Source organism: Embiotoca jacksoni, unplaced genomic scaffold (assembly GCF_022577435.1).
Source record: "Embiotoca jacksoni isolate LCO1_2020_lvr unplaced genomic scaffold, fEmbJac1.0.p SCAF_17, whole genome shotgun sequence".
In the NCBI taxonomy this organism is placed as follows: Eukaryota; Metazoa; Chordata; class Actinopteri; family Embiotocidae; genus Embiotoca; species Embiotoca jacksoni.
Genome location: NW_027185307.1, coordinates 7,880,688 through 8,019,608, shown reverse-complemented (window position 1 = coordinate 8,019,608; position 138,921 = coordinate 7,880,688). Strand labels below are relative to the sequence as shown.

General features: G+C 42.3%; 14 protein-coding genes across 20 annotated transcripts in view; 7 read left to right on the top strand and 7 right to left on the bottom strand.

The window, feature by feature from the left end:
- Window positions 1-436: 436 nt before the first annotated feature.
- On the bottom strand, window positions 437-1,642 carry LOC138199166 (phosphoenolpyruvate carboxykinase, cytosolic [GTP]-like; the record flags this gene model as incomplete). Its single annotated transcript, XM_069151106.1, has 2 exons — window positions 1,290-1,642; window positions 437-849 (listed from the first exon to the last, which is right to left on the bottom strand). Coding segments are annotated over exons 1-2 (525 nt in total), but the record flags the coding sequence as incomplete, so codon positions are not given.
- Window positions 1,643-8,063: 6,421 nt separating this feature from the next.
- On the bottom strand, window positions 8,064-10,839 carry LOC138199165 (phosphoenolpyruvate carboxykinase [GTP], mitochondrial-like). Its single transcript, XM_069151105.1, has 4 exons — window positions 10,831-10,839; window positions 10,258-10,420; window positions 9,808-9,903; window positions 8,064-9,367 (listed from the first exon to the last, which is right to left on the bottom strand). The coding sequence occupies exons 1-4, from the start codon at window positions 10,837-10,839 to the stop codon at window positions 8,898-8,900; spliced, it is 738 nt and encodes a 245-aa protein (XP_069007206.1). The 3' UTR covers window positions 8,064-8,897.
- A 2,184-nt stretch (window positions 10,840-13,023) lies between these two features.
- On the top strand, window positions 13,024-14,597 carry LOC138199224 (myeloid cell surface antigen CD33-like). The gene is made up of 3 exons (XM_069151160.1): window positions 13,024-13,151; window positions 13,305-13,700; window positions 14,048-14,597. The coding sequence occupies exons 1-3, from the start codon at window positions 13,079-13,081 to the stop codon at window positions 14,452-14,454; spliced, it is 876 nt and encodes a 291-aa protein (XP_069007261.1). The 5' UTR covers window positions 13,024-13,078; the 3' UTR covers window positions 14,455-14,597.
- A 2,802-nt stretch (window positions 14,598-17,399) lies between these two features.
- pck2 (phosphoenolpyruvate carboxykinase 2 (mitochondrial)) lies at window positions 17,400-26,462 on the bottom strand. The gene is made up of 11 exons (XM_069151446.1): window positions 26,184-26,462; window positions 22,182-22,394; window positions 21,925-22,109; window positions 21,303-21,373; window positions 20,967-21,102; window positions 20,690-20,877; window positions 20,354-20,516; window positions 20,056-20,271; window positions 18,789-18,926; window positions 18,339-18,434; window positions 17,400-17,898 (listed from the first exon to the last, which is right to left on the bottom strand). Exons 1-11 carry the CDS (start codon window positions 26,213-26,215, stop codon window positions 17,429-17,431), a joined length of 1,908 nt encoding a protein of 635 aa, XP_069007547.1. The 5' UTR covers window positions 26,216-26,462; the 3' UTR covers window positions 17,400-17,428.
- A 5,235-nt stretch (window positions 26,463-31,697) lies between these two features.
- On the top strand, window positions 31,698-37,309 carry psme1 (proteasome activator subunit 1). The gene is made up of 11 exons (XM_069151445.1): window positions 31,698-31,936; window positions 32,217-32,249; window positions 32,337-32,399; window positions 33,165-33,266; window positions 34,238-34,310; window positions 34,693-34,790; window positions 35,041-35,109; window positions 35,195-35,262; window positions 36,304-36,358; window positions 36,530-36,616; window positions 37,062-37,309. The coding sequence occupies exons 1-11, from the start codon at window positions 31,898-31,900 to the stop codon at window positions 37,140-37,142; spliced, it is 768 nt and encodes a 255-aa protein (XP_069007546.1). The 5' UTR covers window positions 31,698-31,897; the 3' UTR covers window positions 37,143-37,309.
- A 56-nt stretch (window positions 37,310-37,365) lies between these two features.
- On the bottom strand, window positions 37,366-39,759 carry LOC138199386 (fat storage-inducing transmembrane protein 1-like). Its single transcript, XM_069151443.1, has 2 exons — window positions 39,308-39,759; window positions 37,366-38,182 (listed from the first exon to the last, which is right to left on the bottom strand). The coding sequence occupies exons 1-2, from the start codon at window positions 39,592-39,594 to the stop codon at window positions 37,516-37,518; spliced, it is 954 nt and encodes a 317-aa protein (XP_069007544.1). The 5' UTR covers window positions 39,595-39,759; the 3' UTR covers window positions 37,366-37,515.
- Window positions 39,760-41,780: 2,021 nt separating this feature from the next.
- On the bottom strand, window positions 41,781-53,129 carry dcaf11 (ddb1 and cul4 associated factor 11). Of its 3 annotated transcripts, none has more exons than XM_069151440.1 (15): window positions 52,837-53,129; window positions 52,337-52,565; window positions 51,255-51,382; window positions 50,865-50,983; window positions 50,497-50,561; window positions 50,211-50,311; window positions 49,499-49,645; window positions 48,148-48,202; window positions 47,678-47,746; window positions 47,386-47,443; window positions 45,424-45,609; window positions 45,056-45,209; window positions 44,423-44,575; window positions 44,224-44,330; window positions 41,781-42,562 (listed from the first exon to the last, which is right to left on the bottom strand). In XM_069151440.1, the coding sequence occupies exons 2-15, from the start codon at window positions 52,549-52,551 to the stop codon at window positions 42,485-42,487; spliced, it is 1,635 nt and encodes a 544-aa protein (XP_069007541.1). In that variant the 5' UTR covers window positions 52,552-52,565; window positions 52,837-53,129; the 3' UTR covers window positions 41,781-42,484. The 3 variants fall into 3 exon arrangements, with proteins under 3 accessions (XP_069007541.1, XP_069007543.1, XP_069007542.1); XM_069151442.1 differs by having other exon boundaries at window positions 53,026-53,122; XM_069151441.1 differs by having other exon boundaries at window positions 52,337-53,129.
- Window positions 53,130-54,979: 1,850 nt separating this feature from the next.
- Window positions 54,980-58,223, bottom strand: thtpa (thiamine triphosphatase). Of its 2 annotated transcripts, XM_069151439.1 has the most exons (4): window positions 58,136-58,223; window positions 57,307-57,376; window positions 56,533-57,027; window positions 54,980-56,412 (listed from the first exon to the last, which is right to left on the bottom strand). In XM_069151439.1, exons 2-4 carry the CDS (start codon window positions 57,374-57,376, stop codon window positions 56,309-56,311), a joined length of 669 nt encoding a protein of 222 aa, XP_069007540.1. In that variant the 5' UTR covers window positions 58,136-58,223; the 3' UTR covers window positions 54,980-56,308. The 2 variants fall into 2 exon arrangements, with proteins under 2 accessions (XP_069007540.1, XP_069007539.1); XM_069151438.1 differs by lacking the exon at window positions 58,136-58,223 and having other exon boundaries at window positions 57,307-57,388.
- Window positions 58,224-58,929: 706 nt separating this feature from the next.
- Window positions 58,930-71,791, top strand: zfhx2 (zinc finger homeobox 2). Of its 2 annotated transcripts, none has more exons than XM_069151437.1 (5): window positions 58,930-59,063; window positions 61,845-62,003; window positions 63,371-63,431; window positions 63,743-67,914; window positions 68,673-71,791. In XM_069151437.1, exons 1-5 carry the CDS (start codon window positions 59,058-59,060, stop codon window positions 69,108-69,110), a joined length of 4,836 nt encoding a protein of 1,611 aa, XP_069007538.1. In that variant the 5' UTR covers window positions 58,930-59,057; the 3' UTR covers window positions 69,111-71,791. The 2 variants fall into 2 exon arrangements, with proteins under 2 accessions (XP_069007538.1, XP_069007537.1); XM_069151436.1 differs by lacking the exon at window positions 58,930-59,063 and adding an exon at window positions 59,668-59,806.
- A 427-nt stretch (window positions 71,792-72,218) lies between these two features.
- pabpn1 (poly(A) binding protein, nuclear 1) lies at window positions 72,219-86,318 on the top strand. 3 transcript variants are annotated; one of them, XM_069151432.1, is made up of 7 exons: window positions 72,219-72,715; window positions 75,462-75,570; window positions 76,869-76,936; window positions 78,498-78,604; window positions 79,130-79,217; window positions 80,093-80,244; window positions 85,554-86,318. In XM_069151432.1, the coding sequence occupies exons 1-7, from the start codon at window positions 72,581-72,583 to the stop codon at window positions 85,747-85,749; spliced, it is 855 nt and encodes a 284-aa protein (XP_069007533.1). In that variant the 5' UTR covers window positions 72,219-72,580; the 3' UTR covers window positions 85,750-86,318. The 3 variants fall into 3 exon arrangements, with proteins under 3 accessions (XP_069007533.1, XP_069007534.1, XP_069007535.1); XM_069151433.1 differs by lacking the exon at window positions 85,554-86,318 and adding an exon at window positions 84,216-84,553 and having other exon boundaries at window positions 72,220-72,715; XM_069151434.1 differs by lacking the exon at window positions 72,219-72,715 and adding an exon at window positions 73,111-73,223.
- A 1,238-nt stretch (window positions 86,319-87,556) lies between these two features.
- Window positions 87,557-92,572, bottom strand: ngdn (neuroguidin, EIF4E binding protein). The gene is made up of 11 exons (XM_069151429.1): window positions 92,524-92,572; window positions 92,161-92,220; window positions 91,658-91,729; window positions 90,545-90,682; window positions 90,378-90,462; window positions 90,231-90,283; window positions 89,918-90,032; window positions 89,559-89,733; window positions 89,173-89,326; window positions 88,591-88,654; window positions 87,557-87,721 (listed from the first exon to the last, which is right to left on the bottom strand). The coding sequence occupies exons 1-11, from the start codon at window positions 92,542-92,544 to the stop codon at window positions 87,702-87,704; spliced, it is 957 nt and encodes a 318-aa protein (XP_069007530.1). The 5' UTR covers window positions 92,545-92,572; the 3' UTR covers window positions 87,557-87,701.
- A 468-nt stretch (window positions 92,573-93,040) lies between these two features.
- Window positions 93,041-96,770, top strand: cebp1 (CCAAT/enhancer binding protein (C/EBP) 1). Its single transcript, XM_069151431.1, has 3 exons — window positions 93,041-93,090; window positions 94,219-94,518; window positions 94,642-96,770. The coding sequence occupies exons 1-3, from the start codon at window positions 93,088-93,090 to the stop codon at window positions 94,945-94,947; spliced, it is 609 nt and encodes a 202-aa protein (XP_069007532.1). The 5' UTR covers window positions 93,041-93,087; the 3' UTR covers window positions 94,948-96,770.
- Window positions 96,771-100,706: 3,936 nt separating this feature from the next.
- On the top strand, window positions 100,707-120,587 carry slc22a17 (solute carrier family 22 member 17). The gene is made up of 10 exons (XM_069151428.1): window positions 100,707-101,280; window positions 103,830-104,386; window positions 108,545-108,648; window positions 110,322-110,476; window positions 111,279-111,444; window positions 112,272-112,390; window positions 114,256-114,361; window positions 114,588-114,811; window positions 115,544-115,655; window positions 117,111-120,587. The coding sequence occupies exons 2-10, from the start codon at window positions 103,913-103,915 to the stop codon at window positions 117,385-117,387; spliced, it is 1,737 nt and encodes a 578-aa protein (XP_069007529.1). The 5' UTR covers window positions 100,707-101,280; window positions 103,830-103,912; the 3' UTR covers window positions 117,388-120,587.
- Window positions 120,588-135,437: 14,850 nt separating this feature from the next.
- Window positions 135,438-138,921, top strand: part of LOC138199377 (myosin-6-like) — a 13,237-nt gene continuing 9,753 nt past the window's right edge. The window contains exons 1-10 of the mRNA XM_069151427.1: window positions 135,438-135,496; window positions 136,336-136,428; window positions 136,507-136,554; window positions 136,808-137,019; window positions 137,141-137,284; window positions 137,355-137,511; window positions 137,600-137,627; window positions 137,713-137,818; window positions 137,899-137,991; window positions 138,091-138,154. Coding sequence (XP_069007528.1) covers window positions 136,816-137,019; window positions 137,141-137,284; window positions 137,355-137,511; window positions 137,600-137,627; window positions 137,713-137,818; window positions 137,899-137,991; window positions 138,091-138,154 — 796 coding nt within the window. The 5' untranslated portion in view covers window positions 135,438-135,496; window positions 136,336-136,428; window positions 136,507-136,554; window positions 136,808-136,815. The remainder of the gene's footprint in view (window positions 135,497-136,335; window positions 136,429-136,506; window positions 136,555-136,807; window positions 137,020-137,140; window positions 137,285-137,354; window positions 137,512-137,599; window positions 137,628-137,712; window positions 137,819-137,898; window positions 137,992-138,090; window positions 138,155-138,921) is intronic.

The window sequence follows — 138,921 nt, the reverse complement described above, 5'->3', positions numbered from 1 at the left end:
AGCCACCGGTCCCTCAAAGTGTTGCAGCATTAGTGTGAAGTAAGGTTGGTGTTGCAGTGTACATTTGTTTTTCCTAACAGATTTCTCTTCATGCAGAGAAGGGCAGCGGTCACGGACTGAGTTTTCACGCACAGAGAAGGTTAACTAGTGATTGAATAAGTTCTGTATTATTCTGGCTGAGCAGCGAGGCTCTTATAGGAGCTGCTGCCATGTTTGTGGCTTGTATCTCCACCTGGTCATCAGTTTTTATGCTCACCTGTAAAAAGCCTTTCTAAGCTCCACATTTCTCTCTGTATGTAAACCCGGTCAGTGTCTCTGGTTCTGATCCGACTCCTGTGTCTCCCTCCCTTCTTCTGCTGTACTTCCTGTCAGCAGGGTTTTAACTGTGCACTCTGTCCTCCAGCGCCTTCAGCTCGGCCTCCACCTGAGCCGGCAGGTCGGCTCCGAGCTGCTGGGTGAAGTAGGCTCTCAGCTCCTTGGTCTCCTTCTGCCAGAAAGGCTCGGGCACGTCGAACAGGGCGCCCATATCCACCTTGCCGCCGAGGCCTTTGGTTTCGATGGCGCCGTCGACCGGCAGCCAGCCGATGATGCTCTTCTTGGCCGCCTCGTCCTCCCTCTCCCTGCCGCAGCGCTTGAAGATCCACTCCAGCACGCGGGCGTTTTCGCCGAAGCCGGGCCAGAGGAAGGCGCCGCTCGCCGGGTCTTTCCTGAACCAGTTGACGTGGAAGATCTTGGGCAGGTGAGTCGGCGCCTTTCGGCTCTGCATGCTCAGCCGGTGAGCGAGGTAGTCGCCAAAGTTGTAGCCGAAGAACGGACGCATGGCGAAGGGGTCGTGCGTGATCATCTTGCCTGAAGGAAAAACAGTTGAATACTTTGTAAATGTGATGAAGCTTCAGTTTAGTTTATTGAGTTTATTTATAAGAGGGAGCATGTACAAAATACATTCATCTCAAAAAGATGCTTTGTACCACATCTAGCTACGAGCTCATTTCTATCTGCAGTCCCTGGAGAGGTGAAAGGAAACAATACAACTCAGAGCGAGATACAATCATGCATGTATCCAAAATGTATAAAAACAGGTTGTCAAATGTAAAATGATTATTTAAAATGAACTTTTTAGCTTCACGGGTGAAGAAACCTCTGCAGGTTTTTAGATTGACGTCGAGCTCGTTTGATTCATGAAAAGTTCATTTAAAGTCCGTGTCTGACCATTGTCTTAAAATACATCATCAACAGAAGGATTCTGGATCAACCTGAAGCTCAACAGAGCATCATGTGGATTTTCGTACCTTTATGCTCAGCAGCTGCTGTGACCTCTGACCTCATCGAGGCTCCGACGAACACACCGTGCTGCCAGTTGAAAGACTCGTAGACCAGAGGGACTCCTGACAACATCAGCATTTCATCATGTTTACTGCACAGCTTCTGTCCGTTATAAATGTTCTTGTGCTGATATGAAACTGGTGTTTATGCTGTAATGACTCAAACTTATATTACGTTAAAGAAGAAGACAGAAACATCGTGTTGCATCAGGCAGACCGTGCACAGTGTACTTAAATACTTGAAGTCACTTCAAAAGCTTTTCCAGGATATAAAAACTGTCTAATTAGAAATAATCTACCTGTAGAAACAAAGAAAGAAAAGAAGGATTCTCCACATTTTTGCGGCTTCTTTTTCCCTCTAATTCTAATACGAGGTCAAAGTAAAAAAACCTCTTCATCTGTGTCGTCGACACCAACCTTCAGGCCTCCTGCCACCGAAGATGATGGCGTCAATGGGAACGCCCTCCTCGCTCTCCCACTGGGGGTCGATGATGGGACACTGAGCCGCCGGGGCGCAGAAGCGGGAGTTGGGGTGAGCGCAGGGTGTCGAGCTTCCTGTGTAGAAAGAGGACAGTTTGTTCTACCTTCAGCGTTCATAGTGTTATTTAATGTGAGAGATTGGATCCAGAACTTATCTGCTGTCTGCTGTTTATCTCAGTTCATACTGTGTCTGATCTTCACAAACAGTTCCTCTCAGCGAGCTCCAAACTTCAAAAAAATGTTGAGCAAAGTGGTCTTAAGAGTGAGTTAGTAAACTTCTTAGAGCAACTCTGAAACCCTTATCTTAGTGAGATGTAGCTGACACCGTTGCTAGGTAGGATACGTCCTTCTAAAAGATGTGATTGGCTAATAAAATAAAAAGCTCTGTGTTAACGGGCACAGAACGGACAGTGACCTCCAGTGGAAATGAAATGAACTGCATCCTATTAAGAGGCTGTGAAAGTGCTGCAAGTGTTTGTTTGCTCTCTGCTAATGAAGGATGTGACAGACTCGAGTCATCACTGCTGCACTGCAGCATTTTTACAACTGATAAATATCTCGTTGCTGTGATCATTTTCAATTCTGGTATTATTATGTTATTGCATTAAGTTGGAGAAGTTTTATTTGATTTTTTTTTTTTTTGATTTTATACACTTTATTAATCCCCGAGGGGAAATTTCTTCACTACAGCAGGGGGGCTCTCAGGGGGGAGCTGCTGCAGCAGGCTGCCACTAGCGCGGCGCCAGGTCACCTGACCTGAGGTGCATGTTTTTGGATGATGGGAGGAAGCCGGAGAACCCGGAGAGAACCCGCGCAAGCACAGGGAGAACATGCAAACTCCGCACAGAAAGGCCCAGGACCGGATTCGAACCCGGAACCTTTTTTGCTGTGAGGTGACAGTGCTAACCACTGCAAGTGAGCGTGTTTCTAATGATTTCAACCACAAACATAATCAAAGCATTATATAATCTTCAGTGTTTCATCAATTTACTGTCATTCAGTGTTCGAAGAACATTTCTTATAAATCTTACTTTCGCAAAAAAAGTCTTCCTCCCTGCTCATCACAGTTTTTCACCACAAAATGATGTGAATAACTTTTATCTTTTAAAATGATCTACTCTGAACTTTAAGTTAAAATTCTTAGAAAACCTTTATTTTTGGTCACTTGGAGTAACTTTTAGTACAAGAAATCTTTTTTTATGCAACCGTGTCGACCCATTTCCAAACATGACATCGCTTTGGTTTACCACTAGGTGGCACTGTATACACTACAACTGTTCAGTGCACACTTCAAATGGGACTAATGATAAGAAGTCTCTGTTAACAATGAAACAAACACCTGATTAAAGCTAAAATGGTGTGTGTGTGTGTGTGTGTGTGTTTGTGTGTGTGTGTGTGTGTGTGTGTGTAGGTGTCATAGAGAAGTGGTTGGATGAATGATGATGACTTCATCAGAAAAAGTTGAGTCCTTCAAGTAAACAGGAAGTTGGTTCTTTGTGTTCTGCAGGATTCTCACTGTGACTGCAGCCACGTTGTTTCATAAGTTTCTTCATCATGTCGACACAAGAATTATTTCTATTGATCACATTTGGTTTTTATTCATTTATATGAAAGACTTTGCTTCTATTTGTTGGCTGAAATTTATTGACAAGTGAAAAATAATCAAACACATTAACTCTGCGCTGCATGAAGTTCACAGTTCTCAACTTTTTCTAATAATATTTCTCATTAACATCTGAGAAAACTTCAACAATTTCCTCATCTGATCTGCAGTCAGTCATTTTTCCTTCAAGCTCGTCAGGTGCTCTGAAAGCAAAACACACTTCATTTAAATATAAGAAACGTAGCATCAACTAGAGTTTTGTTTTCTTTGATTTGATGCCATTTAAACTAAAGTCAGTAGTTTGTGTCACCAGGAGACGTTGAAATGTTCATAGTTCAATAATTTATAATCTGTCATCCTTGTAATCATCAATAGTTAACAGGGAACTACAAATATAAATCTTCTTTAGTTAGCAGAGTTTAAAAAGCAACACAAGTTACATTCATGTTAAAACAGATTTCCTGCAGAAGAAACAGCAGTTCGTTCAAACTAAACTAAACATGTTCAACATATTACACATCTGACTGTTAAATCTACTGTTCAGCAGACAGATGAAGGTCAGACATGTGATTAAAACCATGTTTGAGAATGAATACGTCATTCACACCCTGCTGAGCTCAAGATGCCCCAAAAAGGTGACTTCCTCTTTGACAGAGTCGGAGCAGGAAGGATGAAGACTTCGTGGAACAACAAGTCTCTTTGCTTTTACATGACAGCAAACAAACAGGGAAGTTGGTTATTTGATCGGCGGCTGATCAACTCAACTTCTTTCTCCGTTTGAGCTGCAGATTCATTCGGTAAGAAAACTACATTTTTAAAGTTTTTTCACCTGAGCGAAAACTAATTTTAAATTTTATTAATTAGTTTTACTGAAATAAATCACAAGTACATTTCCGGCTGCTTCTGTAAAATTTAAACTGTAACATCAAGAAGTAAATTTGGGTTATTTAGATTTAGAAATTTTGAAAACTTTCAACAGATGTTAGTAATCGTCATTTCTAACACAAACATCTGGTTGTTTGGGGAAATTTTCTGGTTTGAATGTCTGAATTTGATGTTGCTTTAAAAATGTCAATACTTTGTTAAAATTGTTCTTTGATTAAGACACTAAAATACAACATGGTTTTCTTCTTTTTCCAGTCTGGAGATGAATTTCCTGGCAGCTCTGTCTGTGAACGTGGTGACAGTCAACATGTTACTGAGTGTCTTCTTTCTTCCAGGTGAGCTGTTTGTTCACTCACTTTTATTTACAGACTCGCATCATTCAAACTTTCTAATATTTGAAAGGACTTTTTTTAAAGGACTCATACATGTTGCAGGATTGTAGTTTATATATAAAGAACTTGTATTAATCATTCTTCTGATTTTACAGGTGTTTTGGCTGCTTGTCTTTATCATACAGACCTCACCATCACTGCACCAAAGCAGATGGAAGCACTGAGTGGATCCTGTTTGCAAATCCCTTGTTCTTTTACACCAAAACCATCGACACCATCGACATCATCATTTGACAGCAAAAGAGAAATCTTTGGAGTGTGGATTAAAAATAATCAAAATATCTTCACCAGTCAAAATAATGTAGTTTTCAACAGTAGTGTGAAAGTTTCCAAATATCCAATGAAAATTACTGGAAACTTGAATGAAACAAACTGCACCACTCTGTTCTCTAATTTAAGTACAAATCATTCAGACAAATACTTCTTCAGAATTGAGAACTGGCCGTTCAGGTCAACAGCTGTTTGTGATCCTCTTCAAATAACAGTTAAAGGTAACAAAGTTTTGTTTTTATTAATCTATTATATTATTGTTCAGAATAAAATGTGAAATAAGGAGAAGTTTTAATTTAAAAGACCAAACACCATGAATATAATCTTCACTGTGAAATTAAACATGAACTGTAGGATTATCAGCAGTATCAGTGAAGATCCTGCTGGGACACAGTATACATTAAACAATCTTTGATTTTAATATCTTCAATCCTTCACATTTATCATCACTTTTTTACGTGTCGGATCAAATAATTTACAGTGTTTGGCCAAGTCTTTGTTATTTGTCTAGTGTCTAGTAAATGTGCTTTATATTACTGTGTAAAATCTGTTTCATCTGAAACCACAGATTCTCCTTGGAAACCCAGAATTGAAATCTCAGGTGATCTGAAGGAGAAGAAGTCTGTCACTATCACCTGCTCAGCTTTCACTCCCTGTCCACACTCCCCTCCTCAACTCACCTGGACTCTCCAACAAGACTCTCACAACAACATGGAGGAAAACACAGATGGAACCTTTACAACTAAAATCCAGGAGACCGTCACTCTGTCAGACTCACATGATGGAGACATCAGCTGCTCTGCCAGATATCCTGTGAATGAAGGAGATTTCAAGACAGCAGAGACAGAAGTGACTCTCAATGTTTCATGTGAGAAGACCAGAGTTTGTTACTGGATCCTGTCAGCACGTCATGATTCATGTCAGCTGTTTCTGATGAATAAAATCTGTCACTTTCTCCTCAGATGCTCCTAAAGACACCTCAGCATCCATCAGTCCATCAGGTTTGGTGTCAGCAGGCAGCTCGGTGAATCTCACCTGCTCCAGCAGAGCCAAGCCTCCCGTCAGCAGCTTCACCTGGTTCAAGAACAGCACAGATGGACCCATGAAAGTAGCTGAAGGAGAAATTTACAGCTTCAAGATGACCAATGAGACAGATACAGAAAGTTATTACTGTGTGGCCGCAAATATTTTTGGTAATCAGACGTCATCGTGGATTCAAGTGAATAATGCAGGTAAATGCAGAACTGAATCTGCTCTCTTCTCTTCTGCTGCTGTAGAGTTCAATTATGTTTTGTTTTAATCCATTATAGAGCATTTTACTATATTAATATAAAATCAGTGAAAACCCAATTTATTTACTTAAATCTATTAACTTTTCCAAGTATTTTGTCTGTATTCTTTTAGTCACTTAGTCTCATTTTTCCAGGAACAGGGAGCTTTCCACTATGGCTTCTACTTATTGTGAAGAGTACTTTCATTACTCTCATCCCTCTGGTTGTCTGTATTTGGTAAGTATCATAAATTAAAGCATCTGAATGTTGAAGGTGTTTAAGGTGAGAGCATCATAAATAGGTCATATGGAAATTTGGTTCCTCACATTAAATTTGTTTACCATCAAACAAACATATCATGCAAGTTGTTTTATGTAGGCGACTTGCTGTTTAATTTATAAACATCAGTCCTCCTTTAGTTTCCCCCACAACCTCCACCAGTTGATTTCAATAAGATGTTTGTCACTGATGCACATTGAATAATGTATGTTTTATACCAGTCTTTACTCTCTCACTCTATATATAATTACTATGACAGCTCTCTCATGTTTTCCAGCTGGTTCAGGTCCAAATATTCAACTCGTCAACAGACTCAGGTGAGAAAATGCAAAACTTTTTGTTGTACAGTGCTGCACTGTTTTAATTGCACTCTACGAATGTAAATGATGTGAATAGTAAGCAGAACATTATTGAGGTTACTGAGCAGAGACATAGAAAATGTGACACAACAGCCTGTTAGCAAGTCGTTAGTGTGTATGAGTGGCGGCCGGTTTAGGCGCGAGTTGATTGGTTGAAATTAACCCGAGGTCTCCGCCAACTCTGGATGGAACAACTACAAACCATCGGGGTTGTTTGCAGACCTGTATTCATGCAGTGAAATAGGTTCGGGTTCACACCAGGCCAGATTTATACACCAGCAGAAGTACTTTAAATCTGCTCAGTAACTAAATGTAAACCATTGAAGAGCAGGTCGATGTTCATCAGCTGTTTGAACCAAATATTAAATAACTGTGAGGTGTGTTAACTTAACAAATATGACATTAGCTCTCTAATTTCTGACCCATTTACAGTGAAATGCAACAGAAGCATTGATGCAGTTGATACATCGGACCTGATGATGACGGATTCATCTCCCAACATTTCTAATTCAGTACATTTTCCCCTCAGAGTCAAACAAGGGAGGAGTTTGCTCTTCAAGTGCCGGCCAATGTAAAAGAGGAGGAGATCCATTATGAAGATGTCAGCTTCTCCAGGAAGAGACCTGAACGTCTCACCGTCTCAGTGCAGGACGGCGGACAGCAGCAGGAGACGTAGTAGCACAGGTCCAAGTGTTGAAGGTAGAGAGGAGCGTTACGCACACAGCTGGTGGTCCAGAGGAGCTCTTCGCTCAAGTGAAGACAAACTGATTTCAGTTTGGGGATCTCATACTGTAACTTTACTTTTTGCTTTTTCAAGATGTTGATGTTAACAGGCCCTTAACGCCCTGCAGCTCACAGGCTTCAGTCAGTTATGATAATATCACAGTTCATTTTTGTGTTCAGACTTCGTACATCTGTTGTACTGCAATAAGTAATCTGCATCTCACGTACACCAGAAATAAAAGTCTTAAAGCTGTAAACAGGGAACTTAAATATAAATAACAAAAAGCAGCAATGTGAAAGATGAGATTTAGATTAAATATGTTATTTTTACTGTTCTTGTGCCGCTACATCGTTTTAAAAAAAAAAAAAGTGTTAAACTACTGCAAAAATAAAGAAGTCACTGCTTCCGCTTTTGAAGATGTTTATTCATTGCACTGTAATAAAAATCTTGGCATACAACTTCAAATAAAAATTCCAAGTAATCTCAGTTGCATTTATTGGTCCAACATTTCACATATTGTGAGTAAACATCACCTGAAATCTTACAGTTTAATCACAAACATTACAAAAGTGGTGAGATGAAGAATTCATAGGAGTCCTGGACTACAATGTTCTCACTTTTATTTTTGTAATATCACACTCAATTTAAAATGAAGGGCAATATCTGGTGAGACTCAGTTGATAACGTATTGAAAATGTAATTCAAAACTTTTATTTCGTAAAAGTGTTCAAACTTTATCTGCCCTTTCAGAATTTAGCCTTAAAAAATGTCTTTGGTCGTCAGCCTGTAAACACTCGCAGCCTGGACACTGCCTGGTTCAAAAAGGCACTACGAGGTTGATTGTACTCCAGCACCACGCCGGGAGTTGTGAGTGAATGGAGGTAGTGACATGAGCTTCTCTCTCTGGGAAACCCGAACATTCACGTCCCTCGCAGCCACCGGTCCCTCAAAGTGTTGCAGCATTAGTGTGAAGTAAGGTTGGTGTTGCAGTGTACATTTGGTTTTCCTAACAGATTTCTCTTCATGCAGAGAAGGGCAGCGGTCACGGACTGAGTTTTCATGCACAGAGAAGGTTAACTAGTGATTGAATAAGTTCTGTATTATTCTGACTGAGCAGCGAGGCTCTTATAGGAGCTGCTGCCATGTTTGTGGCTTGTATCTCCACCTGGTCATCAGTTTTGATGCTCACCTGTAAAAAGCCTTTCTAAGCGCCACATTTCTCTCTGTATGTAAACCCGGTCAGTGGCTCTGGTTCTGATCCGACTCCTGTGTCTCCCTCCCTTCTTCTGCTGTACTTCCTGTCAGCAGGGTTTTAACTGTGCACTCTGTCCTCCAGCGCCTTCAGCTCGGCCTCCACCTGAGCCGGCAGGTCGGTTCCGACCTGCTGGGTGAAGTAGGCTCTCAGCTCCTTGGTCTCCTTCTGCCAGAAAGGCTCGGGCACGTCGAACAGGGCGCCCATATCCACCTTGCCGCCGAGGCCTTTGGTTTCGATGGCGCCGTCGACCGGCAGCCAGCCGATGATGCTCTTCTTGGCCGCCTCGTCCTCCCTCTCCCTGCCGCAGCGCTTGAAGATCCACTCCAGCACGCGGGCGTTTTCGCCGAAGCCGGGCCAGAGGAAGGCGCCGCTCGCCGGGTCTTTCCTGAACCAGTTGACGTGGAAGATCTTGGGCAGGTGAGTCGGCGCCTTTCGGCTCTGCATGCTCAGCCGGTGAGCGAGGTAGTCGCCAAAGTTGTAGCCGAAGAACGGACGCATGGCGAAGGGGTCGTGCGTGATCATCTTGCCTGAAGGAAAAACAGTTGAATACTTTGTAAATGTGATGAAGCTTCAGTTTAGTTTATTGAGTTTATTTATAAGAGGGAGCATGTACAAAATACATTCATCTCAAAAAGATGCTTTGTACCACATCTAGCTACGAGCTCATTTCTATCTGCAGTCCCTGGAGAGGTGAAAGGAAACAATACAACTCAGAGCGAGATACAATCATGCATGTATCCAAAATGTATAAAAACAGGTTGTCAAATGTAAAATGATTATTTAAAATGAACTTTTTAGCTTCACGGGTGAAGAAACCTCTGCAGGTTTTTAGATTGACGTCGAGCTCGTTTGATTCATGAAAAGTTCATTTAAAGTCCGTGTCTGACCATTGTCTTAAAATACATCATCAACAGAAGGATTCTGGATCAACCTGAAGCTCAACAGAGCATCATGTGGATTTTCGTACCTTTATGCTCAGCAGCTGCTGTGACCTCTGACCTCATCGAGGCTCCGACGAACACACCGTGCTGCCAGTTGAAAGACTCGTAGACCAGAGGGACTCCTGACAACATCAGCATTTCATCATGTTTACTGCACAGCTTCTGTCCGTTATAAATGTTCTTGTGCTGATATGAAACTGGTGTTTATGCTGTAATGACTCAAACTTATATTACGTTAAAGAAGAAGACAGAAACATCGTGTTGCATCAGGCAGACCGTGCACAGTGTACTTAAATACTTGAAGTCACTTCAAAAGCTTTTCCAGGATATAAAAACTGTCTAATTAGAAATAATCTACCTGTAGAAACAAAGAAAGAAAAGAAGGATTCTCCACATTTTTACGGCTTCTTTTTCCCTCTAATTCTAATACGAGGTCAAAGTAAAAAAACCTCTTCATCTGTGTCGTCAACACCAACCTTCAGGCCTCCTGCCACCGAAGATGATGGCGTCAATGGGAACGCCCTCCTCGCTCTCCCACTGGGGGTCGATGATGGGACACTGAGCCGCCGGGGCGCAGAAGCGGGAGTTGGGGTGAGCGCAGGGTGTCGAGCTTCCTGTGTAGAAAGAGGACAGTTTGTTCTACCTTCAGCGTTCATAGTGTTGTTTAATGTGAGAGATTGGATCCAGAACTTATCTGCTGTCTGCTGTTTATCTCAGTTCATACTGTGTCTGATCTTCACAAACAGTTCCTCTCAGCGAGCTCCAAACTTCAAAAAAATGTTGAGCAAAGTGGTCTTAAGAGTGAGTTAGTAAACTTCTTAGAGCAACTCTGAAACCCTTATCTTAGTGAGATGTAGCTGACACCGTTGCTGGGTAGGATACGTTCTTCTAAAAGATGTGATTGGCTAATAAAATAAAAAGCTCTGTGTTAACGGGCACAGAACGGACAGTGACCTCCAGTGGAAATGAAATGAACTGCATCCTATTAAGAGGCTGTGAAAGTGCTGCAAGTGTTTGTTTGCTCTCTGCTGATGAAGGATGTGACAGACTCGAGTCATCACTGCTGCACTGCAGCATTTTTACAACTGATAAATATCTCATTGCTGTGATCACTTTCAATTGTGGTGTTATTATGTTATTGCATTAAGTTGGAGAAGTTTTATTTGATTTTTTATTTTTTATTTTATACACTTTATTAATCCCCGAGGGGAAATTTCTTCACTACAGCAGGGGGGCTCTCAGGGGGGAGCTGCTGCAGCAGGCTGCCACTAGCGCGGCGCCAGGTCACCTGACCTGAGGTGCATGTTTTTGGATGATGGGAGGAAGCCGGAGAACCCGGAGAGAACCCGCGCAAGCACAGGGAGAACATGCAAACTCCGCACAGAAAGGCCCAGGACCGGATTCGAACCCGGAACCTTTTTTGCTGTGAGGTGACAGTGCTAACCACTGCAAGTGAGCGTGTTTCTAATGATTTCAAGCACAAACATAATCAAAGCATTATATAATCTTCAGTGTTTCATCAATTTACTGTCATTCAGTGTTCGAAGAACATTTCTTATAAATCTTACTTTCGCAAAAAAAGTCTTCCTCCCTGCTCATCACAGTTTTTCACCACAAAATGATGTGAATAACTTTTATCTTTTAAAATTATCTACTCTGAACTTTAAGTTAAAATTCTTAGAAAACCTTTATTTTTGGTCACTTGGAGTAACTTTTAGTACAAGAAATCTTTTTTTATGCAACCGTGTCGACCCATTTCCAAACATGACATCGCTTTGGTTTACCACTAGGTGGCACTGTATACACTACAACTGTTCAGTGCACACTTCAAATGGGACTAATGATAAGAAGTCTCTGTTAACAATGAAACAAACACCTGATTAAAGCTAAAATGGTGTGTGTGTGTGTGTGTGTGTGTGTGTGTGTGTTTGTGTGTGTGTGTGTGTGTGTGTGTGTAGGTGTCATAGAGAAGTGGTTGGATGAATGATGATGACTTCATGAGAAAAAGTTGAGTCCTTCAAGTAAACAGGAAGTTGATTCTTTGTGTTCTGCAGGATTCTCACTGTGACTGCAGCCACGTTGTTTCATAAGTTTCTTCATCATGTCGACACAAGAATTATTTCTATTGATCACATTTGGTTTTTATTCATTTATATGAAAGACTTTGCTTCTATTTGTTGGCTGAAATTTATTGACAAGTGAAAAATAATCAAACACATTAACTCTGCGCTGCATGAAGTTCACAGCTCTCAACTTTTTCTAATAATATTTCTCATTAACATCTGAGAAAACTTCAACAAATTCCTCATCTGATCTGCAGTCAGTCATTTTTCCTTCAAGCTCGTCAGGTGCTCTGAAAGCAAAACACACTTCATTTAAATATAAGAAACGTAGCATCAACGAGAGTTTTGTTTTCTTTGATTTGATGCCATTTAAACTAAAGTCAGCAGTTTGTGTCACCAGGAGACGTTGAAATGTTCATAGTTCAATCATTTATAATCTGTCATCCTTGTAATCATCAATAGTTAACAGGGAACTACAAATATAAATCTTCTTTAGTTAGCAGAGTTTAAAAAGCAACACAAGTTACATTCATGTTAAAACAGATTTCCTGCAGAAGAAACAGCAGTTCGTTCAAACTAAACTAAACATGTTCAACATATTACACATCTGACTGTTAAATCTACTGTTCAGCAGACAGATGAAGGTCAGACATGTGATTAAAACCATGTTTGAGAATGAATACGTCATTCACACCCTGCTGACCTCAAGATGCCCCAAAAAGGTGACTTCCTCTTTGACAGAGTCGGAGCAGGAAGGATGAAGACTTCGTGGAACAACAAGTCTCTTTGCTTTTACATGACAGCAAACAAACAGGGAAGTTGGTTATTTGATCGGCGGCTGATCAACTCAACTTCTTTCTCCGTTTGAGCTGCAGATTCATTCGGTAAGAAAACTACATTTTTAAAGTTTTTTCACCTGAGTGAAAACTCATTTTATATTTTATTAATTAGTTTTACTGAAATAAATCACAAGTACATTTCCGGCTGCTTCTGTAAAATTGAAACAGTAACATCAAGAAGTAAATTTGGGTTATTTAGATTTAGAAATTTTGAAAACTTTCAACAGATGTTAGTAATCGTCACTTCTAACACAAACATCTGGTTGTTTGGGGAAATTTTCTGGTTTGAATGTCTGAATTTGATGTTGCTTTAAAAATGTCAATACTTTGTTAAAATTGTTCTTTGATTAAGACACTAAAATACAACATGGTTTTCTTCTTTTTCCAGTCTGGAGATGAATTTCCTGGCAGCTCTGTCTGTGAACGTGGTGACAGTCAACATGTTACTGAGTGTCTTCTTTCTTCCAGGTGAGCTGTTTGTTCACTCACTTTTATTTACAGACTCGCATCATTCAAACTTTCTAATATTTGAAAGGACATTTTTTTAAAGGACTCATACATGTTGCAGGATTGTAGTTTATATATAAAGAACTTGTGTTAATCATTCTTCTGATTTTACAGGTGTTTTGGCTGCTTGTCTTTATCATACAGACCTCAACATCACTGCACCAAAGCAGATGGAAGCACTGAGTGGATCCTGTTTGCAAATCCCTTGTTCTTTTACACCAAAACCATCGACACCATCGACATCATCATTTAACATCACAAGAGAAACCTTTGGAGTGTGGATTAAAAATCATGCTGATATCCGGACCAGTCCACATAATGTAGTTTTCAACAGTAGTGGGAACGTTTCCAAATATCCAATGAAAATTACTGGAAACTTGAATGAAACAAACTGCACCTCTCTGTTCTCTAATTTAAGTACAAATCATTCAGACAAATACTTCTTCAGAATTATGAACTGGCCGTTCAGGGCAACAGCTGTTTGTGATCCTCTTCAAATAACAGTTAAAGGTAACAAAGTTTTGTTTTTATTAATCTATTATATTATTGTTCAGAATAAAATGTGAAATAAGGAGAAGTTTTAATTTAAAAGACCAAACACCATGAATATAATCTTCACTGTGAAATTAAACATGAACTGTAGGATTATCAGCAGTATCAGTGAAGATCCTGCTGGGACACAGTATACATTAAACAATCTTTGATTTTAATATCTTCAATCCTTCACATTTATCATCACTTTTTTACGTGTCGGATCAAATAATTTACAGTGTTTGGCCAAGTCTTTGTTATTTGTCTAGTGTCTAGTAAATGTGCTTTATATTACTGTGTAAAATCTGTTTCATCTGAAACCACAGATTCTCCTCGGAAACCCAGAATTGAAATCTCAGGTGATCTGAAGGAGAAGAAGTCTGTCACTATCACCTGCTCAGCTTTCACTCCCTGTCCACACTCCCCTCCTCAACTCACCTGGACTCTCCAACAAGACTCTCACAACAACATGGAGGAAAACACAGATGGAACCTTTACAACTAAAATCCAGGAGACCGTCACTCTGTCAGACTCACTTGATGGAAACAACATCAGCTGCTCTGCCAGATATCCTGTGAATGAAGGAGATTTCAAGACAGCAGAGACAGAAGTGACTCTCAATGTTTCATGTGAGACGACCAGAGTTTGTTACTGGATCCTGTCAGCACGTCATGATTCATGTCAGCTGTTTCTAATGAATAAAATCTGTCACTTTCTCCTCAGATGCTCCTAAAGACACCTCAGCATCCATCAGTCCATCAGGTTTGGTGTCAGCAGGCAGCTCGGTGAATCTCACCTGCTCCAGCAGAGCCAAGCCTCCCGTCAGCAGCTTCACCTGGTTCAAGAACAGCACAGATGGACCCATGAAAGTAGCTGAAGGAGAAATTTACAGCTTCAAGATGACCAATGAGACAGATACAGAAAGTTATTACTGTGTGGCCGCAAATATTTTTGGTAATCAGACGTCTTCGTGGATTCACGAGAATAATGCAGGTAAATGCAAAACTGAATCTGCTCTCTTCTCTTCTGCTGCTGTATAGTTCAGTTATGTTTTGTTTTAATCCATTTTAGAGTATTTTACTATATTAATATAAAATCAGTGAATACCCAATTTATTTACATAAATCTATTAACTTTTCCAAGTATTTTGTCTGTATTCTTTTCGTCAATTAGTCTCATTTTTCCATGAACAGGGAGCTTTCCACTACGGCTTCTACTTATTACAGGGAGCACTGTCATTATTCTCGTACTGGTTGTCTGTATTTGGTAAGTATCATAAATTAAAGCATCTGAATGTTGAAGGTGTTTAAGGTGAGAGCATCATAAATAGGTGATATGGAAATTTGGTTCCTCACATTAAATTTGTTTACCATCAAACAAACATATCATTCAAGTTGTTTTTTGTAGGCGACTTGCTGTTTAATTTATAAACGTCAGTCCTCCTTTAGTTTCCCCCACAACCTCCACCAGTTGATTTCAATAAGATGTTTGTCACTGATGCTCATTGAATAATGTATGTTTTATACCAACCTTTACTCTCTCACTCTATATATAATTACTATGACAGCTCTCTCATGTTTTCCAGCTGGTTCAGGTCCAAATATTCAACTCGTCAACAGACTCAGGTGAGAAAATGCAAAACTTTTTGGTGTACAGTGCTGCACTGTTTTAATTGCACTCTACGAATGTAAATGATGTGAATAGTAAGCAGAACATTATTGAGGTTACTGAGCAGAGACATAGAAAATGTGACACAACAGCCTGATAGCAAGTCGTTAGTGCGTATGAGTGGCGGCCGGTTGAGGCGCAAGCTGATTGGTTGAAATTAACCCGAGGTCTCCGCCCAACTCTGGATGGAACAACTACAAACCATCGGGGTTGTTTGCAGACCTGTATTCATGCAGTGAAATAGGTTCGGGTTCGCACCAGGCCAGATGTATACACCAGCAGAAGTACTTTAAATCTGCTCAGTAACTAACTGCAAACCATTGAAGAGCAGGTCGATGTTCATCAGCTGTTTGAACCAAATATTAAATAACTGTGAGGTGTGTTAACTTAACAAATATGACATTAGCTCTCTAATTTCTGACCCATTTACAGTGAAATGCAACAGAAGCATTGATGCAGTTGATACATCGGACCTGATGATGACGGATTCATCTCCCAACATTTCTAATTCAGTACATTTTCCCCTCAGAGTCAAACAAGGGAGGAGTTTGCTCTTCAAGTGCCGGTCAATGTAAAAGAGGAGGAGATCCATTATGAAGATGTCAGCTTCTCCAGGCAGAGACCTGAACGTCTCACCGTCTCAGTGCAGGACGGCGGACAGCAGCAGGAGACGGTGTACGCACAGGTCCAAGTGTTGAAGGTAGAGAGGAGCGTTACGCACACAGCTGGTGGTCCAGAGGAGCTCTACGCTCAAGTGAAGACAAACTGATTTCAGTTTGGGGATCTCATACTGTAACTTTACTTTTTGCTTTTTCAAGATGTTGATGTTAACAGGCCCTTAACGCCCTGCAGCTCACAGGCTTCAGTCAGTTATGATAATATCACAGTTCATATTTGTGTTCAGACCTCGTACAGCTGTTGTACTGCGATAAGTAATCTGCATCTCACATGTACACCAGAAATAAAAGTCTTAAAGCTGTAAACAGGGAACTTAAATATAAATAACAAAAAGCAGCGATGTGAAAGATGAGATTTAGTTTAAATATGTTATTTTTACTGTTCTTGTGCCGCTACATCGTTTTAAAAAAAAAAAATGTGTTAAACTACTGCAAAAATAAAGAAGTCACTGCTTCCGCTTTTGAAGATGTTTATTCATTGCACTGTAATAAAAATCTTGGCATACAACTTCAAATAAAAATTCCAAGTAATCTCAGTTGCATTTATTGGTCCAACATTTCACATATTGTGAGTAAACATCACCTGAAATCTTACAGTTTAAACACAAACATTACAAAAGTGGTGAGATGAAGAATTCATAGGAGTCCTGGACTACAATGTTCTCACTTTTATTTTTGTAATATCACACTCAATTTAAAATGAAGGGCAATATCTGGTGAGACTCAGTTGATAATGTATTGAAAATGTAATTCAAAACTTTTATTTCGTAAAAGTGTTCAAACTTTATCTGCCCTTTCAGAATTTAGCCTTAAAAAAGGTCTTTGGTCGTCAGCCTGTAAACACTCGCAGCCTGGACGCTGCCTGGTTCAAAAAGGCACTACGAGGTTGATTGTACTCCAGCACCACGCCGGGAGTTGTGAGTGAATGGAGGTAGTGACATGAGCTTCTCTCTCTGGGAAACCCGAACATTCACGTCCCTCGCAGCCACCGGTCCCTCAAAGTGTTGCAGCATTAGTGTGAAGTAAGGTTGGTGTTGCAGTGTACATTTGGTTTTCCTAACAGATTTCTCTTCATGCAGAGAAGGGCAGCGGTCACGGACTGAGTTTTCATGCACAGAGAAGGTTAACTAGTGATTGAATAAGTTCTGTATTATTCTGACTGAGCAGCGAGGCTCTTATAGGAGCTGCTGCCATGTTTGTGGCTTGTATCTCCACCTGGTCATCAGTTTTGATGCTCACCTGTAAAAAGCCTTTCTAAGCTCCACATTTCTCTCTGTATGTAAACCCGGTCAGTGGCTCTGGTTCTGATCCGACTCCTGTGTCTCCCTCCCTTCTTCTGCTGTACTTCCTGTCAGCAGGGTTTTAACTGTGCACTCTGTCCTCCAGCGCCTTCAGCTCGGCCTCCACCTGAGCCGGCAGGTCGGCTCCGACCTGCTGGGTGAAGTAGGCTCTCAGCTCCTTGGTCTCCTTCTGCCAGAAAGGCTCGGGCACGTCGAACAGGGCGCCCATATCCACCTTGCCGCCGAGGCCTTTGGTTTCGATGGCGCCGTCGACCGGCAGCCAGCCGATGATGCTCTTCTTGGCCGCCTCGTCCTCCCTCTCCCTGCCGCAGCGCTTGAAGATCCACTCCAGCACGCGGGCGTTTTCGCCGAAGCCGGGCCAGAGGAAGGCGCCGCTCGCCGGGTCTTTCCTGAACCAGTTGACGTGGAAGATCTTGGGCAGGTGAGTCGGCGCCTTTCGGCTCTGCATGCTCAGCCAGTGAGCGAGGTAGTCGCCAAAGTTGTAGCCGAAGAACGGACGCATGGCGAAGGGGTCGTGCATGATCATCTTGCCTGAAGGAAAAACAGTTGAATACTTTGTAAATGTGATGAAGCTTCAGTTTAGTTTATTGAGTTTATTTATAAGAGGGAGCATGTACAAAATACATTCATCTCAAAAAGATGCTTTGTACCACATCTAGCTACGAGCTCATTTCTATCTGCAGTCCCTGGAGAGGTGAAAGGAAACAATACAACTCAGAGCGAGATACAATCATGCATGTATCCAAAATGTATAAAAACAGGTTGTCAAATGTAAAATGATTATTTAAAATGAACTTTTTAGCTTCACGGGTGAAGAAACCTCTGCAGGTTTTTAGATTGACGTCGAGCTCGTTTGATTCATGAAAAGTTCATTTAAAGTCCGTGTCTGACCATTGTCTTAAAATACATCATCAACAGAAGGATTCTGGATCAACCTGAAGCTCAACAGAGCATCATGTGGATTTTCGTACCTTTATGCTCAGCAGCTGCTGTGGCCTCTGACCTCATCGAGGCTCCGACGAACACACCGTGCTGCCAGTTGAAAGACTCGTAGACCAGAGGGACTCCTGACAACATCAGCATTTCATCATGTTTACTGCACAGCTTCTGTCCGTTATAAATGTTCTTGTGCTGATATGAAACTGGTGTTTATGCTGTAATGACTCAAACTTATATTACGTTAAAGAAGAAGACAGAAACATCGTGTTGCATCAGGCAGACCGTGCACAGTGTACTTAAATACTTGAAGTCACTTCAAAAGCTTTTCCAGGATATAAAAACTGTCTAATTAGAAATAATCTACCTGTAGAAACAAAGAAAGAAAAGAAGGATTCTCCACATTTTTACTGCTTCTTTTTCCCTCTAATTCTAATACGAGGTCAAAGTAAAAAAACCTCTTCATCTGTGTCGTCGACACCAACCTTCAGGCCTCCTGCCACCGAAGATGATGGCGTCAATGGGAACGCCCTCCTCGCTCTCCCACTGGGGGTCGATGATGGGACACTGAGCCGCCGGGGCGCAGAAGCGGGAGTTGGGGTGAGCGCAGGGTGTCGAGCTTCCTGTGTAGAAAGAGGACAGTTTGTTCTACCTTCAGCGTTCATAGTGTTGTTTAATGTGAGAGATTGGATCCAGAACTTATCTGCTGTCTGCTGTTTATCTCAGTTCATACTGTGTCTGATCTTCACAAACAGTTCCTCTCAGCGAGCTCCAAACTTCAAAAAAATGTTGAGCAAAGTGGTCTTAAGAGTGAGTTAGTAAACTTCTTAGAGCAACTCTGAAACCCTTATCTTAGTGAGATGTAGCTGACACCGTTGCTAGGTAGGATACGTTCTTCTAAAAGATGTGATTGGCTAATAAAATAAAAAGCTCTGTGTTAACGGGCACAGAACGGACAGTGACCTCCAGTGGAAATGAAATGAACTGCATCCTATTAAGAGGCTGTGAAAGTGCTGCAAGTGTTTGTTTGCTCTCTGCTGATGAAGGATGTGACAGACTCGAGTCATCACTGCTGCACTGCAGCATTTTTACAACTGACAAATATCTCATTGCTGTGATCATTTTCAATTGTGGTGTTATTATGTTATTGCATTAAGTTGGAGAAGTGAGTGTGTTTCTAATGATTTCAACCACAAACATAATCAAAGCATTATATAATCTTCAGTGTTTCATCAATTTACTGTCATTCAGTGTTCGAAGAACATTTCTTATAACTCTTACTTTTGCAAAAAAAAAGTCCTCCTCCCTGCTCATCACAGTTTTTCACCACAAAATGATGTGAATAACTTTTATCTTTTAAAATGATCTACTCTAAACTTTAAGTTGAAATTCTTAGAAAACCTTCTTTATTTTTGGTCACTTGGAGTAACTTTTAGTACAAGAAATCTTTGTTATTATGTCGATCCGTTTCCAAACATGACATCGCTTTGGTTTACCACTAGGTGGCACTGTATACACTACAACTGTTCGGTGCACACTTCAAACGGGACTAATGATAATAAGTCTCTGTTAACAATGAAACAAACACCTGATTAAAGCTAAAACGTGAAAGTAAAGCAAAACGAAATATTCATTGTTATTCATTAGAAGTCAGAAGATTATTTTTTTAGAGTGCATTTTTGGCTCTCAGGTCAATCAGGACTCTGGAGACTAACTCCTGTTTAAACCCTGCTCAGTCCAGGCTGACGTTACCTTGCGTCCAGGTTTTGCCGTGCCAGTCTGTGAGTGTTACTCCGGCAGCAGGAGGGTCAAGTCCTTCCCACCACACTCCTCCATCGCTGGTCTCACCGACGTTCGTGAACACCGTGTTTTTAGCAATGGTTGCCATGGCGTAGGGGTTGGTCTTGTCGGAGGTGCCTGGAGCCACACCGAAGAAGCCGTTCTCCGGGTTGATGGCCCTGAGTTTACCTACAGGGGGATTAGAGGCTGGATTTAGTACGCCGCATGCGGAGTAATAGAGCGAGTCTTCGTCCGTGACCTCTGCGCTCACCTTGGCTGTCAAACTTCATCCAGGCGATGTCGTCGCCCACACACTCCACCTTCCAGCCCGGCAGAGACGGCTTCATCATGGCCAAGTTGGTTTTACCGCAGGCGCTGGGGAAGGCGGCCGCTACGTAACGCTTCACCCCCTGAGGGTTGGTGATTCCCAGGATCTGAGGAGGTGAATAAACATATTACCACTGTAAGTTAGGAATTAAGGGCAGGCTTTTTGGCAGCACTTCAGACCAACTATTTCTTGTTGACAATAAGTTCTCGTTTCCAGTCCCATCGGGAATGGTTCTTCAGGTTTGGGTCACAACCACAACATGTCGTTCTCTGTTCTCACCAGCATGTGCTCAGCCAGCCAGCCCTCATCCTTGGCGATGCGGGAGGCGATGCGGAGGGCAAAGCACTTCTTCCCGAGCAGGGAGTTTCCTCCGTAGCCGCTGCCGAAGGACAAGATCTGCCTGGTGTCCGGCAGGTGAGATATCAGCACCTTCTCTGGGTTACAGGGCCAAGAGTTGACCAGTGGAGCTGGAAGGAAGAGGAGATAGTGCGTAAAATCTTATGAAAAGTGATCCAAATCAAAAATATAACTTGATTCAGGCTGTTGGGATCCGTACCTTTGAGTGGTAAAGGTCGTCCCAGGGTGTGCTGACAGCGGACAAACTCCTCTCCTTCCGCCAGCTTATTCAGAACAGGCGTGCCCATGCGCGTCATGATGCCCATACTGGCCACAACGTACGGCGAGTCGGTCACCTTGAAGGAAAACAAAAAGTTTATCAACCTGGTTTACAACCGAGAACTTTCACTGGGTAATAACCATGAAAAGGAACAGCAACTTATTAAATTACAAAATAAATCACTGTAATAAATGACGGCAATTGACAGCAACAAAGCAGCGCAGCACCGCGTGTTTTTTGCTGCATGTGAAGTTTTTAGAGAACAACAGTCAGTACCTGGACACCGTATTTGGTCAGCGCTGAGCCTACAGGACCCATACTGAAGGGAATCACATACATGGTGCGACCTACAGAGAGGACACACACAGACGCACACACGACACATTAATGCAGGTATTTCTTCATTGTAGTAAATATTGTTTCAGAGTTGAAAAATGAGGTAATATTTTCTCTAATATTTGATGTCACAGCCTTTTCTTGGACTTTGTAACACGCATGAGGACAGAAGTGACATCATAACTGCCAGTCCTGCAGCCAGTTTCATGCTGTTCCTCTGATGGACAGCTGGTGGGGGTAATGTGTAGAAAAACATAGCTATGCTGCAGTGGTGTGCAAGTGTTTGCGGACTCTGACATCACTCGGTGTGGTTTGTGGTGAAACAGGCTGGAAAGAAATGCTGCTTTTCAACCTGTGTTAAGTCGCTCTTCAAAGAGAAAAGCATCTTATTTTATGCTTGTTTGTTTTTAAACTAGTTGGTTAAAGTTCACATTTAAATATTACTATTCTAAATTATAAACTTTCAATGTTTTCAGTGAGTCTGTTTAAAAAGAGAGATGAAAGCACATCTCGCTCTCCTCTCAACAGTGGACACAGATTTCATTTCCGTCCTCCAGCCTACCTGTCATGCAGCCGGGGAAACGTTCCTGCCTGGCTTTCTGCCAGTCGTACTCGCTCATCCAGTTGCCCAGTTGGCTCTTAGCGCCTCCAGCAGGGATGGAGATGGTGTCTCTCTGGCTCTTGGTCACAATCACAGTCTTGCTCTCCACCCGGGCCACGTCCTTCGGGTCGGTACGCGCCAGCCAACTATGAAGCGGAGAATTCGTCAGATGCAGAAAAGCTTACTTCAGGAGAGAGTTCAGTTTTAAACGCTCTTACCAGTTGTCATATTTGGGGAGCCTCTTGACCATACCGTCCTTCTCCAGACCCGCCAGGATGTTGGCCGTTTCCTCCGGCGTCCCGGTCACCACATGCACACCGGACGGCTTACACTCCTCTACAGCTCCCTTCACAAACTCAGCCACCACCGGGGGCAGTGAGGGGATGGAGGCCAGGGACCGGACCCCGACACTCGCCCCAACACCGCCCTGCCTGAAGGAGGAGGACCGATCAGAGGAAATTAAAACAAGTTACAACAAACCTGATGCAGAAACCACTTTATGAGACTACAGCTTCACGAACCAAAGCATGTGTTGGACTTGACACATGAAGAATACAAATAAATTGTTGTTTATTCCCCGTTAGGCAAAATCAATGAGCTGATAATACTCCATTTATTATCAAAGAGAAAACCTGATTGTATTTAGCGACAGGGGAACAGAAATCAGAACGTCTGACAGTGCAATTTATGGACACACTTCTACAACCTATCATGAGTCAGGAAAAATAAACCAGAAAAACTGAAGACTACACATCCGTCCGTCTGATCTCGTTGAAGCCTTTTTGGGACGTTGACGTCACCGTGGTCAGCGATACGGGACAGAATTGCAGATTAACTGAATTACAAATATTTCTTGTTCAGTGAACCTGATTCTAATTCATTCATACTAGACTATATTTTTTTTCCTGTATTTACAGATGCAATATTGATTAAAACATCAAAGTCAGATAGCAGCAACCTACAGACTTTTCCATTGGTTCCCGTTCTTTTTTTTCCCCACCAGTGACAGAGCTGTAAAAGCCAGAGATCAGACCAAAAAAAACTTTCACCACAGTTTTTTACAGCCCTAAACTGTAGTTTTTTGCTGTTTATGTGACCATTGTGGTAATGAGATGTCTTTGTTGCCGTTATTAGTGCAACCTGAAAGCATCAAACTCACTTCTCTGCACACAAAGAGGCCTGCGGGGGGGAGGAGGGGGAGGGAGGGGGGGCTATTGTCTGTTCGCTGCATGATATTCACAAAAAGTACTGAAAGGGCTGTGGCGATGTATACTGTTAAAACACAAGCCTGTGTGTGTGTGTGTGTGTGTGTGTGTGTGTGTGTGTGTGTGTGTGTGTGTGTGTGTGTGTGTGTGTGTGTGTGTGTGTGTGTGTGTGTGTGTGTGTGTGTGTGTGTGTGTGGGTGTCCTGTCTGTCCAACAATGGCACAACAAAGTACTGGGCACTATAAACGACCCCTGGTGACCTCTTTAGAAAAATGTGAAATTCATACTCGTCGTGGTCACAAGAAGCCCGGACGAAATGTAAATAAACACTTTAGTTGTAGTAAAGTAGCAGATAATTTGATTGGCCATTAAAGTCACACTCTTTCATTTTGACTTTTGTTACAAAGGGCAACACTGTCGTCTCGTCAAGTGGCGGCACGTGGCTCCTAACTGGCTGCAATAGCTGTGTCATTATACGCACACCATGCTGCGCACACACACACACACACACACACACACACACACACACACACACACACACACACACACACACACACACACACACAAATCTGCTCTGAATGTACAGGACACAGGCAGCAGGCATGTTGAGGAGCTCACAGTGACACACAAGTCACTTTTTCGGTAACACAATGTTGACTGATGAAAGCTCTTATACTGTATTTGAAAAATCACAAGCAGCACAGCAGGCTGGCTCTTCAACTCATTTGTGTGAAGCAGCATACTTTTTTTTTTTTTCGGTCTCTGCTTGCGTTGCTGGTGAACGGTTACTATAACCGAACAAACAAATAAAAGACTGATAACTACGGACGATAAAACTTCTAAAAGCTCTGTGTGAAGCCGTGAGCTGACATCAGCATGCTAACATGCTCACAATGACAAGACAGCATGCTAATGTTTAGCAAGTATAATATTTACCATGTTCAGTATTTTAATTTAGCCTCTGAGCATGCTTTTGAAATGATTTTCTTTAAGACTAAACCGTGTGAGGCTGAGGGGAATCCATCCAGTAGCTGTTGACACATTTAAACAGATTACAGAAGTCAGTAGGATTCATCTTCTGGGGATCATGAATGTCTGAACAAAAAGGACCAAAACAATGGACTGAACTAAAGAAAAACTACCTTCATCGTGATCACTTTAAACAGTAACATAGTGTAAGTGGTTTCAGTGTAAAAACATACAATCTTGACCTATAAACACTCAAAACATGAATCTCTTCTGTCCAATTTAAGATATGACGTCAACATCTGAGCAGACAAATGATCAGTAGAATGAAAACTGAACAAATACTAATGATAGTGTGACATTAGATGTCTGCTCAGTCTGCTCTGCAGTCCTCCAGTCTCTTTCCCACACATAGGATATAAATCCCCTCTGTTCCCAAACATCCCCCCATCGTGCTGCTCATTACTGTAACCACTGGGGTGGTGCTCAATATTATCTCCACTGTGGCGGGGATTAGGAGAGGAGATGACCTGGATTGAATTTGAAATTAATTAATAGGAGCAAAGACTTTGTTAGCTGCTCCTCTTCTTGCTTGAGACAGAAGATGAAGGCTGAAGCAGCGGGCCGGGATTTAGTGGCTTTGTTCTTCGCATCGGAGAAGCTGCATCTTTCTAGAGATCCTGAGCAGACTCCGATAACATTCGCTCTCAATTTTCCCCTGCAGTCATCCATCCCCTCATGCCTTTGCCTGCCCCCCCTCCTCCCTCCCCATCCCATCCCATCCCATCCCATCCCCCACACCTGAAGGGGGACAGGCATGCTGCTACTTGACAAATTTAGCCCTGCACTTTTCCCCACACACGTAAACTGTCAAGAAAACAGTAAATGTGACGATTCGGCATCGTCTAATTTAAGGAATTTACACTCTGAAATGTGAAAGCTGTCGAGGCACAGTGTGGTATGGTTCCTCCTGGCTTCCAGCTGCACAAGTTTTCTCCAAACACACCTCCAAGGCAGCAAACCAATCCTCACACACCACAGGCCGACACGCCTACACTCCCCCTTCAACGCTGGACACATCCTGCTCAGTAGACTCTTTTGGGGGCAGAGTCTACTCGTGAGAAGCAGGCACAAGCAGGAGTATCAACTCCAGAGAACAGGCACACGTGCTGCATACATTATCCTCCCTCCTGGGTACACGGGGAAAAGCACACGGGGACATCCAGCCATTAACAGCCTCTCAGGCAGAAGTACAAACACAATGCACAGCAGCACGGGCCTCTCCGCCACCAACTCACATGCCCTCCCATGGTGTCAGTCACTCACTCTCTCACATGCAGCGTAATTGACAGAATAAAAGCACACACGTGTAATGCACCCGATTGCTCACTTTTGACTCCAGACTCCCTGGAGTGTGATGTGAGCTCATCACAAAACCTATGAGGGGTAAAAGAGAAGGAATGTAGAAAGATCACTGTTTGAAAACAATATCACGCAGTCTGATGTGCTATTTAACTTATAAAGACACAGATGAATGTGTCCTCTGATCCAAGACCTGTCTGGAAGATCAAGTCTGGCAAGTTTCTGTCAGCATAGCAACGGACAGCCAACGGATATTTCAAAATAAGATTAACTCAAGACACAACTTGAGATGTTTTTTTTTCCCCTGAAAATAAATGATTGGAGCAAGATGACACAGCTCTTATGTAAAAATGGACTATATGTTATGCTTTTTATTCAGTTTTGATACAAGTTATGATTAAAATGGGAGTAATTGTATGTTGTAATCCCATCGAGCCTGAAGAAAAATAAATGTTCAGAATAAAAGTGCAGAGTAGAAAAAAAGGTTCCTTCTTTTTTTTTTTTTTTTAAAGAAAGTGTCTTAAATTAATCAAACAATAACAGATTTTTAAATATGAACGAATGAAAAAAACAAAACATGTTTTGCCAATTTTATGTACTACGAAGCCTATAAAGCCCCAAAACGCCAATTTTGTCATTGATCATTTGACTTGTCTTTAAATAAATTTCAAATCAACAAAAACTCACCTTCGTATGACTCCCAATAAAAGGCACGACATCTTCGGTGTAAAACTGAGAATTAGCTTATAAAAAAGGAGAGTGTAAAAAGGCACATATAAGTTAGCAGAGGAGGTGAAGAGAGCGGCGGCTAGAGCTGGTCACGGCTCATATCTGTGCTCCGAGGGGACCTTGCACTTTGCTCAGCGTGCACATTCACAGAAAGAAACAGCTCGTAACCAGTGAACTGGACGCTGCCCTGCCTCTGCTGCTGCTGCTGCTGCACGACCACAGTGGATTGATAACTTCTTCTTCTTCCCCCCCCCCCCCCCCCTCCGACGAAAATCCACGCAGCTCCACAAAGTCAAACTCGGCACCGAGAGACAGGAGGAGGCGCTTTAACATTTAAACATCCCGGAGTGAACTTCCTCCTCAGCTTGTTGTCCACACTGTCGTGCGCTTTTCTCTCCCCCCCCCCCTCTCTCTCTCTCTCTCGGACCGACCGACCGGCTGCTCGTCCCTCCCGCACAGGATGATGCAAGTTTCCACCGTTTCTGCACCGCTGAGCGCAAAAAAAACACGCCCGCAAGAAGAGCAAGCGCGGAGGAACAACCCGGAAACACGAGCAGAGTCGCGGAAATAGAGGACGAGATTGAACACGGGTGATCAAACGAAACTCCCCACTCAAGAGGAAATGTGGTTTCATGTTACAGAATGACAGGAAAGATGTTACCAGCACCAAATGTTTAGTTATACAGTCAGTATTTCTTGCAAATATGCAAGTGTTTCTGTTTTTCTGGCAATGCAACAAGTGGGTGGAATTACACATTGGAAAGAAAAGTGCTCACATTAGGGATGCACGATGTTTAGATTTACTTGTGCAGATATGCTGATATTCAACTCTTGGAACAGGAAGAATCAAGGCCATGTTCAGTCTGGAGAACCCAAATCAGGTTTTTTTTTTTTTTTTCATATCCAGATTGATTTTTGAAAGTCTGAACTGCAAAAACAAATCACATGAAAACCGGATCCAAAGCACACTGGGAGATGGTTTGAAATCCAATAATTTCCACAGATGTGTCTCAGTCAAGCAGCAATCAACAGCGAAGTCAGCCATTAATTTGTAAGCTGCCCGTCTGAAAGTCTCGAGATTTGGCCGTCTCCATCTTCCCATTTTGGAGCCAGAATTGATAATATTTGGACGAGGAGCAGTGAATCTCAACCTGATCGGGAACCAGAGGACACTAGGCCCACCTATTGAGGAAACCTGTGTTGCACCATAGGCCTGTCAATCAAATAGATACGCCGCCCAAAATGCTGCTTTTTGAGGTTTAATATCTAACTACAAATGGGATTATTTTTTAGATTATATGAAAACTAATTGTAAGGAATGACGTCATAATGACTTGTTGACATTTTTTTGTATTGACTTTGTATTTTAAAATAGAAGTTGAATTGTAGTCTATGGAGCCACAGCCTTTTTTTTTTTTTTGAGTTAACCCCTGGTGGCCCTCAGTGGTATTACATCTCAAGGCACTTCTGCCCTCACTTTTCAGTCCCAGTAGCTACGGTCACTTTTTTTTAATGCAGTCGATGGCCAGATCCACCGCTCCTCTACGACTCCTCCAAATATGGTCACTTCTGGCTCCAAACAACCACAATGACAAACAGCAAAAATGTCAAAATCCAGGCTCTGTTATTCAACCCTGTTATTTGTCCTGTTTTCAGTAAAGGAAATGTTTCTTTTAACCAAAGGGTTTCCATTAAGGGATACAAATTATTTAGTGGTGTACTTTCAAAACAGTCAAACACTTTTAAAATATGAAGCATCACAGCAGACAAAGAAAAACCACAAATTCCCACATTTGAGAAGCGCTGTAGGCAGTGAAAACTTTTTTTAAAGAGTGGCCGATTCATTTTTTTTTTTTTTGATCGTCGACAAATGATTTCAGGTCTGGTGAATATAATGGGAAGGAATTCAAAAGATTTTAAACCTGAACGAGACACAAAAACTGGCGCCGTTCAAGCGAAGAAGTGAAAACGGTCACGTCCTCCACATCACGTCTGATCGTAGGACTTTGCCATGTTTTATATCATCTTACATGTTGTTGAAGTACGGTCTCAAATTTCAAGCCTTTCTGCCTTGCTGCTATTGGAGGTTAAAAGTTGGCAGCAGAGGTTTTATAGTGAGTCCTCATTGTTGTAATTATCATCTTTACAGCACCGATAAGCCTGGTGTACGAGTGAACTCTCAGACGGGATCGAGCAGGAGACTTATTCTTACATTAAAGGCCAATTAAAATGTGTTAGCATTTGGCTTTAAAGGGTGAATTTCCTGTTAATGTTTCTCTCCCGGGGAACTGGGGGGAGGAGTCTCTCTCTCTCACACACACAGAGGTGCATAGATGAGGGGGGGGGGGGGGGGGGGGTGAAGGGATATACTGTAGATAGGAGATAAAGAGAGATACAGCAGTCCAACATATCTGGTTATACTTGTCTCATGTTCTTTGATAGAGCCTGCCGAGTCAGCAGCCAACCAAAGACTAACACACACACACACACACACACACACACACACACACACACACACACACACACACATTCACTGTGAATGAATGCATGCATGCTGTACGACCACAACTGCAGTCCACGGTTATGAAAGGGAACATTCAGAAAATGCAGCAGCAGGCAAAAAAAAACTAAAAACTAAACGAAGCGAGTAAACGCTCGACATCTTTAGATGATTAATGTGAGATGTTTGAGTCCTTTGAGTTTCAGTGCTGTCATTTGATTTTGAGTGTACACAGGTGGCGTGTGGCTTTTTGAAATCCTATTGGTCTGCTAAAGGTCACAACTGTTGATTACCTATTTGTAGTTACAGTATTTGATGTGAAGTTTTGTCAAGCTGAGAGGTTTCACCCTGGTTTTACTGGGACAACAGCCACCGACAAACTTCGATCAAATCAACAAGGCCACACAGTTGAGTAACTGTTTGAAGGTTGAAAGGAAAAAGTTCACAAAGTCCCTTACAGAAAAAACACATGGATTTCACATGCCATGATTGTCCACATGGGGAACACGCTGTTTGGGAACATTTGCATGGTGTAATGTGTGAAGCCAGGGTAGATTCCCATATGAAAACGTTTCCACATATTTAAATAGTTACAGGAGGCTCTCGAGCAGCCGTGGCTGCGGGCACACATACTGTACATACTGTACTCTGCATGCTCACTGTGCATTCAGTTAATATGGTGAGTATGTAGTTGTGGTGAAATCCAGTAACGTATTAAACTCTGTACATTAAATAATTCACAGACATATATTATAGTTCCCAGATAGTTTTCTCTGTGTCGCTGCTTCGCTCCACTTCTGTTCACACGCGTGACCTTTGTCTGCAGTATTTCCCAACAGAGCTGTGTAGTTTTTTGAATCGCTCACTAAATAAAATTAGAGTCAATAACTAATGCTGTTCACGTTGTAAACAAGCGCAGCCTTTGCCCTTTGGATCCAACCTTTAATGTTTCCTCATGTCCAGTGAGTGGGTGTGTTATACTGATACATACATATATACATACATACTGACACATATGGTGGTTGTCAGCCACAATTCAGTCAACGGAGAGGTTTAATATGAAGTTATCAGCCGAGTGTTTTTTATCTATGTGGGCCCGTTGGTGTTCAGACATGTTGGATTCACCAGTAAAGTCTTAACACACAGTATGTCGGCACAATGCACCGCAGATTAACACAATACTGTTTACAATGGGAGGCTCTGACGTCTTTTCTGTCAACTCAGGATCCTGTATTTGTTTTGACCTGACCGGCTCAACCTACAGCTCCTCTGTCCACACGAGTCCTGATTAAAAAGAGCCCTGTGACGACAGGAGTACTCAACATCGGGAGGAGGATATACAAACTATTTCAGTCTGAGACCAGTTTATATGCGTCTTTATCTACCTTTAAGTAAACTGTTTTGACCCTCTGTCTATTTTACATTGATACCATGTGTTATTTCAAACAGGTTAACAGAGATCAGTTGTCTTTGAAAGTATTTTTACATGTTTTTCAGAAGAATCTTTATCTCATCAAGGGTCACTGGTTCATGCGCACTCTAATATAATTATATGACTTAGATTAAAAACAATCAAAAAATAAATATCATGAACCTTCATATGTGTACACAGGGGCTGTTAATTATTATCTGTTACCTGCAGTTTGTCATGGAGAGCCTTTCTTTACTCCACTTAGAACAACAGCGCCACCCAGTGGAGGCAGTCATGACCTACAGGACAAATATAACTCAAGTTTTATATAATGAATTGTCTTTCAATATCGAGTTGTGTTGATGTCTGTTACTCTAAGTTTTGGTGGAAAGTAACTATAGCACTGTAGCCTACTGAAGTACAGTTTTGGGGGTACTTGTACTTTACCTGAGTCTTCTGACATCTTAAAAAAAAAAGTGTAGTCGAGGTTGCATTTCAGATGAGTTGTTAAGAGCTCCACCAAATTAAAAAAAAATTTCCCTCCAAAAGAGAGATTAGAGAAAAAAAAAAATCCCAAAACTAAAGATTTATTTATACATCAGATCTTTATTTTTTCTTCTTTCCTCTCCCAGTAATCATCTTACGACCTCAGATTTATCTGCTGTCCCTGCTTATAAAAATGGACATAAAGTATTTCAAAATAGTGCTACTGACACACTGACGCTTCACTATTAACAGTCTCATGATGTCATAATCATGAATAAATCAGATTGACCACACCAGCACTTTTACTTTAATACTTAAACTAAATTTTGCTGTTAATTCTTATGAAGTAGTATTTTTCCTGCAGGACTTTTACTTGTAATGAAGTATGTTTGCATAACTTTATTGGGATTTTTACTGAAGTAAATGATCTTCTTCCACTCATGTCTACTAGTTTTTTGGCTGTTTTAAAAAGTGACATGATCTCGTTTTGCCAAGCAGCCCTGTGGTATGCTACATCATATCCCACCACCAAGTGTCTTAAATAAATACAAATAAAGAAGAGGACACTGTACTCTAATGTCATAATCAAACTGAGTTCAATTTAAAGTGCAAAGTCATTTTAAGGTTAGTCTGAGCACTAAATCTGATTTAGGATAAACATTGAACATTCTTCATATGTTGCTGAGTATGAATTATTGAATAAATGATAGAGATTAATAAATAGATATAGATTTGTGATTACTGTAGCTCATGTAGGCTGACATGCATAATTTCTGAATATGAATCAACGCTTTTAGTTTTAATTTATAATCATTATGTACTATTTTGCCAACAGTTCAGCACAGAAACTATCTTCATACATGGATTCATTTCTCTCAGTAGGTTTGTGTCTTTTATACAGTCTATGATTTGTGCTTTAAGGCTTTTTCCATATTTCCTTTTGCTTCTTCTGGTAAATGAAACGCCCAACATGCTTTTTAATAAATAATTATATTTTTTTTGGGGGGGGGGGGGGGGGGGGGGGGGAGAAGAACTACAAATCCCAGAATGCAACGCGGCGTTTTATATTAAAGTGGGAAAGTACGGAACCGTCTGAAAATGCTCTTCACTTTCATTTTCGCTTTTTATGCTGAGTAACTGTAGGTAGTTGTCCGTGTCGTTCGCGGGGTTGAATTACACCGTTTAAGAGTTCGTTCCTCTTTTCTTTTTGCTTCGCTGAAGTTGAGAGGCTTTTGCAAACTTAATTAAATCCCTATTTTCCCGCACAGCGTCGACATGGCTTCTCTGGATATTCGCCTCGGGTCGAAGAAACAGGTGAGCGTCTCTGTCCGCTAGCATTCACTGTCGTCGTGTCGCTGCGAGTTCAAGCGCACTTTCCTCCCCGTCGGTCCGGCGGGTCTGCGCGTCCGCGGAGCCGACAGGTGAGTTTGCGTTCAGGTAAGCGCTCGCTTTGGTTACCGGTCGGACAGCGGGGATCAAACGAGGTGAGCTACGAGGTAAATTAGCCGCTGCACGGCCTGTGTCAATACGAGCCGGTCACGCTGTCAAAATAAAAGCGGAAATGATGAATAAACTTATAACCTCTTTGTTCCAGGTGGACGACTTCGGCCAAAATCTCACTAAGGAGGTAATTTATCTGATGATTTATTTTTTTTTCCAGCTGTCCCATTAATTTAATTGCGTTTACATTATTTTTTTTTTTTTTCTTAAACAGGCAGAAGTGCTGGTTTCAACCTTTTTCCCCCAGAAGATTGAAGAGCTGCAGATGCTCCTGAAGGTATCAGTCTGTTACTGCACGAGTCTGTGGGGTCCTGAAGGGGTCTTTACAGGTCATGTGAGGGTCTTAAGCCTAATGAATAACAGGCAGACCTCCTTCTATGATGCACAAATCTGCAACTGCAGCCAATAAACACATCTGGATATATTTTATAACAATAATAATAACATATTTGATTTATGTAGCACTTTTCATGTTTAAATGATCAAAAACAACACGTATACATCCGGTGGCAAAATACGCCTGAGCCTCACTGAAGCCTCACATGTCGGCTGCACCAGTTCTCTCCTGTGAAACCGCTGAGTGCTTCACAGCGACTGTTTCTGTACTCAGTCTGTTAAGGTACACGTGTACCCCAAAGGATTACCGCTACTCATCGATGTGGACTGTGTCGTGGGTTCTTTGTATTTGTAGAACAGCCCTTTTTTATTTTATTTTTTTATCACTATTGAACTTTATCTACCGTATTTTAAGAGGCATGGCAGCATGCCAAATGCCCCCATGTCATAAAAGTTAATGCCCACCCTCTCTGCGTGTCACCTGCATGGGATTTTGTTTTCCCCGGAGTGTCGCCAGAGACATCCAGCTCTTTAAATACATCATATTGCAAATGGCGTATTACAAAATCAGCAGCTTCAGGCTCGGTCGTCATTGTTTTACCTCATTTATGGTTTGTCGTTCAACAGACTTTTGTTCAGGAGAAAATCGTTGAGATTATTCCGTTCAAACTTCATCTTTCTCTCTGTGATCTGTCTTTTCTGTCAGACATCTTTCTGCTGCGATGACCTGGCTTCCTTGAAGGCTCCGCTGGACATCCCAATCCCAGATCCAGCTAAAGAGGAGGCCAAACGCAAGAAGAAGGAGGAGGTGGGTACCACACGCTGTCGACTGTTGTCTCACAATCACGCGTCTCCATTAAAGGGTTAAAAATGTTTTGGTCTGTCATAATTGAGATGATTTAAAAAAAATAATTTTTAATTACATGTAATTTGTGAAGAGAAACTTGTAAATGTGAGAAGACATCGAGAGAGAGAGTTAAAGAGGTTGAATGAATGTCGATGAAATAACTTTTAACTGGTTTCATAACGAGGAGCTTTTATTTTCCTAACCTCTGAATTTCTTCAGGATTGCAGCACAGAGCCTCTCGTGGGGTCCTCGGCTAACAGTTTATATTTAGTGTTTCATTACATGAAGACGACGCACTGAAACGGAGTCTCCCAGTTACCACGGCAACCAATTACTCTGTAATTTCCAAGGGCTGTTTTTACAAAGTGGCCGTGAATGGGCCTTTTATGTAGGGTGGTCTGTTGAAGGATATAAATTGCTGCCTCTGTCCGCTGTGTATTTTACTTGTATTTCATCTTGTACGAATCATGTGAAGGTTATTTTTCTTTGACTAATACTCAAAGAGCAATCTGCAAAAGATAGAAGTATGCTGCAGGCGCTTTATGCAGCATGAATCATCACTGACTTCAAGATGGGGACAGAAAGTCATTCCTAAGTGTAAAATAATTGTTCTAATCATATTTTGTATTCATCATTTATACAGATTTCCTCTTTGTTTTGACTGTTTCGTGGCATACAGGGATTTAGAGCAGAACAGAGAATAAAGTTGTCGTGGGTTGGAAGAATATTTGGGATCTTTCTGCAGCTCTTGTGAAAAAACTTGAATCTGTCTGAGTCCTTTCAGAAACCCCGTTCAACTGCAGCAACGAGGTTAACCGTCTTATGCAAAGGAACAAAATATCAAACGTCTGCATTTAAACAGCAGTAGGGGGAAAAACAATAAGCATGAGAGTGAGCTGCTTGACCGAATGCCTTTTGTTCTTGTGTTGCAGAAAGAGGCCAAGGAGGAGAAGGAGGGGAAGAAGGAGAAAGACGGTGATAAAGATAAAGATGACGAAGACTCAGGTAAATAGGAAGACGCAGATGGTGATGAAGCTGATTAAAGGTGGAAGATATGATGATCCCGTGCAGTGGTTGTCAAATATTGAACTACACTGTATTTCTTTATCAAGGAAACTTTAATGGGGAGAAAACGGCTACAAACACTTCAGGAAACCATTATTTGCAACACGTCGTTGTTTTTTTCTGTATTCCCTCACATTAATATTAAATCTGAGGACTCTTGCTGATGCTAATGAGAAGGGAAAAACCAGTTAAGGCGTTGTTCACACATCGATTAGCTAATTGTAACTAATTGGTATGTACATGGTCTGTAGAGACGTAGGAAGCTACTTAGAAAGCAGCTCAGGTGACTCCTCATTAACGCTGGGGATGTTCTGTCCTCCAGGGCCTCCCTGTGGTCCCATCTGCAGCAACGAGCGGGTGGAGAGTCTCCTGCAGGAGGTGAAGCCTGAGATCCAGACGCTGAAGGAGAAGCTCAACACGGTCGGTCTAACGGTGTCTTTATTCTCAGAGCTCCATTTTATGAATCGGTCCAACTGGTTAACTAAAAGCAAAACGTTCCGCATGTGAGGAATGTGACTTTGTGAGCAAATGAGTTTATGTAACCTCACAGGCCACCATTCATCATTACGTACATGAATAGTTATGATGTGTGTTTTAAATGTGACTGTTGTGGATTTTAATAGCAGGACTATGATGATTTGATGCATTTCTCTTTTTTTTTTCCTGTCAGGTGTCGATGTGGGTGCAGCTCCAAATTCCCAAAATTGAAGATGGAAACAACTTCGGAGTGGCCGTACAGGTCGGTAACTCTTCACAACGCAGTGAAAGACTGAAGTAAAGTTTGTCTTTGGGGTGAAACTGAATTTTGTATCTTTGTCCAACAGGAGAAAGTGTTCGAGCTGCTGACCAACACGCGCACCAAGATCGAAGGATTCCAGACTCAGATTTCAAAGTAAGAGTCGCAGCAACATAGCTAATGAATGGGAGATTTTTTTTTTTTTAATCTTTATCTATAATACCTATAATGAAAAGATACTGTCGCTCCCACTAGCTGATTTGACTGGTCATGTCTCTGGTCTCCCTCATGAGAATTTAATGCTTGTAAATGTGTAAGTGTGATTCAAAAGCACCCTAATACAGTACAATAGGTTTAAAACGTTAAAAATGATATTTGGTGAAGTAAAACTTGAAACCCCGTCTGGGTAGAAAACCTGCGTGCGTCTACAGGAAATGTCAAGACTTCTCTCGGTGTGAAGTTTTATTATTTATTCAGAGCGCTCCATCAGGAAATCTTGACATCGGTAAAATCAGTTTGAGAACATGCAACATTCGAGAGGAGAAACAACACAGATTTCTTCTTACAAAGTCGGACACAGCTTGAAGCGTTTAAGGGCCTTTTCACACAGTTTCAACCAAAGTTCATGTTTTTGTTAGATTGTAAACATTTGATCCGGTTAGTTTTGGTTTCACAAGGTAGCTTTATGAGCACACTAAAGAACTTTGATTGACATCTCTCCGTCCTGTGGTCATCACCTCCCTGAACCTGACGGAGATTGGTTTGTAGACGATTGTGAAAATTGAATGAGCAGATTTCTCTCGTTAACATTATAGTATTACTCTTATGGCATCACTACGGTCCGACCAAATCACCAATTAAATACTTTGTCTCCTCCTCACATGTTACTGCTGCTCATTTTTCCTCCTCTGTGGTTTAATAAGTGATGGCAGCCTGCCTCAATGTCCCGTGATTTGGTCTGAGCCGTCCCAAAAAGTGATATCAGTTTGCAAACAAACGATTCGATCTGGACCGAGATCGCCTCTTTTGATGTGACCAAATTCGAGCCCTTTGGTTTGGATGTGGTTTCTGAGATGTCAAATTTGTGTCTCTGAGGTTTAGTGAGGTTGGTTTTAACGATAGATTGAAATACATCCTGTTGATGACTGTTATGAATCTGTGATGAGTGACACCTCTCCGCCCCTCTTTGTTTGTCAGATATTACAGCGAGAGAGGAGACGCTGTGGCCAAAGCCTCCAAACAAACCCACGTGGTCAGTGTCTCGTCTCGTGTGTCTTCATCTGCATTGTATTAGATGTAAAAGAGTGCTTTTATGTGTAAAATCCAATCTGTCATGGCAACATTTTACATCCATACTGAATGTGACATACGATTTATTTTGGATTATAAACTCACTGCTTGTTGTTTGTGCCTTCCACCGCAGGGAGACTACCGACAGCTGGTTCATGAGCTGGACCAGTATCAGTACTGCGAGCTGCGCCTCGTGGTCTTGGACATCCGCAACACATATGTAAGACACCTTGTTAGGCCTGCTTTATAAACTGTGTCACGTGACCGCCACACGTATCTATGTGGCATCTGTTGTGAATCAGATCGCTGGCATGTAAAATATTCCAGCCGTGTCCAAACAGCAACGACGCCGGCTAAATGGAATCCATTCCTTCTTAATAGGGGGGTAATTAAACTAATTGCAGTGCTTGTGTTAAATTGATTGGTGCTCCATCTCCTGTCCATGAATCAGTTTGTCTCTTTCCTTTTGGCCATTGTCCTCCTCTGTTTGATGCTACTAATAAACAAGGCATTACAGGTGACGATGAAAGGAGCTGCTAGAGATGATTGCAGCTCTTTATCTGGGGCTCGCTTTCTTCTTTTTTGTTGTACTTTCTCAAACCTTTCTAGATCTCTCTCTCTCTCTCTCCATCTCTGTGACTCACTGGCTTTATTTCTGTCTCCAGGCCGTGCTGTTTGACATCATTACCAAGAACTATGACAAGATTAAGAAGCCCAGAGGAGACGGCAAAGCTCTCATCTACTGAGACCCACTCCGGGCCACTCGCAGGCTTTTTAACAAGCTACAACCAGCGTAGTGTGACACTCTCATCAAGTAACAAAACACCTGCTCTGAAAAAAATGTCTTCATTTTCTTACCGTGTTTGCATTTTGGTTCCGATTACAAAATAAAGAAACACGATTGCTAGAAGTCTTCCTGCACTCACTTAAAGATTGTCATTTTTACATCTGCTTTTTACACCTATAAAGAAAGCAAACTGCATATTCATATAATGTCAAGAGTTAAGTTGTGTTGTCGGGGGTGTTTACAGGTAATGTACGGTACCGCAATTTTTAGGCTTTTCAAACCATCCTGAGCTTCGAAGGACAAGTTTCAAAGCCAAAACGTCATTTTCATCATCATCTACCGTTTGCGTCTGCGGGCGTGAAAAGTCCGTCTCCTGGCAAACCCGGGCAGCACAAGCTCGGTCTGAGCCGGTACCACCCCTGATACAGTCCTCTCCATCCCAGGTAGCCCAAAGCTCCGCCCAGCTGCTGCGACGGACACTTGGGGAAGTATGCAAGCAAACAGAGCAGCAGGAACATCCAAATAACAAGTAGAACGACACACAGGAGGAAGACGACTCTCAGCGGGGCTCCAGGCGACCTCTGCAGAGGCTTCCTCTGCTCCAGGTGACGAGAAAAGACGGACATTTCCTCGACAAGCAGCAGGCAGCACAAGCAGAGCATGAGGATGTCCTGGGACACTTCATAGCCTCTCCACAACATGTTGGCTCTCAGGCAGGAGGCCTTGGTCTGGTCTTCATGCAGGAGCAGCAGAGGCTGGACCGGGGAGGCGGAGCTCTGGAGGTCCTGGGCAGGTGCCACGGGTTCGTAACAGGTCCCCGACGCATCCTCCAGCAGCATCAGGAGGCGCCGACATCCCCACGACAGCAGGCCCACGAGCCCGATCCGAGAGAGGTGGCGGAGGGAAAGGGAAAGAGATCGACGAGCTGAGAGGGAGAGGAGGAGGACGAAGGAACCTGTGAGGATGCAGGTCCAGCCCCAAGTGGACTTCAGGAATTTCCTGTAAGTGTTGAATCAGAGAATCATTGTTACACGGAAAGTCTCTATTTACATGGTCAAAACACGGCAGAATAATGTAACATACAATCACAGTTTTATCTCGGTCAAATCCACAGGAGCTTTACAAAGTCCTTCTAGTAGTTATATTATTATTATTATATTATAACATGCTGTACATCATGTATTACATGCAGGAAAACAATACATTTGTTGAAGTAGAAGGTAAGTACAACTTTAGCAAGTATATGCTTGTGACGTTCAAATAAGACTGTAACCATGGCGATAACTGCCGGATTAATATGCACGGTTTAAGATTTATTCAAATAAGGTCTGGAAATTAGTTGTCTTTTTAACTCTTGAAATTCAGTCAAACCTGTTGCCTTTCCAAAGCATAAAAGATGTTTGCTGATGAAGTTATTTGTAAGGGCATTACATAACCTCACTAAAAATGTACTTCTGTAGTCGGGTATAATCTTATACAAAATATACAAAAGCAAACGGGGCAGTCAATATTAATATTGTACCGGGGGAGGGTTCTGCTATTGGCAGCAGACCAACCACACACACAAATATTTTACAAACAATGTAATACAAATAAACCTTGATAGATTAGATAAACCTTTAACACAGGGTCCAGATGACATCACTGTAATATTAGATACTAAATGATATTGTAACAATAGACCTTTATCACGGCAGACATTTTGACTTGTCATTGCGGGACAGGTGTACTGATGATGGTTCAGTGCCATTAAGTGTCCACAGTAAGTCATGACCGTGAAGCAGGACTTCCTCTGAATGTAACGCAGCCATCATTCATATGCTGTTCCTGCGATGACGAGACAAAATGTCAGTTTTGAAAACGGTCCACGGACACAGTTACATAACAACAGAGGTGAGCAGAGAGCACATTCAAAGTTTCCTGATACTTTAAGCAGGTGATTCAAATTATTTTTGTGGTTGCGCATTTTGAGTTTGACTGGTTCAGCGGGTTAGTTTCATGGTGTTTGGTTTCCATGGAAACGCATTCAGAAGGTGAGACTGAAGACATAATGCAGCCACTTTACTGATTTCCAGCCAATGCAGCTGTTTAATTGCTGTTGGTCCATTTTTCCTGAGCTCTCACCTGTACAGGTAGTTGTTGCAGTTGGCAAAGATGCTGTACTTCGACGCCCAGAAACTCAGCAGGGGCCCAAACAGAACCAGCCCCGACAGCAGGAGGTGGAAATGTCTGCTGACCAGGCTGCTGCCTAAAACTCTGGCCAGGACGTCCGTGAGAAACTCCAGCGCAGCATTGGGGAGCCTGAGGAGGAATCTTCCCGGCAGAATCAGCTCTGCAGCCGTCTTCTGTAACTTCTCCAAGCTGATATCTGAGGTGAGGCCACTAGAGGAGCTCTCAGTCTTCACATCCATGCTGATCCGCCCGGCTCGTCTTCTCCGGGACACCTTTTAGTTGTTATTTAACTTTGGCAGAGAGTTGACTTTTTCTTTTCTCGCTGTGTCCAGTCGGAGCCCCGCTGGAGTCGGCCTCACTTTGCTTTGTGTGTGAAAGGCACAGCAGCTCTGACCCGGGACCTTTCTCCTCTATCACTGTCAGGCGTGCAGGGAGAGCACATGGTTTATAAAAATACAACTCTGTCCCCTTTACCCTCCACCCCTCCACCCCCCCGCTGCTCACAGACTGAAACAGGAGATGTGGTCATGCCTGCTGCTGTAACTGACCCCATTATTTGCAAAGCTCCAACAATAGTTGTAAACGTGGTCCTCAATGAAACAGTTAACAGCTCACAACTAAATATGTGGCTTGAAATTCAACTCCTAATTCTCCTAAAAACAATCAGACATGCTGACAGGATGCAGCATTGTTCACTTATTTGTATTTCCTGATGAAACATGCCTCCTCTTGTTCAAAGCATCATTCAGACATGAATTGGACCCTTTGGCTGTGTCTCTGATTCTCCTTTGAGTCTCTCCGTTCTTAGACTCAGCTGTTGGAGCCAAAGCTAATTTCAGTTATAAACTGTTGCCGGTCTGCATTCGGCGCCTCGAACAGCTGTGTTTCTCAAAGCACATTCAGACTCCTTTTATTTCCGGGCCCAGTCCTCAGGCCGGAGCCTCTTAAAGCTCCTCTGCCCCCGCAGCCAAACCTACTAAATTTAGTCTTTCCGTGGGATTCGTGCTCAATAAAGCTCACAGGTGCTGTTTTTCACAAGCGAGCCATCAAGTCCTACCAATATGGAGTCTGAATCCATACTAACAGTAAAACTGCTCGCCATTTTTGATGACTTTACTTTCTGGATTCAGCTAAGATTTCCTGGATTGTAACTGACTCCTCCAAATCAATAATCAAAACAATCCTCCATTCATTCATCGTTCCTGATACGGTGTTGTTGTTGTTTTTTTCATCAATCCTGTATTAAGTAGGACCAGAAGGTGAAAATGAAACCAGTCAAGCCAAAGAATCTCTGGCTAATTTTAGAGCACTTACTGCATTGCTATCATTATAATGTCCTTCAAGCTACTTTGGTATGGCTTCTGTAGCAGCTAATTGTCAGTTGTCTGTGTGTTACTGTCTAATGTGTGCTGTAGTGAACCACATGAAACAAGAAGAAGGAACTCGATGACAAACGTTTAAAAAAGTCAGTGAGTTTTATGTGTTGCTTTAGTGTGGTTACATTTCGTCTCAATGTAAATAGGAAGTGAAAATTTGAATGCTTAAAGCCTGACAGTAGACTTAAAAATTGTAAAACTCATCTCTTTGCACTGAATGTAGAAATGTCTGTTGACAGTCTGACCCTGAGTCACAGATCACGGTCCTGTGAATGTCAAAGAAAACCCACCTGGTTGCTTGGGTGCAAATTCACTAAAGTGGCTGAGCTATAACGCCACACTTTTACACTTCATTCAGTATGTGTGGCTCTATTGATATGCAAATTAGCCCCGCCTCCAGCTCTACCCACCCCTTGATGACATGGACAGGTCCACCCTGCAGGCTGACAGGATTGGTTTCTTTGGTATGTGACATGTGAAACTCTGGCTGCCTGAATCCAAATCATCGAGTCTGTCAGACTCCTGCGTGAAGTGGACTCCTGGTTTTGCTCACGAGACGTCTTCTGGCATTAAAACAAACCGCGACCTCTTAACGAGGTTAAAAACTGGATTTGAACTGGAGGAGACTTTAACAGTGATGACAGAGTCTTTTCTTTGTGATACATTTAAAGAAAGGTTTTATTGTTCCTGTAAAACAGCAGTCTGAGAGTGAAATATGGGCTTTGATATAAACACCTGCAAATTGCATATACAGATCAGTGTGTCAGTTTGAAACCATGCACACGTCCCCCACCAGTTCCCTCCACCAAGTCTCGACTTCACCGTAACATCACACACAACCAAATCGTTTTAAAACAAATCACAGGTTTGGATTGGCCAACAAAATTACTGGTGTTAAATCATCTCAGGGCTTACAGAGGTGAGTGCTGACTCAGGATCAATAATAAGACCTCAGACTACTGCGGTGTCTGAATACAGGAGTTACCTTCAGCTCAACATCATTGAGAGTTCAACATGAAAACTAACGGGATGTTTTTGGGCAGATCCGGTTGGATTAGTAGGCGAGAAATTTGCAGTGATCACCGAGACGTTTCCTCAAGTAAGTCACATGATTATCTGGTTTTAGAGTTGTGACTTTAGGCGACGAGGAAAGATGTATTTTTTTTATAATATATTAAAAATTTAAATGTGATGGCCCCGAAAGCTCCTGTTATTCATATCAGCAGAGTCTCAACTGATGCAGAACCAGCACACCGACACTGATCTAAATACACTCCCTGAACACACATACCATTAAAATACTATACATTTATACAAAATTATCATCACATTCTCCTTCGCCATGTTTTTTTTTTTGTTTTTTTTATACAACTAACTCGTCGTTACATTTCTATAGCTCAGTAAGTGCAGGTGCTGAGCGCCGTGACAGTTCGAGTGAAGTGTCTCAGGCCAAAGTCAAAACCTTTCGCCTGTTTATTCTGACAGTGAGGCAAAAACAAAAGGAGAACAGAAGCAGGCGGCGGCGGCCGTCCCGACGTCAGGCTGCGACGCCTTCCCAGTGAAATCTTCACAGCCACGCTAGAGTCGGAATCATTAATATCCAGCATTGAATTTAAAAGATTTTGAAGTCTCTCCCCGTCCCTCCGGGCTTCCTGCCCTCCTCTGTAGGGGCCGGCCTCGCCCCGTCTGTGGTGATGTCACTTCCTCCGGCATCTTTTCCTTTGTCTCTTTTCTTCTCTTGTTTCTCCTTTGGTCAGTCTCGCTCCCTCTCTCGCTCCTCCTCCAGAGGATGAGTTTGTCTGTGCTCCCACATCCGCACCGCTCCGTCCCACTGTAGACGATGAGATCAAAGGCAAAGGGGGGAAAAAAATAAAAATATGATTCATTATTTAAAACCGTCACCACCTTTGACTGCCGTCTCCTCCCGCTTAGATCTTAAGTTCACACCAGTTTTCAGTGACTTTCCTGAACTTGTTTGGTCTTTCTCACTTACAAAACACTGTTGCTTGTGCACTTGCTAGTCATTTAGTCTCTTTGCTCTGGAAAGTAGTGATAACCTGGCCGACGATGCCTATTTATAGATGGTGTCCTGCTTTTCGCCATCTTTGACACAATCTTCTCCAACGCAAATAAAAGCAGCAGCGGCACTTTTAAATATAGACGAGTTCATCCCAGTTGGGTGAAGTCAGAGATAACCTTACGAGGGCTGGGCGAGATTATTATTTTTGGCCAAATACTATATTATCGATATTGCTTCAGTATATTTTAGGGACCAGAAAAATGACTTTTTGATAAATATTTATCAATAATGTGGATATAATGACTGAAGACCCTCTCGGACGACGGCTTATCGTCGTGTCAAGCAAAGCACACACACATCGCAACCGAGCTGAACAAATACCGTCGAGGCCAATAGAAACGGGGCAGCCAGCCAGGCACGGGAAGCAAAATGGAGGGAAGGCTGATGGTGTGTGTGTGTGTCAGTACTACACCACAAGTTTGTGTTTGTATCGAGACCTTGCGCTGAAAAAATGTGTTTCCAAGATCATGTGTGTTTTAACAGTCAGGTAGCACGAACGCAACATTTGTAATGTGCCCGGTGTGATAAACATATATCAGGTTGTTTTCTTTTTGGTTTGCTGAGTGTCCGTTCCAAACAGCTCCCGCGGTCAAGGAGTTTTAAAACCTCTTCCTGTTTTGCTTTGTCCTCCAGGACTCCCTCGAACACCTCAGACCTGAACCCGGCGGCGAGCGAACACAAGTCGCATCGTGTCTGAAAGGGCGTTAATTGTGTAAACGCAAATAACAGAACCGCAAGCACAGTCTGGTAAGTTCAGAAAATGAGATCACATCACTGTAAAGCCTCGAACAGCTGAAGAAGACACGCTTCTTATACCACGTCATAAAATCCTAAATCTTAAGACGATAACTTGTCTCATATCACAATACATTGTGCGACCGTAACCCAAGACACAGTTAAGTCATGAGCCTCTTTCTGTATAAACTTTTACAAATGCAGGTTTTTCTATATTATATGAAAGTATTTTGCATTAACCACATCTGCAATAAAAACGTTCACGCTTCACAAATTGAGTTGGGTGACTTCCGGATGCTCTCACCTCTTTCCCTCTCCTCTAAACATCCGTGTTATTTGTTGCTGCTGTCAGAACAGACAACAGCTTTACTGTCGTTTTCCATTTTGTCTGGCTTCCTCTACAGCTGGAAGAAGAATAGCTAAAAAGTACAATTTAATGCAATATGAGGACGCAGCAGCGCTCATTCGTTTTCTGCAAATGTTCCATTTTTATTCCTCATTATTACCAGACGACAGATCAAATTCTCGGACTTCTCTGAATCCCATTAACGCTGTCTGCTTGAACGCCGCTCAATTAAAACCTTTTATAAACTTTTGAAAAAAGGGCTTTCTTTGGGTTTTAATGGGATATTTATATTTACGACTCCAGCAGGACAGTTTGCATTCAGAGCACTCACGGAGCTGCTGATGATGTTGTCCTCGTACGGGTGCCAGCTGACGTCCCTCACGCAGGCGTCGTGGCCCGACAGTCTGGAGACCACCGTGCCGGTCAGCACGTCGTAGACTGCACACAGAATTAGGCAGGAGGTTAGTCGGTTGTCGGGACACATCACGAAGGCGAACGGACGGGACGCTCGCACACGCGGTGAGACTCACTGATGATTTTGCCGGTGGAACAGCCAGAGTAGATGAACCTCTGCCCGGTGCTGAACTCTGGAGAGAAGCGGCAGCGGATGAGGGTGTGCAGGACGCCGTGACCCCGGTAGGTCATCACCGAGGTGTCGCCTGTCAGCTTGTGTCTCTTCAGGGCTTCAAGGAAACAAAACCAACACCGTTAACACAAAAAAAAAAAAAACAGTGCAAGTGTATTTCTTTATTTCTGACGTTTTAACACCTTTTTTTTTTTTTTTCCCCCTTTTCTACCTCAACTTCCATTTTCAATCAAAACATACGTTTACTTCTGGCTGTTTTTTTCTGTTTCTACCACCTCCTCCTGCTCCTGCTCCTCCTCCTCCTCATTACCCGAGCTCCTATCCTTCACCTCTCCTCCTCGGCTCGTGATGGTAATCACTCATTTCCCTATGCGTGGTTTTATTGTCATCTCTGCCCTCAGCACACCTCGGCCTCTTTCTTCTCTCCTTTCATAACATCATTCAATCTTTAATCTCCTCCTCTCTTCTTCCTCTCTTCTTCCTCTCTCTGTGCGACCTCGCCTCCTCTTGTCCTCCAACTTCCCTTCTCCCCTCCTCCTGGCTCATCCAGCAGCAGTACCTCCTTCTGGTTCCTCACCTCTCTGGGGAACCTGCTGCCAGCGGTAATCCCAGTTCTGTTGGGTGACAGCCAGGCGGGAAGCTGCCAGCCCCTCTTTGGGCGAGAACTTCCTGACGTCCCAGAGCTTGATGGACTGGTCCTTTGAGTTGCTGATCAGATAGCGAGCGTCGCCCTGGCACAGAACACGACATGAGTGAGGAGGCCCAGATTTACAAAGAAAAAGAAGACGACACACCTGAAGGGTGAAGCAGACTAAAGATACGCTGGGCTGATATTCTGATTCAAGCAACTTCCATCCAATCATCTAACTCTCCCTGAGCGTTCGGGGAACTTTGCATTGACAGATTGATTAAACGGCGGCGGCGCTCCCCTCTCCGACGCCCCACCTTGCTGTGGATGAAGGTGATGCCGTCTCGGTGGCCGGCCAGCTGTCCGACAGGCTGCGGTCTGTCCTCCCGCAGCGTCCGTCTGTCCCACACCTTGCACAGCGCGTCGTCGCTGCCGGAGAAGAGCAGCTGGGACGAGCTATCGGCGAACGCCACCGCGTTCACGTCGTCCTCGTGGGCATCGATCTGATGAGCACAGACGCAGAAGAAAGAAGAGTCGGTGTTTCTGTGCAGCGTTGATTTGCTTTGTGAGAAAAGAGTGTCTGTGAAAAATGTCTCTGTGTGTCTCTGCGGATGTAGAAGTTGCAGAAGAAACAACCAAATGCTCCAGATTGAAGAACATGAGCAGGATAGCTACGCCAGTGCAACACGTTGTCCAGAGCCGACACGGTAAACTTCCTCTTTTATTTAACAGCAGACACATTTGTCTGCAAGACTGCGGCACACTGAAGCGCAGACATTTAATTTATCTCTGCAGCAGACGACCGGCCAGCGCGACAAACGAGCTCAGGAAGAGTTGCTCCCCAGAATGCATCTCACGAACTGAGCTTCTCTGAGTCCCTTTGTGATACGAGTGTCACTCAAACAGCCACAAAGACATGAGATGACCAAAAGAGTCTGAATAACGGAGGGGAACTCAAACATCACGTAGAAACCGGCCTTCGCCATTATTACACAGAACGTAAATATATATTTTGTGTAGTTTAGAAAAGTAACAGTAGGTTTAGTGTAGTGTTCAGAAATGCAGCCACATTTAATCTAATTGAGGTATAAAGATAATGAGTGAGTCTGTTGATCAACAGCTCGGTGGCATCAAATATGATCGTCATGATCTCTCAGGAATTAATCCCACCGACTTCATTGATCCTCTGACTTTTTTTCTGGCACCATCTTCTGGTCAACTTTTTAATTTGTTCAATATTTTGGTTCAGGAACAAACACCTGCGAAACTAATGACATTCCCATCAGCCTCGGTGGTGCTGGGTGCTAACGTGCTTACCTTAGATGATGCGCAAGGTAAACGTCATCGCGGCTAAACATCAGGATGCTAGCATTGTCATCGTAAGCAGAACAGCAAGACATTTTGCTGGAAGATTAAAAAAAATAAAAAATAAATAATAATTAATTATTCTTGATTAATCTGTCACTTATTTTTTTTGATTAATCGATTTGCTGTTTGGTTTTTAAATTGTCAGATAATGTTGACCAGTGTTTTCCAAACCTCAACATGCAGCCTAAAATGTTTTGTTTTGTCCCGATCAACAGTCCACAAGCAAAAGATTGTCAGTTTATTATCTTATTGCTTTATTATTAAATATTCACACGTGAGAAGCTGAAATCAGCATTTTAGCATTTTCTTTCGTTAAATAATGACTAAAAACAGCTGATCGATGATCAAAATAGTTGGGGATTATCTTATTGTCCATCGACTAATCACTGCAGCTCTAAAGAGCAGTGGTGCGTGTTGATGAGAACTTTTGGTCTTTGTATGAGATTTCTTCAAGTGCTGCTGCAACACATGAGGAAGCGAAAGAACACCAAACCGAGCAAAAAGAAGTTCGGAGATAAAAACCCACATGAACACCGAGGTAATGGGAGGGACAGACCGAGAGAGAGGAAGACGGTGATGAGGCAGATGGTAGAGGTCAACTGCTGACTTCTACGCGGAGGGTGGCTGTGGGAGGAGGAGGGGAGGTGGGTGTAACCCCCATCGTCCCGCTGCTGGGTGGAGCTGGACTCTCTGCTGCTATATCAGCCAGCGGGATGGTGTAAAACTTTATGTAAGCTGGCACACTTTTAACTCCGCCGTGTCTGGCTCACCTTGACCGCCGGACGAGGCGCAGACAGACACGGAGCTGGATGTGATGCAGAAACAGGTCGGCAAAGGCAAAGAAGCAGGCATGCAAGCAGAAACAACAAAAAAAAACAAAAAAACAACCAACCACAGAAAGGCACACTGACCTTCAACGTTCGTTTATTCTGCTCAAGATCAAAAACGTAAAGGCAGCCATCATTTGCTCTGAAAAGAGAGAGAAGAAACACTGATCATGCTGAACCTGCTGTTCTGTAGATTCATATTAACAATACACGTCTTCAATATTCAGGTAATCGCAGCACTGGCGATAATAAGTGTGTTTAACGTTCCACCAAGAACAAATGGAGTTGGTTGAATTTACATTTCTGAAAGAGCCTTCAGTTCCAGCTTCGACTCCGTCAGTCACTGCCTTGAAAGATAAAAGCAAATTGTACTCACCCTCCCAGGATCTCTTTGCCATCTGTGGACGCAGCCAGCGAGAACACACAGAACCTCCTCTCATCTGGACTACAAAGCACAACAGCGCGCACGCACACACACACACACACACACACACACACACACACACACACACACAAGCAGGTTTGACACGACACAATTACTGAATCACAACTCCACCTTCCACTGTAAGTCATCCCACGGCAAGAAGCTTTATGAAGACACGCATCAGCTCTTAAACAATGTTTTTGTTGGGGGAAGCTATGAGTTTAATGGCGGTGCTTTGTTGGAATAATGATCTCTCCGTTTCACACAGGGACACACAGAGCGAGAGGATGGATGTTGGGGTGACAGGCTCCGACAGCATCATTCATCCAGGTGGTAATGAAGGGAGAGGAGGGCCGGCTGGTAAGGAGTGATAGATTACCTGCTCCGTAATGTTATAAGCTACTATGAGGGGAAACACTAACTTGAGGTCCAGGGCGGTGTGGTTTTCACTGTCTCCATCTATACTGCACAAGTGAACTGTGGGAGGAGAAAGAACACATGAATAAAACAACGTGCTGTGTACACTAGTGGCACAACACAAACACGTATGCAGCTAAAAGAAAGATGTGTTTGTTTGTTTGTTTTTTTTACAGAGGAGCTGACGTGTATCTTTTGCCGGGTTTGGCTAACACGCTGCCAAGCAACGACACTTAAGACTACGACGGAAATCACTCCATCGTCAATTCACGACTCCATAGTAGTGAATCGAGAGTTTCTTCCACAGCGAGTAATTCTTTAGTAATTTCTTCTACAGTGAGAAGTACATTGAGATTGAAGACGCGTATGAATCATCATGACTTCGTATCATCATCAGCCGACTTGCAATCTGCATCCACGAAATAAAAAACATTGCATTGTGGGACAGTTAGCAGCAGTTCGTGTTGCAGGCATGGCTTTTAGTAGGGGGTCGTTTCAACAGTTTAGGGGTCGTCACTGAAGCCTTGCAGAGTCCTAAATGTCTCTACGTCCGGCAGTGAGGCCACTGTTACTTGTATTTAGGACCGCAGACCGACAGATTTGTCATCGGGTCCATTTCGTGGGCCTTTATTGGTCAATAACAGATGCATCCGTGTGTACGCTGTCCAATATATACTTTTGTTTTACAAAACATAATGAAGAAAAAGATGCCTGGGATCATTTAGAAAATGGTCTACTTGTGTCTTTTTATATATTTATTTACACTTCCAGGGAAGTTCACCGTTTTATTGCACTCGTGTCATTTCGGACAATTAATTTTATTGTTAAACTGTAAAATATCCAGATTCAATTATATATATTTTTTTTCTTATAAATGTTTTATAAACCACATTTCAGCCGATGTATCGTATATTTTTTTTTACTCCCTAATATTGATGTCGGCCCCAAAAATCTAGTATCGTATAGGCGGTGATTAAAACATTAAAATACCTCCTTTGCAGGCAAAGATATTCAAAAAGAGATAAAATTCTTGGTTTACAGTTACAAAAACCACTAAAACTATATTTTTCAGGCTCTTTTCATCTGAATACAATACATGTCTATAGAGCCCGACTGAGATGCACAATAATGCAGCTGTATCATGTTCTGTGGGAAGTGTGGTACAGTTTGATAGTAACAAGAACAAAATCCAAGCTAACTGTAGGAAATGAGCCAACAGCACAAAGAGTTATGGGTAGACGGAGATAGATGGTCGTGTTTTCTGAATTGGCGTGAACGTCGACATAAATACTCCAACGACCAGCTAACCGTTATTTCATTTTGTCATGTGGTATCTTACAGGTGCCCGAGCCTTACTGTAGTCAGACCAGCTGGAGTAGAGCACGTTGTTTGTGTCGGGGGTGAAGCAGACGTCCAGTACGCTCCAGCCCACGTCGCGGGCCTTCACTGTTCGACGTAGGTGAAAGCGCCCCCTGGTGGTGTCGTACAAGCGCACGTTCTGGTCTGCAGCAGGCGGCAGTGAAAAGGAAACAAAGATGCACTTATTTTGAAGGGTCGTAAGTGTTTATTTAACATATTCTCTTTGTTTTTGTCGTGAAGCTCATAATGAAAGTAATTTATTTTGCCCACTCTACATAACAGATTTTGTCAATAACATTTTTGAATGGGAATGAATTGAGGGATCCGTTTGAGTCCTTATGTGACTAATATTTGGCTCCTAGTTCAATTCCCGCAGCGGCGCATCAACAGAACCATCCTAATGAGAAAAACATGCTGTGATCAAGTGAGAGGCAGGCGGTAAAAAAAAAAAAAAAAGAGGTCATATGTCAAGTCAGGAAATAGAAGCAAATGACACATTTGATATTTTCTAATATTTTTCTTCAATTAGCTTGACACTAGTTTGACGTCAGAGTTTAAATTTGCAACAAAAGACGTTAAAATGGTTAAAATGTTAAAAATGTTAAAAATGGCTCATGACACTGTAGAAATAGTGATTCAGTGGTCCAAGCAGTTTTAAACAAATACTAAGAATTATTATCAGATCTGATTCAGCTCTCGTGTTATTTACCTTGGCAGGCCGAGAGGAACATGTTGCCATCCTCGCTGTACACTCCGCAGAAGGCTTTCTGCTGGTACGTATCCTTGTGGGACACGTAGTTTGGCAGGAAACTGCAGAGGATCACAATATCTTAATATATAGTCGTCTCCGTGTCCAAAACTACACAGCTATGAATCACATAAATTACAACCCAAGCTAATGCTCACTCAAGTATTTTGTCTTATTTATCCAATTCTTCCAATGTTGCTAATTTGGTTAAAAAAAAAAAAAATTTTAAAGATAGGTGGATACGTACTGTGTGCGAATACGACTGCACTCTCCATGAGAAAAACTGGAGCCTCGACATCTGCCTTGTTCCCTCTGCACACAAAAAAGACTGATCAACATTTATTGGCAATTAAAGCAACAAACTTAATTCATCAAACCAAAATCAAGTATTCGGACAAACTGGGTTGAAACAATGACATTTTATTACATGACACATTTCTTCAAAAACTATGGATGAAACTAATAACAATGAACTGATTGTTATAATTGTCATTTATGTTTCCTGCCTTGTTTTTAGCAGTAGAAATGTTCTTATTATTTACTAATACTACTTCTGCTGAACAGGATTTGGAAACCAAATCCGCTGTCATTTAGTTTGTTTGCCTGTGGTCTGACCTCTGCGAGCATGTGGGTGAAACTGTAACGGCCTTTCAAGGCAGAGGAGGCGGTGGCCAGCAGGATCTGAGTCCGGATCTCACTCCGGTCCACCTCGTGTGTGTCGGGTTGGGTGTCCACTTGAAAGGTAACACAAAGAACACGTCTCAGCACGAGTTCACATCTGACAACAAACTCCTCAGAGCTCTCAACGTCGAGAACGTTCTGATTCAACGGTCCGACACGCGAGTATTTATCAGGACTTTGATGCAGACGTATGCAGATCGCAATAAGTTTGTCATTTTAAATACATATTACACTGTAAAATGAAGGCATTTTCATTTCGAAGAAGCCCGACAGTGTGTCCTAACTTTCTGGGCTGGACTGCGAACAGTGTCTGTGGGGGGTTACCTGGTGGATTGTAGCGGTCACCCAGCCGTCCCTCCCAGGCTCCATCGCTGTCCTCATCAGAGTCCGAGTAAGACTGGACCAGCTGCAGGCCCGTGGCTCCGCTGCCATGGACCAGTCGGACCTGGCCCCTGCAAACACACACACACACACACACACACACATCAGCTCAACAACTAATCAATCTGATCTACGGTACATGATCAAAGGAATCCATCCACCAACAAAAAACTATTTCAGGCAAACAGCAGAACAAAGAGGAAGAAAACTAGCTGCAGCCAAACGGACAAACACCAGCTTGTTCAAGGACTACTTTGGTAGCGCCAGAGTCTTTCCCACTGTAAGCTCCACTGTAACAGATGGGGGAGCGGGAGCTCGCTCCCGGGTAGTTGAATGCTAACTGAAGCGAGAAGTGAGAGGGCGACTTATTTGCCGTGTTGTTACTAGAGGCCCTGCTACCGTCATGGATCAGGACCAAGTGATAACAAAACACTACAATATTCAAAAAACGTCCCAGCCCCTCTTCACTGCATTGAAATCAACCGAGAATGGGAAATCCCAAACCTCCACTTGGCGTCAGCAGCAGTGTGATGTGATGTGATGGCTCAGTTATTTGCTCTCTTGGCAGAGAAGTAAAAACACCTCAAGCTTTTTCTCTATTTGGAGAGTGTCCAACAAAATGAGCAGATACAAGTCGGCTTCATGGCAGCTACTGTAGATGTGAGGACTTCTTTTTCTCTGTCAACCGGTCTTGTATGTGAAATATCGGTCCTACAAATCTCAATTAGTTATAATCAATTCATTTAAAGAAATATAAAGAAATGATTTGATGTCATTTGCATGTTTCAGGTACTGTCACCCTGAATCAAGCCACTCTCGTGCCAAGTGAGCAGAAGAAAAATAAATTCTAGTGGTTTTTTTTTTGTTTTTTTGTGGACTATTTTATGGCCCTGCATCCCATCATAAAGGAGTTTTGATTTTCTGGTCATCTCAGCTGAAAGTGACACACACACACACAAAGTCTTGTTTCCCTTTGATGTTTCAGACTTTTAGATTATTTTTTTTTTGAACTGTAGCCGGCTCACCTCCTCAGTAGGTAAGCCAGCACTTCAGCTAAGTCAACGTCCTCCTCTGATGCGGACTGTCTGTCTCCCTGCTGCCTGTCAGCCGTCCTGCGGCCTCGGCTGCTGCTGCTGCTGCTGCTCTGGTTTCCTTCCGCCGCTTCAGGCTGCTCAGCTGGGTTGCCACTGGAAGAGGAGCTCCTTCCACCAGACATCCCAGAACTGGACTGAGAGCCCATAGACCGAAGAGAGCCTGGCGAAGGGGACACGTCGCAAGACAGTTTCAGATCTTACCTGTGGGGAATCTCAGGTGACCACAAATACAACGTGTTTTCCTTTTTTTTTTTTTTTTTTTTTTTAACGAGAGAGTGAAGAAGACGTTGATGCAACAATGGCTGAAGAACATGACGTTACATGTGCTGAGGACAGCAAGATAAAAATAAAATAAAAAACGCCACCAGTTTCAACTCTTTCCACACAAAACAACGTCTTCTGTAAAATAATAAATAAATAGACCAGCGTACTTGTTAGCTCAAAACCATGACAAAGATGCGCAGGCTGATTGTGGTGAGCTAGCTAACGGTGCTAACGACAACACGAGCTCGTTGGCAGCTCGCGGCTCTCCCGGTTTGTTCTCCGTCGCTCCGGCGCCAACTTGACAAGTTTGCGTGGCTCTACAAACTTCCGCAAACGATCTAACGCGCGACGCTTACGGGGCGATGCGCTTCGGATGCGTGACAGCGCGGCGTTTGATTTAGTCGGTGAGCAGGGCCGGTCCGTGAATCGCCATGTTGTTTACAAAACGGTGAACAAACCCTGCGCGTGCCCCCGCCTGCCCTCTCAACGCCGTCACGTGACCAAGCGCGGCTCCTCGTCATTGGCTGCCTGCTCCGCTCCGACTGACTGGATTTCACTCCAAGAAAATTCACTAAAAAAAATTGGATGTATAACTGTAAAGAGTTTTGTTGTTGTTGTTGTTGTTGTTTTTTTTATGTGACCCATCGAAAAATTCAAATAATTAAAAAAATTTAAAAAATCAATATACTGAAAATAATCCGAGTAAAACTGAAGAAACCAAGATGGCATACAGCCTAAAAAAAAAAACATAGACACATACATGTCAGAGCAAAATGTATTGGTCAACCGATTAAAATATGTCACGGAGCCTCCAATGTGATTTTTTTTTTTTTTTACTCAGTTTTGTTCATGCGGTTTAGTTAACCAACAGCATTCATGCTCCTCATTGCTTTCCTGAACAGTGTTTGTTGAGCATTGTGCTGCATTTATATGATATAACGGATGGCTTACAAAACAAAAACTGTCAGTTAAAAGTCCTCTTGAGAAACATCATCACAAAACCTTTATGAGTTGATTCTGGGTTTTCACTCAGTAAAACTGGAGATGTTTGTGGCATCTGTGCCATAATCTCAATCTTATGTTCGACATACCTACGTTATTTAGCTTCTACATACAAAATCTCATCAGCCACAGTTATACGTTATATACGGGCCTTGTGCTCTGACTGCCAGGTGTACTGCGTGCCTTTTGGTCAGTAGTCATTTAAAAAACTGCACATTATTCTCCAGATTTTGTAATATGCCCCCGACAGTAATAACAAGTGAAGTGAAGCAGAATGCACAGATCAATGACGGGATCAGTGAAGTCATGAATAGTCCACAGGTTCCCGTGTGGAAAACTTTGATCACTTTGAACACATTTGTGATAGGGTGTGTGTTTTCTGAAAGGAGGAGAAATAAGCTTAAAAAGTATATAATACAAACAATTAAATCCAGTGATTACAGCCTATTTTAGTGATATGACTTGTTGAGGGGCCCTGAGTTGAAATATCATTTATGCCATTCATTTCTGAATATTTGCTGGTGAAAGAGTCTACTTTTTATTTACCATACAGCGGTGGCATTTTTGTGGACAGTAGATCAGGCTACTAGTCCGCACTTGTTCAGAGGATGGTATAGATACAATAAACAAAGAGCATGAAAGCTTGATGAAGCTTGAAACTCACTGAGTGAATCTTACCTATTCTCGCCAGTCTAATCGTGTCTGTGTACACAATAAATACACATATTTAGAATGAACCCCGCTTACCTTTTGAAAGCCATGAAACCTCGGTGTTGCTTACATAACATTTACTTACATAGGTCAGCATTGGTTTGGTTTAAAACATGCATGCTTTACTTTATGCTTGTAATACTGTGCATGTGCTGTAGGTTTCATTAAAAAACAAACAAATGTAATTTCAATGTTGTTTTTGTATTTTATGAAGGGAGCAGCTGCATGATGTTTAACGAGAACAGATGCGGCCTGTCAGTGTAAGTCAGTGGTCGTGCATGACGTTGGTCTCCAGTGCCGAGTGCTGCGATCAGGACGAGGATTTTGGGCGCTCAGCTGAGAGAACGGAGACTGATAAACAGAAAAGGCTTGTTCTTCGGAGGACCATTTCTCAGATTGTGAAAGTAATCATACGTATGCACATTATTCTCTGTTGTGTGTGAATCCCAGGTGTCCAGGAGGAGTGTTGGTGCACTGGAGATGAGACCAGCAGAACAATCTGTCAGGAGGCTCATTTCAACCTCTGAGAAACATTTGTCATCACCTCCACCTGACTGATCACAGCCTGAAATGATTAAGATGATGACGATCAATGCGTTACTGTGGTAACTTATCTTTTATTACAAGTCGGTCCCCTGGAGCATTTAAGTCATGTTGCCACGACAGTAAAGCAGGAATGAGCTTTTGAATGAACCAAGCAGGTTTTTTTTTTTAATTTTTTTTTTTAAAACATCTGAGAATACACAGTGAGATTCTGCTCTTGTTAATCAGTATACATGAGATTGTCATCAAGAAGACACGACGTAGGACTTTGTCCAGTCTGATTCTATCACTGAGAAAAACATCTTCATTTCACAGAACATCTTTGCTTATCCAGTGACAGTTTAAGATTATTTTTTTCATGGCACGGCTGGTTCTGTAATCTTTTGTTCCCCTCCTTAGTCTCTAAATATCATCGCATGTTCTTGTTCTCCCTCTAATTTGTTATGCATCCCGATAAAGAATTTCCTTTAACACAAAAAACAGCTAGTTATGATGGTAACATGTTATAATAAGATACCGTCAATTAATTTTTTCTCACTGTAATCTCAAGGTGTCTGAGGCATGCCGAGAATTGTTACTGTTACTCCAGAGCTGCAGAGTAGACTGAAGCCTGCAGCGTCTGCATACTAATCACAATATGATGTACGTTGCATAACAAAAGCATAAAGCAAAAAGGAAGACTCGATCGATACATTCAATATCTCCGCTCATCTGTTTCTGCAGCTAACAGGTGGAAACTCATTCTGTCATTATAATAAGGACATTTTGTCTGATGTCACATAATTAGATCATAAATACTCTGAACAACACAGAGTGCAAAAACACAAAATGAATAGCAGCTTTCCTTGTCGGTAGTCAGGAAACATTCAGGAGATTTATCCATGAGCACACAGACTCAGCTTTGTGGTTCGGTAGAACATTGGCCACTTCGTGACATGAGATGATGCATTATTTTGTGGGACGTTGTGTGTCGTCTGTCTGTTGCTTCACTCGGAAGTCACGAACACTAAACCTTCAATAGCTGACTCACAGTCAGATGAGGATGTTTGTGAAGCAGGACGGTAAGCAGACGGCTGCAGAAAGCAAAGACATGTATCAACAGGTTCGAGGGAAAACGCTGTGCCTAACCTTCAAATTATTAATTACTTTGACTCTCACATTTAAATATGATGAAGCCTGTAGGCGTGTAATAACAACGATTTCAACACAACAAAATGTCCACCAACGAGATCCACTTTCAGCATCTTTGCAAATTTAGACACAACCGTGTTTCAATTAAACACCTTTCAGAATTGATTTTCTGATAAATAATACCTTGTTCTTATAAATAAGAATACGTAGAAGTCAAATATATTCAGCATCACAGAAAAAGCTTAACAGCTCTTAAAGAATTTGTTTACTCAGTAGTTTTGCATAGTGCTTTGGGTGATTTCTTTTCAGGTAAACAGTCATTTTCCCTTCAACTCGCTGATCTCCAGTGGGCAGGCCTGTGAGGAAGAAGGAAAACAAATCTTTACTACTTCATGTCACAGAGAACCAAAATGATATTTATGAACTCAATACATGAAAGTAACTGAATTCAATGTTTGGGCAGTTTAAAAGCCCACCCAGCTTTTGAGCGGTTTTCCTGATCTTCTCCAGCGCAGACTGCACATCTCCTCCCTCTGGTACGAGCACCTCTATCTCTCCCACATGGTAGCCAAAGTCAGCTTGGTCCAGATCTATCTGCAACCCCTCCTCCTCTAAAGTGAATGACCGCCGATCTGTTGTAAACTCTGCAAAGCATGCCAGATTCAGTTTGCTCAGCCACGACTCGTCTTCCAGTATGAGAGCTGCCTCTGTGTCCTCACAAGCGTCTTTAATGACCTCTTTCACTCTCGGGTAAATTTCAGGTAGATCGGTTATCTCTTTGTAACGAGTACACAGCGCTGCCGCTTTGGACCGTTCTCCGCTCAGCTCTTCTGTCCCACCGACTGCTGAGGTCGAGCACTTCAGCTCCCAGCAGCCTTTACGTTTACGCAGCCACATGTCTCTCAAAGTCAGGTGAAACTCGGGGGTGTCAAAATACTGGTCAAGAAACTGGCGCTGGCCCACGCAAACGGCTGAAGGAAAGAAGTGAGATAAAGAGAAACAAGTTAAAAAAAAAAAAAAAAAAAAGGATAAATAAATAAATAAAATACTGACAAGGCGGATACAGATAATTACACTTCATGATTAACAAGAGACAGATGGCCAGAGTCACTACAGTTACACAACAGCAATTAGTGTCATTAAATGTTGGAAAAGCCTTTCAGTGACTATCAAGCTGTTGTGGCATCAGCTGAATACCTCAGTTCTGAATGTACTCATGTGGAAACATGGTAGACGAGTCAAATGCATACCTCCGATCTCCTCCAGTGTTTTCAGGGTGTCAGCATTGCATACAAATTTTCTCTCCACTTCCACGCTCATCTGAAATAACATAAGATTGACACTGGCAATATGGTCTGATTGCAAATACAGGCAAGTTTCTTTTACTCCCCTGTAGGACTGACTGATATAAATATAACTGTGTAAAATATTTAGAAATTGTGTTTATAATGGGCAAAGGCAAAACGACGTTTTGTTTTTAATCCTTTATGTCACTTTTTTTTTTTATTATTCAAAGTAATTGTAATACAAAATAACTTTTAATAGTATAAATCTTCTAAAGCTTCTCTAGTGACCAACTGTGTAAATTAACTTCCACCACTGAAACACTGCACTTAAATTGTTTTTGCAATATTTGATGGAGCTCAGACATCTGAAATGTGATCCCGACACGACAATGATTTTTGTAAATCTTACAAATTAAACAGGTTGGAAACCACTGGTTTAATCCTGAGCGATGTGTTGTGTTGTGTTGTTATACTATCCATTGTGTCAAATCTTCATTTTGGAAACTAAAGCTGTCGAATAAACGCAGGACGTATAAGGTAGCATTAAATATAAATACTCTTAATAAAGTACAAGTACAATAGTTCTTCAGTAAATATACGCAGTTGCTATCCACACTAACAATAAAATAATGCAGCAGTATCTCCCGCAGATCATCGCACCTGTCTCAAAGACTCAAGTCAATTAGCCCAAGCGTCTGCTGAGAGTCAAAATCCACAAACTGAACCACAGTGTTATAATAACAAATCTCCGTGAATGTAGTGAACTGCCCCCCCCCCCTCCTCACACACACACCTTCACAGTTTAAGTCCTGCAATCCAAATAAATCGGCATCAAACAGCTCAGTCGACAGATCAGTCCCTACACGTCAGCAAAGTTTATTTCGCACAGGCGCAATTAGGGACACCTATAAAGGGTATTCAGGAACATCACTTCCTGTCCCAGTAACGCAGGGGCATACAGATGGTGCAGTTTTAATCCCCTCTACCCCACCCACCCCCCATCCCTCCACCCCTCTTCATAAATATTTATCCCACATACTCGACTGTTGATGTGAGCCACACCTATCGTTTGATTGAAAACATGTCATAATTCGCGAGGCGAGGCGAGCAGAGTCACATCTTTATTATTCAGCATTAATTAACTCGTCACGCTCTTTGTGACGATCCGAGCTGGCAGAATGAGGACTCATTTATTATTCACCTTTCAACCTGAAAACGAGGAGAGGGTTCACGTCCAGGGGGATTCCGCGTAATCTAATACTTCTTTTATTTATTTATTTTTTTTAATGCATCCATCAGGCGTCGTTTCTTTTTTTTTTTTTTTTTTTTTCCATCCCATAATTACATCGCCCGATAAGTATTTGGTGTGTCGGAGCACACGTTGATAATCTCTCGTATCTGCGGGGTTACATAAGGGATTTTGATAGCCGTGTCTGTCCCCTTTCTGAATGTCAGCAATCAGCCTTGGGGGGAGCTGTGGTCTGTTTACTAGAGGGAAGAGGGGAAGGAGAGAGGGGAGGAAGGGAGGAAGGGAAGGAGGGAAGGAGGGAGGGAGGGAGGAAGGGAGGGGGGAGAACAGGAGAGAGAGAGAGAGAGAGAGAGAGAGGGCAGGCAAGAAAACTTTTCACTTCTGAGGAGCCACAGAGGAAAGCGTGTGTGTGTGCGTATGTGCGTGTGTGTGTGTGTGCGTGCACGCGTGTGCTGGAGCGGCGACCATGCAGGTAATAATAATAATAATAAAAAAAAATAAAAAAAATAAAAAAAAATTAAAAACAACAACAACAACAACGCATTAGCTAATTGCTCCGAACTTTAATTAAACGTCATTCGCGATCGGTTAATTGCGCCGATTCTAGCGGGGGGGAGAGTGGCCTGCGACGGGCTCGGGCTCGGGCGGACGACGCTCCGTGTCCCGGACTAATCCGATCCGATCCCGGTCACAAATACAACGTTAAATCCCAAACTTTTTCTGCCCGTCGCCTCTCTCTCTCTCTCCGCCTGCTCCTTTACAAACACCACCCCCGTCGTCGAAGCCGACCGCGGCCGCACGTACTCCGCTTCAAGTCGCTTTCTTTTTTAATTTATTAGTATTATTATTATTTTTTATATATCGACTAATTCTCTCGTCAATTACGACTCGGAGCTGCTGAAATGAGAGTTTCCGTGGCCATGTGTTGCACCGTAAGTGTTTAAGGTATGGATTTGGGCGCTGGGACGCGTCAAGAAAAAAAAAAGAAAAAAAAAGAGGGGGACTGCTTTGGGCGGCGAGGGAGGAGGAGGAGGAGGAGGTGGTGGAGGAGGTGGAGGGTGGAGGGTGCGAGTTGTTTCTACCACATCTGTAAACGGAGCCCACGTTCATTAATTAAATGGCTTTAGTCCGGCTAGGCCTCAATTTGCGCCGCTGAGCAGCAGGCGGCGGGCGGCGCGACGCTACATGCCCGACTGGCAGCACGCAATCAGCGGGGTGAGGACACTACTCGAGGCCGAGGCTTCTCGCTCTCTCTCTCTCTCTCGTGTGTGTGTGTGTGTGTGTGTGTGTGTGCGCGCTGGAGCCTAAAAGTGAGTGTTATTTAGTCTCCGCGGGTGAACCGAGGCGGTGTTGTTGGGAGCCGCGGCTCCCCCACCTCCGGGCCCCCCGGAGGAGCGGAGGAGGAGGTCGGAGGAGGAGGTCGGAGGAGACAGTTTGAGGAGCGGTTAATTATCTCCGCCTGCTAACAGGCTAGCTAGCAAAGTGACACGACTGTTAATGGCTCGACCCCCTTTTTTTTTTTGTTGTTTATTAATTTAATGGTCGCCCGGCCGGAGACACCGAGGGGACGCTGACGCCTGCCCCCTTGTCTTTTCTTTTTCTTTTTGCAGTTTCAAGAGAAGTGTGTCTCTCCGCTGCGGGGTTATTTCTCAGAAGCGACCAGCTAGCCCTTCTCTCCCAGGAGCGTTACGGGGGGCTCCGCCGCCTTTAGCACCGCTAGCTAATTGATTCGTCTCCGGTCGGCGGAGCTAATTAGACCGCTCGTTAATTAGCCAACTGTGGCGGAGAAGAGCGTCCGTCTCGTTATATATCGGCTTTTTAATGGTAAACCCCGGTGATGAGGAGCTGTGCGGCGGTGATGTGCTCTGAACACGGAGACCCGTCGACATGTTATCTGGCCATATAACCGAGCTAGCTTGCTAATTGGCATGACGAGGAAGTGAGCACCGGAGCTGTGTTGGTATTTCTCCTCTCGGGCTTGTGTGTGTGTTTGAGTCGCTGTCTTGTCTTGGCTGCATCTTGGATTATCAATGCTTGCAGGAAAAGGAAAAAAAAAAAAAAAAAAATCAAAACAGTGTGGTTTAAAACAACAAAAAGAAAACCGGACTATTCGTGGTGTGTTTGATTTCCTTGAAGCTGCACGGGAGTCGTAGTTTGTGTGAATCATGCATGTTGAGCAGATGCAGCATGGTGTCAGACTGTATGTGATGCATCGGCCTCATGGTGCTTGTATCGGTCTAAACGGGCAAATGACTCGTCGGAGGGACATTACAGGCAGTGGTTTGAGTTTTACTCGGTATTGTCTGCGTTTAATACCATTTATGCGCACGTATGTGATGTTGGGTCAGTGTGTTTTTTTTTTTTTTGAACATTAGATGACGTTTAGAGCTGCAACTAGCGACTATTTTTCGTTATTGGTCGATTTGTTGATTGTTTTTCAATTAAGTGTTTAGTGGGTCGATCTTTTAAAAATGCCAGGACATAGTGAAAAACATCCCCCTGGTGTTTCTGTAAGCCTGAAGTGCTGCTTTCAATGTCCCGTTTTGTCGCAAACAACAGACCACGAATAAAATATAGTGAGGTTATCATGGAGACAGTAAAGGAGTGAGAAAACAGTCACATTGAAGAAGCTGGAATCCGAATATTTGCATATTTTCATTAGAAAGATGACTCAGTAATCAACTAATTGTTGCTGCTCTAATTGAAAACGGAGGTGTGAAGCAATTCATCTTTTATCTTGAAGCCACTTGGGTGTTTATGACTGTAATCGAAAACCTGCTGCAAGCATTAACATAGAGGCTTTTTTTTTTTTTTTTTTACATTACAAAGGTGGCATTTGAACCATTGCATTATTGTGTAATTTGATGCTATCATTGCAGACAAACTAATGGGAACCTCCCTACAAAGCATGGTTAGCATTGAAAACAAGTCTGAAACAACTTCAAAGACGTGTAACATTGAGATGCGGATGGGATTAGTTTTACTTCTGAAAATGATTGCAGTGTTGTGATGTGTTGCTTCTGATTGTGGGGTCAAATTGTTAAACATGACAATGCAGGTCACCTAAAATCGGGCGCTTGATCAACAAACCCTTCTTGCTCTTGGTCACATGAAATCCCTTCTGTAAAGTTACTTCCTGACATCACATTTGCATTCCTTTTTGTATTTTCTTTCTGAAGTAGTTTATACTTGCATGTGTGGTTTAAAAAAAAGAGATGAGCAGCACTCTCGAACATCTGTTTTTCTTTGTTAGGAGGAGTCTGGAGAGACAGTGTGCAGTGAAAGGAATGGAGTGGCAGAGTGGTTGTGCCCCTTGTGCCAAAAAGGGCAACCAGACAGATCTTCCCTTTCTCTACATCTCAATGAGCAACACAGCGTACTTCCATCGTGTGTAGACAAACTGCTGGACATTGTAAGTGTGGCCAAAATATGTCATATGGCTGGAGTAGCATGTTTTTTTTCCCTCCCCCCCAGCAACTTGTTATACACCCTTTGGGGCATGACCTAATTATGTTGGGTAATAGATCAGTTATGTGCATAAAGTTTAATGAGCCCACTTGTTGCCGAATGATTTACAGGGATTAGACTAAAAAATATATTGAATCATTCATAAGGTTGTTAAATTTATTCTTTCTTGATTTGTTTATTCAATGTAATGTTTGCTTTTGAGGTTGCAAAGATAAGAAAGCCTGAGAGCTGTCGGCTGAACTACAGAAGTAACAAACACTGTGTAATTATGTGACGAGGCAAGGGGAGAAGTATGAAGTCACGGCAATGAAGAAAAAACAGGAAAAGCACATTCACAAAGGGGAACAGTGATCACAAGTAGACTTTGACCACATTTTATAAAAACTCTTCCTATGTATGTGAGCTTGACCAAATTAGTGGTTTAATTGCTGCCAAAGTGTCTCTTGACTCTGGTGCTGCAGTGAATGTTAATGTATCTGAAAAAGGATCCATCAGAGAGCTGCATACCTTTTTTAATTTATTTATTAATTCCCTGTTTTGGTCAAACATGAAAAATAAAAACATAAAGAAGAGTGAGTAAAACAGGCTGAATGGATTCAGTTTATTTACAAACACTATAAATATGTATAATCTTATATCACAATCTTCTACACAAAATCTTTTACTGTGTAATAACAAAGATGGATGCTCACCAAAATTAATGTCCAAGTGTGTTATTCAACTTTCTCACCTAAATTATGTTGAGGTTCAAAGGAGACCTGTTTACATACAAGCAAGAGGAAAATAACCTGTTTATTTCTGCATAATCTGCATGTGCATTAATAACTAGTTTCAATTGTGTCTGTTTTCATGACTTGTTTGTGCAAATTCCCTTTTTGCACTCGGCAGTTTGTTCTTTTAATAGTTTCAATATGTCTTTGTTTGGATAAGCGAGTTACCAAGTAAGTCACTTTGGAAGTATTTGTTGAGTAGACATCAAATGTGGAACAAGAAAAAAAGTAAGCACCTCACTGAACAAACTGTTTACAGTGAACCATGATGGTTTAGTAATGTATAGTGTTAAGAAATGGAGGGAATTTTATTTGTGGATGAATTGATCAAACAAGCCTTAATTTATGCCTTCAGGGTAATTTGCAAATTAAAGGCCAGCCAGGCTTGCTATGTGTAATACAACCACACATCATCGAGTCACGCCCAAATGTTGTGCCGCTCAAAAGCTACATTATAGCATTCAGCTCCTCTGAAAGGAGCCATTGCAGAGAGAAGTTTGCTGTGGGGATTTTTGCTGACTCCCCCCTTCTTGTTAAACAGGCTGTTCTCAAACAGGCTGCCAGCGGAGTACAAGAGGACAAAGGTGCTCAAAAAGTTTCAGGTGAGTCTTAAATACTGAAATTATGAAAAGAAATTGGCAAAATTGAACTCTATATAAACACATGCATCTTATCTGTTTTTATTGTAACAACACTAATTAAGTGGGTTATTATAACATACATCTATTTGTGGCATTGGAATTGTGTTACGCAAATTATTAAACTATGCATAATATGGAAAATTGCCTCTGATGTGGGCTGTGGATAAAACCATTGATACGGCCACCCTTACAAATCACATTCAGTACGTCTGTTATCGGTTAGTACTCCTGTTACTGGAACATAAGAGTTAAATGTGTATCCATTTTATCAGATGCTGAATCTTCACAACTAAAGCACGCCGAAGACGTCAGTTCAGACCCCTGCCAATCTAGCGAGAGCTCAGACGCTACCCAGACGCTTGCAGACAAAGAGATGGAGGAAGAGAGAATAATGGAACAGGAGGGAGGTGAAGCTGAGCCAGAAGAGGAGGGAAATCCACACACCGGAGCCAAACAGCAAAATGCAACTGAAAACACAGAAATCCCACATGCCAGTGAAAAGTCAGTTGTTAAAAATGGTGTGCCAGCTGAAAATAACACCCGGTCCTTCAAATGTAACGCCTGCCTGGAGAGTTTTCCCAGCAGGACTGCCTTGAGTGTTCATTATAACTCTGCATCCCACATTCAGAGAATGACAACAGGCTCTGCAAGGCAAGGTGCAGAAAGTAATCTCCCAACGCCAGCAGTTCCAGTCCTGTCTCGGCCATATATATCAAACAAACCCTACCAGTGCGCTGTATGTCGAGTCTCTTACAATCACGCCATCACCCTCGAGAGCCATATGAAATCTGTCTTGCACCAGACCCGCAGCAGAAATGCTGGAATCGCTGCACATGCTGCAAACAGCGCAGGAGCGACTGCGATTTTGAGAGGCGGCACGACCAGCGCTCTGAACAGTGTAGTGACCACTGGAAGTGGAACCAGTCAGTTGGTTACCAACTGTGCTGCTCCCGGGACATTGATGGTGACCGCTGCAAACGAAGGAGAGCGAATTCCAACATCACAAGTGGCTCCCTCCCTCCTCACCTCTCCGGTGGCCTCAGCTCAGGCGCTCTCAGCCTTTCTCACCCTCCTCACATCAAATCCCAATACCCTCTCACACTCCCTCCTGCCCTCCCTGTTCGCGGCTGGTGCCGCTCCTGGTGTCACTGCACCTCAGCTCGTGCCTCAGCCTCAAATGGTCATGCCATTGATTTTAAATGGGCTTCAAGCCCAAACTCAGCAGCACCAAGAGAACCAGCAAGGCCAGCTCCTTACCCAATGTGTGCCGTTCGTAGGTCTCAGCCCAGCCCAGCAAGCCCTCCTAACCCAAAGACTTAACAGCCTACAGAACCAGTGGCCCTCTGCAGGACTTCCAACAAACATACAGCCCTGTCTGGAAGAGCAAATGCAGACTGTAAAGTGTGAGAGAGAGCAAGAAAGGCAGGACAGCGATGAGACAGTCGTCGAGAAGGTCTCGGATCAGATCAAAGACAGGGACAACAGGACTACAAAGGACATTAAAGCAGAGAAACCTACGGAAGGCAGCAGTAAAGAACTTGCACAGTGTTGCAATAAAGAAAGCAAAGTGAAGGTGGAGAATAATGAAGACAATGAGAAGGCACATGGAGATAGCACAACAGATGGAGACGGCTCAACTAATCAGTTGGACCTGGAAGGTGATAAAGCAGCTAGCCTGAATCTCTCCCCAGCGGGCACAGAGAAGAGCCTCCGCAATAACAACCTCTCGCCTTCTGCATCTGTGCCCAGCAACTCGAGCTTCAGTCCTGTAAATTTAAACCTTACGCTCAGCCCTGATTCTACTCCGCAAAAATCACAATCAGGCACAAGCCCGTGCGGCTCTTTTGGCACCCCAAAATCCAGCCCGAGTACAAATGCCTTAACTATCGACCAAACACGACTTCATTGTAACACAATGGGATCCATTTATCCAGACCTTCCAGCGCTGTCGGAGTTCCAGTCGGAGGTCCTCTGGGCCTTCTTGGAGTCGCGGAGTGAGGCTGATGCGGCGAGTCCTCCTCGGGAGGACTGTGAGGCGCTGGGCAGAGAAGTAGGTCTTTCTGAAGAAGGGGTCCGCAGGTGGCTGACCCAAGCCCGACATGCCAAACAGAGACAGAGGGCGACGGAGTTGGAACACCTGGCTGCATTTTCAAGACAAAACCAGGGTTCGGATAATGACTACGATGATGAAGAAAGCTCATTGATTATAGCGGAAGGTGAGGATGACGCCGAAGCGTCAGGTAGTCAGGCAATAGATTTGTCCAGTACAAGAGGGAAACGGAAACAGAGGAGTTTGGGAAGGGACGGTCGGGGAGATTCCTGTCTCACTTCTGACTCCGAAAATGAGGTATACACCTCTGTCATTGTTTCTGATGAGGAAAGTCAGAATGGGTCTTACAGGGAAGGTCCTGAAAGCCCCGCTAAAGATGAAGCACAGCGGGAGGTCCATGGTGATAAGGGGTCAGTTGGAGGAAAGGTATTGCGCTCAACAACTGTTTTTCTCTCGGATGCAGAGGATGAGTACGAAGATGAGGAGGGTGGAGCGGGTCAGCGGAGAAAACGAAAGGGGGAGTTTGAGCATGACGAGGTGGAGGTGAAGAAGGAGAGACTGGACCCAGATGTGGATCTAGAGTTGGAGGCCCAAGCGGATCCTCCAGGTTCACACTCTCACCTTGAGATTCCAGCAGGTGCTCTGCACTCACTTCCTTTGTCCCTCACTCCCTTTTCTACTCAGTTTCTTAGCCCCTACGTCCTTTCTCTTACTCCTTCACTGATTGGAGATGGGAGCAAAGTACCTATCTTTCCCAACCCGCCAACCATCACGCGCTTCTCTGGCTCTCTTCTCTCACAGTCTCTCTCCTCCCATAACCAAACTTCTCATTACTTGTCCAATGGTGATGACTGCGAGTCTGCTCTGGATCTCAGTATGGGGAAAAACAACTCCAAATCTGCTTCTTCCTCATCTTCTCTTGCTGATAAAATCGCAGCACAGAAGGGACAGTTGCTGGACGGGCTTGGACTGAGGCCCACATCCAAAGGTCTTGTAGTCGTCCAGGTTAAGCCAGAATCCATCACTGCCGTACCCTCTTCCAACAGCAGTATGAATCTGGTCAACTGCTGTAATATGACTAAGTCTACCATTTACATGAGAGCAGCAGAGAAAATGAATACCACACTCTTGGAAAGAGCACGAGAAAAGGAGAGGGAAAAGGAGCGAGAGCAGCAGCAGAGGAAGTCCAAAGGAAAAAGATATCGGGATATGCGGCGTTCAAGGACCATTATTCAAGCTGAACAACTTGACATTCTGTATGGCTGCTATTTCAAAGACCCAAATCCTGGGAAACATGAGTTTGAACAGATTTCTGAGTGGGTCCACCTTCCAAAGAAGGTTGTTCAGATTTGGTTCCAAAACATGAGGGCAAGAGAAAGAAAAGGGGAGGTCCGATTCATCAGCGACGGTACCTTGGCAGCAGTAGGCAAACCTCTCATCAAATTTACTTGGCCTCTTTCCAAACCCATATTCTCCAATAAGTCTCCTCCAAACAATACTGGGTGCATTACAACTACTCCAATTGTGCGCACCCTCATGAAGACTGAAAGGGAGCCTGTAAAGGAGCTGGGCAAACCAGCTTTACTGAAAAAAATAGCCCCTGTTCCTATCAAGCCCAAGGAGGTAGTTTCCTCCACCACAGCGTCTCCTGTGAGCAGCAGTGCTTCTGCAGTGCCAAAGACCAAGCTCGAAACCACCAGCAATGTCACTATGGTTAAAGTTGCACCCAAAGTCAATAGCCCTGTCCTCTTGGCACCTCCCAAGGATCCAATTCCCATCGCCCCACGGCCAGTCCTGAAACGAAAGCTGGAAGAGGAGAGCGAGGAGGAGAAGACTGATGAGGAGAAAGACAATGAAAATGAGATGGGACCCGGACCAGGGACCACTAACCGCATGGTGCCGAAGCTCCCCACGACTCCCATCAACAACAGGCCTTCAGCCACAAATGTGGTGCCGCAGAAACAGAATGGGCTGAACTACTGGACCCCCAAAGTCCCAATTAAGATAAATACGCTCTCAAGAGAACAACTGGCTCTTCCCACACACACCCCTCCTCGTACCATCCCCCCTCCTCCCACCCCCAGCATTGCACCGGTCAGCCCGAATATCCCCAGCTCTGCCAAAGTAGCCAGCCCTTCCACCCCGGTTGTAGCTAAATCGAGCCCCACAGAAAGCAGCTTCCTGCCCCACTCATCCAGCCGTAGGCCGCGCACTCACTTGTCCTGCCTACAGCTGTCCATTCTGCAGTCGTGTTACGAGACCTGCGCCCACCCAAACGCCATGGAGTGCGAGGCAATCGGCACAGAGCTCAACCTGCCGCTCAAGGTGGTGCAGATCTGGTTCCAAAATACCAGAGCCAAGGAGAAGCGGTGGAGGCTGCAGCAGGAGAAAATGGTAAGCCGGCAACTCCAGAAGTCTTTCCTGCAGAATTCATTCATGCCACTACACTAATGAAGACGTGTTGAATGAACAGCCAGGTGTCTCACTGGGGAATCGTGAAACTTTTTTTTTAGTAGATATCACATTGGGTTGTTTTTTTTAAATAGACAATTCAAAGTATGCAGTTCAAGAGGGAAAACTTTTTGTTTTGTTATTGATTTGTCAATGTTGTCTAAAATGCATTTAAGTGGAACAGATTAGATGTTTCACGTTACTTTTTTGCTACATTATAAGGTGAATTAATAATATCAATAACATAATATTAATTTCAGTCATATGCAATATGCAGCCTGGAAAATGCGTCGAGAACCCGTTAATGAATAACGTGAAACGATGGGAATGTCTTGAATAATCCAATGAAATGGGTACATTGCAAATATAAGTATTGTCACCATATAGTCCTTCTGCTCAATAGCCTTCGTTGGCCTAATACATCCTACAGAAAAGATAAGATACAAAATCTGAAAAATGCATATTGTCATGAAATGTATACTGCTGCATTATTACTGGGACTGTAGTAACTATAATTTTTGAAGAGCACCAAAATAACTCAGTTTTCTATCTCTTACCTTGTTAGCAATTATACAGTCTGCTTAATTTTTTTTCTTTTCAGTCTAAAACTACAGAAAGTTGTGCTGTTAGCAGATCCAATATTAAACATATTCCTTCTTCCCCTCTCTATCTGTTTCTCAACTCCAACTCCGGGTTCCCAGTCTCCTCTGTCAGGTGGGAAGGTGGACATGAGCTCAGGAAGCTACCTGCAGTACAATGCGCTCAAAGCAAATCGCCCCATCCTGCCCAAGCCCGTTCAGCTAACGGTTACCGAACCTCCAGCCTCCCCAGTGGCCGGCCAGCCGGTGCCAAAGGAGACCCTGACGGGCCACTGCGACGCCTGCAACGTCTCCTTTGAATCCCGGGCCGCAGCAAGGGCCCACGTCTTCTCCCCGCGTCACCTGGCAACCCTGAGAACCACTAACTTTGGCCAGCCGACGGCACTCGTCAACAAGAACGGGAGCGGTAACAGCGGACCCGGCAGCGTCGCGCCGGGCTCGCAGGTGTCTCTTTCCTCTACTGGCGCCAGCTCTGGCGCTGGTTCTGGAGGGGAGATCATTGTCGAGTTGCCTCCACCGACGGCCACCAGCAACAGTTAAGACTCAGATCAGGATTGGTCTGCACACTGACTTTATTGTGGGGCCCATTTGGGCTCCTCATATTTTAATAAAAGAGTTTGAGCACTAATCTTCAAAAGCTAATATTCTTTAGTTTTTGACGTTGGCTCCCCCTGCACCCGCTATCCTTCGCTGACCCGTCACTGACTTGATATCCGTTAATCTACAGAGTTCATCTGGAATCAAATACAACAGCAGACTCTTTCCATGCTGCTTGTCACTTAATCAGTTGCTGTCTGATGAGTGATTTAAAACCCTTTCCAGTTTTCCCTCAAACACTTTATCCAAACATTTTTGGTCCTAACCCTGTGGTTATGTGCTACCTTAGTTCCAAGACCTTCCTATAATTTGTAAAGGCACTCAACTTGGAATGCTTGAGTTGATGCAAGTTTTTCTTTTTTGGCAGTGGTTGGCCCGGAAACACCTTTTGGGATAATAACATGAAATACTCACATTAATAACTCCCAGTTTGCTCCTGTGGAATTGTTTTGTTTTTTTCTTCTCGCGCCTACTTTTACTTTTAGGGCAAAGATTGCTTGGATATAACGTAACTGGACTGAACCGTTGGGAGAGGAAGAACTGGTATTAACCATCATGTTTTTATTTGCAACAAGAGTGTGCTCTGAAGAGTGTTGTGTCTTCTCATTTGGGATATAAAAGTGGTACATTTGAGAGAATAGGGCTGTTTGAATCGCCCCCATTTCCATGTTCATATTTTCACGACAATCCAAATAGACAGCGCAAAAAGAAGCTGAGGAAAGTAGAATCTTTGGCATACCGCACTTTGACACATTTTACATTGTTTGAAATGTTTTTAAGCATTCTAATGCAAGTGTCTTTTTATGTAAAGATACATTAATGCATGCTGGATGCCTTTATATAAATCACGAGAAATAAATTGATTTTTGCTAATTAAATGAGATATGCTTTAGGTGTGAGCATAACCGTGTCAGACCTGGGTATATAATCGGAGAAGAGCTTTGTTCCAAAATGCTTTTACATCCATTTGTTTTGGAGGGGGGGGGGACTCTGAATGTCATATTCTCTATCTAGAACATAGCAAATCCTGCCTGTAAAGTTGTCAGCATTCTTTCGGCCAAGGACTATAATTACCAACTATCTTGCTTTTACATCGAAGTTCTTTGACGCTGTAAATTTCTTCCTCCCACCCAAACGTGTGTGTGTGTGTGTGGGACTCATTTTGGAATGCTGCTCTTCAGACCTGTTGCGGGAGCTACTTGTTTTTACACCTGCTGTAGGTGTTTGTGTAAGAAATATGACAGCCTTAAGAGGAAAGGCCACCAGGTATATAAATTCAAGCCCAGGTGATCCTCGCATAATGTAGGTGAATTCATTTCACCCCTATGGCACGGAGGAGGGTCAGACCGATTTCCTAAAATTTTTGCCATGAATACTGTGTATAAGACGGGAAAAGTTAAGTACTCATTTTATTTACATTACGATATTTATACAAACGATAATAAAAGCAATTTAAGAACTGGCAGAACAGATTTCTATTTAGGTCAAAAGCCAAACTTCTAGAGAACAGGGCTTGAAAATGGGCTGTTTTCTTTGTTTTCCCCTCATTTTGCTCAGTTTTGAAGCAGAAGTAGTGATTCTGATATATGTGCTGTGAAATGAGATCTAATGTCTGGAAACCATGACAAGGGAGACAGTTGGGTATTACTATTATCTTTAAGGGACTAATGGTTACTCAAATCTAGGAAGCATATTAGGAAACAATGTGTCGACTGAGAGCTAATAAGATGGTGCTGTGTTGAAGGACACATAACATACTAAAGATGTTTTCCTTCAATTTAAGTTGTATATTAATGTTACTATTGATAGTTTTAACAAAATGCAAAACTGAAACATGAACTTTTGTAAAGAAATATATTAAAAAAAAATAACTGATATTCCAAAGTTATCCTCCCTTTGCTTTCTGTCATTCAAAAACCAAAAAGCAATCTTTAGGTCGACAGAGAGCGGGTGAGGCGTTCATAAATGCAAACTGTAAAGGACATCCCACGGCTTGACACTTGCACTAGTCCACAATTTTTGCACAAGCTACAGACATTTTCAAATGAACACAGCCATTACTGCAAGAGTCTTTTGGTGGTGTGTTGAAACAAGGAGGGTCAAAATTGTCCTTTGAGGAGTTAGAATTTGAACTCCTGTTGGAAACTGTATCTTGTGTGTAAAGCAAGGACTGCAGTGCTTGAACCTCAAGACCGGGATTACACACGCGTAAACACATACACACACACACACACACACACACACACACACACACGGTGTTGCACTGTCCAAACTAGATACGTTTTTATGGAGATCTGCTTTTTATTCTCATGTGTTTCATTGTCACTTTGATTATCACTATTGTTATAACTGTACTACTACTTATACGATTTATTATTACTACTCATCACTGTTTTTGATTATTATTGATCCATAATGGTTTTTAAATGCCACCCCTCTGCTCAAAAAGTATGGTATTCCTATGAATATTGAACAATAATAGTGGCAGTGTTGTTATGAATCGTTAGATTTTTGATTAAGCTTATTTTTCCTCCTCACTTGTACCTGCCTTTTTTGTGTTTGGTCTCCATTATGCTTTCTTTGATATACAGAAAAAAATAAAATCAGTTGAACAACAAAGCAAAGCTGTCTGATTGCAGTGCAACTGGGCCATATGTGTGTGCGTGCCACTGAGGTTTTACTTCTTAATTGATCCATAGGCTAATCTTAAGGTTTTACCTGGGTGGCATATTTAAGCAAAGGTCACTGAGGTCACGCTGGGGGGGGGGAGAGAGACTATTATACGATATAGCACACCGTAATATGCTTTGAATTAATTTGCTGAACAATTGGCTTTGCCAGTTTACTAATGACTGATGGACATATGATTGACAGAAACGTAATCCAATTAAAGGCCCACATGCGATTTGAGGACCGGAACCTCCTGCTCGGTTATCCAATAGGAAGGCGGCAGACGCCGAAAAGGTTGGCCTCGAATCATCTGTTGACCAATGGGATTGAGAGTTTTCCGCCCGCAGTGCTACATGACTCCGCCCCCGGCTTCCATTTCTGAACCGAAGGGACGCCGCCGCTCGCGAAGAGTCCTCGCCTTTTTTTTTTATATACACATTTAAGTAAATAAACTCGGTTCTCTGTCGTTAACTAGGACCACTGTCTAAAGGTAGCGAGTGACATAGTAGTCCCCGTTAATCGCGGTACGCTGTTTTGAGTAGTGGCTAGGTGTGAAGCGAGCGTTTTATTCCCCATTTTAACTTTACTAAGCGGCGTTTTCCGCCGTTTTTTTTTTTTCTCCTCCTCCTCCTCCTCCTCCTCCTCCCGCCGCCCCGCTCACTCACTCTCCCCCCTCGTGTGTGAGTCGGGGCCTGCAACGTTGGTTTGGCCACGAGGCACGTCGGTACAGCTGGAACAGGGCGATGGCGGAGTTCGGTAACGGACTGGCGGAGGAATCCCTACTAGATTCAGACCCCGGACATCCCGAGCTGGAAGACCCGGGTGTCGGTGACGAAGAACCGGGGTTAGAAGAAGGAGAGGCCGCAATTGAAGACCCGGTGAGTGAAGGACATTGTTTCGGCAGAGAGAGCCGCGTGTATGTGTCGAGACGACGTTGCGACCGCATCGGAATAGTGAAAGCGGCCCAACGATGTGTTTTAGTTTGTTTGTTTGGTTTTTTTTTGTTGTTTTTTTTTGTTTTTTTTCCCCGCCTCACAAATTGTGGGTCACATGCCGTGTTGCGTTACTGCTATCGCCCGGTCGATATTAACCGCCATTGTGGTTCACGCAGTGCAGTAGAAATGGGTGGTGACATGCGTGGTTGCCGGCAGCCATCTTGGCGCAACGGAGACGCCAGTTTCTCTGCGCCAGGGAGCAGCTCGAGCCGTTGGTAGGGGGGGAGGGAGGGAGGGAGGGGAGGGAGAGAGGGGGGGGGGATCCTTGTCGCAAAAAAAATGCGAGACTGAGATGCAGGAGACAGTGAGGGGCGAGGGGAGGACAGGCCGCCGCCATTAGCCGCCGCTGTGCGAGTCTACCTCCTTTTTTAAAGAAGGCGACCTGCTGACGGTAATGACATCTTTTTATTCCCTTTATCATCACACGGGCTGCTGCTGCATGTGAGGCGCCGGTGTGTGTTATAGTGTGTGTTATAGTGTGTGTTATAGTGTGTGTTGTGTGTGTGTGTGTGTGCGCACATGCAAAATGACCGAGAGGCAGCAGGCTAACGTTAGCGTATCGGGAACACCAGCATCAAGTGCTGCAGATAAAATAAACCGTGATCACCAGTCACGAAATTTAAAAAAAAATAAAATAAAATGCTGCATTTGTACCAGAAAGCTGCTTGAGGCCCGACGACCATCAGCCTGGTCGCTGTCTTTTATTACCATGTGGTAACAGGACGTCGACTGGCTAACGAGCTAGCAGGTTTTTTTTTTTTTTTTTAAACAAAGCTCGGGTGGAGGTGGCGGACATGCACCTGTGACCATCTTTGTTTCACTTTGGGTCGTAAACGTGCATTAGATGTATCCGTGAACGATGGCCGCGGCATCGGTCGGCCCGGTGGTCGTCGTCGTCCACCACCCGCACACCTAGTGCTCATTCCGGGATGTCTACCCGGCACGTCCAGGTGGGTTTTTGCGGTCGTCGAGGCGGTGAGAGCCCGGCATGCAAACGGAGAGGAGGTTTGGGGCTGCGGTATTTGAGGGGCTGGGTTTGCATCCTTCACTGTTTTTTTTTTTTTTTTTTTTTTTTTTTTTTTTTGCTAGAGCAAGGAGAATGAGAGAAGGGAGGGGAGGGAAAGAGCTTGCACTAAATATGCGACAAAAAAAAAAACTAGGAGCCACAACGTGTCAGCGATGGATGGTTTATTTCAACAACTCTGCTTTGAATGTGGATTACTCCTTTATAATATCTATGATCTCGATGTATGGAGCTAAGTGGTTGTTGATATGTAATGTTGGGTTATCAGTCACATAGATACTAGGGGACTGATTTTTTATTTTTGTTATATATATATATATATATATATATATATATATATATATATATATATATATAAAATTCTGTTATCATCATGTGCATTATGTCACTGCAGTTTTATCTCCCAGTGAGAAGATGTGAATTTAAAACGATCCGAGCGTGTCGCCACATCCAGTTGTACAAAGAGCTTTTCCATTATACATCCTGTCAGCGTCGGCAGTAGCCCTGGATGGAGCTGGAGTGACTCCCACTGTGCTGCAGTGCACCACTGTCAAACAGGAGGGTCCGCTCCCACGTGAGGGCACAGCCATCCCAGTGCTCAACGTGAAAATATTTAATTATTTTTTTATTATTATTTTTTTTTGGCAGCTTTTCTTTTGTAGGTTTCTACCTTTTTGATCTGAGCTCAGATCTCATCGTCATCACTTCTTCCAATAATGTTTCCAAGACACTCTGTTGAGACGCAATTGTGTTGGTGGTATCAAATACATCTCTTGCTGATTAGTTTGCTAATTATATATCCAGTGTGTCCACTGTCAAAATAAAATCACAAATTCCCTATATCAAGTGCACGAGGCCAAAGTGACGCCTTCAAATTATGTGATCTCAGACAGAATTGTTTGTATTTATCACAGAGAAAAATAAGCTTGTTTGAACATGATATAAAGTGAATGTTTTGGTAAGATTAGCTTTGTGTTTGTTTACTGTGGCTTTACACTCATCAAGAAGTGACAGGATAAATTAACACTGAGCATGTTATAATTCATAACTTTTACACATTATGGAATGAATACTGCTCAAGCAAGCCATAAGCCCAATGGTGCTATTTTTTAATAGCTTTAAGTTCAGCTATCAAGTAGTAGGAGGCGGCTACTGCCAAATTTAGGCTCGACGGTAGAAAAGAAATGTAAATGTGGAGGGTGAGAGCGAGTGTAACCATAGTGAAAGTGCAGGACCAGACAGACGGTACATTTTTAGATCGATGTAGTTCCGGTTTATGCCTTTTTTTTTCTTTTCGGTTTGTATAAAAAAACCAAGGTGCATACTTGCCTCCTATTAGATTGAGGTCATGGTTTGATGACGGCACCATCACAAGTCGAGCGTATCCTCGCTACTGTACTATGTTCCCTCATGTGCACTTGTTACTGTGGTTATGACCAGGACTACGTTTGTTATTGATTTAATAGCTGGTTCATCTCTTAGGAGCATACCTTAACAGTAATTCACAGTGGATGGTTGATTATGGTTCTTGTGACTCGTGTTTTAGTGAGCGGTACACATGATGGACTGACAGATCTAACTGGGATTTGTGTGTGTGTGTTGCAGGAGCTGGAGGCAATCAAAGCCCGGGTGAGAGAGATGGAGGAAGAGGCAGAGAAGCTGAAGGAGCTACAGAACGAGGTGGAGAAACAGATGAATCTCAGCCCCCCACCAGGTGCGTTTGGGTGTTGTTGTTTTTTTCCTTTTTCAGTAGACCAGTTCTTTCTCTCCATCTGTTCACATTTTCTGTCTTGTTCTACTGTCAAATCACCCACTGACAGAAGAACCTCCTAAATAATATTAAAATAAATCATCTTCTGCTTGTTTTTGCTCTTTGAAAAAAAAAAAGAAGAAAGAAACTCACACTGTAAATCTTTTAACATCATTCAACCAGGTCCTACAAACCAACTTTAAAATGTAGATTCAAATATGGTACAGTTTAATGCATGGTTATAACATTGGTACAATGGTGGAATTATTAGTATAAAGACTCACGCTGTCCAATAGTTATTATTTGTATTGTATGCATTAAAGGCGATTAGAGTCAGAAAGTTGCTTCAAAAGTTAGTTTAATGCTGAAATACATCATCTCATTCAATAACTGGTGCACGAGTTTGTTTTTCAAAGCATGTTTGTTTTCCAATTTAACAATAGTGACTACATTTATCCAAAAATAGTTTGAAAGGTTTATTACTTAACCTTCAATTCACAAACCAAGTTATATTTTATAAAAAATTTAAAAAAAATTATTCAGACTTTAATAATAAACAGATTGAAAGGGGGGATGTTAATCAGCTAAACAATAATACAGCAAAAATACAACACAAAGAGAATGACTATAATCATGACATAATTAGTTATGCATTGCTCAAGAAATACTCACCACAACTTTTCAGTCACTGTTTCTGGTGTATCAACTTAAGTGATGAAATTACATGTTGCCTTTTGATGGAAAAAAGGATTTGTCTCTTCCTCTTGTTTTGCATTGTGGCTCCGGAAAGTCTCTTCTGTTTTCTCTCTTATTTACAAGTGATTCCGTTTTGTTTTACTTCCCACATCTAATTGATGACTCCCCTGTGTCCTTATCTTATGACCTACAACCAACTCAGTATTACCATACAAAGGGAATGGGGGTTACTGTCAACGGTTTGTCACACTGTATAAAAGCTGCCCTACGGAGGAGTGACGTGGAGCATTGCTGGACATCCTTCTTTGAGAGTACATGTATTTGCTCCTTCTTGCAAGAATAAATGTCCGATACGTTTGATTTTGAACCAAGCCACTGAGTAATTTTTCTAACACCTTTATATCTGTATTTGATACACCAACTCAGCCTTTCTGGTAGTTCCACAGACAATATTATATATGTGTATATATTTCACAATAGTTAAAGAGACCGCTGTTGTAAACATTTTGGGTTGAAATGAAATATCTAGTTGCTCATGTCGAGCTGTCTCGCTCTCTTCTGTGCAGTCGGCCCCGTCATCATGTCCATCGAGGAAAAGATGGAGGCAGATGGAAGATCTATTTATGTCGGAAATGTGAGTAACTATCTCTTTGTTGTCTCGCACTGATGCTATTTTGGCCACATTGTTTTTTGATGCTTATTGCCGTGTTTGAGATGACATCACACAATTAAGCTATGGGGGGGGGGGGGGGGGGGAATAAAGTTTTGCCACTGATTCATAATGTACAGGGTCTGTTTGAAAACCCTCTTGATATTTTTTGTATGTTTTATTGATTTGAGCAGTCAGTTGATTTCTTCTTTTTGAGTCCATCCAGGGTTGGGTACTCAACTTTTTTTTTTTTTTAATGTTTTTCTGGCCTACAACTAAATTGGTTCTGAAGTGTCTAACATAAAAAAAAAATAACACATTTTGATACCAACGCTGTAAGGACACCAACAATATTTCATTTTAAAATGTATTCGTTTTGCTTTGTTTACACAGAAGTAAATCTGATTGGTGTCAGTGACCCGCAGCACTAAACAGTAGCCTCTGCTTGGGTAGCCCGCCCACATAGATAAAGTCACTCGGTTTCAGCTTATGTAGTTAAAATCTTACAGAACACCTTATTTTACTCTTTTCAACTAATGTCTGGCCTCGTATCTATCTGAGCTGAGGTAACATCAAGAGGCAGGCTAGTAACTAGCACTTCTGATAGCGTGTGAAGCTTTTATGGTACATCTTTTAATTGTAGCTGCAAAAAATAACCTGGCTTACGCTCTCTCCTTCTAACCTGTATGAAACTAAGATTTGTAACTTAATATTTAATGTCATTTTCTGAAAGTGGGTTTTATAACATTGATATTGAAAAAAAAAAATAAAAAGTTCTGGTATTGTAAGTCCAGGTATCGCTACTGGTCTGACCGACACCCAGCCTGAAGTCCATCGATTAGCTTCATCTTTTTACCTTCGGGCTGTTCTGGGACAAATACTTGATTGTGTTTAGGTTTTTATAATTCCAGGACTTTTACTGTGTTTGTTTTTAAGTATTTCCTCTCAGATTACTCCAGAAACTCTTAACATTAGTGATTTAATTACTTCGTTCAGCTTGTTGTCTTGCTGGAAAATCAGTCCCAACTGCAGTGTTGGGTGCTTTCTTTTTGTCACTCTGCCAAAATGTTGGTGAGACAACACTTGTTCTGTACAGAGCGTCTCCCACCTGTTGCTCCATCGGTCTTTCGTTGACCTCCCTCGGTGGCGCCCTTCTTACGCACACTTCTTAGGACGGCCTGTTTATAAGACTGAATATAAGTTGTCCTATATTCTTCCCATTTTGTAAGATTTTATTTACTAATATGTGATGAATATATAATGTTTCTTCACATTTACATTTCTTTATCTTTATAATGAGGTTTTGGGGGAAATGTAACTCTTTGACCTCCCAGATCCAGTAGACTTGACTTTCAACCTGATTCTGTGTCAGATCATAGCTATATACTGCGATTGCTTGTTGTAAAAACTCTTAAGGGAGTTACATATTTATTTATATACATTTCTCTTGCTCTTTTTAATTTTTTTTTTCCTTTCTTGTGCACATGCTCATGTGTGGGTGATGCAGCTGTCTTGATGTTTAACCTTCTTTACTCTAATTTCTCAGGTGGACTACGGTGCCACGGCAGAAGAGCTTGAGGCTCATTTTCATGGCTGCGGTTCAGTAAACAGAGTCACCATCCTCTGTGACAAATACACAGGGCATCCCAAGGGGTAAGAACCAATATAATGTTGCACCTTTTCACCATGCAGTGGTTGAATGAATGTAGAGGGGTGAATGACAGGTTATCATCATCTTGGCAAATATATAATGAATATATACTTGAAATAGGTGTATGGGCTGATTTAATTAAGAATTTACAGAAACGACGGAGTCCTCCCGAAGTTCCACTCGTGCTGGATGGTTGAAATGTGATTTGCTGATGTTTTAAAAAAAGCCAGGCCTCGTAGTTATAGTTGCCAGATACGGACCGCTGTCAAACATGTCAAACTCGTGGCACTTTTCCCGTTTCAGCAAACAGGAAAAGTTTATCTTCTCTATGAAAGTTGCATTGACTCACCAGAACGGATTTCCACTGTATACAAACTATTCATCTATAGGAAATTTGTTACCAATTATTTATTTGTAATATTTGCATAAAAACTCAAGGTACTGATGCTGCTTTTGGTTTGCATTTGAGTCCTTCTGTAAACGAATGTTGTTGTTTTTTTTTGTTTTTGTTTTTTTCATTTCTGCAGGTTTGCCTATATTGAGTTTGCAGACAAAGAGTCTGTTAGGACAGCCATGGCTTTGGATGAGTCCCTTTTCAGAGGGAGGCAGATAAAGGTAAGAGATTTTCACATTTCAGCTTTTTAAAAACTATTCATATGCTTGAATATAGGGCAGCTGGGTGGTTTTGACATGGAGATCTCAGAAGTCGCAGATCAGTATGGCATGAAAAGTGACACCATTGTGTCGGGAAAGAAGAAAAGGGCAATGTGACCGTTTAATTCTCCCTTAAGAGCAAGCTGAAACAAGATTATCCCTTGTGATCGGAAACTGTAGCTGAATTGTTGGGAATTGTCCAACTTGAATACTGCATTTACAAAATGATCTAAATGGGACCAAAATAATCTGCAACTACCAAAAAAAGCATTCACAAAAGAAGCAGTGTTGGCTAAATTTAGCTGAGGTCTGTGCTTTGGTTGACTAAGGCAAAAACTGCTTTCTTTGTTCCGAGTTGGTTTGGTAGGATTGCCCTGATTGGTTCAGTGGATATCTTGTAAATCCGAGTGTCTTTTATAAAATGGTCCTATAGAAATGTGGTTATCTTGTCTGGCCTTCATTTTTATCTGTAGCCATACGTATGTTGCATTCAAATGAGTCTCTATGGCAGCTTGTTTTAAATGATTATATCTTGTCTGATTGAAGTTTTGCCAATGTTGAGACTGGTGAGTCAAGATAGAAAGGTTTTATTTGTTTTTGTCACTACGACACACGACTGAAGGCCCTGATTTAAAAACATCAACCATAGGAAGTTAAACAGATGTTACATTTCCAAACTAAAAGAAAAGTTTTCTTCTTTTTTTTTTAAATGGGATTTATGTTTTTTCTTTTCCACTAACAATTAATTGGACTGTCAATGGATTTCTTTACATCTAAAAACACAACCATGGACAGTCTGGACTTTGTTGTTTATATGACTGTCCCTTGTCCTGAAGGTGGGCGCTAAGAGAACAAACAGACCAGGCATCAGCACCACAGACCGCGGCTTTCCCCGAGCTCGGTTCCGATCACGGGGAGGAAGTTTCTCATCGCGTGCACGCTACTACAGTGGCTACACACCACCCAGAGGCAGAGGACGGGCCTTCAGGTGAGCTGACGCCGAGACATCTCACTTGTGACACCGGGGGAGAACATATTACCTGCATGCACCGCATCCCAGTCACTGTGGGCACTCAAAGGAAAGGGGGCACAGGACAAACACCAGAAACCACCGCGACCTGCCAGACTTAGAAGCTGCTGCTAAAGATGAAACGTAGGAATTTATTTTTGTTTTCATTACACAAGAGGAATGTAGTGATTTGAGACGGGAGGACAAATGGACTAAAAATGCCCTGTGGTGGCACTTAATGATCTGTCAACGATAGCATTACTATTGTCCCCTCCTTGTATTGTTTTGGCTTTTAGCAATCTGGAAGAAAAGGATGGGGGACGTAACCCTGACGGTGTCCACTCGTTGCACTTTAAAGGACAACGTGCAAAAATGGGTGTAGTGTTACAGCCGTTCAAAATTATTAATATATATTTATTGGTATTAAAATCGTATCTCGTTGTGTTATTCGATTAGATGGCTGTCGTAATTGAGATTGTAGTAGACACACGGGTGCGCACACATGCCGTGCAGCCAGGTCAGAAATCACACCACGCTGGTTGCGGGACAGAGGGCCTCATTGCATGTCGCATCACATGACCATTTCAATGGAGGCAGACCGACTCAGTGCACATCAGTTGGTTCTTCCCAGGCTACACGTGCACTCTGAGTTGGAGCTGTGTCCGTGCCAGTGCAACTCCTGTAAACTGATATGGTAACCGAGAGGAGCCGGTGCAAAGCTGCAGCACCTCCACCTGATGGGTTTCATTTGTTTTGGGCCGTTTTTGGGAGAATGCAAACCATTTTGCGTAGCGGAGAGGGTTGGTCTGTAGCACTGCTTCACTTTACTGTGGCATTTCTCGCGTCAGTGGGTGTTGCTCCATCTCATCAATAGCATGTTCACAACCTGCTGCAAGTGGAAAACCTTGTGATGATTGTGGTGTTTTGATAGACCAATTAAATCCTCAGTAGAGTCTCCCATCACATAGTTAAATGGAGACCCACAGAGAAAGCCTGGTGTTGATCAGTTTTGTGCACTGAGATTCTGGCTGCTCTCTACAGTGTTTGAGGAATCAGCCAGGATCTTTTGATGGGCCTCACCTCAGAGCTCCGCACTGGGACCCTGTGAGTCTTTGTTGTTCAGTTTCTGCTGCAAGGCCACAAGGGCTTTCTCAGCACAAATTTAAAGACACTTTGGACTTATCTTGAAAATAGAGATGCAACATTTGGGGAAATTCAATGATGCAAAACTAATCAGAGGTCGATTTGGCTATGCTTAACATCACCTCCTGTATCTTTTTATATAAGCTGTGGCTAGTTTTTGTAGCCTTGCTTTCTCACTGCCTACAATAAATCTCAAAAGAAACTCCATAGCAGGCCCACGGTGGAGCTCTATCTGTGGAACCATCTTGTTTTTCTTTTGTTGAGCCTGAGAAAGGAGGTGTGGTGCCAAACACGTTGATCAGCATGCCAGCTTCCTCACACATGCACTGGGATAGAAGACCGAGAGATTCTGATTTGATTGCTCCTGCAAAGCATCTGGAGCCTTCAGGCCTTGGCTCTTCCTTAATACTTAATGTTTAACAAAGAACACGTTTCAGAAGAAAGATGCTGCAACAATTCACGAGTTTGCCAAGTTCTTCTGACAAGCCCCAATTTTATCCCGTGTGTTTCTCTTGTTTCATTTTCTGCCCTTGCTGCTGACTCCAGTATTTGTACAATGTTGCAGAGAAGCAGCCCTTAAATAACCAGAAGAAAGGGTTGCATCTCTGTTCACTCCTTTGTGTGAGAAAGTGTCTGAACCTCAAGGTCAGAATCTCTCTAATCAGTGCGTGTACTTACTAGAGCCACTCCCACACATACCAAGAAACCCTAACCCTGCCAGTTCACTCACTGGGATTTGGCCCGCGTTGCAGGACAAGGCACACAAAGACTTTGGGAGGAGCTGAGGGAGTTCTGATGTTTAATCAAGTCTCCAGGAGTCTGAAGTGGTGGTAGCAGCGGGCAGTTTGCTGTGCAAACGAGCCTATAAGCAGGCTGCCTTTTAAAAGCTTTAAATGTTTTTTGTTGGTTTGGGTTTGAAGGTGAAGACCCATTTAAAGTTGTGTCTGTTTGATGTGAGAGGATGGTGAAGGCAAAATACAGTGACTTAATCTCTGCTAAATTCATATATTAGCAGTCTGATGTTTTAAAGATGTTGCTCGCATTCAGACCGATGATTTCTGTGGTTTCCTTTTTAGTAAATTGGTTGTAGGGATTGTCCTCATAATTATAGAAACCGCCCTCTTGGGTGTTACTGATAACTGCGTAGAGTAGCCTGCCATTATCCAACAGGGCTGGATAATGTGTACTCATCACCCCACAGAGGATAGCATGTGGAAAGTTGTTCTGGCCTTGATGACTTCTTGCAGAGGAGCAGTCCGGTTGCTACATCAGGAATTCACCGCTGATCTATTTCAGACTTCGCTTCGGTCGAACAGAACCGGGTTGAGATCTGGACTCAGATGTTTCACCGGTGCCTTGTCTTGTTGTGGGGAAATATCCACAGTAAACAAGCAAACAAAACTGCAGTCAGTTCAAAATCTTTGCGTTGACCTGTTGTGAGCTTGGGAAGATTTTACAGTGTTTGGCTGTGACCGTTGAGGCACGGTTCAAGTGACGTGCATGTTCTGATTGGCTTTGTCTTCCAAGACATTTTAACGAGGCCGTGGCAACTGTCCTCTGTGCACGCTGAAGTAAAGGCTCACCTGCCAGAATTTAACCGTATTAAAGGACAGCACAGCCAAACGGCAGCATTTGTCTTGCGCCTAAAAATGCCTGCACCCTGACTGACAGCCAGGGAGCAACGAATCACGGCCTCCACGTTAACATGCACTTGAGAAATTGACCTCAGGCTGCAAAAAAAAAGTATTTCCTCCGGCGTTGCGTCCTCTGACGTCACTGTTGTCGTCTTCCCACGTTGCCACGGTGAAAAGCCAGGATTTTGATGTGAGCCAGAACGTACATGCTGTATCCAGGATGTGGACGAAGCTCTCGTTCCGCTCATGTTGTGTACGTCCCTGCATGTACATGAACCCCCATTCACACAACGCACGCACACCTTCCAGCTCAGTTTCAGCTTCACTCCCAGAAACGAGGGTTCATTACTGCAGCCTGACCTCAGCATCGAGCCCATCAGCCGCTGGACGTTGAGTCCCGGTGTGACCTTTATTTATTTGTGTTTGTTGCCACTGAGCGCTGTGTGAGAAGCGGGAGATGATGTGCGAGAGGCTTGCTGGCTTTTTTTGTCGTCCCCCCTCCCCTCCCCTCCTGTATGTATCAGGTCTCGAGTGTGCAGTTGCCCCCCACCCATCCACCCCCCCAAAAAAAACCCGTCAAATGTGTGTGTGTGTGTGTTTGTGTCTGTGTGCACTGTGTCTTGCTTGGGGGTTTATGTGTGGTGCTGTTTGTCCTCAAGGTCTTTCCCCACAGTGACCCCAGAGGCGGCTCTCGCCCAGAGAGACAGAGAGAGAGAGAGAAAGAGGGAGAGAGAGTGCCTTTGCTGTCCCCTCACACCCACACACTAATCATTTTATCCTAATATCTGGAAATTAAACACTTTTCCTCTCTTGACAAAGCTGCTTTCAGCTTCTTTCACCACTCCCGTCTATTCTTCCACATTGATTTGTTGTAAAGCGAAACCTTTTTTGATCAAAGGCACAATACCTTTAAGATGGTATGTCTATTTGTGAACATTGTCCGAAACATCTTGTTGTTTGATTATTTATTTATATATATAGATTTATACATATATATCAGTATATTCTTTCCCCGTTCAGTTTACTTCTAGGACCCTTTCCTCTGCCCGCAATCATACACATATATATATATATATATATTATTATTATTATTATATCACACCAGGAAATTGGTGTCCGTCTTCTTAAGCCAAACAGAAAAAAACTCACCCTCTTTTTCTCTCTCTTTTCCAGGGGCCGAGGGCGAACAACATCGTGGTATTCCCCTTACTAAACACCCTCCTCCCCTCCCCAATACTCCTTTACTATCAACCCTCTCCCCCTCTCTGTTCCCATAAAAAAAAATGCACACACACTCAATGAAAGAAAGTCCTCCCCTTCCCCAACAATAAAAGAAGAGACCCCCAGAAGAGAGAAAAAAAAAAAAAAAAAAAAGACAAAAAAAAAAAAATAAGCCCGTCTCCTGGACAGAGAGACTGACTGACCGCAGTGTGAGATTGTGTGTGCGCGTGCGTGTGCAGAGGTTGATGCGGTCACCCCTGGTAAGGTATAACGTTGGCCGTTGGGTTGGGTGGGGGGGGATGGGATGGGATGGGATGGGGGGAGAAAACAGTGGCAGTTTTCTTTTTGTTTTTTGTTGGTTTTTGAGGGGGGGGGGCGGTGGGGGCAAAAGGAAAAAAAAAAACAAAAAAAAGAGAGAAGATGATGGTATCTCAGGCTGCAGATGTGTCTCCTTCGGTCTGGCTGTGACCTCCTGCTTTCACACCATCTCCAACACAGCCCACCCACTCACCCTCCACCACCACCCAAAAGAGGAAAATAAAAAAAAACGAAACAAAAAAAAAAACAGTGGGGGGTAGAGAGGGAGGGGGAGGGGGGGACAGCAAGAAGAGAGGGGGGAAAAAAAAAAAAAAAAACTTGTTCATTATTTTTTTTTTGTTTTTGAATGTAACATACATGTGAAACTTCCACTAGCTATTTGTTGTTGAGTTTGTGGTTTGGAGTATATCATTACCCCCCCCCCCCCCCACCCCCCTGACCCCCTCTCAACCCCTCCTGTGTATGCTGTCCCCCCCTCCCTCTCCTCCTCCTCCTCCTCCCTCTGCATTTTTTTTTTTTATAACTCCTGCTTTCTTATCCCACCTCCCTCCTTTTCCTCTTTGGCTCATCCCACCACGGATTGTGTTTATTCGCTGTCCCCTGATCTCGGGACAGTGATGGACCTTCAGTGTTCAGTAGGATTTGTTTTGTTGTTTTTTTTTTAATTTATTTTTTTGTCTAGTGGGGGGAGGGGGGGGGGGGTTGTTTCATTTAGTCCCCACCACACTCATCCACACTCGTCACCTCCAACTCGGGCATGGCAGCAGCTCTTTTTTTTTTTAAATTCTTTCGACAGGCATCAATGTTTTTATTTTTCGTGCAACCCCTCCACCCCACCCCTTTTTTCCTCCTCCTCCCCCCTACCCCCCTTCCCCCCCCCTCCCTCTGTGCACCTTGTCTCCTGTCTCCCCCCCCCCCCCTCCCCTCCCCCCCTCCTCTCTCTGTATATTAGACCACTTCTTGTCGTTTCAGGTTTCAGGACCAGTGGAGGCTGACAACCCCTCCCCAGGTGGCGCCGGCCCCCCCCACTGTCTCCGCAGCATCTCTCTCTCTCTCTGCTCCCGCTATGCACACTCACCCCATCCTGTCGGTGTGGGGAGGCGGGGGAGGGGGGCAGGGCGACCACAGGCCTGCCGCGGGGGGCATTTACTACAACAGCAAACGCTGATGATGCTTTTAGTCCTTTTCACACTTCAAACCTCACGCACACACACACACACACACACATGCACACGCACACACATAGTCAACAAACACACACACCTGTTGAACATACAACACAGCACACTACAGTACAGATGGCACTTAACAGGCAGCCAACACAACACAACACATGATTTCTATACAGAGAGCTGAAGCCAACATAGCTGAGTGGCAGGCAGGCAAGTTTGCGTGAGATTGAGGAAGGCAGGACCAGAGACGAGGGTGTTTTTCGGGGTGGACAGTGCAGGACCTTAAGGTGGCCCCTTTCTCCGACTACGCGCAGTGCAGTCACGGCTTGTCTGAGGAAGGCTGATGAGCTAACAGCATTGATTATTAATTAAAATAAAAGGTGGGCTGGAGCTGTTATTTTAGGGCGGGGAAAGACGGGGGTGGGGTTTGTGTGGAGACATTTTTTCTTTTTGAAAAGGGGGAGTGGGTTTGAACAAATGTTTTCCTTTTTTTATTCTTATTTTTAACCCATGAGTCTGTAATTAGGAAAAAAAAAAAAATAAAGACATTGTGTAAAAATGAGAAGGAGTCTGCGTGAGTTTGTTCCGAGTCATTATTCTGCACTTGTAGTCGGAGACTCGAGAAGTGATCAAGTTGAATATGTACTAAAGTAGAACTTCAAGTATTTGTTCATATTAAATCATTCAGCATCAATAGTCTTGTGATTGAAAAGCATAGCGATTAGAACTAAAAACAAAACCAGGTGGACCTTCTATCCTTCTGATGTTGAATTTTAATCTGAGGATAGTATATGTTAATAATACTTGATTATAAATCGAGCTGTTATTATGACATGTATGAACTTCTCAAATGTACAAGTGTATGATTTGTGCCTATATTTGCTCTCGGGGACATCCTTCTTTAGTGTCCAGCAGTAGTCTGCCAACATAGAGAGGCTCCACTGTCCTACATACTGCTTCTCCATGTCCATGTGAGTACACTGGGACAAAAACATGTTTGGATTCAGTGTGCAAAAATGCATATTTACATGTTCTGTCTTTGTATTGGGTAAAATCTTAGTAATCAGAAGGGAACTTCATCCTGGCAGCAAATCATGTTGATTTGGAGCCTGAGAGAGTCGCACCTTCAACATTTTAATATTTAGACCCCAGACATTGTAATGTGTTAAACAGACCACACCGCACACACTTCTATTACTGTTTATTAATTCATTCATTAATTACCCTAATGGTTGAAAGGCACTTATTGTAAGTCGCTTTGGATAAAAGCGTCAGCTAAATGAAATGTAATATTAATGAAATACATCACAGATCATCAGCTTTGTTAATTGCCCCTGTGTTTTCTGTATTGTGACATCAAAATGGCAGAAAGGCTGATGAGAATCATTCATTAACAGAGTTGGCTCGCCACCTCTCACCCAGTAACACACAAACTAACAGAACAGCCCGACAACAAATCCTCTGAATTGTGTTTAGTTGTTATTCAGTCTGATTGAGAGGTGCCGATTTATTTTCATGGTTGCCGTGGTGCTGTTGAGCTCTACTAGGTTAGTACCGAGAGGTGTTCCTATTATTTTGTCCCCTCCATTTAAATGATTTGGGTTGGGAAAAGTTATCAGGGACAGCTCTCCGTATCACCGCAGTTATACGTACTGCTTCACCTGTTCAGGCTGATCGGTGTGGAAACGCTGTTGGTGTTGTGGTCAGTTTGTCATCTGGCTGCCTTGTTTTTAGTTGTTTTTTTTGTTCTCAAACAAGGAGGCCACTTGACTGCCCTCTAACGGTGATAAATAACATGACAAATGAAAGAGTCTCCCTTTGTATTGGACTTTATAACGGCAGTACAGTGTTAATAAACTCGAAACAAAAACCACAACCGCTGTTGGTATAAGATCCTCTTTGTTTCGTCATGTTGTCTTCTTCCATCAGTGGACATGACGCTGCAGGTTTATCTGTGCTTCTTGAACGCTGCAAAGAAAAACACGTGATTATTCAGATTAAATGAGCTGTAAAGGGACCTTAATTGCTGCATTTTATCCAAATGGGGACTTCAGACAAAAATTTGAAAACTAACTTATTTGATTATGATAATCAGTTGCTTAGTTCTGGTGCAGTAAACCTTAATTAAGTACTAAAGCAGGGATTTTTTGGGGTGTATTTCAAAATCAAGTTAAGAAAGTAAGGCTACATCCACACTGACACGTTTTCATTTTAAAACAAAAACTTATCTCGGCGTCAGCACCGTTTCAGAATAAAACAAACGCGTCACGTGACTCGGTGTTGGTCGGATTTAGGCATGAAGGAGTGGGACGGTTCAGATGAGAATATCAGGGCAGGCCACAGAATCCGATGGGTCAGCAAATACGCTGCAACGTGGGAACTGACGCAAATCAGTCGGATAACAACTTGCCTCTCGCGCATTCAGATGCAACTTTATCTGCAATGGCTGCTAGCACCGACAACAATGCCAGCAACACCTGTAATGTGTGATTCCATGCTGGCACTCACATGGCTGAATTTCTTTAACAAAAGGACAATGTGATGGGGGGGCTTAACGAGTCAGGGAGGGGCGCGTCATGACTGATGAGACCCAATCAGGAAGTGAACTGGGTGTCTGCCTCTCAAATTTCCACCCGTCCAAAACGAAAACATTGTCAGCCATGTTTCCAAAACTTTTGCATTTTACGGGTTCAAAACCCACTCGAGCAAGACGTAAACAAAGCAAAAGTTTAGCGTTTTAAAAAGAAAAGGTATCGGTGTGGATGCAGCCTCAGTGTTTAAGTTAACTAAACCTCATTCTGTGTCGGTAGAAGTGTCAGAAATCTGAATGTCCTCACCTTTTCTTTTAGTTTTCTTCTTCATGAGCTTCTTCTTTTTCTTGGGTCGAGTGTTGTCGCCGTCCTGCACCGATACAGAAGATGTGTTACAACCAGCGGCCACATCAGGAAACCAATTTAAGTTCAAAATAAAACGCTACAAAGCTCCCATTCATACAGCGCGGAGATGAGCCTGTTGGCAACAGCTTTTTCCGGCTTCTCAGGACAAAATCTAAACATAACTCGTGGATTTTTCCAAACCCTCTCGACATACATTTAACTGAAGGGTTTTTCCACAATCTGCAAGCGGCCAATCAGGAAGAAGGCTGAACAGTCATCAGCACTTTTCAGGGCAGCAGACAGGAAACGGAACAGAGAGGGACGGGACGGCTCGTCAGATCTGTCTGGAACTGCTGACCAGACAACCAAGTCACCCAAATGTGTTATCGTTTCACATTAAAGCAAGCCAGGCCGCTTAAAAACACGCAGCGGGAGTTGCATTTGCGGAGGGTAACGTGTCTGCGGGTGTTTGTCCAAACCCGAACGGAACAACATCTGGATGGAGCGTTTGATGTGACTGTGAGTGTGACTGTGGGAACACACCTGGCCGCCCTCGCCGCCGGTCAGAGCCGTGATGTCACTGAAGTGCGTGATGCCGCTCAGCTGGCCGGACATGCCCATCATGCCTCTCTTCCTGGTGTTCTTCTGCTGCTTCGGCATGTTCAGACGCACCATCATCGACTCCTCGTAGTTTTTCCTGTGAAGAAGAAAACAGTTGCTGCTTAACAAGCTGCCAAACAAAGAATAATACGAAATGTTAGGCTCTTTTTTAAAAAAAAAAAAAATGTATATCTTATTTAACACAAGCCTTTGTGCAACAGGAACAGCCCTGGAACTTTCTGATCACCATTAATACCTCTTTTCCTCTTCAGACGTAATCCCAAAAAAGATTTCAGCCTCCCGTGTCTATAAAGTAAATATGTAAAAACCTGTGCAGCTCGTCGCGGCTGTCCCGCTCGCTCTGGAAGTCTCGTCTGTCCCTGATCTCTTCGGGCGCGTCACTGTACTGCTGCCTCAACTCCTGGATCACAGAGCTTCGGAGAGCTGCTCGCCGCTGACGCTCCACTTGCGCCTTCTTTTTGTCGGCCTCCGTCAGGTCGCCGTCTGGAGGAAAGAGAGAGGCAACGTTACAATGTCTTTTCTAAACAAACTGTTTACAGATGTTAAGGGGGGGGGGTTTGCTTCATTCCAAATAATGTAAGTAGTTGCCACAGTGGGACATATTGATGAGTGTTTCTATGACAAGCAGTAAAACATAAACTCCAAACAAACAGACAAATGATGTTACCGTAATGCATCGGCGCAATCTTTGGTGGTACATATTTCTTGCCACTAGAGTGGGCTGCTTTCTTCTCCGAGGCCGAGTTGTTCTCCTCCTCAGTCTCAGACTCCGATTCACTCAGCTGGATGACGAAACACGTAAAAAGACAAAACGGTCAGAAAACGTTTGCAAAATTCACTTTTCCCACTTTGACACAATCAAACACAAGAAGCAAATGTCAGGATTAGAGTGCGACTGCTCAACAAATGAGTTTAATCAATGAGAAACTGGGCAACTCAAATTAAGAAGAGGATTAAAACAACTGGGATTCAGGCCTTACTTTGCTGAGGAGATTGTCGGGATTAGGCCGCAGCTGCAGCGGGTCATTTTGAGCTGAAATCAGGAGACACCGTTACACACTGAAGCCTGAGAAAGTCCGATGTTTGTCTTTCACATCGAATATTTTAGCCGTTGCATCATTCCTCACCTAAACTGCCGGTAACAGCTGTGCGCACCAGTTTATCAATCTGGTACTTCAGTTTGTGGTCGAGGGGTCGCATTTTCTCCAGGACCTTTAAAAAAAAAAAAGGAGAAGAAAAAAGATGAGAACGTACGCAGGCGAGACAAAATAACGCAATCTTTAGCGCATCTTACTGTTCTGATGGTGACGACTCTGTTCAGGGCATCGCTCTCTTTTATTTTGCCTCCTTGTGTCTTGATGCTGATCAGGTGAGCGAGGTCCTGAAGATAGAAGAGCAGCAGGTGGTACCGAAGGTCCAAGAAAGACAAACCCTGCAGGGGAAGAAGACGGACAGAGTCAGAAGCAGCTGGAGTCCGTCTGTCTTCAGACATGGGACAAATAATATTCTCTTGGAAGTAGACTTCTGGAGTGCAGAGCTGGATTTGTTTGGTTTAGAGGAAACGTTTTGCCTCCTTCTGCCCTCTTCACATCCCCAAGTGTCCATCAAGTCCTCTGGACTCGGCAGAGAATGAAAGCAGCTGGATTAAAGGCCAATTTAAGGTTTATCGGCGTTCATGCGCACCGACACAATTTCACACTACGCGTCGGTCTGCCGTGAAGACGCGAGCCGGGGTTTGTTACCTGCTGTCCCGACCACAGTGGACGGACACAGGAAAGGGTTTCTGGAGAATGTGAAACGTCCCGCTGTGTTTGATCACCATCAATGGAAAGATTAAGCAAATCCAAGTCTGCCAGCGACTAATTAAAACCCAAACAGACCTCATGGCTGCATGTGACGCTTCACAATTCTGGACGTGGGTGGATCTACCAAAGTGATGGTGGCCAAGTCACGGAGAGTAGTTTCACCATCTGTGTGTTCTTGTACTCTTCAGATGAGGAACTATAAAGATGTGGAACGGCAAATCTCCTCTAACAGCCACTCGTCAAAAATAAGCATTCATTTTATTTTGTATTCTCATTTCAGGTCACGCGTCGTCGTCGTGCGGTGGGTACGAAGCGGATCTGCTTTGGGACAGATGACATGTTTACATCTGGGGGGCCATTGTGAACACGCCGATGTGGAAATCATGAAATTGGCCTTCACGTCCAGACCGGTTTTCTGGAGCCGGTGAGTTTATTACCATTTGATTAGACATAACGTTATTAAGGAACATGCACCATCTATCCACCGTGTAACAGGATGTGATCGGTGTTAGTTGATCGTGCTGCCGTGAAAATGCAATAAATTACCAAAAGGTTGAACCGGAAGAGTAAATCTGAACAGCTCTAATGAAGGTATCAGTCACCTTTGAGGTCTGAAACGCCCCATCTTTGACTTTAGTCAGCAGCTCCCGGATATGACTTGTGACTGAGACCACCTGGAGAGAGGAGAGAGGAGGGAGGAGAGGAGAGAGGAGGGAGGAAAGAGGAGAGGAGGGAGAAGAGAGGAGAAAGGAGAAGAGAGGAGGGAGGAGAGGAGAGAGGAGAGGAGAAAGGAGAGGAGGGAGGAGAGAGGAGAGAGGAAAGAGGAGAGGAGGGAGAAGAGAGGAGAAGAGAGGAGAGAGGAGAGGAGAGAGGAGACAGGCTCATCTACAGCTTCTCTGGCAGTTCAGAGAAATACAACATCCAACATCTGGATATATATATTTTATATAACTATAAAGAGATGCAGTTTAAAAGTAGTATAATAATGTTTATAAAGGAGTTTCTAATGTAATGCTCTTATAGCAGACATCTCTTCCAACTGAGTATTTAAGAATCACAGTACATAAATTATATAAAATATATGACGTAAAATAAAACGTGTTACCTGTTCGGTGAGATTATTCAACAGCTGCACAGCTTTGGGCAAATCACTGTCAATTAAATCCTGCAAGACAGTTCAGATCCATGTCAGGAACATACAACCAATCCCTGTAAACTCGATCCACACCTCAAATCTTTGCTTTGTAATAATAAAAAAAAAAAAAATGAATAGTTTGATGTTTGTTAGCTGGTGGCTAGCTGCTTAGCCCACCTCTTCAAAAATAAAAGCTCACATTTATAAATGTCGCGTATCAAGGACGGGTGCATTATACACGTCAGGTCGTCAGGACGGTCTGCGTGAAAACACACGATCTAAAAAGGTAAAATAAATACGTTGTAAACAAAAACATCTCCGGGTTGTACTCACGTTGTCGACAGAAGCAGCCATTTTAATGTTCACCGTGCGCTACGGAAGCCGCAGGAGGACAGAAATCCCACTGAACGCGGTGTGCTGGCTGCCGCGTTGAAATACTCCAGCTCAAATTGTTCAAATGTTACAGGAGAGTGAGGAACTGGCGAGGTCTTAATTCAAATGCTTTGATTTTGTGATAACATTATTTTCTGTGACCTGCTGCTGATAGCTGTTGATTTTCTCATAAATCATCATAAAATTAATAAAAAATATGAACACAGCATGTTTCCTCTGGTTGTTAACTGTGAAATTATGAATAATCTGCAGTGCATATGCTGTGAATCAAAAACAATTAGTCTGCCTTTTGTTTATTTCTTTGTGTGTGTGTGTGTGTGTGTGTGTGTGAGAGAGAGAGAGAGAGAGAGAGAGTGTCAAAGAGAAAGAATCGGAGAGAGAGGAAGTGATGTGATAATCAGAAAGGGGTACCTGTCTGTCTCCTGTCTTTCACACCATTTTCTTTCAGACAGTCTTAGGCGGAGAACCAGAAGAATATTCAGAGACTTTGAGGAGAGATAAGTCATGGTAAGTCACGCCATAACTCAATTACTGTGTGGAGAAATGTGTGTAGATGTGAAACGAATATTAGCGTACAACTGATCCTTTGAAAAGAAAACCAAAGTGTAAAGGGTTTGATATTTGTTCAGAGTTCAAGAAAAAAGTGACACGACATCACAAGTTATTTGGAGTTTGTTTTTCTTACTTAATTTAATGCTTTACACAGATTTAAAACGAGAAGCTGGAGAATGACAAGGAGATAGAGATAACCATAGACTACTCAGACTAACAACACCCCTGTCAAATTACATTAGAAAGCTTTTTTTTTTGTGGATTAATGTGCTGATTATTTTCTCACCTAACTGATCACAAAAAAATGTCAGAAAATAATTTTTTTAAATCACATCACAATATTAGGAGCTGCAGTTTACAGATTAAAATTCCTTATTTAGTCTGACCAACGTTCCAAAACCTCATTTATAATATTAGAAGACACACAAATTCCCTGATTTGATGCCGATTAACTCGACTAATTGATTCATTGTTTATCCTTTGAGATCAAATTTACTTAAAAAATATAACATTACAAAATCTACCACTGACAAAACCTTTTATCTGGAAAGTACCAGTATTTTCTAACCTGCATTCAAAATATCTTATGCTGAATTAAGCTGAATCGTACTCTTGAAAGCCTGTTCATGGTCATGTCATGAGTGTCTGACTTGATTGTTTTAGGCATAAAGAAAAAGAAGGCCGGTAAGGCCGAGACATTTCTGTTTGTTCATCATAGTGATGGACGATCATTTTGTAAATGTCCTGTATTCTTACTTGAAATGTTTTAAAAATATCAGAAGTAAAAGTAGACAATACAGAAAGCAGAATGAGCCTCTTCAAGGTGTTGACTGATGGTTAAAAACGTGTTTGAATATTATTACCAGTTCATTAACATGCAAACAGCATTTTTACTCCTTTCTATATTTTTTGGTACTTTATCTATAACAGTACAGCAAATTTATAATCTGTAATCTGCAAAGAAACTAATAACTGCAGCTGTTTTCTTGTTCAAATTTACCCTAAAGAGCAAAATGAAAGAAAAAAAAAAAAAAAAAAAAAAGAATAAACTATATCTAATTCTGTGTTTGAACATCCTCCCAGATGTCTGATTCCAGGGTGTCCTCTGTCATCCAGGAGTGGGTGAGCTCGTACCCAGGACAGCCCCACACTCAGACCCTGAGCCCCATCACGTCCATCCAGGCTGCGGCGACCAATCAGATGTCTCAGATGGACATGCTCTCATACAGCCAGTCTCAGGGGATGATGAGGGGCGGCGGTGACGACAGAGTGGCGGAGCAGATGATGGGACTGTCGTACCTGCCGTACACAACGTCCTGTCTCGGCAACACATCCAACGCAGTGAACACAAACCACCACCAGAGCCACATCAACACTCAGCAGGTGACAGGAGTGTCTGATTGGTGGATAAAAAAAAAATTAAAAAAAGTAATTCATGTGAAACTCTAAACTGCTGTTGTCCTGCTTCCCCCACAACTAAAAATATATTTGTGCTTCTGACTGCAGGACTTTTCCCCCTTCCTGCTGCCCGGTCTGCGGGCCCCGGTGGCCAAGAGAAGCATCAGCAAGGATAGTGTGGAGTACCGCCTGAGGCGCGAGAGGAACAACGTGGCAGTGAGGAAGAGCCGGGACAAGGCCCGCAGGAGGATCCTGCTGACCCAGCAGAGGGCCCTGCAGCTGCAGGAGGAGAACCAGAAGCTGCAGATCAGGATAGGACAGCTGACACAGGAGCTGGACACTCTGAAACACATCCTGTCTCAGCGGCACCTGCAGGGAACCGAGGAGGGAGCAGCGGGGGAGTCCAGCATCTGAACACTGCCGATAACCACATCTGTATTTACAGCTGTGCGTCTAATCATTGTCACCACAGTCATTATTGGTGTGTCTTAGGCCTCCAAGTCAAAAGCCTTCAAGTGGATTTTTCACACTTTCGCTAAAAGAGGGAAACATTTGGCCGAAATTGGAAAATGGAAAAGACACCAAAAGGAGTAGATTTGAACATATCTAGGGGGATAAAAGGTACACGAATGGTTGATTGTATTTTTATATCGTCAACCTGTGAAGAGAGAAAGCATAACACACTGGCAGCGTCGTTCATTTAGAGCCCCATGTGCTCATCTTACAGGTACAATATGTGAGCTCTTTGGTTTCAAACGTTTGAAAATACCTAAGAAATAACAGTTTTGACATCATGTCTCTAATATCTAGTGAGCTTAGCATGCTAACCAGCTAGCCCTGGTCCGTCTCGTCTTGTAAGACCATTCTGCACCTCGAGAGGTGATAGTGAGTTACTGTAGCATCCAGTCTGCCCTCAATCCAACACGAGAAGAAGAAACAGTGACGTATTCTGCGTGTTTTTAACGTACTGACGGAACAAAGGCTCCTGGCACAATAAACCCAAGTTAAGAGTTAATGTTGGTGTTGCTGGAGACAGCTCTTGGCGAGGAAAGGAATGAAGTTTGATGCTGAACTCGCAATACAGCTGTTAATAAATAGTATAATGTTACTTACAGTGTTCAAAATGGATCTTTAGTTTAGCTAATGGCAACACGAACCGTACAGAAAAACACAGAAATGCCATAATATGGTTTTATTGCAACTATGGTTTTGCTAAAAACAGAAATAAGCAAGCGATAACGTAAACTATAGGGTATTATATATTATATAACTAATCGCCATATTTTTGGTCATTTTACCGCTGTGTCTATATATTTAACTTTACAATGATTAACTTTAGGACAAGAATACACAAACTGCTGATACTCTGAGAACATGACTGAGGGCACTACAGTGACTCACTATCGCCTCTTAAGGTAGAAAGTGGTACTTCAAGACAGACGTAAATCTTACATACCGCACCTTTAAACGGGTAGCGAAATCTCACATCTGCTATGAAGGAAAATAACCTTTTATGTTGGAAAATATAATTGACAGGCTACACAGCATCTAGCTAAATAAATAAAATACTCTTTTTTAAAAAAAATTTTTAATAACAATGTCTGGGAATTTATTAGTAAAAATTTGGTGGGTGAGGTAACTTCAGTATTTCTGAAATTGTCGTGATGATGCTGCACACTAACTAAGCACCTAAACTTTTTTTAAAAGGGAGCTTTTACTGCTATATGTATATATTTGAAGGCAAATGTCGATGCTTTTCCTGTAAATCATTTTATATCCTAAACTGTAAATGCAGTTAGAGCACACAAATGTTAAAAGAGTGAAACAGTGTGTGCAGAACCAGTAATGGAAAAACAGTGAGTTAAATTCTATAAAAAGGGACTATAATTATTATAATAACAGGGAAAATGCAGGTTTTGATCTAAAAACTCATGAAAAAGGTCCCTGTAAACCCTTCAAAAAGACGTCCACTGTGTGCCTCAGACTGTTTTATTGTGCGATTTGATTTGATAAACATTGCCTAAACTACTACCTAACACGTTGTCAGAACTGATTGTAAGTGTTGTTGCCCAACGGAGTTACAAAATAACCTGCGGTTTGTAGGAAATTAAAAGAAACCGAAGTGTTTCTATGTCTCTATAGATGCTGTCTCATTTCTCTCTTGAAAAGATTTAAAAAAGTGTGGCTGAGTGTGTTTTATAATTTTTACATTTTGTCAAATAAACAAATAATTGCTAGTGCCTTGTAATTTATCATTCAATTTTATATATAGCATGGAGGTTCAGTGCTTCTTCACCACTTGTAGAGCCACCGAGCTTTGATTACACACGGTACCTTCTTTCCAATGCAAAGCAGTGTTATATAACTCCAGTATCTACATTATGTGTTGTCATTGACTCTCCTCTGCATCCTCCATCAGGGAACACGGTGCACGCCTGCCACATCATTTACCATAAGTTGTCTAGCCACAGAAACGGACGTCATGCCCTGGACCGTTGTGCACCAGTGGTTTCCCTTTGTGGGATGGGCGAGATTTCGACACAGCGGGGGACGGAGATGAGGAGCGCAGAGATAGTATCAGTGCTTCGGGCTGCCAGGGCCTTCCTGTGGCTGTGATGGTACTAAAGGGACACAGAGATAGGAGACAGAGAGGATGGGGTGGGGGCAACAAGCCAGACACTTTTTTTTGGTTTTTTACTCTTGTATGATATTCAGAAGTAAAAAAAAAAAAAAAAAAGTACACATTCAGTTCTCTCCTCATGTTTTACCTTCTTTTTGGACTCTCCATTTAGAAACAGCAGGTAAACATTGTTTACAAAAAAAAAAAATCATTTTAGCTTTGTTTTATTTTACAATTGGTAAATAAGCCCAAATCAACCATATGGAAAAATATATTGAGATAATATATGTGTCCATAACATCATTACAGTTATTCACCACAAGTCAACACTTCCTGGATTGATTAGAAACAAAAGTCCAGTTAATTCTTACTGATACTTAAATACAAAGAAGCCAGAACAACACACGAGGACATGAATTGGGCCTATATGGAAATGCAAGAGAAAATAAACACCTTTTTCATCGAGATTTAAAAATACTGTGAAGTTGATGACAGGATCTGGAGGAGGAGGCTGTTTTAAAGTTTCAGTTGCCACTGAGGAAGCCTTGTTGGCCCTGTGAGGCAGTCTGGATTCAGGGAACACTAAAAAGCTGCTGGTTCGGTGACCTGAGCAACCGACGAGGGGTGTACGGGTACAACAGGTCGGACAGATAAGACGGGGCAGCTCCATTTAAGTACTTATACACGAACAGTAAAATCTTAAAATAAATACTGCAATGAACGGGAGGCTCATGTGAGGATGCCATCAAACTAAGACAAGATTAAATACTATGAAGTAACAGTGCTGGTAGACGAGAGGCACCGAGCACTAACATATCTGTTTTATCTTCACTGACACTGAGAAACTTTAAGAAAGACAAGATTCAACATCTGCCATGCAGCTTATTAAAAAAGAAAATGAGAAAATGACATTAAACCATTTTTAGAGATATCAAAGCTGGGAAATTGTGTTCATTTTCAATTTTACAACTCACTAAACTGAACTGAATATAACTGCACCACTATATAAATGAGAACAGGAACTAAACCGAAGCACATCCAGTGACTGAATGTTTCATCAGATCATACCACAGAGTTCAGGTCGACACATATGCTCTGACTGAAAGAAGACTTCATGATCACGACACACTTTTTATTTTTGTGTCTTGGACTAAACTCTTCATTTACAAACGAGAGCGAAAGTGTAACAAAGACTTCTTGCAGGCTGACATGTCTTCTGACGGAAAATAAAGATTTTCTTGTGAGATCGTGTCTGTTGAAATGTCCCGCAGCGTCGTGTGGGGCAATATGTGGTCCCAGGACTGCAACATCTCCACAGAGTGAAGAAAGATTGTATTTCACCCAATCCCCACCGAGTTACTCAACAGCAGCCGACCACATGAACCCCACCACAACCCCACTGAAGCAGCTCCAATCCTAGAGCTGCAGGTGTATTGTCATGGCAGTAATTGAGTTGGACTTCTGACTCCGGAGCCGATCAACATACATAGTGCATAAGATCTCATCCAAACATGACATGAGCTTTTTTTTTTTGTTCTTTTTTACTTCTGTTTCAGCACTTCTGCGCTCAACCCTCAAAAGTCTACACACATTTTAGACGTAGCCCGGAACAAGTCTGCAGTAGGGCGTCTGCTTCAGGTTCCCACCACACCTTTAAAATATTTTCCAGTGAGAGTACCGGGGGTACATTATGGGATGTCTCTAGAGTGAAAGGAGCTTTTCATGGCATGGAGGACGTGAATACATCTGCTAGAGGTCATGCTGAGCACTATTTCACTGTTTCTTTTTCTGTACGTAATGGTTTAAGAGAGTCCAACTTTTAAATAGATCATTTCAGCAAATGTCCACTATCTGTCATAAATAAGTTTTATCTTGGTGTTTAGGGGGGAAGTGGAAGCCATCAGAGTCTCGGTCTGCGGGTGACGCAGACACATTCGTAATGACAGAGGATAAAAACATCAAACATGCGATCTAATGGGGCTTTTTTAGTTTAAATAAATAGCAAAAATCAGAGATCCTCTCTGACTCAAGAAAAAAACACAAACTTTAGTGTGTAAGACTCCCACAGTTTAGACACTTAATGACAACATTTACAATAAACTGAAGTGATGTCCAGCAGGGTCAAAGTGTTGCACTCACGGCTGACTGCTGCAAAAGCACTGGAACCAACTAGTGCCATCAAGTGTAACTTAGCAGTCATTACCACATGAAACCACTTGTCTTGTCTTTGTCCATTCAGTACTTTGAGTTCAAAGACAGATGAAATGCAGAATCAGTAGCGACAGTTATGATGAGCGTCATGAATGTGCAATACAAATTAAACTAAATAATGAAGTAAATGAAATGTTCTTTGATTTCCTGCCCTGAACAGACAAGAAGCTGCAGCGTGTCAGCAAGTCCATATCAGCCTGGTCCGTGGAGGCACAGTGTACTTCATCTGTCGGTTCATGATTTATGGCTCCACCATGCGGCAGACAACTACATGTAGGTCTTCTGCAGCAGAGAGTACGCATTAAGCAGATGTATCACTCTGATACAGATTCTGTGTACTCTCTTTAATGTCCATCAAACTTATCACTACAAATAGTTTTGCTCTCTGTGCAAATTGTTCTTACTAATAAGAATATTTATTTCTCTTGAAAAGTTTTAGTATTTACCACAGTGAGAAATTAAAAACCTAAAGAATTTTTTGATATTTTTCTTAAAAAACAAGACAACTAAATGACTATTCAGCAGTGAAAATAGCCGATCTCTAAACTTTAATAATGATTCTGTTCAATGATCTGTAGGCTTAAATACTAGATAGTAAAGCAGTAATAAATAACCACAATAATAAATAACCACAATTATATTAACTGACAAGGCTAATAAAGGCTAAATAAAATAAAAAAAAAAAAAAAAAAAAAAAAAAAAAACCACAGACGTGAGAAGTCAGGAATAGCTTGTTATTGCTCCAAGGATCTCTCCAGTACACTCTTCACTGAAAGGCTGACAACTCTAAAGTCTCATTTCTAACAAAAATGATAATTCAGTCTCAGTATTGGCAAGAATCTGGCGACGCAACATTTATTATAATACAGGATTATGATTCAATATATTGCAAAATGTTGTGATATTGTAAGCAAAATGATATTTCGTTTAAAAAAAAAAATCGTATTTAGGAAAACTGTTATAGTGCTATTTGTTTCTGTTTACATTGTTAAATTGAGGTGGAAAACTGAAATGACTGAAGACAGGTTACAATACTGCCATCTAGTGTGGTCAGGGTTAAAAAAAAAACAACACAGTTTACCCAAAAAAGACCTGGACTCACAAGAGTGCCATGAAAATCAGCGTATTTGACAACTAAAATGTCGTAAAAAGTTGTGTTTTAACTGTATGTCGCGTTATAATTTAGGCGAATGTTAATTAATGGTCTTCCATAGTTGATATTTTTCATACACCCTTTAGTTTTAACATCTGGCTGGTCATACTTGAGCGGAGGTTGAATTTCTCGCTGAGTGATCGACGCACTTATTATACACGATCTTCGACAGCAGTGAGACGAGGGGACGTCGCTTTGACGATGTTGGCCGATTTGAGTCGAAGTGTTGCCGGCGGAGCTGCTCCCTTTAAAACAGGCTGCTCTCTGCAGTTTTCCAGCCGCTCTTTGTCCGCGACCCGCCTCCCGACGACGCGTTTCCCTTTAAGGTGATGTCGGACACAGCTATGCGTTATTTAATTCTTCGGTGTCATGTCGGCAGGCAGAAACGTGGACTAACCGAGGCCGTTGTTCACCATTGGTAGGAGGAGAGCAAGTCCAGCATCCCCGGCGGGCATCATCACATGTCCAAGTGGCGGAGGGTGAGCTGTGCTCGGGTCGGGACGAACAGGAGTCCGGTGTCCTTGCTGGTGCTCTTCAGAGGCTACAACACTTCTCCGGGACAGAAATGTCTTTTCGTGTACCAGACAAAGCAGACCGGCGTCGAGGCGCAGAGGAGGTACGGTGAATGCGGTGAAACCCCTCTCCAGTCGGTCTCCCCTCGGTCTCCACTCGGTCTCCACTCGGTCTCCCCTCTCGCCCTGCAATGTTGTGGATGTTGGAGCAGTAGGAGGACCGTGGCTCACATTTAGCAGCATTTTAAAGGGTGAGTAACAGTAAATGTTTGGTTGTGGAGGCAGGCAGACAGCAGCTGTGTGTTTCCGTCCAGTCTGCCGGGGCAGGTGTCTGCTCGGTCCAGCTGCTCCCTCCCCTCCCTCCCCCCTCTCCACCTCCGCTTTACTCTCCCCACACTGCCGCTCTCCTTCTCGGCGTCAGTACTCCCACAGAGAGGCCAGCCAGACCCCCGTGTGTTACATTCCCCCCACGTCCTCTCCTCTCCTCTCTTCTCTCCCCCCCCTTTGTGTAAAAAGCTCTTATGTAACCCTGTGCGATTCCTTTTTGCAAGACTTCCTGGCCCTGTGCGAGGAAAACACGGCAGCCCTGGCTGCTGGCTGCTGGAGGAGCACCATGTGCACCGACGGAGAGGAACACAAGGCTGTTCACATTCCAGCCTTCAGCCGGGGACACACGCACAGAGACAGGGAAGGGCTTTCAGTGGGCTCCCTCCTCCCTGAAAACACATCATGTTTTCTTTTCCAGTTCTTGGGTTTGTTTCCGTCTCTTTGGTTTGTAACCAACAACAAAACACTCCTTTGATTGGAGTCTCTTGAGTCTTTTTTTTTTTTTTTTTTCTTAAATTGGGGATAAACAGTCTGAGGATTTGGACATAATAAAACCCATAAAGTGTGTTAGACCTGTCATCAGTAGCTAATGTTTGATAAACATCAACTAAAAAAAAAATGACTAGCTGGTTTGAATTACAGTTTATTCTCACCTTTTTTTTTTCATTACTGATGAATCATTTGGTCAATAAAATGTTTAATAGTGAAAAATGTGCATCCTAAACCATGTTCCTACTGCAGGAACCTTCCCCAGGGATTAGGAACCTTTTGAGGAACTCCATTCCTGTAGTTGCCTGTCCACCACAGGGACCAGCATCTTAATTCAATTCCAGGGAGATTATTTTACCCCCCCAAATGTTTGTTCCTGCTCGGGGGGGAAGTACTTTTCCAAAGTTCGGGATATTTGAGGATTGGGGCCTGCTGCGCTGTAGACTGCTCACAGTGTTTTATTTAAACTGTATTTAAAAAAAAAAAAAAAATCTGCAGCTTGTTTTTTTTGTTTATTGTGCTGCGACAAATCCACATGGAGCAACAGAAAAAAAACAAACCTAACAACAAATGGATCAAAGATAAAGTCCAGGTTGTATTTTGGTTGGCGGATGTCAGCGGAGTCCTACTCCACTCCAGTCCAGTAGGTGGCGGTAATGCAGCTATAAGATTGTTTGCCAACCACCATTAAATCTCAGAAGACAGACATGCAGTATGTCATCAGACTAACTTGCTTAATTTTCTCAGACAACAATTGTTTTAAGGAACCTTTCTGTTTGTTTTGGACGTAGGTTCTGGGATTAAAGGTTTTCTAGGTGGAAGCTCAAAGGGGTTTCATCAAATCGCTTCCTTTGTCTGAACATTTTATTCTTTAATCTCTTACAAAAAACACAAAATTCTCCCAGCTGAGAGGCCGGAGACAGAAAGTGTTGGGAGCATTTTTGCTTCACAAATGATATTAAAATATTAGATAATCTGACGTGTCGACGCTGACAGTAAAACAGCAGGTGTTATCTCGCAGCTCTGCTTCTCTCAGGTGGACTCGGTTTACTCTCGGTTTTCTTTATTTAAATGAAGCTTCTCAGTTTCAGTTAAAGTAGATGGACCAAATCAGATAATATAGACAATCTGCTGCATGTGGAATTTTTCCTTTGGAGCGGTTTGACGGTTCATGTTCATGTGAACTTTCACGTTAGTGTCAAGAGTTTACAAATGACATGCAGCATGCGCTCCAGCAGCTACAGGTCTGCTACGTGAACGAGACCAGCTGCATCAGCCAACTACACGAGTTACTTCTATATGACATGTTTCAGTACAATCTAATGTTTTGTTTTTCGGTATTTCAAACTTAAAAGGCATTATATTACTTGTAAATAACCCTGATGATGTTATAGTGACATCATCGGTTATCTTAACTTGGCCTTGTGACTTAAAAGTGGTAATTGAAAACGGGATGCGTTAAGAGTCGAGGAAGGTCAACAGAAGGCTGCTATAGAGTTGCATTATGGGAAATGTAGGATCAAGTGCCTTTAGGGTTTAAACCACATTACAGAATGATAAATAATTGACTGGATATTTTTACTCTTCTTTTTTTTTTTTTTTTTTTTTTTTTTTTACTGTATTTCAAGTCTGCAAGTTGGAAAATTACTTTTTTTTTTGCATTAAGTCCTGTGGATTTGGAAATGGAAAATCTTCATTTGCAGCTTCTTATGTTAAAGACAAAGAGAGATCGGTCAGTAGGCCGTATTATATCAATAAGTGTAACTTGTGGTAAAGCACATGTATTGCTGATAACATTATTGATGGCTCTGTTCTAAGTGCCACAGTTTGTCGACCTTGAATCTGAAGCCATCATTCATTTTATTTTTTACATTACTTTGCCATGTCAAAAATGTCAGTAGGCCTCGACATGAACCATTGAAGCCTGTTTTCATGTCGGTCTTCTACTGGCTGCTTGAACGGATGTCACTCTTTGCTCACGCAGATCTCTCCCACAACTCGACCCTCCTGCCTGGAGACCAACCGGCTCGACAACCTCCCCCTCACCTGCACCTTTAACCTCCAGTGATGACGTCCCCGGACTCACCGCCGCTGGTCTCCCCCTCTCCTTGCCCTGCTCCCCCTCCATCCCTCCCCTCCTCCCCCGTGCCCTCTTCCCCAGCCCCGTCTTCCTCCTCCCTCCCAGCTCCGCCCTCGCTGCCCCCCACGGGGGAGGTGATGGTGCTGGCTCTGGGCCGGAAGAAGCAGAGGGTGCTGATCGCGCTCTCCATCCTGCCCAACCTCTTCCTGGCCTTCCTGCTCTCCTCCGACCCCCTCATCACCCTCTCCCCGCACCACCACTGCCACCTGCCGGGCCCCCTGCCATCGCCAGAGGTGCTGAACGCCTCCTTGCCCTGGGAGAAGGGGGCGAGGCCCGGGGACAGCGGGCGCCTGTCCCAGTGTAAGGAGTACGCCAACGGCAGCCAGTCAGCTGTGGTGGACTGCGAGGCCGGTTGGGACTACAACGTCACAGAAGGGCTGAAGAACAACATCGTTACCGAGGTAAACCTCCGGCCTTGGATCCTCTCTAGTTATGGATTGTGTTATATTAGTGTGGGTAGGCTTCCTTTTTGTTTATGTATGGATTAAGGGCCTTAAAATGCTGAAAACAGTGGTTTTTTTGGGGTTTGTTTCTTTTTTTTAATACTGTATTTATATGCAGCAGGGTCATGCTGCGTATGCAGGCTCAATTTTTGCAAAGGTCTGCTAAACCTTAATTCAGCTGCACATATTTGTGCTTACAAGTTGTACAAAAGGTCCCCTGAGGGCTACAGAGCAGCTCCTCTGAAGCAGGCACAGGTTATCACGTGTGTTCATATGAGACTGACTGAGGTTATCCCAGTCTGATGCTGTTGTTCCACACACATTACTGTCAAACCACAATATTTGCTCATGATAGCATAAAAACATTCATGTGGTTCTGTTCTGTGTGGGTTTAGTGTCTCTCCTGTGGTCCCCCCACCATCACTCCCTCTTGTTTCTATCACTAATCAGGTTATTCTGTTGGATTTTAGTACCAGTTGATGGAATATTCCCATCACGAGTGAAGATGGCCCTTGTTTACATGTCTGAGGATTGTTAGACCTTCATTTAACTGTGGGGAGGGTTGTGTGGGGGGGAGAGGTTGGACACCTCCCCCCCTTTCTGAAATGTGTTCATCTGTTTCACTCAAGTGGTATCGGAGAGAGATATGTCGAGGATATCGGAGGCTTGTCGGACTTTTACATATAAATGAACATTTGTCACATTTAAGCCTTCGCTAAAACAAGTTCAAACCATCCTGATTAAATTCATCACTGCCAAGTAAATCTCTGTATTTCCCCGTAGAAAGAGTTTTTACATCTGGCGTCTGGTGAGACATTCTGACGCGTGTTTATTGCGACGCACACACAGTACTCAGTCAAAAATTAACACGTTTGTGTGAATATTTACAACTTGTATTTATATTGTGTGGCGTTCCACAACAGCTTTAGCTTCGTTAGACGCTGCAGATTATAAATGGGTCAGTGGGGCTTCTGTTTCCACGACGTTGAGGGTGAGAAGTTTCCAGCATTTTACGCCAAATCTTTTGATAATTTTGAGTGCACCATGCGGGTACTCGTCGTGCATTTATGAGATTTTAAAATGGTGAGTGTAAGTATGGAAATACATGATTGGAGACACAGTCCACTGCTCCTTCAAGGTCTTCATCAGCCCTGAGAGGAGCCCTTGATGTTTGTGAAGCCAGGTTGGATTATACTCGGTAACTCATTCAGAAATATAATGTTTTACCTACATAACGACTGGACAGTGTTATGAGAGGGAGATTTCAGAGAAACAAGGATCAGAGTTTTCTTAAACACTTCACTAAAGGATAATAATCCCTGTTTAAATCCAGATTACTTCTGAGATAGAAAGATAGCAAGTGTCCTAAAATAAAACAAGTCGCAAAATCAATCCTAAAAGTTTTGGCATTTTATTAGCAGCAATTTAAACTTAATGGGATAAAACAAATGCACAAATATAGGAATGGTTTATTTTTAAAGGCCTCACTCCCTCTGTAACTATTTACAAACTTGGTAACTTTTAATCATTTGCTTCACTGCTGGGAGGATTTGAACTTCAAGGGCACAACTTTACATCTCCAACCTTTTAACTCCAACTTACGTCTTGCCTTAATGACTGTGTTGAAACAACAGGCTGAAGATGAGCTACGGTGGAAGATGAGAACATGCTGTGAAATTATTACTTTACCTTAACGCAGCTGTGTGTCTCCTAAAAAAACATCAGGATTATTGACAGGTTTTAAAAATAACCCTGTATCAACTAAATAACCACTGTTCAAAGAGGATTGCACCAAATGTGAACGAAATCAAAAACGTTTATTAAGATTGCCCGATTCTTAAATTTGCGGCTGTGGATACAAACACTGTTCATAATAATGAAACGGACGAGTATCGGTGTGTTTTACATGTTTTGTATTATTTTTGTGGATATCAGGGAGCCATTGTGATAAGTACAGCAGGAAAATGCTGCAGCCATGTTTGTGTCTTGATGTGTGCACTAGCTGACATTTTGACTTACATGGTCAGTGTTGAGAATCACAGCAATAACATGCATTTCCTGTCAGAACTGAGGTCATTGTGCTACTCTTGTTAATGTGTTTAACAGAGTCCAGCCAGCTGTTTCACCAGGCCGGTCCCTCTTCGGTCTGCAGGCCTGTTTTCATTTCTGTGCCCACTGATTTGGGAACCACACCCAGCCCTCCGGTCTATGGTATTAGTCCACTTTTCTGGTGATCCACCCACCAAATTGCAGCGAACTAAAGACGCGCATTTAGAAAGAGCGTGTTTAGCAAACGTATCTGTGTAGTAAGAATTTACTTATAGTTAACTCCGAGTGACACGGACAGACAAAGAGACAGACATGTTTTGGCTCTTCATATGTTGCGTTTAGCTCCGAAAGTATATTTTAAGGTCAGGCTGATCTGTTCCTCCAGTGCTGCTTTGCTTTGCTGAGTCGGCAGTCTGCTGAGCAGGAAGCAGGAAGTCCTCTGATCAGCTTCACCTCAGCCACTAATCAATAAACACTGTGTCACTTCACAAAAGGCAAACTCCACTTAATGTGTCTATACTGTGGTTCTCTAAGCTTATTGAAGAATATATAGATGTGCTGATATAAGATTTTATTCATATGGTCCTTTTACTAGTTGTCGTTTCCTTCAAGCAGAAAAATGATCTTAAAAACATGTAACCTTGCATCGGATCTGAACGTCACTGGTCTTTGGTCTGACTGATGGCAACACTGAAAACTAAATATAAATTTGTGAAGTGTCAGTTGAGATTTTCTGACAGTGAGACACGTTCCTCCTTAAAATGCGCTGGTGTCAGAAATAGAATATGATGAGGATGAAGAAAAGATGGCAGGTTTCAGTCCTCCCTCAAGGCACAAACCAGTTGGGGGAGTTTCAGTACTCGTATGTGTGCATTCCCCTCTCACCCCCCCCCCCCCCCCCCCCACACACACACACACACACCACCTCCTCATGTTATGCAATGAAAACATTCCACTCTTATGAGCAGGAAGGGTTACTGTGCTGCCCTTCACCCGCTCAGTGTGCTGTGTTGTGGCTCCGTGTCTCAGCAACAGGACAGCTGATGTTATGTGACAGGCTTTTATGTTTCTGTGCACGAGTTCCAATTATGCACGGGCTTTTTTTTTTTTTTTTTTTTCATTTCTATCACCGGCCCTCTGCTCTCGCTCCCCCCAGATCATTAAAACCTTTTTGCTTTCAGCAGACAGCGCAGTCAGCAGAGCTCAGCTGTAAATGCAAATCAGTGGTCAGTTTAATGTGATTAAAACTCTGTTAAAAAAACAAAACAATAAAAACTGTCTGCTCTCAGATCAGATATGCTGACTTTCCATGTGGCTGCACTGCTTTATACAGTCAATAAATACAGTAAACGTGACCAGACGGTCCTTTACGTGTAATAATAATGTTATTACAACATACTTGTATTGTTCCTGGTACTAATACTAATGTTTACAGTCATTGACCCACTCTCCTCCAATTAGAAATGCAATAATAGGATGTGGTTGCTTCTTCCTGAGGCTGCATTATGAGCAGGACCATTTCGGCTTTCTACGATTCTCCTTCTGTAATCCAGCTCTGTGTTCACCTTAGACTCTCCACATAATTATTTATCAATGAGCACAAATGAACTGAAACCAAAAACAGTAGAAGTATCACCGATACTGCACACAGGAAGGAGCAGACACTCATAATCTTTTAGCATCTCAAAAATATAATTTCATTACTTCATGTTGGACATTTTTCTTTTCTTGGAGTCTTGAATCCAAGTACCTAATTAATTAATGAGGTAATTTAATTTGCCAAATGCACATTTCTTCATGAATCATTCAAGATTGTAATGTTATACATGTTGGCGAAGGGCTTGAAATCATGCAGTCCTCAGTTCACTGACAGTTTGCCAGTTTATAATTTACTGAAGTCTGCTGTCCTGTTGTCATTTAAAGGTGGTGAATCCACTTCCTGAATGTCCTGATGCGTGTTGATGTCTACCTGATGTCTACCTGTCTCCGACATGCGCGTGGTTACATTAACTTGGACAGATTATAACTGACAGACGGCTCTCCCTCTCGTCTCTCTGTGCTGTCCAGTGGGATCTGGTGTGCGGTCAATACTGGCTCGTCCCGGTGGAGGAGGTGTGTTTCATCCTGGGCGTCCTGACCGGCTGCCTCGGCTTGGGCTACGCCGCCGACAGGTAATGTATGCTCAGTCACGCAGCGGTGTTTCCTGCAGGTTCTTGTGTTTACTGGCTGACAGCCGGCGCGATTAAACACTCGGAGAAGACAGAACATACGACCCAAGAGGTTCTGTTCATAAATGTCAAATCGGAGACTTTATTTGTGGCTTCGTTGTGACGACACACACACACACACACACATGGGTTTACGTGAATCAGTGACACTCAGTCCAGCTGTGTGCAGACATCTGTCCTGCTGAATTACTTTGTTCCTCAATTTCCTGCCTCTCTTTTCTTACTTTGCAGTTTCACTACCTTCCAGTCCTTCATGCAACATGCACAGACCTGTACACTCACGCACATCAAGTGACATAGATGTTGAAAGGAAATTAGAGATTCCCTACGCCTGGCAGTGGTTCTTCTATCAGACAGCAGAGACATTTATCATCAAGCAGCCCAAATGCCATTTCATAATGCTGCTTTTTAATCACTGTGAGGAAAAGAGAGTGAGAGGAAAAAAAACAAAACCTGATTTTTACTGAAGGAAAGCTCAACACTGTATTACAAACGCACACAAGCTACTAATAGCACAGACATTGATGCTGAAGGATGTGCACCTTTTTACCTTTGCAAGCTTTACTTATCTGGCCCTCAGGACCTCATGCTCGGCAGCCTCCGCTAATTGACGCCGCGGAACCGCTCTGTGTTGTTTAGAAAGGGGGAAGCTGTAGTTTTTGGGGGAATTGTGAAGGAGATGATGCCAGATTAATCAGCTAACAGCCCTCATTAATTTGCGGACCAATTGAGCAGAGCATCTGTTTGTTAAAACGAGTGAATTAATGCTGCCTCCTGGGGGAAAGCAAAGAAGAAAAAGGAGCAGCGCTAATCTGCACCGTCGGAAACAAAGCTGCTGCACCCACATGCGGCTGAAAACCGGCGACTCATGCCATTCATTCACGATCGTTAGTGATCAGTTGTTTAGACTTGAGCTGTTTTAAAGTTCGAATTTAAATTTCAGTCAATCTTTGTGACTGCAGCTTTTCTTTTTGACAGTGTTGATTAATACGTGTAGATCATTTACTTGAAAATGCATCTACAGGTGGTTTTAAAATAAGAATTCGGTTTCAGAAAAATCAGGCCTTTCAAGCTGCCTGACATTTTTGATCTAGAACTCTTTTTGTACAGACTAATTTTGGCCACATTACTTTGTTTGTCTTAAGACGGCCTTAGACTACAGGATATGCGGGTCTTTCATGACCGTAACTATGCAACATTTGGCATTAAAAGCGCCATGAAGTCTTGCTGTGTCTTTGTCGGGACACACGCAAATTCTGACATGCTAGACCTTTTGTCGTTGTGTTTTGTCCCAGACGCCACGTCACTGTTCTTCAATGACGTCGCACTACAAGGTTTGTGGATGTGACACTGGAAATTTGTTGGTGATGACTAAACGGTGTCAAAATGAATTGTTGCAGTCTGAGCTTTTATAAATTACATGAAAGTGAAAAATGAAACGACAAAATGCTGTGAAAGTGTAGAATTCACAAAACTGATCATATTTTCTTAAGGAACACATGTTTTAATTGAAATATCAATTTATCTTTGACAATTAGAAAATGGTGTTGCTTGTTTTTTCGGACTTTCCAAATCCCGTGTGTGTGTGTGTGTGTGTGTGTTGTGTTGCCCTGCAGGCTGGGCAGGACCAAGACCCTGCTGACCTCTCTGACTCTGTCGGTGGTGTTCGGGGTGCTGGTGTGTGTCTCTCCGTACCCGTCCATCTTCATCGTCATGCGTTTCTGTCTGGCGGCCTCGAGTGCAGGAGTCTATCTTACGCTGTACATCACCCGTGAGTATTTTGCCAGTCTGTTTCAGTGAAATCGAATCAATACATCACGTGCTGCACCAGACAGACATGCAGAAAAGCAGAAAAACGACCCACTTGGTCTCGTTGGTTTTTGTTTTTCTTTATGATGTCGCTGCAGCATGAATCGGGTTGTTTTTCCTCCCTTGTGCAGTAACAAACCTACTAACCTTTACTTAGGATGTAACCATTCCTTTACACTAATGCAGCTTAATGACTGAACACATGGAAAATCAAAACTAGAGGGCAATTAAAATAACGTCTAAAGCTGCAGGAATTTGTTAAAGAAACAGGTTTTGTGTAGACGAGAAGTGTCATAAAAAAAATATTTTAAAGACACATTTTCATGACAACACTGGCTTTACCCTGTCGATGGCTCAAGCAGATGCACTATAGCTCCTCATCTGGCACTTTTTATTGGTCAGCAGCACAAATGTGTTCTGGCTATCTGCCCTGTTCGTACAGCACTGACTGTATCGTCTGCTCAGGCTCATCCACTTCCTGACAATCCTTCAAGAGGCACACGAACACCCAGAAAATGCCTGCAGATGCTTTTTTAACAGCACGCACAAAACATAATTTGCAGTTATTATTTTGTTCTTTTCTCACTGACACGAGGACTTAAAGGAATTAGTCTCCAGGTTTTAAGTGTCACTTTCTCAAAGAGTCAAAAGCTTGAATCAGAGCACATAGAAAGTGTTTACATGTAAACAGAGTGTGTTATAGGTTGGTAAATAAATAGTGCAGAGGTGTGTTAGTGAAGACTGCCGTTGTGTTGGTTGGTCAGGCCTGGAGCTGTGTGAGCCGTCTCTCCGGCTGGTGGTGACCATGCTGGCCGGACTGATGACTGTAGCCGGAGAGCTGCTGCTGCTGGCCGTGGCCCTCGGCTGCCAGTCCTGGAGGGGCCTCCTGGGAGCCGGAGCTGCCCCGTTAACACTGTTTCTCAGCTACGGGTACGAGTGTGTGTGTTTGTTTGTTTGTTTGCATGTGAACAGTGGTGCTTGAAAGTTTGAACGGCAGATAGCTGCAGTTTTTGCTTCACAAGTGGGTCACGCCAGATAATGAGAGCACTCACAGATATGAATCATTTTCCTCAATAAATAAATAAATAAATGACTAAGTATTATATTCTTTTTTTTTAAATCTCATTTATTTAATTGGGATTCTCTTTATCTACTTTGAAGAGTTGAATGAAAATCTGATGATCTTTTAGGTTGTATTTATTCAGAAATATAGAAAACTCTTCACACTTTGAAGCCACACTGAAGGTTTGTTTCTAAGTGTTCCCGTTTTGTTTAGTTTTTTAAATTCATGTCTTTACTTTTCCAGTGTCATGAAGATAAATGAGAAGGACACGAGAATGAAGGAACCTGATTGTCGTTTGATAAAGTGTCTTGATGCCAACTGACTTGCTGAAAGCTTTGTTTGATTGTATTGATTCCAATCCCCCGGTCACACTGAGCCTTTCAAGCTCACGTCAGAAGACATTAGAGCTACTTTGTTTATGGTCCTCAGTCCTCACAGATCTCTGTGATACGATAAGCCTCCGCTGCAGTTTCAAAACCAAATTAACAGAGATTAGAAAAAGATTACTGGCAATGAATTACAGGTTTTAATAATAGAGGATTACAGAATTCTGTTACTTTGTTGTTTTCCATGTCGGAGGAGCAGATTTTCAGCAAAGGCAGCTAAATCTTAAAGCCTCTAAATACTTGTGGTGCTATGTAAAGGTCACCTGAGATCAAAGCTGGACTTATATTTGGCTTTCGCTCTCCTACAGCGTTCCTGGGGTCTTTCCAGAGTCTCCTCGCTGGCTCCTTCTGTCGGAGCGATCGGCCGACATGAACGCGTTCAGCGAGAGAAGAAACTCCAACATGAGGGACGACGAGAGCTTCACAGGTGTGTTTGGATTCTCGCGTCACTGCAGGGTTGAGTGGACGTTCAGGTTACGAAGCCTGCATTATTTACGGTTTACTTATTGCAGTGCATTTCAAGGTATGAGTCCCTATGACAAACCGCCGCCAGGAGCAGGTAATGATGCTCAATTATAATTCATGATTTATTTAAGGGACATGGTTCCCGCTTAAAAGTGGAATTATAATGGGCCATAATGACGTGCTGGTAGAAAATAACCTGAGCTGGATATTCACTGCAACCGTTTACATATAAATATGCTCCTCAGGATGTGAACATGTAACGGCCCATTCCTATTGGACCTGGTGTGTTGTCGACATCGGCTTTCCTTCATCATGTACAACAGTGTCGAAATTTGAACCTCGTCTTTGCCTCAAACTGAGATTTTTCATCTTTTATGTAGTTGACACGTGCAAATAACAGATTCATGCAGTCAAGCAGTCATTCCTCGACACGGTAATCAATTATACTAAAATGTAACTTCAATTTAAATTAAATCCAAATGATCTGGGATTTATTTGTGACTTTGTGGGGTCGTGCTGTGTAAACAGCACCGTCAGCTCAAACCACGGACAGTGTAGGTTATGGAAATTGATGGTATTTAACCATATTTTTACAGCTGCAGTCTCAGAGACCCAAACAGAAGAAAATAATACTTTTCTATAGAGGACACTGGAAACGTGTAATCAGTTCAAAATCATGTCTATTAGCAATTCTCTCTAAAATATAGGAAAAATAACAGATTGTCAAACTGATGGAGTGTTTTCTGCTTTTTGAACTGATAAAGACTTCTTATCTGAACCATTGTAGTCTCAGACATGACTACTCTTGCAAAGCTGTGTGGACATCAGAAAAACTTTTTTTTACATTTTTTTATTATTTGACACTAATATTATAGTGTCTATAATGCTGATCCCAATGATGCAGCTTTGTTTCTCTATTGATTGATGATGGTTTGGTCAATTCAACGGTCTACAGAGAAGCAGAGCAGAATATAAACCCTTTATAACACGCTGTAATGTAGTTTTAAATAGAACCATATTTTTAAGTAGTGCATGTATTAGTTAGCAGTTCTCCTATTGAAGATAACAAGTGATTGATAACACAGCATTTTATTAAGTTTTGATTTGATTATCATATTATTACACAAACAAATCCTTACAGTGTGCAACTAAAATATTTATCAAATATTTAAACTTTTTTAAATTTGCTGAAAACAAATTGAGACACAAATATTTATACATCGTAGTTTAACAACAACAAAAGATTTAAATCAAGGTTCACCTCCTTGATTTCATATACAGCTTTCAGCTTCATCACATGGTCTTCATCAGTCCATGAGTTTTGCCAAAGAGAGTAAAATATTAAAACATAGATTGAAATGCAATTGATAAATATGATTATGAAAATAGTTCTTACTCATATAAAGTTGTCATATAACATATTTGGATGGTTTAAACGATTACGGCTGTGCTATAATATATGTCTTTTGTAATCTGTTGTGGAACCTCAGTTTTTTTTTTTTTTACAAACATTAATTACCAACACAACAGATACAAATCTGCTTATGATCAAATCACAGTGTGTCATAGACCCTCCCTGTTATTAAATGCTTATGTGCTGCTAATGAATGCAAATTTATTGCTGTAGTTTTAGAAGCTATTGAATAACCTTATCAATAGAAATTAGGGCTACATTGATTCTACTTGTGAACTCTTGGGTCTTTTCACATTAACAACAAGCTGACAGTGAGCTATTGATTATTGAGAAACCAGGTTAGACCTCCGCTGAGTTACTTGGCTGTGAATTAAAAAGAGCGACTCTGATTTTGTCCTGTTTGTTTTCTGCAGAGCTGGATTCAGACCCGGCGCCCTCCTCGCGCCCCCACCTGTCCTTCCCCGAGCTTTTCCACAGCAGGAACATCTGGAAGAACATGTGTGTGCTCGGCTTCACCTCGTAAGTCATCCCACACTCTTGACAATAATTTAGCAAGGGTGCAGTTTTCCACTCCTTTCTGTTTGCGTCGCACTTTACTCGCTGCAGTCTCACACTTCATCCTCAAAGTGTTTTGACATTCACCTTTGCTCACTGATTCTTAACAGTTCCCTCCTTTCTCCTTTTTAGAACCGGCATGCAATGACACGACTGCTCACTCTTTGTCTCTCTGCCCTTCCTCCCTCAGATTCATTTCTCACGGCATTAGTCACTGCTACAGCTCTTTCCGAGGTGACGTCAGAGGCACCGCCCCCAGCTTCTACTGGACGTACCTGCTGTCTGTGTGCGCCGGGGGCGGCGCCTGGCTGTTGCTCTGGGCGACCGTAGACAGGTGGGGTCGTCGTGGCATCCTGCTCCTCTTCATGACGATGACGGGACTCGCCTCTTTGATCCTCCTGGGACTCATGGAGTGTAAGCGGGCTTCAGCTGGCAGCAGAATTTAGTTTCTTCCAAGTGAATCTAGAGTCAAAAAGGAAAACTATTAATAGACTTTGCCACAAGGTGGATGCAGTCCTCCTGTTGTTAAGGGAGCTTTGTGTGAGGCTAGTGTTTGGATTCAAATCTTTGTTTCTTTCAATCTTAACTGGAATAAAGTGAAATGTTAGCTCATTTGAAAGTTGACCTCAGGGCGTATTAGATCATCAACTCATCATGCACGTCATGTTGAACTCGTGCTTCATGCATTATGAAGCAAACCGGTCAGGTCTGTCCATGGAAAAATGTGACCGGGGAGCCTTTGTTTTTCCACAACATTGTGTGTAGAAACTCACATCTATTGTTGACCTGCGTCCCCCCCCTTGTGGCTGCAGAAGAGTATGACTCCCACTTTTATGTAGGACACTGCAGTGACAGCAAAGTCAAAGCCGTGTCAGGCGCTGTGCTTTAATCATGCATCAAAGGCTGAGGGGGCAGTCGCACTGGGCGTTGATAAGGCTTTAGGTGACCTCTGCTCGGTGGTTAATTATTACTCGGTGTGGGAAAGATGAGGGAATTAAGATGTTGCAGGTTGATTCAGTGCTCTAGATTGGAAACCAACATCACGATATCTGAGAGATAGAAATGCTGCACCCCCTTCGAGCTAGTCCATAATTCTTGATGCTTGTCTCTCCTCCTCCTCCTCCCCCTCCCCCTCACCCCTGACAGATCTCAGTGAGACAGCCATCACAGTCTTTTCAGTGCTGGGTCTCTTCTCTTCGCAAGCCACCGCCTCCCTCTGCATCCTCTTCACTGCGGAGGTCATGCCCACCGTCATCAGGTAAAAAACTCTGCAGTCAGAAAAACAATGACGTTAACTCACATTTAATGTGGTCTTTTCCTCCATGTAGTTTAAGTAAAAATGATTGCATATTTTCTTCTCTTTAAAAGAGGCTGTTTAGGCCATAAGTGCTGTAAGGATGAATCTGAACATGAAAAATGCAGTAAATCTTGAGGGAGGAAAGAGGAAATTTCCATAAATATCTATTAATAATGAGGAGAAGTTTTCTGACATGAAAAAAAAAAATCCTAATTAACAAGATTCACTCACAGAATTACATATGGGAGGTTCGCTTTTGTTTTTGTGAAAATTAAGGAATAAAATAAAAACAAGTTGAGAATTTCTGGTGATTTCCAATCAGGGAACTTCCTTACTGGAGATTGTAAATAAATTCAAAAAAGTGAAAATATGGGTTTAGACAAGATGTATACAGTGAGTCAGCTATAACAGGAGTGAAAGAGGAAACATGTGGTTACTAAGAGAGCAGAGGAGGCTGAACAGTTCACTGAAAGTAATGGATAAATGGTTGAAGTACAATAGTAACAGTTCTCCCATTTTAAATAGTAGTATTGAAAATATTGTAACATAATAAACATTTATTTCTAAAGCACATTTAAACACAACAGATGTTGACTGAAGCGCTGCACAGACAGAATTCAAATACAACAGATAGGATTGAAACTAATTAGGCCATCCAAAATAAATAAATAAATAAAAACTAAATATATATATATAAACTAAATCTATCTATCTATCTATCTATCTATCTATCTATCTATCTATCTATCTATCTATCTATCTATCTATCTATCTATCTATCTATCTATCTATCTATCTATCTATCTATCTATCTATCTATCTATCTATCTATCTATCTATCTATCTATCTATCAAGAAAAATAACAATTAAAAACAATATTTAGTCAAAACAACACCCGAAAGTATCCATGAGTCTTTAACTCAACTAAAAATTGGGCCTAATCCTTCAATGGCAGTAAGAGTAAATCTAATTTTATTTGAGCTTTGAACCCTGATAATGAAGTTAAAGACGTTATCCTGAGGGGGAAGCTGCTCCAGAGGTTTAGTGTCTGGACTGGATCTGCTAAAAGCTGCTGGTCCATTGACCTAAAGTGCAACAACATGGAGACAGTTATCTTAATTTAACATAAAGACAAGAACCCTCCATAAAAGCATAAATTTAATCCGGGTCATTTTTATACATCAAATCCTCAAAATGTTCACTTTGATAGATAAATAACAAGCTAATACAACAGCATAACCTCCTTTTTATTTACATATTTTGTCAAATCATCACAATAACAAACCCTGTGGGTACTACTTTACGGGTAATCAAAGTAACCCATAAAGACATGAGTAGAAGTTTTGTCGGTGGGTGAAAGGTGAGTGAGTCTGAAAATGTTGAAGTCCACTGAAGGTGCAGCGTTGTGTCTGCAGGGGAAGCGGCGTGGGTGCCGTGCTCGCCCTGGGGTGCGTTGGCCGCCTCAGCTCCCCGCTCATGGACCTGCGGAACCACTACGGCTACTTCCTGCACCACGTGGTCTACTCCTCTCTGGCCCTGCTGGCCGTGCTGTCCATCCTGCTGCTGCCCGAGAGCAAGAGGAAGCCGCTGCCCCAGACGCTGGCCGACGGGGAGCAGTACAGACGCCCCCCGCTGGGCAGGAGGAGGAGGGACAACGTGCCGCTGCTGGCGACGCCCAACCCAGAGACCTAAAAGGGGCTCACTGTGCAGCCGGGACATTTACATCTGTCATGATCATGCAGGGGAGGAGAGCTACTAAGAAAAACAAAGATGGATGGAGAGTGAAGGGCTCCAATAGATCATCGTGGAAAGATGATGAACGAGTGATCCAAGCTTCCCAACATATCATCCACGAGTCATTCCAAACGCAGGCCGGTGGGCTGCCATTGACTTCACCTTCCTCTGTTTCCTGCCATTTACATACACACGACTTTCACACACATCTTTTGTACCATGCCTTCCTGACCAGATAGCGGGAAGGCATGGGCCCCCCGCCCCCCCCGACCACCAATATGAGACACACCAGCACACACTGCTGCACGCCGTCCTCCTTCCCGAGTGTGTCCGTTGTAGAGATGCTAGCTGCTTACTACTGACACTTCAGACCCGACTGTGAGCCGGAGAGTAGTCGCAAATTATTCTTAGCATTTGTCCTAACCCGCGTTTTGTCATGTTTGCTGCGTTCGACGGCACTTTGAAGTGTTGAGATGTGTACAACAAATCAAAGCTTTGTATAAATCCCTGTGACGTTTGTCGTAGAAGTCGCCCACGCGGCGCTCTAATCGAGGGCGGACTGCGGTGTTCGGACGTATGTTGTCACATCAGAGAGGATCGTGGGTGTTAAATGCCTTGTAAATACTCTAAATGTAGTTTCTTTAACTTCTTGAGGCTTCAGACCCCGTGGCTGGAACCTTACAGTACAGTACGTTATGAAGTGGGGAGGCAGTGTTGTGCACTTAGGATCTTTTCATTTTGTTTTTTAAACTAATTGTGGTTCATTTGATAATTTGACTAATCTCTTCAAATTTAAGGGATAGTTCTATGAACAAAAATCTACTATTATCAATATTTGGATCAAAGTCCTTTAACAAGGGAAGTGTTCATGTTCAAACTGTCTAAATCCAGTTCCTGATTCTGGCCTGGAGCCAGCGATATTTATAGCTTATTTATATTAAGTATAATCAATAAATTATCCAGAGGCCTGGCATTTTAAAGTATTAAGCTAAATTGGTTTGAGATGACGCAACATGGAATAAACTTTACATTTTCTGGCGTCATCGATCTAAACAGTGACTCTTACAGAAAGACCACACGAACTTCACATGTGCAAAAACTCACACATGACATGGGAAACATGTGGTCTGGGAACATTTGATGGTGTCATGTGTGAAGCTCATTTTGATTCCCACATATTTTCCCCATGTTGTGGTAAACATGTGTCATACATGTGGAAAACATGTTAAACTCGTGTGTTTTTCCCATAAGGTGAAGCTGTCACAACATTCCTATCTGCATGTTTGGAGGCACTTGAAGGGCTTGTTTTTTTTTTTTCTGTATTTTTTTTCTGAAGAAGCTTCTAGTTACTCAATACCTCTTTAGATGACCCGTCTCGGCTGGAAGAGAATTGACGGGTACAAACCGTAGAAGTTTAAAACGGTCACTTGTATCTGCAGGCACATAATATTTTTAATCAGGACTTTGCCGTGGAGGTCATCTGTTATTTTCGCTGAATGTTTCTTGATGCTGGATGGAGGAAGGGCCCGATGAGTCGGCTCCGTGAGGTCGGACTGGGAGCTGAAGAGGGCCCCGGAGCTCCAAATGAACCCCTGACTCCCCCTCGGCCACGCACCATGGGGATATTTTATTCCTCACAGCGTCTTTGTTTTGCTCGCCCTGCCTGGAGCCATATCACTTATGGCACAAATTTGAATTTTGATAGAGAATTACCAAAGCATGTCGGTGTCAGCGCTTCATGATAGTGTGCCTGGATGAGTCTGTTCCTCCAGCTTCCATGTGTGCGTGGCAGTAAAAGGAAGCAGGGGTTGTTTAATTTGGGCTCTGAGGAGTTTTAATGAAGGACACTCTCCTTTGCTGACGGCTTGTTTCTCTGTCAGCCTTCAGTAAATGTTTATTCCTCTGGATGTTGCACTCGACAAGTTCTAACACTTATACACTGATAATTATTATCACTACGATTAACTTGCCTCGAGTAATGTTATGTCTGACAACACTGATCTGTTCAACGATGAGTGTGATGCAGTTGATTCTATAGCCTGATTTCATGTCAAATAAAACAGATTAAATAAAGAAGATATGGGCTTTTTTAAACTGATGCAGCTGTATAAACTTCAGAGCATGAAATGTTTCGATGTAACAAGATCACATTAGAAGAATACAACAGAAACATTTACATTTAATTAGTTGTAAATGATGAATTTTGGATTTTGTCAGGATTTATTTCTTATTCGGTTTGGATCTCGCAGCTCTGACATGTTCAGGTAAGCGAACCCTCATGAAACCTTTCTGCTGAACACACCTGATTGTTTGTTGTCCCATAAGCACACAAGTGTCCGATCTGTTTACCTGTCTCCGATCTGTTTACCTGTCTTGCTGTCTGCTTATTTCCTCCTCGCCGAGATGTTTATGGATCTGCTCCTCTTGTGTGCATGTTGTCCTTCTCTCTCTTTTCCTACGGCTCTGTTTCCTACAGACTTGAAACCTTTTAAAGGAGCTCAGTACCTCTAACTCTGTTTCCACTGCAGGAACCAGGGTCTAAATTAAATTAAATAAAGTTGATTTTGCACCCTAAGAAGTTCCTGCTCAGTGTGTAGTACTTTCCCAGACGCAGACAACAAGTTTAGCACTTTGAGAAATATAGTTCCTGGAACTAAATGTTTTGCTGACTTTTGGTGGAAACCTGGCTTATATGTTTGATTCCCGTCTCCTGTTGAATTTGAGTTAGGCTCAAATGTGCTTGTTTGATCTGTCCTCTTTCCACGTCTCCGCGGTGATGTGGAGGTCATGTGACTCTCTGTTTGGCAGTGCCTGGAAATGTCTGATCATAACTTTATATACATTTACAATCTGTCTATCATTTTGTCATCCTGACTATACAAACTAGTACATCTAACATATACTGTGTTGATCTCCTTGATGTTTCCTCAGATTTTGTTGTGCTGTTATGAGGTTTTTTTGGAGATATACATATCAAGGTTGTCCTGTTCTGTACCTATTTTAAAGTGCCATAAGACATATTAGTGATATTGGGCTAAACAAAGGAAATCTGTAGACAATATAATTATAAATAATGTAAATTCTGTACTTAACTACAGTCATATTGTCCATGAAATACATTTTTAAATGATTTCTGATAAAAACAAAAAAACATTCCCATCAGACTGACTTATTTCTGCAGGGTTTATATTTTCGGTGTGATGATGGAATAACTCCTCAGTTGTAGCCTGATCATATCTCAGTGTGAACTGCTGTTTATCTCTCTAATCTGTTTTGGAAAATCCTCTCGCTGTCTGTGAAAATCTGATCTGCCAGTGAAGCTCTTGAAGGTGAAGCTCTCCAGGAAGCTGACAACCAATCTCTGATTAAATAAGTAAACAAAAAAACAGCAGGAGTAAAGACACAGACATTCAGTATTTATTCGTGTACTGTAAAGAAGTTAACAAACTGAGGAGGTAATACAAGTGCAGAGAGGGTAGCAGCGAAACAAAAGTCTAATCCAACAAAGTATAAGACACAATTTACTGTAGAAGTTTGAAGGCTGGTCCTGATAGTTCAATAACTACAGAGGTAGAAACACCACGTGCAGATGAGGTGTTTTGAACGAACAGCTGAGGCCTTTTTTTACAATGACTATAAAAAACGTGCAGATTATTTTTCTTTAAGGGGCTCTGGGGTTAAACTGAAGGTGCTTTTGCTGATGCTAACGTTACATCAACCGGCTCCTCTCTGCTGGGAGCGGAGCTAACATCAGCTTTCTGCTCCTGGCCTGCATTTCGTAGGATGGATTTGACTATCAAAGATTTGCTTTGTCATCGTCTGACTGGTTGTGTTGTCTTTGTGCCCTTTAGGAGCCAAGTCAACATTATTGTAACTTTTATTTAACTCTATAAAGACTAGTCACCAACAGAGAAAAACAGGCAGGTAAGAACAGAAACAGGTGAACGTCTCTGGCCTACCTCCTGGGTAATGCAGTTTATTGAGGACCATTGTGATCGAGATATGATATGAGAACCTGATGTGGAAGGACGGGAGAAAAGAGCCCTGTTCCTTGAGTTGTGCTGCTGCAGCCTTGAATGGTCTGGTATGACCAGTAGTTTATATACATATTTTATAAACATGTAACTGAGAAACGGACATCACTGTCAGTTTTCTGACTCATTCTCTACTTGTAACAGCAGGCTCAGCTCTATTCAGTGACAGCAAAATCTGCCTGCCAACACAAAATAATATGTTGTCATCCCTTGAGTTTAATCTGTCCAAAAAAATAAAGTGTGAAAACAAAAATTCAGAGTTGAATTGGGTTTTCATGTGCAGGACTATTTCTTGGCCAGATGTGATCATTTTCTCGAGTGTAGTCTGGTTGCCAAGCAACCGCTTGATAAAATGGGAAATGGCTATTTTAAATATTCAATGTCGAAAGTCAATATAACATGATAATCATTAGAGGTGCTGGTTGGCATCATGCAGCTCCTCTTGCTAGCTCCTCTCACAATGTTTTAACTCACCCATGGAAACATCTGACTGGGTTCCCAGAAGGATCCCATATGTATTACTATGTACCGCATTTTAGGATGCTATAGTGTGTCATATAAGAACATTTAAATTTATTAAGAAAAATAAATGTAACGTATCAGCAACGTTCTCCTTTCCACTTCAACAGCAGCCTTATCTCCACTCATGCACAAGACTGACTGCTGAGAGGCAAACGGACAGCTGAGACCTGGACCTCAGACATTGTTGGGAGGGGATCTCACGTCCATCGAGGTCAAAGCTAAACCCGAGGTGTGAATTCGTGACATTCAAAGAGCTTCTCAGGTGGCATGTTAAGATCCCACAAAGAAATCCTTTTACATTCATCACAATTAGCACCTGCGACATGTTTCCTTGTGCTGTCAAAGCCTGACAGCCATCTTAACCTTTCAGAAAGGTCACTCAGCACTTAGTTAAACCTCTAAGACCCCTGTAAGCGACTGAGCAACAGATGGATCTGTTTCAGTCTGTGATGGCGCTGGTGAGAATACTCTGGACGGTACCCTGTAGAAGTTTGTCTGCTTGTCTTCAGGCCTCTAATGATTTCACAGGTTTATCCTGATTCTGAATGTTGAAGAGAAGGGGCAGCCGACTAAATAGATTACTCTTGTGACAGTGGACCGTTGTGATTTTACCTTCGTCAGCAGGAGACAGTTGGATGTGGAGCTTGCATGATTTTCGATTTTAACAAAAATGTTTCCCATTTGGTTTGAAGCTAACAAATGAAAAAGGTTAATTAGAAGCCAACAACAGCTTGTTCGTTAAACGCCACGGAAAAATAATGGGAGGTGGAGGGTTGAACAATAAATTGCTGACCTGATGTCATCACACCAGCTTCTTATTGGGGGAACAAATTGTTATGAAGTGAACACCTCCCACTTAAATATCCAGATCACCTGCTGGAAACTCTGAATAATTCATTTCTCTGCCTTGCTGGGTTGGACTCCCTCCTTCACACAGTCTGGACACCCGGGACACTGCATGTTAGCACACAGCCTGTAGAGGAGATGCTCTCCTTCATTTTCTTGGTCTCACTGTAAATATTAATGAGGTGTGGGGGATTTTTCTAAATGATTTCTTCTGTACAGTTCACAGCACATATAAAACTAATCTCACTAAAAGGAGGCCACTGATGGTGAGATGACACCGACTGCTTTACATAATAGTTTAAATGGCAGCACTAATGGACGGAATTGGTTTCAGGGCTCATTTAGATGAGTAAGTCTTGTTTTGTGTAAAGTGTGTGTGAAGCCAATAATAATTTTACTGCACAGGTTTCATGAAGAGCATGATGGAGCTTGGAGGAGTTTTGGAAGATGACACTCGTGCCTTTGGCATGAAGAGGTGGTGGTTAGTGGCTGACCCCCGAGGTGGACGTTAAAACCAGATTTACACAGGTATAAAAAAGGTATAAAAAAACATTTCACAAATGTTCCTGACATGTTGTGCAGGGCGTGTAAAGACAGTTTAACCTTTTCTACAAACTATAAAACACTTATTTTAATTACGGATGATCATAATACTATCATCTGAATGTATAGTTTTAATCATGACACTAAAATTAAGTAAAATAAAATACTATATAACTAAAATAGATCATGCAGAATCAATACTGTATTTGTCCTCTTTCTTGCTGATTTATTGAGTAGTTGTTTATATGTTAGGATTTTTTTAATCAGGAAATCTCTGTTTCTCTTTCAGCTCCTGTTTTCAGACTGTAGACTTGTGATATGTTCGTCACCACAAGATGGAGATGTTACAACAGGTAACAAACTAACATCACACAACAATCAGTAACTTCACTGCTGACAAGAGCATTCAGGAGCCTTTATTATTATAATTGATAATATATAATATGATATAATAACACCACAGCAGTATCAGACTTTTCTTTTTGTGATGATTTTACATTAACAGCAAATTCTGAAAGCATAAACACAATTATAATGGTTACAGAAATATGGAAAACTCTTTCCTTTAAGGGTGAATACAAGCTGATGGACGTGTCTTCATCCGTACACTGAGGGTTCAGTCCTGCACAATTTCTTGTGTTAAAAAAACGCCAAGTAATAATTCTGATAATGTGATAATTCTACCGACAACTTGTCAGACATGAACAGAACAAACCCAACGAACATGAAGAAGGTGACCTTCTTGCGATTTCCATCAGCAACAGACCAGAGAAGTATCCACAGCAGGCTCAGGGAGATGGAGCCTTCGGCCGCTTCAAACTCATCTAACCTGAGGAGGAAAACCTGTGGATTCGTACTAACTGGACCTCTCATTTTTGTTAATTCTGCTTTTAAAAAGCGGCAAGCAGGCGACACCAGATATTTATCTAACCAGACCGTGAAGACGGAGTACAAACTGAGGGAGTACAAAAGTAAAGCCTCCTCTGAAGAATCTGAAACACAGAAGGACCTGGTCAAGCCAGCGGAGCTCATCAGTCGTGTTAAAACCATCATAAACAGACTGACTCCTGAAATATTTCAGGATTTGATGGCACAGCTGAAAGAGCTGCCGCTGTAGACAGAAGACATGTTAAAGGAAGTTATCAGCCTGATCTTTGAGAGGGCCACGTTGAGACCATCTGTACTCTGTGCCAACATGTGCCGCTGTCTCATGAAACTATGTTATTGATCTGTGACTATGATCACATTTGAGTCTTTTTCTAATTAATTAACTTTCCTTTCTAATTTGTGGCCACGTTTTTGCACTTTATGACCTCATTTGGTCCAATTATGAGTTTATTTTGAGACACAAGAAGTAAAGCAGTACATATTAATCAACGTTCATTGCATTCCTCTTTTCCATTTTTTTTTCTAATGAGGATTTCTTTCTATATGCCATATATCACCATGTTTACAAATGAATGTGAGTTGAATTTGTCTTAACAAAGCTTCTCTATGGTTTCCTCCTTTTCAGGTCCAAGTCCAAACCACAGCTAAAACAACAGCTTCTGTCAGCTTTCAAACTCTGCTGATGAAACGCTGCCGGGCTGAGTTTGAACAAAACCACAGTAAAGACAAAGTTTTTGAAGAAAGTCAAAAACAGCTGGAGGCTGCCAATGACGTAAGAAATTCATTCCTTTTGTCTGACTGTCACACATATCAAAGTTTTCTCAACATATTTTGATGAAAAATTCTCCTATTAAGGGAAATGAAAGGCAATGTTTGTACACGCTGTTCATGTTGATTTCGTTAATATCCATATCTGTTCAGACTCATCATTCAAAGTAAAGACTTTAAAGAAATTCAGATACTTGGCCAAAAAAATCTGATTGACAGTAGACAATCTTTCAAATATGTTGCTGCAAAGAAGCTACAAATTCTAAGACATAGATGTTTCACACTTCTTCAAACCCATAGAAGATCTTTACAGTCAGCACAGGTTCAAGGTGAACATTAGTGTCACCAATTCAGTATCTCACCAAATTTAAATTATGGTCACAATCTTCCTTTCTGTTTCTGAGTTATGGCCAGAAAAGTGTTTTTTTGCGGGGCATTATGATGTGACAGTGAAGTTGACCTTTGACCTTTTGGGTAGAAAACTGTCATCAGCTTACCATTTCATCCTATCACAATGTGTGAAATGGTGGTCCCTCAGGTGTTCCTGGGATATTGTGTTTGCAAGATTGAAACAGATGTGAGATTACAGAACGCCTGACCTTTGACCCCCAAAATCCATTCAGTCATGCTTGGGACCAAGTACAACATACAGGCTCCTCTATTCACTGTTAACACCTCTGGCAATGAGGTCCAGATGAAACACCTTAGGTCTGGAAGTTGGGTAGAGTGGGTATCTTCAGGTGACATTTACCAGGACTTTCATTGGGAATAAAGTTCCATTAACAGCAGAATGAATAAATGATTAATGGATTATAATATCCTGATTGTTGTTGAAATTACACGATTCCAGAATAATGATTATTTGCTTCTCTTAAATCTTTTTTCAGGTCGTTGTAAAATTTAATAAACATAATGATTTATTTTGTTCTATAAAAATACAATTCTTAAAAATCTTAAATTGTTCCCTAAGGTTCACTGTGGAAGATTATTATTTTTTTTAGGTGATTTTATGAGACTGTATTTGAGCTCAATTTAGGTTTAAGTATAGCATGGTTCATTATGCTATGTTTTTACATGTTTTTTTTTTAAATCAAAATAGTCTTCAAACAGATGTTATGACTGTGACTGTATTTCTCTACTTTCTTACAGTATTGGTCATATTTATAGGTTTAATTGGCCAGTCATGGGTCTTTTTACTCTGCTCCGAAGCTACATCACGGAGGGAGATTTTTGGTCCATGGCTGCCCGCTGGACCTGCGCATGCTCGCTTTACTCAAACCTGGCACGCCTCTCGTGTTGCATTCTATTTTGGTGAGTGGACATGTCTCGGCTCCAGGGGAACAAAAACTACAGGTTCCTTGATGATGTGGAAGGATTTGATGATTGATTGACTGACGGGATGTAATGAATCTTGAACTTTGAAAAGAAAATAATTGTATTATTATCTATTATTTACTATATCAAATGTATTGATTGTAATGGTGAATGTGATCATTATGAAGTTCACTTCTGAGTAAGGTGTTGATTTCACATCAACAAAAAGGGGGGATAAAAAAAGGGGGGATTTGTCAAGGAAACTCTATTGTTTAAGCCTGACATACAATGAGACTCCTCTGATTTCCTGAATATGGGGTAAAGGTCCATGACAGAGCTCTTCAGTGAAATATGGGCTCTTGTGCCTGCTGAACAGGCTGAAGTGCTGCTGGCAAGGATCCTCCACATCAGACAGAGCAAAATCACACACATCCACCGTTCCCACCCCGACATCCCTCAAACAAATCCTTCATTTTATATATTATACATTTTGTATACTTCACAGTATTTTGTGTGGCATCTATGTTTTATTATCGTGTTACCCTTAATTCCCTGCAATTCACTGTAGGTCCCTAGAATTTATTTCATTAGTGTCTGTACAAAATATTGACACTTTAATTGTGGACTACGATCTCAAGCATTACCTAAATCTTGTGTTCTTTAAAAAAAAAAAAAACACAGGAAGTGTGACGGAAGTTAAAGTAAGCTTCACACAATATGTATTTTCTCTCTGTCCAACTTATTTTCAGATTCCCTTCATTCTCAGTGCAGCGACAGGTGGGCAGAAGTTTTTGTCCGGGTCACCTGGCCACGTGCCGAGTGCGGTCTGTCTCGGTTGACAATAGGACCACAGCACAAGAGACGCTGCGGCGACAGCTGAGAACGAGAATCTTAACTCAGATTGGTATGTTCCACCCTGGTAGCACAACAATGCCCTCAAGGTTAGAGTGGCCCTCTAAACATGAGGTGTGAAAGCTGAGTTGCGAGGACTGCAATATGGTCGTCATGCTTTCTCCAGCCAAGTAGGACCACATTAACGCCTTGTAGAGAGGCTGCACACTTTCCCTGAAGCACATTGTATTCGACAGCTTTCACGGCCTGAGTTTTATCCAAATGAGCGAGTAAAATGGTTAAAATATACCAAATTAACATGTTTGTAGTTTGAGCACTAATTACCAAATGTTAGCTGGCATGCTAACTTGCTGAAGTAATGAACATGATGAGCATTAGTTAAACATTAGCATGTTTGTTGACCTTGTGGGCATGTTGGCGTGATAACGTCGGTGTCTTAATCAAAGCACTTCCGGGTTCAGATGTGCAGCCTCACTCAGAAACTAGCATGGCTTTAATGTTGTTTAAAGGAGCAGGATGTCTGATTTAGTGGCATCTAGTGGTGAGGTTGCAGACTGCAGAATCTGTGGTGGCAAGTAGTGATGGTGAGATGAAGCCTCATGAGGCATCGAACCACTTCAGCCAATTGGTTCGAGAAAGGGTTCATTTCTCGAAGCTTCATGTGAACACGAAACCACCTACTGGCCAAGTGTATAATCACAGGCAGCTGTATCTGAACCACATCATGTGATGCATTGGATTTTTGTGTCTGTTATGGCTGTTGGGAATGACTGAATTACAAAAATGTATGACAAATAATTTCTGTACATAAATTATCACATATGTGCATAATAAAATATTTTTTGAATGTATTCTGTGTGTGTAAATTTTCCCAAAATGGTAGTATCATATGATATGGCATGTTGTGTAATAATGTTTTTCTGTCACTTTAGGAAAATGTCATGGGCTTAAGCAGGCAGAGGACAGTGGAAGTGCTTGTGGAACTAGGAAGAAGGGACTGAATATGCTTGTGTAACTTGGACAATGATGTACAGGACAGGGGACATTTTATTCATTTTTATTCAGAAATAACAGTTTCTCAACAGTTTTTGGTTTTGTGGATGTCCACATGTCAGAAGTAAGGCTAACAGCAGCCACCTTTTCCACTTTAGCCTTAGCCTTCTCCTTAGCTGACTCATACTTGGCCTCCACCATGGCCTTCAGAGCCTCAAGGAAAAAATATATAGTGCTGAACTGTGAGACACAATAAAGTACTCATTTGTTTCATGCATGCACCCATACATACCTGCCTTGTAGGGAGGACATAATTAGGATCCAGTTTGGACACAAACGCCCTGAATCCAACATCATCCACAATACTGAAGGGCTGTGTGTCCTTCACTACCATGGAGACGAGGGCTTCATCCACCTCTTGTTTTCTGGTGGCTGGTTAAAAGAGAATAAATACAGTGTCTGTTACCTGTCTTTATTTGCACAATAAACAAAAGTGAACAGGGAAAAATTGTGATGGTGCATTTGTAATATTGTAATGACTTACCTTGGCTGGGTGAAGCTCCAGTTTCCTCCTTATTCTCATGCAAGGCACGGTAACGCTTCAGCATGGATGAGGTGTTGTTATTGTACCCCAACTCCTTGGAGCACAATAAACACCTCACCTTTGAATAAAATAAGAAACTGTGAAAAATACAGTTCTTGATAAGCAAACCTAATGTGTCTGAAATAGAGTTAGATTTAGCTTACCTTATTAGGAGTTATCAAATCAAAGTGTTCCCACACAGGGGAAATCCTCCTCTTCCCAGCTGGCTCCATCTTATCACCTATCCTTCTCTCCTCACTCTATCTAAATCTCCAAACTATCTCTCTCTCTCTAACTTCTCCAAACTATCTCTCTCTCTCTAAACTCTCCAAACTAAATAAACGCTATCCAAACTCTCAACTGACTGCAACTCTCCACCAACAACCCACATTTTGAATGGAGCCTGAGGGGTTTATATTGCTGTCAAACCTCCCGGCAAAATCTGAACCACTTCCCGAAACAGTCACGTGGTACAGCCGGGCAGCGAGGCTTCGGACGTCATCATTTTTGGCTCCTCCCCTAAATGAAGCAAGCCTCGACACGCGCTTCGAGGAAACGCCCCCTCCGTTACTCGACACACGCTTCGAAGCGTCGGCACATCTCGTAGCATCACTAGTGGCAAGTAAACTCGCAAAAGGCCCTCTTCTGAAACAGTGTTTGGTTTGTCCCTTCTGGGCTACTGTAGCAACATAGCACGCTTCTTGGTAGAGAAAATAATCCCCAAATAGATTTTAAAAGCTCATTTTAAGGTGACAAAAACACAATTCTTAGGTTCAGGTGTTTATATGCATTGTACGATAAAAGCACGAGTGGGAAAATTATATTCCATCTCTGCCCATAGATCCCCTTAAATTATACACAACCTTTAACAAAGGCCCTCTGAAGTATAGATGCACAGTATACTGCGGCAGTTTTGTTTAATATTTGTTGGTTATGTTAATCCTGTGACATTTTGTTCATAGTAGATCTCAGATCACTTTAAGACAGATGGGTCAAAGGTCTCACATGACATGACCGCAAACAGACACAACAGCAAGAAAATGGTAATGCAAAAACGCATTTCTTATTTCTTCATCAAAAAAGAGCAAAACTTTGTGGATCAGATTGAACAAGTGAACGCAACACTTTCAGCCGACACAATGAAAGACAAATACCTGAGTGTACTTTTTGACCATGAGAGAGCAGGAAGCTAACGTTTATCAAGCTGGAGGAGAGGAGGAAGCTAACAGAACCCGAGTTCAACAAGGAGAGGATGAAGTTATCAATAACCAGGCGAAGTTGATCTGTATTGCACATTTCATACATAACTGCTTTTTAAAGGGATTTTCATAAGGCCTAGAAAGACATAAACCCTTAGAGACCCGCGTCTTTCAGTGACTGTCGCAGCTCAGTTTTGAAATTGGGACAAAATAGTGGTATCGTATGAAACGAGAGGCATTCAGGTACAAACCTGGTAATGCTAACTTGCTGGGAAGGAAGATAAATCCCTTGACACTCTGTGCTGAGCTGCATCTCAATTTTTATCTTCAGATTTCTAGCTGTCAGATGTTGTATACCACTTCTTTGTGGCAATTACTGTTGATCTGCTGTCTCCCTCCCATCGTCTGTTCCCCCCCAAAAAGGCAAAACTTGAATTCTTAAATGGTTAAAACCATAAAAAATACAAAATATAAGGTTAGAGAACAGAATAACAAGAAAGTAAACTATGCACAGGATGCCACCATACTGTGGGCCTGAATACACATCAGCTAGTCACAATATATTACCGGTTGATTTGATTATCTGATGGCCTTGTTTTGCCACCGAATACTATTTAAATAGTCGAAGCTTTTAACATCTAGATATTCTGTAAGTTTATCTTGTAGAGCAGATACAGTGCCTTGCAAAAGTATTGACCCCCTTGGCGTTTTTCCTATTTTGTTGCCTTACAACTTGGAATTAAAATTGATCTTTATTTGGATTTCATCTAATGGACATACACAAAATAGTCCAAATTGGTGAAGTGAAATGAAAAAAATAACTTGTTTCAAAAAAAATTCTAAAAAATAAATAACGGAAAAGTGGTGTGTGCATATGTATTCACCCCCTTTGCTATTAAGCCTCTAAATAAGATCTGGTGCAACCAATTACCTTCAGAAGTCACGTAATTAGTTAAATAAAGTCCACCTGTGTGCAATCTACTTTGAACATCCCACAGAGCACCATTAAAGCCATTATTAAAAAATGGAAAGAATATGGCACCACAACAAACCTGGCAAGAGAGGGCCACCCACCAAAACTCACGGACCAGGCAAGGAGGGCATTAATCAGAGAGGCAACAAAGAGACCAAAGATAACCCTGAAGGAGCTGCAAAGCTCCACAGTGGAGATTGAAGTTTCTGTCCATAGGACCACTTTAAGCCGTACACTCCACAGAGCTGGGCTTTACGGAAGAGTGGCCAGAAAAAAAGCCATTGCTAAAGAAAAAAATAAGCAAACACGTTTAGTGTTCGCCAAAAGGCATGTGGGAGACTCCCCAAACATATGGAAGAAGGTACTCTGGTCAGATGAGACTAAAATTGAGCTTTTTGGCCATCAAGGAAAAAGCTATGTCTGGCGCAAACCCAACACCTCTCATCACCCCGAGAACACCATCCCCACAGTGAAGCATGGTGGTGGCAGCATCATGCTGTGGGGATGTTTTTCATCGGCAGGGACTGGGAAACTGGTCAGAATTGAAGGAATGATGGATGGCGCTAAATACAGGGAAATTCTTGAGGGAAACCTGTTTCAGTCTTCCAGAGATTTGAGACTGGGACGGAGGTTCACCTTCCAGCATGACAATGACCCCAAGCATACTGCTAAAGCAACACTCGAGTGGTTTAAGGGGAAACATTTAAATGTCTTGGAATGGCCTAGTCAAAGCCCAGAACTCAATCCAATTGAGAATCTGTGGTATGACTTAAAGATTGCTGTACACCAGCGGGACCCATCCAACTTGAAGGAGCTGGAGCAGTTTTGCCTTGAAGAATGGGCAAGAATCCCAGTGGCTAGATGTGCCAAGCTTATAGATACATACCCCAAGAGACTTGCAGCTGTAATTGCTGCAAAAGGGGGCTCTTCAAAGTATTGACTTTGGGGGGTGAATAGTTATGCACGCTCAAGTTTTTTTTTTTTTTGTCTTATTTCTTGTTTGTTTCACAATAAAACATATTTTGCATCTTCAAAGTGGTAGGCATGTTGTGTAAATCAAATAATACAAACCCCCTCAAAAAAAAAAAATCAATTTTAATTCCAGGTTGTAAGGCAACAAAAAAAGAAATACGCCAAGGGGGTCAATACTTTTGCAAGGCACTGTAGTACAGATCTGTTGTGTGATGTTTACTTTATGAGTGCTCGCTATCAGATCTTTGTCTTCTTAGCAAGTCAATAACATTATTGGTGGTTGTTGTTATCAACGCTTATTTTCTTTATTTTGAGGGTAGCCTGCATTTTATGTATGTTTTCTCATGAGTAGACCTATTATTCCTTTCAATGTATGTTCATAAAAAAAGAAAAAATCCCCTTAACTCTGCAATTAACACACAGCAGCCCATTGTCACATTGTAAATAGTGCTTTAAGCTTAATAGTTTTTATTTTTAATTTGCCATAAGGGCAACATTTCTTACCCTACAAACACAGTACAAGCTTAACTGGGTTGGTTTATGTGTAATCATACCGTACATCCTGACGTCACATTAAACAATTATTTTCAGTAAATTAGTCAAATATAGTTTCATCAAGGCGACGTCTTTCCTGCCTGAACAACTCCAGTTCACCTGCCCGAGTCCCCGTGTCCACCTCCACCCTTCAGCTCCCCACCTTGATTAACCTGAACATCTGCATGTCATAACGCAGCTGCATTTCCAGGGACAACAGAAGCTGTTGTAGAGGAACAGACACGTGTGACTGACGTGAAGAACATGTCAGGAGAACATGCCTCGAGCAGAAGTGCTGGACAGCTGAGAGTGAGACTGCAGACAGGGAGAGTTAAGTGAAGGCTAATAAGACGACTGGAGGTTAGGACCCGGCGCTTGGAGCCGTCAGGTGTTGAGAGGCTCTTGTTATACAGTGCAGAGGTCTTGGAGGAGACGATTCTTTCCCCAGCTATGTCTGAGACGAATTATCACTTTGTAGACAGCTTCACACTTCGCATGGTGCAGAAATAGCTCTTTTGATCTTCGTGATGACTGCAGACACTTGTGAATTCAAATTATTTCCTCCTAAATAGAATCATACTTGTCTGTATGATACACAGTGGTCACCGGAAGTTGATCTAATACACAACAATTTAAATGATCATTTTAACTCCCTGATTATTATTTATTACATAGACAATAAATCATGATGATGAAGATGAAGATCTGAGGTTACAAATACCATGTCAGCTTGCCTTTAGGATTTTAGTTGTGTGACAGGAAAATCAAATCAAGACCCGGACACAAAGCTTTTTTTTTTTTCTAAATTCTTTAATATTAAACACGCACACAAGCAGAAAGGTCGTCACTGCTGAGAGGGACATATGACGGCGTAGCGCTGTCTCTCACTTAAGCTCAACAGGAGAATCCCAAAGCTATTTCACAGGTTTATCTTTGTACTCAAGGGTAAATGGAAGGAAACAATGCCAGGCAAACAAGAAGGAGTGTGGAGTTACAGTATGAAGTAGCGGTTAGTGCCAATATATAGGTGGTGAGCTGGCCTCGCTGAGCAACAGCTGCACCCGTGACAAGGCTTGAACTCAAACACTCAAAAAAAGTTGATGACCGTACCATTTTTATCATTCATTATTTTTCCAACACTTAAATTTACTAACGTCATCAATGTAATCCTTCTATTTTTAATGTTTGGTCCGGGTTACTCATCTGAAGCGTGATTGTTTGATTTCAATCACAACAGGTTCACAAATGTTTCACAAGAAAAGCCTTAAGAAATGAAAGGTTTCTGTCTATTGAAATGCTAAAAGGGGTTTAAATTTGAAATGGATTAAGGAAGTGATGAGTTTGTATTATCGCGTAATGCAGTAACTTTAACAGGGCAAACGGAAGTGGATCAAAACGAGGCTTCAACTTGACATCATGAATCAACCAACCTTAAATATCAATATGATAACTTTGACCATGCTATTTGTTTTTATTAGCTTTCTTGCACCACATATGCTTAAGAGATGATTGGATCTTCAAGCATTTAAAATATATAAATGAACGTTGTTTTGTTGCGCTCCGGCAGCGCTACACTTATGCTCAAGTGTACAACAATAACACTGTTGTCTGTGTTCTTGGTTGTTTGTATATAATATATATAGATATATACTGTACTGTATATACTGTATATACTGTGCATTTTATATTTTATATTTTTACTGCCATTTTACTGCTATTTTATTGCTTTCTATTATTCTATATTATCTTATTGCTTCCTGTATGCTGCTGTAGTGAAAAAAATTTCCCCTCGGGATTAATAAAGTAACTACCTAACCTAACCTAACCTAAGTCTAAGTTTCCCATCTATGCATTTGCAGTCTGTCTCAGTGGGCCGGTGGCATTCATAGTGGCCTTATAAAAAGTCATGTGGTAATCTCGGACCTCAAGGACAAAAGGAAGGCAACAGTGAGCCATAAACACCTTTCAGTCTGCTTTGTTTTCAAGACATTGTGCTGGGGAACCTTTTGTCTGACTGTTGTTGACACACGGAGGAGTGATGTAGACCCTTGTCATATAATGTGTTCTAGTATTATTATATAATTGATATAAAGTTTTCATTTATAAATATGATGAAGTGCTTAAATATTATTATTAGTTCATTAGTAAACAGAAATATAAGTCGATGTCCACTGACTACCATCATGACATAAATGAGTGTTTTTACCGCCCTCTACAGGACCAACATGTTCTCACACAAAAATGACAATCGATAATGTGACTGTGACTGCTCTCGTTATAATTACTACGACCACTAGAGCGCACACATTTTTTTAAATATAGGTCATTTTACCACTTGCGTAATGACTATTACATTATTATATTACCTTGATATATTTGTGACCACCATTTTTCGACCTCATATTTTGCCTGTCAATTTGGAGTAGTGCAAATACTCAAAATACTACAATACCAATGAGCCTCAGCCTCTGTTGCCATGGAAAGGAAGTCAGTCGCAGGTGCAAATCAACAAGATAGGGAATTTGAAAACTCTTCAGTTTTGCAACTGAGAGCAAAACACAGATCTATAGTTGCTTAATTCAACCAAAATAGAACAAATGAATCGACTTAATCTGCAGATTGTGGCTTTAGTTTTCTTAACATTGTATTTCTGAGCCCCCACCTACCATCAGCGGTCTGACTTCTCTTTAAATCTTTTTATTTATTGTCATTAAAAATCATTGTACTAATGATTTTCAAGTGTTGTAGCTGAGTTATTGTGAGGGAATTTTTTTTTATGTTAGAAATTACTTTATCAAACTTTTTAAACTGTTTATAGGGATATTTAATCTACAGTACAATACAAAATTAATTATGTTTGTTCCCTTTATAGACATGTTCTTTCACTGGCTTGAACAGTCCACCAGGGCTGCTGCTGCTGCACATATGAAGGCTCGTGACACACCATCGTAAGTGTTGACTGAAGAGGGACACAAGACAGCTGGGAATGAAAGCCTCGGCGCCGCCCTCAATATGCTGAGGAGAGGAGGGTGCAGACAACCAACTGGTGAGACTTACAAGGTCACAGTGAACCTGGAAGTGTGAAGTTGTTAATGTCAAAAGGGCTCGTGTGCTTCTTGAGGAGGTCTTCAAGAGGTCCCCTCAATAAACACATGATTTAAGGATGTCCTCTGTTAACGTGACAGTCATTACTGGCACTGACTCTGTTGTCGTGAATAATATGTACATGGGGAAAGTGATAAATGTCCTGTCTGAGCTGAATGTATTTATTTACAATATGGGAGCTGAAACCTCCCAAAGCAGGCAGCTGTCACGCTTGATCTTTTATTGTAGGCAGAGGAGGGTCAGCTGAGGTCCTCTGGGAGGCAGAGAAAGAATATGAGAAGGAATCCAAGTCAGAAATTCACAGGTTTATCTTTGTCCTCCAGGATAATGGAAGACAAACAATAGACACACAGACAATGTTTATTGTATTAGTGACAGTTTCTTCAGCTAAAAAAAAGGATTTAAGAAAAGGATTAAAAGAGATCAGACTTTTATATTATTAATATTGCAACAACAAATATGATTTTCCCTGATTTACAAAACAAGAAAAGATCCATATTCACATTTCTGACAATAAAATTTGTTTGAAATTGGTTTACTATAATAAAATCAACAGCTATATGTTCATATATCAGCTGAAATATTCTTTATATTTTTATGATTTGCTGGCTTTTCTGTCACCGGAAGGACAGAACTAAAATAGATACTGATTTAGGACCAGCTAATGAGCTTAAATTTCAGCAACCAATGGTTACACGACTGTTATACTTGTCCACACCTTTAGCTCCAAATACAGATGTTCCTCTTTTGATCCTTTGTGTTCTTGCTCCGTCCTTTTAGGGCGGCTGTGTGTCGATGCTCTGCCTCCTGTGTGTATAAAAGGAGGAGTTCCCAAAGAGGAGTAAGGACAGGAAGACAGGAAGACATCATCTGGTAAGCAGAGACACATTTTTATGACAATTAAACTATCACATCATATATTGAAAATGTAAAGCTACTATTGTCTTATAGAAAGCCAACAGACCAAATCTATCAAAGGGGGAGAGGAAGAGAAAACAGGTAAATACCTCCATCCTGTTTCTGTTTCAAAACAAAGTCAATAAAATTGACTCGTCACAATGTTTACTTTACCTTCTTGTGGTTTGAAATATTTTAACTTTAGAAATAGGTAACATGCTTTGCCTTGTAAATGCTGGTTATAATAGTTCACAGATACTTTCAATTACTGTTCTCCTGGCAATAAAGACTCTGTATTTCCTGATGTAAGTTGTCTAAGACTACGTAATCAAAAGGCTTTTGAACTACACTGCAGCTTTCAAGATGTCGAGTGAAAGCATCATGGCGGAGTTTGGGACCGCAGCTTCGTTTCTGAGGAAGTCAGACAAGGAGCGTCTGGAGGCTCAAACCCGACCATTCGACATGAAGAGGAACTGTTTTGTGCCCGACCCCGAGGTGGAGTACGTTAAGGCCACAATAAGCAGCAGAGACGGTGATAAAGTCACCGTTGAAACTGAGTTTGGAAAGGTGAGTGCATCAGATATTTACACTGACTAATGGTCATGGAAGTGGCTGCTGACTCAGCAGTTAAAGAAGATGATGCACCATTGATGACTCTAAAACAATTTAAACTGGTAAATCCTTGCAGACTACAACCCACAAGGAGATAGACATCCATCCCCAGAACCCACCAAAGTTCGATAAAATCGAGGACATGGCGATGTTCACCTTCCTCCATGAGCCTGCCGTGCTGTTCAACCTCAAAGAGCGTTACGCAGCATGGATGATCTACGTGAGTAATGACCACAAACTTGCTCAGCATGAAACCTTCAGTCCAATCACCGAGACCTGTTTGTCCACAGACCTACTCTGGGCTGTTCTGTGTGACTGTCAACCCCTACAAGTGGCTGCCGGTCTACGATCAGTCGGTGGTCAACGCCTACAGGGGAAAGAAGAGGACTGAAGCTCCTCCTCACATCTACTCCATCTCTGATAACGCCTACCAGTACATGCTGGCGGGTACGTTCACCTCTGATGCAGCACTCTGTCATGATGTCTCTAAAATCATCCAGACATTTAAAGAAAACATTGTGCTTATTTGTTGCAGACAGGGAAAATCAGTCAATCCTCATCACGTAAGTTATTCCTGAAGAGTTCTTTATGTTCTTTTTAGGGTCTTTTACATGTTCAGGTCACATGTATAATCTTTTTCATTCCCAGAGGAGAATCTGGTGCAGGAAAGACTGTGAACACCAAGAGAGTTATCCAATACTTTGCCAGCATTGCTGCTGTGGCTGGCAAGAAGGATGCAAAGGATGAGAAAAAGGTCGGTCTGATTTCAAACGTTATAATAAGAATAATAAAGTCAGTTTTAGTGACTAAAAGTTCCTCCGCTGACGTCCGCAGGGTACCCTGGAGGATCAAATCATCCAGGCCAATCCTGCTTTGGAGGCTTTTGGAAATGCCAAGACCATCAGAAACGACAACTCATCCAGATTTGTGAGTTTCCACATGACAAAATGTCATCAGTGAGGTTTAGGGAAAACACCAAAACCTCGATTTCTTCGTAACTATTTTAAAAGTAACTATCTCTCGCAGGGTAAATTTATTCGAATCCACTTTTGGGTTAATGGAAAGTTGGCCTCTGCTGACATTGAGACATGTAAGTAGACGGTGGTTGTTATCACATCATCTTGTCATCCTCTGGATCAGTGATTCCCAAACTATGGTACTGCTGGTTCTATGTGAGGCCCCACTCTGTGGTACACAACAGTCTTACTGAAAGGCCTAACAAGTGCAATCCAGCTGTGCAAAAATGGTCATTTAAATTAATTTTATCACAGACAACAGTCTTTACATAAACACATCTCATTAAAACAGTAATTTTACCTTGATGCCGTTGGATTCGGACTCCTCAGTCACAGATTTTTTATGAATGTGTGGAATTTAAAAATTGGCTACAAGGTCCAAAAAACAGTTGAGAGGAAAGTGACAACACCAGACCCGACAGGTCAGACAAACCTTTCAATGCCAAAGAGGAGTCGATGTTGAGCTGCCGAGTGACGCCACAAGAGAGTGACAAGACGTTACCAACCAACCTACCTCAATCTAGAATTTACCCTCAGAAACAAAGAAGAACAGCAGACAGCTCTTCTACCAACCTCCCTCTGCTGATTTAGAGTTTTTTTCATTGAGAGCTGTAATTTATTTCTTGATTTTGAAACAGGTAATTTATGTTTATTGGTTAAATTATTTTTGATTATTTTATGAAAACATTTGCTACTATCTGCAATGGGAGGTGGAATTTGGAAAATTTAGTTTTTTACAAAGTGGTCTGAAAAGTTTGGGAATCTCTGATGTAAATAATACCCTGGTAAAACTAATTAGCTTGACTTATTTATGATTTCTAACAGTAACAAGACCTGCATG

Coding starts and splice junctions, on each gene's coding strand:
- LOC138199165 (XM_069151105.1), bottom strand. Junction 9,904..10,257: donor CGGTGGCAGGAGGCCTGAAG/GTTGGTGTTGAC, acceptor TGATGTTGTCAG/GAGTCCCTCTGGTCTACGAG. Junction 9,368..9,807: donor AGCAGCTGCTGAGCATAAAG/GTACGAAAATCC, acceptor TTTTTCCTTCAG/GCAAGATGATCACGCACGAC.
- pck2 (XM_069151446.1), bottom strand. CDS start 26,215: ATGTCGTGCCTTTTATTGGGAGTCATACGAAG. Junction 22,110..22,181: donor CTCCCCAAATATGACAACTG/GTAAGAGCGTTT, acceptor TCCGCTTCATAG/TTGGCTGGCGCGTACCGACC. Junction 21,103..21,302: donor TGACCAAATACGGTGTCCAG/GTACTGACTGTT, acceptor TTTTCCTTCAAG/GTGACCGACTCGCCGTACGT.
- thtpa (XM_069151438.1), bottom strand. CDS start 57,388: ATGTTATTTCAGATGAGCGTGGAAGTGGAGAGAAAATTTGTATGCAAT. Junction 57,028..57,306: donor AACACTGGAGGAGATCGGAG/GTATGCATTTGA, acceptor TCTTTCCTTCAG/CCGTTTGCGTGGGCCAGCGC. Junction 56,413..56,532: donor GAAAACCGCTCAAAAGCTGG/GTGGGCTTTTAA, acceptor TCTTCCTCACAG/GCCTGCCCACTGGAGATCAG.
- cebp1 (XM_069151431.1), top strand. Junction 94,519..94,641: donor GCCACATCAACACTCAGCAG/GTGACAGGAGTG, acceptor TTCTGACTGCAG/GACTTTTCCCCCTTCCTGCT.
- pabpn1 (XM_069151432.1), top strand. CDS start 72,581: ATGGCGGAGTTCGGTAACGGACTGGCGGAGGAATCCCTACTAGATTCA. Junction 72,716..75,461: donor AGGCCGCAATTGAAGACCCG/GTGAGTGAAGGA, acceptor TGTGTGTTGCAG/GAGCTGGAGGCAATCAAAGC. Junction 76,937..78,497: donor GATCTATTTATGTCGGAAAT/GTGAGTAACTAT, acceptor CTAATTTCTCAG/GTGGACTACGGTGCCACGGC.
- psme1 (XM_069151445.1), top strand. CDS start 31,898: ATGGCTTCTCTGGATATTCGCCTCGGGTCGAAGAAACAG. Junction 32,400..33,164: donor AGCTGCAGATGCTCCTGAAG/GTATCAGTCTGT, acceptor CTTTTCTGTCAG/ACATCTTTCTGCTGCGATGA. Junction 36,617..37,061: donor TGGACATCCGCAACACATAT/GTAAGACACCTT, acceptor TTCTGTCTCCAG/GCCGTGCTGTTTGACATCAT.
- ngdn (XM_069151429.1), bottom strand. CDS start 92,544: ATGGCTGCTTCTGTCGACAAC. Junction 90,683..91,657: donor GGGCGTTTCAGACCTCAAAG/GTGACTGATACC, acceptor CTTCCCCTGCAG/GGTTTGTCTTTCTTGGACCT. Junction 89,327..89,558: donor AGCCGCGACGAGCTGCACAG/GTTTTTACATAT, acceptor TCTTCTTCACAG/GAAAAACTACGAGGAGTCGA.
- LOC138199386 (XM_069151443.1), bottom strand. CDS start 39,594: ATGGATGTGAAGACTGAGAGCTCCTCTAGTGGCCTCACCTCAGATATC. Junction 38,183..39,307: donor TGCAACAACTACCTGTACAG/GTGAGAGCTCAG, acceptor CAACACTTACAG/GAAATTCCTGAAGTCCACTT.
- dcaf11 (XM_069151441.1), bottom strand. CDS start 52,551: ATGGGCTCTCAGTCCAGTTCTGGGATGTCTGGTGGAAGGAGCTCCTCT. Junction 51,383..52,336: donor CTGGCTTACCTACTGAGGAG/GTGAGCCGGCTA, acceptor GTGTGTTTGCAG/GGGCCAGGTCCGACTGGTCC. Junction 50,562..50,864: donor TCACCCACATGCTCGCAGAG/GTCAGACCACAG, acceptor TTTTGTGTGCAG/AGGGAACAAGGCAGATGTCG.
- slc22a17 (XM_069151428.1), top strand. CDS start 103,913: ATGACGTCCCCGGACTCACCGCCGCTGGTCTCCCCCTCTCCTTGCCCT. Junction 111,445..112,271: donor ACACTGTTTCTCAGCTACGG/GTACGAGTGTGT, acceptor GCTCTCCTACAG/CGTTCCTGGGGTCTTTCCAG. Junction 114,812..115,543: donor CCTCCTGGGACTCATGGAGT/GTAAGCGGGCTT, acceptor CACCCCTGACAG/ATCTCAGTGAGACAGCCATC.
- zfhx2 (XM_069151436.1), top strand. CDS start 59,777: ATGCCCGACTGGCAGCACGCAATCAGCGGG. Junction 63,432..63,742: donor AGGTGCTCAAAAAGTTTCAG/GTGAGTCTTAAA, acceptor CCATTTTATCAG/ATGCTGAATCTTCACAACTA. Junction 67,915..68,672: donor GGCTGCAGCAGGAGAAAATG/GTAAGCCGGCAA, acceptor CCGGGTTCCCAG/TCTCCTCTGTCAGGTGGGAA.
- LOC138199224 (XM_069151160.1), top strand. CDS start 13,079: ATGAATTTCCTGGCAGCTCTGTCTGTGAACGTGGTGACAGTCAACATG. Junction 13,152..13,304: donor GAGTGTCTTCTTTCTTCCAG/GTGAGCTGTTTG, acceptor CTGATTTTACAG/GTGTTTTGGCTGCTTGTCTT. Junction 13,701..14,047: donor TCTTCAAATAACAGTTAAAG/GTAACAAAGTTT, acceptor CTGAAACCACAG/ATTCTCCTCGGAAACCCAGA.